This window comes from Sorex araneus, chromosome 1 (genome assembly GCF_027595985.1).
Source record: "Sorex araneus isolate mSorAra2 chromosome 1, mSorAra2.pri, whole genome shotgun sequence".
NCBI lineage: Eukaryota > Metazoa > Chordata > Mammalia > Eulipotyphla > Soricidae > Sorex > Sorex araneus.
In genome coordinates, this window is record NC_073302.1 from 150433720 (window position 1) to 150572832 (window position 139113).

The 139113-nt window shown below is 40.1% G+C and overlaps 1 protein-coding gene across 3 annotated transcripts; it reads left to right on the forward strand.

Moving 5' to 3' along the window:
• Positions 1-8924: 8924 nt before the first annotated feature.
• On the forward strand, positions 8925-103007 carry TNPO1 (transportin 1). Of its 3 annotated transcripts, none has more exons than XM_055131778.1 (25): positions 8925-9033; positions 39475-39588; positions 41703-41778; positions 45726-45875; positions 50850-50956; positions 51875-52008; positions 57350-57431; positions 58285-58407; positions 61142-61260; positions 66807-66867; positions 68223-68391; positions 70982-71134; positions 71921-72146; positions 75515-75686; positions 78065-78151; positions 79297-79404; positions 79528-79686; positions 79764-79851; positions 84830-84928; positions 85133-85228; positions 88084-88159; positions 89065-89164; positions 92432-92506; positions 93434-93576; positions 96463-103007. In XM_055131778.1, exons 1-24 carry the CDS (start codon positions 9019-9021, stop codon positions 93539-93541), a joined length of 2697 nt encoding a protein of 898 aa, XP_054987753.1. In that variant the 5' UTR covers positions 8925-9018; the 3' UTR covers positions 93542-93576; positions 96463-103007. The 3 variants fall into 3 exon arrangements, 2 of the variants coding, with proteins under 2 accessions (XP_054987753.1, XP_004608562.1); XM_004608505.2 differs by lacking the exon at positions 8925-9033 and adding an exon at positions 38893-39344; XR_008629254.1 differs by lacking the exons at positions 88084-88159; positions 93434-93576; positions 96463-103007.
• The last annotated feature ends 36106 nt before the right edge of the window (positions 103008-139113 follow it).

Below are 139113 nucleotides of genomic sequence, written 5' to 3' on the forward strand. Positions count from 1 at the left end.
GTGTGGGAACCCTTACCTTGAAAGCGGCTAACTACTCTTGTCTCAGCCATAGGGAGATGGGAGGTTTATTATTACAGAGGCCATCAACTGAAAGACTGGAAGTACAACAGAGGCAGGGATGAGGTGCCAAAATAAAATGGGAAAAAGCTTACATTCTCTGTCTTGGTCATATTGTTAATATTAGTAGAACTGGCATTACTATTTCTCTGGCACAAATTATTAATCCTTCCAAGCATGACTACTACTAGCTGGCATTTGCTGATTGCTTACTTCATCCCTGGCAATGTAGTAATTTCATGACTACCTTTCCTTCTTTCAACAACCATTTGGAGGTGAATACCACTGTTATTCTCATCAAACAGATGAATTAAATCATGAACACCTCCGAGGTGAAAAAGTCAGAATTTGAGTTGAGATATGCCTGGAGCTAAAGCTTTGCCTTTAACGTCTGTATTTACTACTTTCTAAAGAAGGACAAGAGAAATCAAAGAGCATTGTGTGGAAGAATAAATAATAAGCTGTTATTATGTGTCATTTCTATATGTGACTTAAAATTTTTTTTTAGAAATTGAAGATAAAAATAAGTCTGTAGATGTGCAGAGAGTATGTTTGCCCTCCTAGATAGAGCTTCTCATAGAGCTGTCTTTTGATACGGTTTACCATGGTGTGAAGTTGGGAGTCCCCACTTCAGTTCCAAGAAAGGGAGACCAGCAAAATCAGCATTTACCTGGAATACTCTAAACCAAAAGACAGCTCCATCTTTCTCTCAAGAGCATACTCCCATTAACCAAATGCAGGGAGATATGCAGAGAAAACAGAGTGTCAGCCAATATTTAGATATAAATACATTATTCTACAATAATCAAACATATATACAAAACTAAGTTATAATAATAAAGCTGTCCAGTGAGCATAGAAACAAAGCCAGAAAACTAGATTCTCGTAATAATTTGTTTCACCAAGCAGGTGCCCAATTCATTCATTCATTTACTCAATAATCATTTATTAAGTATGCACATTATCATCTTATTCTCAATGCTAAGATATCATTGTTAGTAAGAGGCAAGTTCATACTCTGATAGAGTCAACGTTTTATTAAAAGAGATGGACAACCTCCCATGTGTAAATACAAAAGGCAGCAGGGCTCTATCTCTCCCACCGCCCGTGTTCAGTGGTCTCAAGCTGTTTTCCCCACCCCGGGGAGACCGATGGAGATGGGCAGGTGAAGGAAGCAATGAGTGCCAGGCTGGTCGGTGTCAATTGCAGTTTATTCCACTCTCCATTCCCCTTCTGCTTCTGTCTCTCAGCCCTTCTGCTTCCCTCTCTCCCAAGCCCCCCTCACTCTCACTTCTTTCACTTTGTGCTCTGCTTCTGTGTCTTCTCTCTCTCCTTCTCGTACAATCTTAGTTTATATAACAATCACATAGGGTAGTGACACAAAGGTGGGTCGGAACATTAACAAATCAACAAAGAGAGATAAGACCACTCCTCAAGGACAAAATCTCATCTAAGGAGATTACTCCAGATTACTAGGAGATCCACTCAAGGGTGGGATCCAAACAAGAATGTGTCCCTTTCTTCTCTCCTCAACTAGTAATCCACTTACTTCTAGTATTTCTAGCAATGTCATTCTGTATGAGCACAGTAAGAGATATAAACTTAAGGTTTGGTTCTTCCTGGGGACATCTCACTAGACATTCCAGACCACAGTCCTCAGGCCAAGTTAATCTTCCTAACTCCAGCAGGGTCCGAGTCTCGTCGTTACTTTTGGATCATGACAGCATTTGTCCATGATCATGCTCTCAACTTATAGTTGAGTATTGTGGCACTTTGGCCTGGCCCATTTCGATGCCAGGGTAGCTCACAGCTTGCCCTGGGTCCTTTCAGTCCCTTGTCGGGACCCGCTTTTGGAGTGCTAGGAATGAAGGGCAACTGAGTCAAGAAAGCAGATGCCCAAGAGTAAATATTATTCGGAGTCAATCAACTCCCAAGTTACAAGAGCATAATATTAACTATCATCCTGTGTCCATACAGAAAGGACGTTGCTTTAAGGTAAATTATGCAAAAGAGAGAAAAGCAATATTCAAGTTACAATACAAGTTCAATGTCCTATGGGGCTGGAGCAATAGCACAGCGGGTAGGGCGTTTGCCTTGCATGCGGCCAACCCGGGTTCAAATCCTAACATCCCATATGGTCCCCTGAGCACCGCCAGGAGTAATTCCTGAGTGCAAAGCCAGGAGTAACCCCTATGCATCGCCAGGCTGACCCAAAAAGCAAAAAAAACAAGTTCAATGTCCTAGAAGGAACTGATCTTACAAGTTAACAGAATCTGATTAGGGGAAAAGGTGATTAACCAGTTGGGGAGGAGAGCACAGAGAAGAGTTTACAGATAAACAAAGGAACGGGAGTGTCTCCAGAGCACTTAAACCTAAGTTCCCTGTGGCAAGGAAGGACAAACCAATGTTATCCTAAACTCCCATAGAAAATGTTGTTTTCAGGCCCAAGAGTGAAAGTACAGTACAGTGGAGAGGGCATTTGCCTTGCATGTGGCCAACCCAGGTTCGATCCCCAGCATCCCATATGGTCCCCTGAGTACAACCAGGAGTAATTTCTGAGTGCAGTCCAGTAATAACCCCCAAGAATCGCCAGCTGTGAGAAGAGAAAGGAAAGGAAAGGAGAGGGGAGGGGAGGGGAGGGGAGGGGAGGGGAGGGGAGGGGAGGGGAGGGGAGGGGAGGGGAGGGGAGGAGAGGGGAGGAGAGGAGAGGAGAGGAGAGGAGAGGAGAGGAGAGGAGAGGAGAGGAGGAGGGGAGGTGGAGGGAGGGGGAGGGGAGGGGAGAGGAGGGGAGGGGAGGGGAGGGGAGGGGAGGGAGGGAGGGGAGGGGAGGGGAGGGGAGGAGAGGAGAGGGGAGGGGAGGAGAGGGGAGGAGAGGAGAGGAGAGGAGAGGAGAGGAGAGGAGAGGAGAGGAGAGGAGAGGAGAGGAGAGGAGAGAGAGGAGAGGAGAGGAGAGGAGAGGAGAGGGAGGGAGGGGAGGGGAGGGAGGGGAGGGGAGGGGAGGGGAGGGAGGGGAGGGGAGGGGAGGGGAGGGAGGGAGGGGAGGGGAGGGGAGGGGAGGGGAGGGAGGGGAGGAGAGGAGAGAGAGGAGAGGAGAGGAGAGGGAGAGGAGAGGAGAGGAGAGGAGAGGAGAGGAGAGGAGAGGAGAGGAGAGGAGAGGAGAGGAGAGGAGAGGAGAGGAGAGGAGAGGAGAGGAGAGGAGAGGAGAGCTTACCACAAATATGACCTCAGTATGTGTGTGGGAGACAATGACCAGGACCAATGCAGTGGACAGGTAGGGATGAAAATGGAAGCAGACAAGGAACAGACATGTAGTTTTATAGCCACAATAAAGATTTTAATCTAGGAGTTATTTCTAAGCTATTGGAGAAGTTTTGATGAAAGGCAGATCCAAGAAGGCAGGCCTTGGATTAAAGTGAGAGGTACACTTGCATTTTGATTTGGGAGAAGTAAGCCTAGATGCTATGCTAGGAATGTGACATGAGATACAGTTCTGGCTAATAGCAAATGAAGTGTATGCATCTTTATTAAAAGGAACATTCATATACTGCTTCTTATCTTTTCTGCTTCCTAATTGGCTGAAATGTGGGCATAAAATTGGACAATGAAAGATCAGCTTCATATTAAAAGTGGGAAAACAGCAAAATAGAGTAGTCTACATTTGTTTTGTTTTGTTTTGTTTTTGGCCCCAGTCACACCCAGTGATGTTCAAGGGTTACTCCCGACCCTGCACTCAAGAATTACTCCAGGCAGTGCTCAGGGAACCATAGTCTACATCCTTGATTGGCATGAAGCTTTCAGAAATTTCATAGTTACCAGGATATTTGTTTGTTATCACTTGCAGTTGAGTCTGATCCTCACATCCTTCCTTCTCAGTCCTCCACAGATTGAACCAAAACTTCAAAGTTTGACTCGTGTTTTCCCAGTAATATTGATGGAAAATAATGGATTCTATCATCATTTGTTTTTGTTTTGTGGTTGTACCAAGTGGTACTCAAGGATCATCCCTGGTGAGCCCAGGGGATAATATGGGGTGCTACGGATCCAACCCAGGTCAGTTACATGCAAGGCAAGTACCCTACCCACTATAACTCCAGCCCCTATCATCATTTCAATAGGACTTTCATAACTTATCAGTTACTTGCTGTGTGACCCAAACTCCACTTAGTAAGCTTTCCTGGTTTATTCTGTAAAGTCTGTATGTGTCTTTATTTGGTGGATCTAATGTTCTCATTCCTTGACTCTTAATATATGTAGTAGTATTCTCCCCATAGCCCAAAAATGTCGTTGACCTTGATAAAAATTTGTACTTTCTTATCTTAGGGTCCCATAACTTTTCTTTAATTTTTGGTTCCTAGGGCCCAAATTAAACCCAGGGCCTCATATACATGCTATACCACTGAGTTACATCACCAGCAAGAAGTCTATAACTCTTTTCTTTTTCTTTTTGGGTCACACCCAGTGATGCTCAGGGATTACTCCTGGCTTTGCACTCAGAAATCACTCCTGGCAGTGCTCGGGAGACCATCGGGGATGCTGGGAATCGAACCTGGGTCAGCTGCGTGCAAGGCAAACCTGCTATGCTATCACTTTGGTCCCCTGTCTGTCTGTCCTTCTGTCGTCCCATTGTTCATCTATTTGCTCAAGTGGGCAACAGTAATGTCTCCATTGTGAGACTTGTTACTGTTTTGGGCATATCAAATACGCCACAGGTAGCTTGTGAGGCTCTGTCGTGCAGGTGGGATACTCTCGGTAGCTTGCCAGGTTATCTGAGAGGGACGGAGGAATCCAACCCAGGTCCGCTACGTGCAAGGCAAATGCCCTACCTGCTGTGCTATCGCTCCAGCCCCCTTTTATAAATAGCATTATACATATGTATATGTTTTGGGCCACACCCGGCAGTGTTCAGGGCTTACTCCTGGCTCCACGCTCAGGGATCACTTCTAGCAGGCTACAGGGATTTATGTGGTACTGGGATTGAAGCAGGTCAGCCATGTACAAGGCCAACACTCTACCTGCTGTACTATTGCTCCAGCCTTGAGTTTTAATCACTATGTTTTAATACCTAAAGGCATTTTGAAGTTAATCTCCAAAATTGTCACAAAAATCTGATTTTTGAGGGTAAATTCAAACTCTATTATGTTTACTTGAAATGAGAAGTGCCTATGGACTACAACTGTCTTCTTTCAGAATCTTAAATAAATTATTCCAAATAAAAGTATTATGGGGGTGGGACCAATACTCAGCAGTGAATGAACAAGTACCAGTGAATGAACCAGGGTTGGCTGCATGTAAAGCAAGTGCCTTATGCCCTATACTATCCTCCTAAATTTAAAAAAAAAAAATTTCCCCCTTAATACCAGCCTGGAGATTTTTCAGTGAGAAGGTGATTCCTAAAAAATTGGCCAAGTCCAGGGCTGGAGCGATAGCACAGCGGGTAGGGTGTTTGCCTTGCACTCGGCCAACCTGGGTTCAAATCCCAGCATCACATATGGTCCCCTGAGCACCACCAGGAGTAACTCCTGAGTGCATGAGCCAGGAGTAACCCCTGTGCAATGCCAGGTGTGACCCAAAAGGAAAAAAAAAATTGGCCAAGTCCTTATTCGTTAAAGAATATAATGAGAATTCCCACGTCTTTCCAGATATAAAAAAAACGAAAACCAAGACTTCTCATCAGCATTCTATTTTAGAAGCTTGCCTATATGGGGAAGCTGAAGAAAAGATGATTTATCTTCTCTGATTGAATTTCTCTATAGCCACCATATGTGCCTTCTCAAGATATTTAACAAGTTTGGGGGTTCTAGATGTGATTGTTTCCCCCGGCCCCCACAAGCCCTTTTCTTCAATAATCATTTCTCCTCTCAAAACATCCATACTCATTCTAGCAATACCATCTTGTATTGCCCTCTAAGTATCTATCAACTTTTCTGCTATTGTGCTGTTAATATACTTTATCTTATCCCACTGAGACCCGGAAGGTAAAGGTGAGGAAGGCTGACCCAGGGTTTTGCAAGTAGATGAGCCTGTAACAGCACTCACTCGTAGCCCACCTCCACATAGCACATGCTTGCCCCATAGGTTCCACTTGGCACAGCATCTCTGCCTTCAATATGAGGGTGCAGAGGGATGTGTGCTCCCTTAAGTTCTACTGTGTAACACTGACTGATCTTTGACTTTAGCTTGTTTAATTTTTTCCTTTTTTTACTTTAGAATAAATATTTATGCAGATGGTCTGGAGAGATAGTACAGCAGGTAAGAAGCTTGCTTTGCCCGTGGCCAACCAGGGATCCATCCCCAGCATCCCATATTTGCATGGGCACCTCCAGGAATGATCCCTGAGTGCAGAGCCAGGAATAACCCCTGAGCATTGACAGCTATGGCCCCAAAACAAAACATACAAAGAAAAAAATTATGCAGAAATGGAAAATATACCCAAGGCTTTGAAGATAAAAACAAAATTTACTCTAATTTCAGTCTAGGTTATTTCAAAGTACTGGACATTTCTCAGTTTTACTACATGTGCCTTACTGTATTGGGATATAAAGAGAAAACACTACAAGATTAGTTGCAATGTCATCTGCAGACTATGCAAAGAGAGGACAAATAACAGGAAAATGAAAAAAGCCATTGTAATAAATCCTTGCTAATAGGCACAAAGTTTACTGTTGAAGCATGTTATTTTTAACTTACCTTAGAAGATAGAGACAAAATAAGACTTTATTCAATGCAGAACTATTTATGCTAACATTTAAATTTATTTTCATTTAAATTTTATGACAAAATCGATATTTAATTTACCCTAGTCAGTCTCACACTTGATAATCGATATTTTTTCCTTTCAAAAAATGTTGGCCAATAAATCTTAAATACACAAATAAGATGTCATTGTATCTCAATTCAGTTACTTTCAAACTATTAATTAGGTGACTTCCTTATTAATGGCTCAGTCATTTTTTTCTTTACATTGTTTGCTAATCCCTTACATTTGTTTTGTTTTGTAGTCACATCCAGCTATGCTCAGGAGTTACTTCTGGCTCTGCAACCAGGAATACTCCTGGCGGTACTCTGGGGAATTTTATGGGGTGCTGGAGCCATGTACAAGGTCTAAATGCCTTACCCCTGTACCATCACTCAGGCTCCTAATCTTTTACATTTTTAAAGTAATGTTATTTTTCTTTAGCCAATTAAATGCATGTACCATATATTCCCTGATTTGTTCGAGTTAAGACTTCCCATTTCAGGGTTGGAGGGAGAGCAGAGTGGGTAAGGTACTTGACTTGCATGCAGCTGAACCAGGTTCAATCCCTGGCACCCCATACGGTCCCATAAGCCCTGCCTTGAGTGATCCCTGAGTGCAGACAAGAGTTAGGAGTAAGCCCTGAGCAAAGCTGGGTGTGGCCCAAACAACTGACAAACAAAACAATAGATTCCCTATTTCACAATGGAACTTTTCAAATTCAAAAATATCTCATTTGTTGGATAAATATGCTTAGTCTGTATAAATACCCCTGCAGATAAATTAATCTACCATTTAAGGTTTACATTAATTTTTTTCTTAGACTCCACTCTTTTTTATTGATGTACACTATTATTTCAAATTAACCTTAAAACAAAATTACATTTCTTTCAGTTATTTATCTGCTATAGCCTGCTACGTTCAATTTTCTAACTATAAAATGGTCCTTTTCCATCCGAAATTTGGGGAAATAAACCAGTTATCCCTAGAAAAAAACGAGTGTTGTTGCCAGTGGAAATGCTAACAGGTTAAAATAAGCTGGTTTAGTAAAATAATATTAAAAACCAAATTCTGATATTGTCTTTATTTAGCAACCACCACTGCACATTCTCCAAGCTTGATATACAGCACTTGCAAGCAGGAGAGTCAAAACAACTGCTTCTTTACACGTGGGGAAGAATATTATCAGCGCCATCAGCACCTTAGAAAAGAATGATGATCCAGCTATGCAAATTTAAAGTCTTCACATAAAATCCATACATAAACCTAATCTGATGGAGGGAAAACACTTTTATCCGCTCATCACCACTATGAAAATTGAGTGTACAGTCGTCTACCTCTCCCATTTCGAATTCCTTTTTATTTTCTCCTGTTCAGAAAATAAAGACATTTTAATGTCTCATCATGGCTGTTCACGGAGAGAAGGGCCTTTTATTTCCAGGAGCCAGAGACGCCGGTTGTTAGGCGAAGGCACAGCAGGAGACGTCAAATTCGATCACAGGAATCATTTATTTTTGCATACAGACAGATATGTCAAAAGTCTTCAAAAGTCTCCCGTGTACTAGTAAGGGCAGGGAGTTGTCCACCCATCTAGTATGAATAGTATGAAGCGTGGTTTTGGGGGGGGGGGGTATTTATTTTTGACCTTAGAATTATTTGATGGTCGGGCTCCACCGCACGTCGTCCCGCGCTTACAGAGACTGCAGAGCCGGGCTCAGTGCGGGCTGGTCCCGGGGGAGAGAAGCCGAGGGGCCAGCCGGGGTCGGATGCTCCAGCCGGCAGCCACGCTCGCTGGCCGGGGCCGTTTCGGGGCCGTCCGCCGGCGCCGAGCACAGCGGGGCGGCGGCCGCGGCAGCTCCGGCGAGCCGAGGCTCGGGCCAGCTCGCGGGTCGCAGCGGGCGCGACTGTGTGAGTGAGCCCCGCAGCGGGTGGAGGCCCGCGGCAGCGGCGGCGGCGGCAGCAGCTCGGAGGCGGCAGCAGCTCGGAGACGGCCGCAGCGCGCCTCGGCCCCGCAGGCCAGCCAGGCCCGGGCCGCGCTCTGCCGGGCCCCGCCACCGCGTTGCCAAGGCGACCGCCGCGGAACGTTCCCGAGGCGGGCCCCGCCCCCCGGCCAATCGGACGGCCGCTCGCCGCAGCCGGGGATTCTCTTTGTTCCGCAGCCATTACTGGCCCCGGACGGGAGGCAGCGCCGCTTCGGCAAGAGGGCCCGAGCGCCGGAGGCCTCTGGGATGGTGTGGGACCGGGTAGGTGGCGTGTGGGTGCGTGGCCCCGAACTGCCGGGGGGCGGGGGCGGACGCCGGCGGTTCCGAAGCCGCCGGACGGACGGGGCGGCGGCGAGAGGCGCCCGGCGCGCCGCCCCTCAGGTGCCCGCCCGGCCGTTTGGAGCCCGGCGGCAGCGCGGCGCGGTTCCAAGCCCAACAGCTGCCGGCTGCGGCGTCCGGCGCGCCGCCGAGCAGGCCGGGGCGGCGGCGGCTCCGCAGGTGACCGATTCGGGGCCTCTTAACGGGGGCGAGCTAGCTGGCGGCCCGCCTCTGCCCCCGGGGAGCCGCCCCCCAGAGGACCCGTCTTTGTCCCCGCTCGTCGCCCTCTGCCCGGCCGCCCGCGCCCGTGCCCGCCCTCGCCTCTCTCCTCAGCGGCGGATCTCTTATTCCCGGCCGGCCGCTCTGGGGGCGCCCCTGCCGTGGGGGCGGGCGGGGCGGGGCGGGGTGGGGGGGCTCGGGGCCGCCCGATCTGTTTACAGAATTGTAACTTGTCCGGGTTTCGCGTAGGATGGAGAGACAGGGACAGAGAGTGTGAGCAGTGTGTATGGGGAGGGGGGGCCCGGGGGGGGGAGAGAGAGTTGTGTCTGTGTGAGAGAGAGACAGAGACACAGAGACAGAGACGGGGGAGAGAGTTCCGTGTGAGAGGAAGTGGGTGTGTGAGAGTGCATTGTGTGGGGGGTGTGTGAGAGGGAAAGTTGTGTGTGAGAGTGTGTGAGAGTGTTGTGGGCGGTGTGTGTGTGGGTGTGAGAGGGAGAGAAAGTTGTGTGGGTGAGTGGTGTGGGTGTGAGAGAGGGAGGGAAAATTGTGTTTGAGAGCGTGTGAGAATGATGTGTGTGTGTGTGTGTGTGTGTGTGTGTGTGTTTTGCACTGGGAACCCTTTTGTACTTCCCACGCGAGCATGCCAAAGGGAAAAAACTGCTGAGGGAGCCGACCCGCCACCACAGACAACCTGTTTGGGGAATGATTGGTTTTTCCTTCCTTTTCAAAATGATCACCTTGTTTGTTGACCGGTTTGTGGGGGTGGCTGGGGTTTAAATAAAGGCTGGGATTTTTTTCAAGGACTGCTTAAATTTAGGTCTGTGTATCTTCAGAATCACAAGGTAGATCCTTCAGCAGGGATGATGGTAGATGTTTTAAAATGGGAGGCTCGCCATCGATTGACTTTGACAGTTGCACTAAGAAGATTAGTAACAATCTTGCTCTGAAACTGCTGACTACAAGTGATGAGTGCTTACATACTTTTTTTTTTTTGAGGGGGGTGGGGGGTATTGGGATGCAGAGGTGGAAAATGGAAGGTGGTAAACTTGGCAGCACTGAACTGCTCGTTTTTTAGGATAACAAAAGTTCTCTGCTGGATTTGTTTCCCTATTATAAAGCAAAGTTTTTACTTTAGAATGATGAATAAAGTATACTTTGTGATGGAGGGAATGATTCCATCTTCTCGGGTACGATTCTGTTTTCTACTTTCCCCTGCCCTGCACCCTGCACCCTGTTCTTCTCAAAGATTGCAAGCTCCAAGATGAAAACTTGCAACTTTTTGAAGGTGCAGATTTCTTTATTTCACTCCCCTGCCTATGCAGCACATGAGTTCATAACAGTTTGGCGATGAGATTTTTATACCTCAACTGATTTACTGTAAACCTAATAAAGTCTTTAGTACTCTGTTTCTTTTTTCCTAAAGAGGGGTCTTCACCCGAATTTTTCCTGATGTGGTTGCATCTTCACTTTTAAGTATTAAGAATTAATATGTTCCTCTCACAGGAGTATGCATAAAAATTGTTTAAAGTAATCAAGCTTATTACCATTATATATTGTGAGTAGGATAAGAGTATAGTGAACATGTGTGTGATTCTGGTTGTAAATATTTACATTAGCAACAGCTATTGTATTCATTGTTTTTATAACTAGTTTTTCTTACTTGCATAATTATAAAGTCATTAGATAGTCAGTTTTTCTAACCACAGTAATGAACTGTATTGGAATGTAAAATGTGCTATATTTAGAAGAATTACTGCGTTTAACAGTGTTGGATTCTACAAATACTGTTTTAAAGAAACTTTATTATAAAGAAAGCCAAACCAAGTGACATAAGTAGCGAAATAAAAGCAGAAAATAAAAGTGGGAGTAATTTTTATTGCCTGGAATTAAAGTATGACTATTTCTGAGCTTAATATTTTAACATACATAGTAATGCCAAAAAGTTCTGCCCCCCACAAAAACTTTATAATTTATTAGCAAAGATGAGAGAACTCAGAATCAATGTGACGCATTCATTGATGTTTTCAAAAACCACAGAGAACAGTGCCACCTTCAAAAGGGAAGCCTCAAGACAGAGAAATCCCCAGAGGTTAGGGACTGGAATTGGTCCCATTCAGCCAGTGCTGTAGTGGATTTTTGGTGAGTGATGGTAGGTGAGATCTCCTGGGTTGCCAAATCACAGAGGGAGACAGGTGTGTGAGTGGTAACTAGATTTGAAATTGTGGTTTTGGGTGGGTGTTAGTAAAGGAGAAAATTTCTACGTGCAAGCTTGATGACTCTAAGACCTCCTTACTGGAATTCATTGAAGGATTGTCCAGGATTGTCAGATGTAATAAATTGAGACTACTGGCATGCCAGAGTCTAAAGAGCTAAATGGGATTTTGGAACAAAATAGAGATGCAGGTGCTGGAGCACATAGTATAGCTGTTAGTGCCTTTGCCTTGCATAAGACCGACCCAATGTTCTATCCCCAATACCACTTACGGTCTCCCAAACCCATCAGGACTGATACCTGAGCACAGAGCCAGGAGTAAGCCCTGAACACTGCTGGATGTGGCTTCCCCTCTCCCGCTACCCCACCCTCCCAAAAAAAGAAAAAGAAGGATGCAGATTTTTCTTGGAATTACCTGGAGTAGGTAGAACCTATACAAGAATGGCCACATCTTATTCTGGATGGCACCCTATGGCAGAGCAGTGTTTGGAAGCAGAACTGAAAGAAAGTTGAAAGTTAACTCTGAAAATGACATTTGAATTGATGTATGCCTTTCTAAAGGTTAAAATGGAAAGGAATAGAGATCTAAAGCAAGGCCTCTTGGTTTCAGATCTTGGCACCTTCCATAATTAACTGGACAACTTACTTCACTGTGACTCATTTTTTTTGTTTGTTTCATAGTGTTGTGGACTAAATATAAGCTCTTAGAATTGGGGCTAGCATATAGTAAATACTCCATAAATAATAACTCACATTCTTATCATCATTGGTATTTTAGAATGCTATAGAAATAACTATAAAGTAACAAAAATTGCTAATATTTGAGCTTTGAGGTAACTGTTAACACATCGATGCATTTTTCTTGATTTGTGTTTTTATACAGTCCAGATTCTTACTATATGAATATTTTGATTTCTGCTTCTTTAAAACCATCATAAGCAGGGCTGGAGCAATAGCACAGTGGGTAGGGTGTTTGCCTTGCACGAGGCTGACCCAGATTCGAGTCCCAGCATCCCATATGGCCCCCCTTACACTGCCAGGAGTAATTCCTGAGTGCAGAGCCAGGAGTAAATCCTGTGCATCGCCGGGTGTGACCCCAAAACACAAAAAACAACAACAAAAAACCCATCATAAGCACTTTCTCAGGTATTTTGTCAGCTTCTTATAATACGAATTATAATACAAATATATTTTATAAAATGCATGTATATAATATAAAATGCATGTTTATGTGATTTTTCTCATAATTAAACATTTTCTTATTTCATAGCAAGTTTTTAAGGAGTTTTTTTAGCACTTAAACTACTTCTACGTAAAGAAATAATACTTACACATAACAAAGAAATAATACGTATACATAAAAAATTAATCAGGGGACAGAGCAATAGTTCAGTGCATATAGCACTTGCCTTGCGTGCAACTGACCTGCATTCAATTCCTGGCATCCCAAATAATCCCCTAAGCACTGCCAGGAGTGTGGTCTCGAGCATCGCTGGGTGTGGCCTAAGAAAATAACAAAACTTGTACATAAAACAATTTCTGGGACTGGGGAGATAGTTCAGAAGTCAGGGCTGGAGTCACAATCTAGTATGCATAGGGCTCCAGGTCTGATCTAGGTCTGGGTCATAGTAAATGAACATCTAGAACTCATGGTCTGTATTGCCAAATTATTATTACTTAGGGAATTGCAATATGGACTCAAATTGAAGAGCACTGTATTTATTACACTTCTTGAGCTGGGCTTACAGAGGGCGTGAAATAATACTTTGTCCACATAATATACTACCCCTTATTTAGCATAAGTTGTTACATACATACCAAGTCTCAGTGTAGCCATGTTAAACATAAGAGTTACTTCCATTTTTGTTAGTAGGAGACTGAAAATTAGATAAGCAAGCCTTTTGACCAAGGACTCAAGTCTTTTCAAGTCTGGATCTGCCTGGTTGTAGGTACATTCTTCTTGTACATGTTTATGCAGTAATTATATTCAGAATCTTACATTGAATAATTATAGAATCTTACAATGAATTTTTATAATTCCTTGAACACTAAATCTACTAATTGTAGACCATAGATCATATTATTAAGATTGAAACTGAGTTGGAAATAAGGAATTAATGGATAAATTACAAATTTAGACCAGTTAAGAATTACCTGTCTGCAGGGATCAGAGTGATTGCACAGTGGGTAGGGCATTTGCCGTATACTCGACCTGGGTTTGATCCCCGACATCCCATATGGTCCACCCGTGCACCGCCAGGTGTAATTCTTGAATGCAGAGCCAGGAATAACTACTGAGCATAGTTACCTCTATCCTTGCCCCACTCCACACAAAAGCCACCAAAATAAATTTTTTTTTCAAAAAAGAATTGTCTGGATTGTTAAATATTTATTTACTTATTTGTATATTTTGGTGGTGTTGGGATATACCTGCCAGTGCTTAGGGGTCCATGTTAGCACAAACATTCATAAAGAAGACTCAAATCTGAGGGATACTCAGATTCAGGGTGCTCAGATCTAGTGTGCTCTCAACCCCATATGGGCCCTCAGCCTGCTGTACTTTGGGAGTTGTACAGTGTCAGGTATCAAACTGGGATCTCATACAAACTAATCTAGCTTTACCACTTATCTCTCTGGCCACATTCTAGAAAAGAAGGGAAAAATCCTTAACTGAGAGATAAAATTTGTAACAAATAAAACTGGTTTCTAAATGAATGCAGCAAGCATATCTGGGTGAAACACTGTTAATAATTACTTTAACACGGAGGAAAGGGGAAAAAATTATCAAAATTGATGTAATTAAGAGAAATGACAGGGGTCCAGACCAGGAGAATAAGGCAACCCACATAGTGTGACAGATAATTTTATACTTGAAACTAAAGTCAAAAAATGAAGTTGCAGTTTACGATTGACTTGGAAGCACTCTGCAGCAATCTAATAGTGGCTTCCTTAGTTCTCAATGTAATAGCTGTTTCCTAGAACAAAGGAATGCTAGAATGGTCAGGACCCCTTTGCTTTGTCTTTGCTATCAAGACATTGTCATTGTCACTGTCATCACGTTGCTCATCGATTTGTTCGAGCGGGCACAGTAACGTCTCTCATTGAGAGACTTATTGTTACTGTTTTTGGCATATCCAATACGCATGGGTAGCTTGCTAGGCTCTGCTTGCTAGGAGAGCCTGGCAAGCTACCGAGAGGGTCGGAGGAATCGAACTTGGTTCAGCTGCGTGAAAGGCGAATGCCCAACTGCTGTGCTATCGCTCCAACCAAGACATTAGGGACATGAAATATTTCAGCAATTAGTGAAGTTGCTGAATAGATACAAATAAGTTACTGGGGTTCAACTATTGAGTTAGCCCCAAACTGTAAATAAACCAAGGAATCCATCCAAATGGAGTATAAAACAAATTGCCAGTAGAAACAATGTTTTTGGAAAATATTTAGGGACATAATAGTATAGTTTCTTTTGGTGGAATACAGGATAACAAAAGTGATGAATTACAATGGCAAACTATGAAGAATTTTGTGTATTCCGTGTGTTCATTCACTAAGTATTTTGTTAATTTTGACATTGGGGGCACTTTTTTTTATATTTATTTTTATTATTTTTTTAAATTTTATCACCATGTGGAAAGTTACAGAGTTCTCAGGTTTATGTCTCAGTTATACCATATTCAAACACCATCCCTTCACCAGTGCCCATATTCCACCACCAAAATCCCCGGTATACCCCCCGCCCCCCACCCCAACTGTATAACTGATGAATTTCACTTTATTTTCTCTTCACCTTGATTACGTTCCATATTTCAACACAAAATTCACTATTGTTGTGGGAGTTATACCCCCAAACAAGATAACCCTAATAAGGAGGCATTTGATAATTAGTTTTCCATTAAAAGATTGTATGTTTTCAGGTTTTAGTGTCCCAGTCCCGAATCCTGGAGCCGTGTTAGTTGCTGCTCAGTGTCGCCAGGGCTCCATCTGGAGAAGGCGTGCTGGCGGCATCTCCTCCTTGCGGCACCTCCTCCTTCCGGCCCCCCGGTGTTGCTGGCCCCGATTCGGGTCCAGAGCATTGTCCGGGCCGCGTTGCTCACCAGAATGCCTGCCGCTTCTCTGTGGATTGTGGCAAGATGGCGCCAGGGGTGGGTCGAGGGCGTGACTTCCGGTGGCCGGGACCACTAGGAGTTTTGGGCTGGCGCTGCCCCACTCCAGTGTGGGGGCACTTTCTATTTGTTCACTTAGAAGGTAAATTCCCCCCCCCCCCTTCAGTGTTTTGTTTGTTCCCTGAAAATGGAATAGTAGACTAGGTAAGATTGGAACTTGTGCCTTATTTGTATCTACTTTTGTACTTGATACCATCCTTTTTTGCTTAGGGACATTGCTAAAACTAAAGCCCTAAAGTAAGGCCTGAGCAAAATGTTTATGATAGAGCAAAATGGCCACTGAGCAAGGAGGATAAGTGGTCGGTGTAGAGAATGAGGTCGGGAAGGAAAAGAAGAAATGGGAGATGGTTGAGCAGATTCCATAGAGCTTATTACAGGGATTAGATTTTCTCTGCATTGAAACAGGGTTCACTACCATAAATAGAGGGGCTGAATGTCTTAATTTGTAAGACTCAGTCTGACAACTGTATTGAGAAAAGAGGGGCTGGGGTAGAATAGGAAAACCAGGGAGTAGCCCAGTGAGATTGAAAATCCAGTAATTCAGTGAGATGAGGCACAGTGCCTAGTGCCAGTGAAGAGAGTGAGGCATAAGATCCTGATGTAGTTTTAATATTAAAAAAAAGAAAAAGAAAAAACACCTCACTTTAAAAGGAGAGATTTGAATAGTCAAAGAGACAGCAAATTCAAGACTAATCCCAAACATTTCTTACCTGAGCTGCTAGGAAGGATGTAGCTGCATTGACAGAAAATGAGAAAGTCTGTAGGTAGAGCAGGCATCTAGGGAGGAATTTTTTGGTTTGGAGTTGGATATCTATTGTTAGCCATTTAGACAGTGATGCTGAATAGATTGTTGATTGTGAGAATGGAGTTAGGAAGAGAGGCTTCTTATCATTTGTGGTTTGTTTTTGGTTTTTTGCTTTTTGGGTCACACCCGGCAATGCACAGGGGTTACCTCCTGGCTCTGCACTCAGGAGTCACTCCTGACTTGGTCTTTAAGCCATGAGACTGAATGATATTACCACTGAATTGAGAAGGTAAAGGGAATTTGAAAAAAACAAACAAACAGAAAAACAAGAACTGATCCCTGGGACTCATCAATGTAAGAGCAGTGAAAAGAAAGGCAAAGGAGATTTAAAAGGAAGGAACCAGCACTGAGGTAATGAGATAACCAGGGCTGTGTGGTATCCTGGAAAGCGCAAAGAGTAGTGTTTCAAGGATAAGGGAACAAAGAGCTGTGTCAAATGTTTCTCATGGGTCAAGTAAGTTGAGCATAATCAATGGCATAAGGTATTTCACAACATAACATGGAAGTTACTAGAGAAACTGAGTAGTTTTAGGGAGAGTAGTGCAAACAAATTCCTTTGTTTGACTGAAGTAGGTTTAAAACTGGAAGGAGAGGCCTCAGATAAAGCTCAGCCATTGAGTTCCTAGATTCCAGGAAGGGAGAGACTTGGCAGCAGACAAAATGAGAGACAACTTTTTGAGAAATAATGCTACAAAAAAACCAAAACCAAAAAATGGGGTAACAAGAGGTAGGGATTTTTTTTTTTAATGAGAGAAATAACAGTTTGTTTTTTTAAAGAAATAACTTAGGTGATTTTTTTTTCTTTACAAAGGAATAATCTGGAGCACTGCTATGCTGTGGCCCTAAAACAAAACAAAATTATTTGGAAGAAGTCTGGAATGTACTAACAGATATCTACTTTTCCTCATTGATTTTATCTCTAGGTCTTAACCTAAATTTTACCTACTTCAATAGTATATAATACTGTATTCTATCTTCCCTCACTTGTCATGCTGAATTTTTTTATTTTTGCATAGCACATACCACCTTCTAACCGGCTATGTCAGGCCTCAGTATGCTATTATTCCATGAGCCTGTTTTTGTACTGTCTATGAGCTAGGATTGGTTTTGACATTTTTAAAGGGTTGTAAAATAGAAATAGAGAACCTGCAAAGCCAAGCATATTTATTATCTGGCCCTTTGCAGAAAACGTTTGTACTATATAGTCTGTTTATTGTCTTTTCCTTTCCCATGTAAGTGCCGAGAGGGCAAAGATCTTTCATTTATTTCTGTATCTGCAGTAATTAAAACACTACCTAGAATATTCTAGCCACTCAGTAAATAATTGTTAAATAAATTAATTTCTTGTAGTGGTGCAAATTTTAAAATAAAGTTTAGTGTTTATCAGTAAGCTGTACCACATTTAGTAATAAAATAGAGCTAAATATACTAGAAAACTATAAAACATTTTGAATGAGTTGTTGGAGAAAAAATTATGTTTTTGAGCGACACTTGGCAGTGTTCTGGGGTTATGCCTGACTCTATACTCGGGGATCCCTTCTGGTAGTGCTCATATGGGATCAAACCATATAGAATCATATGGGACCATGAAAGACCACATAGAGTGAACCATTATGGGATCAAATCCAAGTCAACTGCATGCAAGTCAAGTGCCATACCTGCTGTACTATCGCTCCTGGGAAGAAAGTTTTTATTTCTGCAGAAATCTACACAAAAAACTGCACATCAAATGAGCAATCATGTATTACAAGAGAGGAGGAGACAAGGATTAGGAGAGGTATTTATTTGAGGGGAGCTAGAATTCCATGTCTTGTTTCTTTCTGTCACAATCAATCTGTTTTTTTTTTCCCCAATCTGTCTTATCTGTCTCTTCATATATATGGAAAACAGTTATGTATTGGTTCTCATCTAAATATTTAAATTTTTCTTTTATTGTACAGAATCTCAAAAGTCATCTAAATATTTTTTAATGAAGAGAAAGATGGAAAAGGAAGGTACTTAAGAAAGCAATGAGGAAAAATAGACAGTAATGAACAAAAAAGAAGGAGGAAAAGAACATTGCCTTTCTTAGAAAAATAGAATTATTGGAGAAAAAACATAGAAAAGTGAAAGACCTTTGATGGAAACAAGTACTGCATTATGAGAGGACTGGAACATAGAAGGAGAGCAGAAACTGCTAGGAACTTTGGAGAGATGTTTCTTTTTTTTTTTTTTTTTTTTTTTGCTTTTTGGGTCACACCCAGCAATGCTCAGGGGTTACTCCTGGCTTTGCACTCAGGAATTACTCCTGGCGGTGCGTGGGGGACCATATGGGATGCTGGGGATCGAACCCGGGTCGGCCGCGTGCAAGGCAAACGCCCTACCCGCTGTGCTATCGCTCCGGCCCCTGGAGAGATGTTTCTTTAGGAATAATATTATAGACAATGGAATGGGTATGAGGTTTTCTTTTAAATGTAACGAGAAAGCATTGTAAAGCTTTCAGAGAGACATGATTTAATTAAAAATTTAATATTGGGGTTGAGGCTATAGCACAGCGGGTAGGACGTTTGCCTTGCACGCAGCTGACCCGGGTTCAATTCCCAGCATCCCATATGGTCCCCCAAGTACTGTCAGGAGTAATTTCTGAGTGCAGAGCCAGAAGTAACCCCTGTGCATCACTGGGTGAGACCCAAAAAGCAAAAAAAAAATTAAAATAAAATAAAATGGGCAAGAAAAACCTATTGTATCTGGACTAGAGCAGGCAGTAAGAAATCAGAAGTGTTTAGATTCAGCTTTTTTTCCCCTGAAGTACTTGTGAATTGTTTGTATGTTGGAAATCGAGGATGGGTCCTTAGTCTATTGCTCTGAACTATAGAATGAAAACAGATAGCATTTGATAGTGTTCAGGCAACTGGAGAAAGAATAGATGAATGAATGGGAAGATAATCAGTAATTCTGTGCCAGGTACCGAAGTTTGAGATACCTATTAACAAATAAGTAGTTATGTCCTGTAAGATGTTGGTACCTGAGCTGGAGTTCAGGGTGCTATCTAGTGACATAGACTTCGTGAGATTGTGTAGCTAGAGATAAGAAAGGGTTCTAGAATACTTTGGTGTGGGGACCAGCAAAAGAGGCTGACAGAAGTTAGTGAAGTGAAAGGACTTATGATGCCACAAGGACTTCCTTGCCTGTGTTTAGTGCTGTGCAGAAATTAAAATGAGAATAAAGAAAAATCCTTTTTTTGGCATCAAAGGATTCTTAATTTTTTTGGAGTAAAGAGAGATGGTGATTTTATACAACTTGAAGTGTGTCTGTGAGTGAAGGAAATGAAGAGGTTGAAGAGTAGTAGGTGATTAATAGGGCAGAAGCTGGTTTTGTTTTTTAAATATTTAATTTAGAGAAAATTGTGAGGATAATTGAGAATAATTATATCCTCCTCACTCGAACTCAACAATTAACATTTTCTACATTCTTTACCCCTACCTACCTACCTACCTACCTACACACACACACACACACACACACAGAGTTTTTTTAAAAATCATTTGAAGGTAAGTTACATACATCTTATTCTTACCTATTACTATTTCACTGTGCACATTATAAGATTCAGGTTATTCTCTTCTGATGTGGCACAGGTTTCTCAAATTTAGGAATATTTGCTTTTGCCGGCCTTTTTTCTTTCTTTTTTTATAAAATTGCAATTTTATTACTTGTTTCAGTAGCATCCTTTATAACATTTTTCCTCTAATATGAAATCCAGCACCTGGTTTGATAATACATTGAATTGTCTTTTTATTTATTTATTTATTTTGCTTTTTGGGTCACACCCAGTGATGCACAGGGGTTACTCCTGGCTCTGCACTCAGGAATTACTCCTGGCGGTGCTCAGGGGACCATATAGGATGCTGGGAATCGAACCTGGGTCGGCCGCATGCAAGGCAAACGCACTACCCGTTGTTCTATTGCTCCAGCCCCCTGGATTTTAATTCTTTATAATTGTGAATTAAAATTTAATTGTCAGAGAATTAGAACAGAAGGAAAGACAAGTGAAAGAAAAGTATATTTTGAAGAAATGGCACAATTAAAATTTACACATAAATTTAACAGAATATGGCAATAATTATATGTTTTCAGAGTTGTTATCTTATAGTAAAGGAAAAACCATGGATTCATTTTGTGATAGTTTAGTTGGCATTATATGACATCTAGAGTGTTGATCTATGTTTCAGAAACAATTTGTTTCAGCTCATAAAATGCTGAGTCATTCATACCTTAATTAGAAAAATATTGAGACAAGTTTAGAAAAAGCATATAAAGAATTGTTGAAGCCAAAGGTCTTCTAAATGTGAATTAGAATGATCCATTGGATTTTTAGTTCAATAATGTTTTACAGTTTTGGGCTACACGATTTTGAGCAGATAATTTGGATAAAATCCATTTTCAACTGTTCCTTAATGTTACATCTGTAAAATGTAATCCCATTATAGCACCTTTTCACAGGAACCCAAGTGTTTGCTGAAAGATCAAGTGATGCATAGCTGTCCTTCAGTAAACTTAGTCCCAAGTACACTTCAGTGGTTGAGTTGAGTATAAATTTCCGTGATGAAGTTAGGAGGAGGGGTTTTGAAGGATTTCAGTAACAGATACAAGAAGTAGGCTGGCTTTTTTGTTTGTGGAATGTGACCAGATGTATTTATAAAAAAATGAATGTTTGACTTCTAGAAGCTTTACTTCTGAAGGTCAGTAGTTGCCTTTCAAATGAGAAAATGAACCAAGTGTCAACCTTGTCAACCAGTCAACCTAGTCTTACACAAGATTCCCTATCTCATACACACACGTTCCCACCCCCACCCCCTTAATGTTGTTTTGTCTGTTTATTACCCGAGAAAGAAGTTTTTATGTTTTTTTGTTTTGTTTTGGGGGGTCCACACCTGTCATGCTCAGGAATCACTCCTGGCTCTGCACTCTGGAATCACTCCTGGCAGGCTCAGGGGACCATAAGGGATGCCAGGGATTGAACTCCAGTTGGCTGAGTGCAAGGCTAGTGCCCTCCCTGCTGTACTACTGCTCTGACCCTGAAGAGGCATTTTGCCCACTCAAGACCCCCATAAAGTACGCTGCACTGGGTTGAAGTGCACTTCTCCAGAAGGCAGTGGCTGTAAGTTCATGTTTGTGTTGCCTCCCCCAATACCTTACCTTGGCCTGGCATGAAACAGTGAAGAAACAATAATGGTAGGAGTTGTTTTGTTTTTCTGGAGTGTTGTTTAACATGGGCTGGAGCGATAGCACAGCAGTAGGGCGTTCACCTTTCACGCGGCCGACCCATGTTTGATTCCTCTGCCCCTCTCGGAGAGCCCCGGCAAACTACCGAGAGTATTGAGCCCGCGCAGCAGAGCCTGGGAAGCTACCTGTGGTGTATGGATGTGCCAAAAACAGTAACAATAAGTCTTACAATGAGAGACATTACTGGTGCCTGCTCGAGCAAATCGATGAGCAACGGAGTGACATTTGTTTAACATAAGTAGTTAGCTCAAAATCAGAAGAGTGATAAAGCAGTTTAAACATTTAATGTAGAAGTTTGGTGGGGGAAACTTAAGACCCCATAGAGTAATACAAGGCTGCGGTCTATAAAGGGAAAAAAATCTCGAATAAAAATTCCAACTTTATTTTAATCGTATATCATGGGTTAGAGGTTTTGTTTTGATATCAGTACTTGCCAATCAGGTGCATAGCACACAAGTTTTTTTTTTTTATCTTTTTCTTAAATGTTTCCAAAATTATATATAGAGTGTAACTTCAGACAGTTAATACTGTTGGAGATTTTTATTATTTATTTTCATCAAAATTTTTAAAGAATGGATGTGTAATCTTAATTTATAAACTTAGTACTGCTAGTTCTTAGCTTCCTTCTAGTTATTTTTATTTAATAGTTGATAACTACATCTCTATAGTAACTTAGTTAAAATGTTTTATTTCTTTATCTTATATGCATTATTTTTACTAATTATAAACATTTTCTATGTCATTACAAAAATTAAAAAATTAACTTTTTTAATGGCTACTAGTAGCACAACCGTTGACAATTGTTTGTAACCATAGATTTATTGTTTATGAGAAATAATCCTGGGGTAAAATCTTTGAGAATACTCTTTCTTTTATTGTATTTAGGATTCTTAGGGATAATCTCAAAAGTGTAATGAAGACAAAGGATATAAACGTGTTTATGACTAGATGCAAATTATTGTTGATTTCCAGTAGCTTGTATTATTTAACACCAGTTACATCAAGAATTTGTTAGAGCTGGTTCATATCTCCAGCAGCATAGGATATTAGTGTTATAAAATTATCTTGGCTGACTGGTTTAAAGGGCTGGAGCGATAGCACAGCAGGTAGGGCGTTTGCTTTGCACGCAACCGACCCAGCTTCGATTCCTCTGCCCCTCTCGGAGAGCCCGGCAATCTACCGAGCGTATCTGTCCTGCATGGCAGAGCCTGGCAAGCTCCCCATGATGTTTTGGATATGCCATAAACAGTAACAAGTCTCACAATGGAGACGTTACTGGTGCCCGCCCGAGCAAATCGGTGAGCAATGGGATGACAGTGATACAGTGAACTGGTTTAAAAACATTACTTCATTATTCATATTTATATTTATTGATTACTAGTAAGGGTCAGCATTTTCTTTGTTGTATTTTTAATATTCTCTGTTGGTTCTAAATTAATTTTTCCAATAAGGAAAGTTATTAATGTAATGCTATCTGGTTGGATCATCAAATTTTGTGTTGCTCTAATGTTGCTGAAATAAAGCACATGTTAATCTACACTATTTCTAAGTGGTGCTTCCTAGAAATGTGTATGGAAATGTTGTGGACCCTTTGAGATGTAGCTGAGTTTTGGAAAGTATTACCAACACCATACCAGGATAAGTAGCTTCAGTTCCTATACCTCACACTGATACATAAAGTATTAGGGAAATAAATGTTGTGGGGGGCAAGGGATATGACTTGGCGGTAGAATACATGTTTTGAATGTGAGGTCCTGGGTTTGATCCCTGGCACTGTGAAAAATTAATGAATGTTGTGAAGTATTTTCTCCTTTGATGACACTGGATTCCATGATTGCCTGTGCTCAAAATCAAATGATACTTTATCAGATTATACTTTAGTAAAAGGAGAGGAATGGAGAGCAGGGGTAGAAGTAGATGAGTAAAGAATTCTCTTTGAAAAAAAAAAAGAATTCTCTTTGTTCATGAAAAAGTGGTAGGCTAGGGAGATGGCTCAGCTCCAGGTTTAATCCCTAGCTTGGTCTCCTAAGCACCAACAGTAGTCCCTGAGTACTGCTGAGTTTGGCCCAAAACCAAACAAAACAAGTATATGAAGGGGATGCACACCTGAACTGCCAGCTGCCTTTTGTCTTTGGTTCTCTGTATTTCTACTAAGTTAATTTTTCACCCTCTGGGTATATTCATTTTACTTAATACCTCTTAGAGACTTCCATGTCAGTGCTCAAATTTATTCTGGTGTTCAACTAAAGAAATTCATTACCATGATACTAACCACTCTTACTGTTCTTAAGAACTCAGTTGCTTCCTTTGAGATAATACATTTGTTTTATATAATTCTGATTATGTATTTGAATATTGGTATTCTCAATGTTGTTAATATTTGTATTCTGTTTTGGATACAATTGAATGCTGTTTTGGTGATTTGGTATTTCTATCCTGCTTCTGTTCTCTTGGTTCCAAAAAATGGGAACTAAGATTTTCTTGAGAAAGGTGATTTATTTTAAGTTATTTGTAGAAGTAGAAAGCCATCAGAAAGCATCTCCCAGAAACATCCTTTATGGTGAAATACGAACCCAGGCTCACTGGTTTCTTACATTTCTTTGTGATGTTTTTACCTCTTCTCTGCTTGCTTAGATTTTTTTCCCTTTAATAATTCTATATATGGAGTTGAATAATGGCCACCTTCTTAACATACTGTGATCTTTTAACTTCTGTTTGGAGAATTAATAAAAGGTACATAATTTTTGAGTATTTTCTGTACATATTTCTGAGAAGGAAGTGCAGTTGATTTAGTTCAGTTGCCCCATCCTATTTTAATCAATTGCATTTAGGAAATGCAGTCACAAAGTATCTGCCACTAGACCCATCACTTGGACATGGACTATAAGCCACTCACTTCACTTTTAAAAAGGCCTTAGGTTTATTGATCAGCAATAGAAGATCAGTGTACTTTGCAAAAACAAATGGGGAAAGAGCCTCTTTGTAGAATTAGGTGTTCTATGTTTTAAAAATAGAAATTAAATTCTTCCTTGTAATATTAATTTCTGGGTTTTAATTTTCCTTTTTTAAAAAAAATAAAAAGAACAGTGTGGATATCGTCTAATGCTCTATTCATCCTGAAAATAAACTGGTATTGTCTAACAATACATTTCTTAGTATCCCAATAATTAATTGATGTGACTTAATTTATTTATTTATTTAATTTTGCTTTTTGGGTCACACCCAGCAATGCTCAGGGGTTACTCCTGGCTTTGCACTCAGGAATTGCTCCTGGCAGTGCTTGGGGGACCATATGGGATGCCGGGGATCGAACCCATGTCGGCCGTGTGCAAGGCAAATGCCCTACCCGCTGTGCTATTTGCTCCGGCCCCTAATTGATGTGACTTTAAATGTTTAATTATATGTATTTTTATATGTGCATGTGCTTGTGTGTATACATATACACATTTATAATTATGTGCCACAATGACATTTTAGTCTGTGACAGACAACATATAAGATAGTGATTCCTATGTATAGATATATCATAGACTATGCCATGTAGTTTTGTATGGTTCATTGGTTGATGTTTGCAGTGATGAAAAAACCAAAATGGTATGTTTTTCAGATTATCTATCTGTCGTAAAGTAATGCATAACTGTATTCCACATCTTGTTTATCTAGGCTTCTTCATTTGCGTGTGATTTCTATATCTTAACTCCTACAAATAATGCTGCAGTGATCATAAGATTCTGGATGTCTCTTTGGGATCATCATCTTATTTCCTTACAACATATACCCAAAAGTGAAGAGCTGGATCATGTATTACTTTTATTTTTAACTTGATCAGGAATTCCATGCAGCTTTTTGTAGTGGCTGCACCAATGGGTTGGGAAGAAGGTTCCATTTTCTATCGGCACTTGAGATATGCCTCACTGTGGTGTTTGTTCTTTGCCCTTAGATGCTTATGGCTGCTCCTGGCTCTGTGTTTGTAGGTTGCCCCCAGTGGAGCTTGAGGAACCATGTGGGGCGAGATATCAAACTAGACCTCCTGCATACAACCTATTGAGCTGTCTCTCTAGCTTTCATTGTGGTCTTGGTTTGCATTTCCCTAGTAATCATAATCACTAGTGATTAGTGATGTGAAATATCTTTTCAAATGCTTTTCCTTTGTCTATCAAGATTTAAAAAAATGTTCTCTATACATACTATACAACACATACACAAGTGTATCATGTGCTATTTATTGCATATTAATTATATTTTAATAGACTGGTAAATAAGACAAGATTTTATCTCTTCCAATTTTAACATTGTATACAAATAAAATTTCCATTATGCTTCCTAAAAAAAGTTCTCCAAATATGGTATTTCACATTATTTGTATATGTTGAACTATCTTTTGCAACATGAAGATTAATTTCACTTGATGAGCATGTATGATTCCTTTAATGACTTGTGGGATTTGGTTTGCTAGTATTTTGTTAAGTAATTGTGACTAGTGTATAACAGTTATATTAGCTAGAAAGTTTTGTTTCTTGTTGTGTATTTGATTGGTTTTGGTATTTGGGTGTTTCAAGTCTCATAAAATAAGTTTAGAAGTGTCCCCTCCTTTTCAAATTTTTTTGGGAAGCATTTAAGAGTATTAATATGAATTGTTCTTTGAATGTTTGATACAGTTCACCAGTGAAGCCATCTGATATTGGACTTTTCCTGTTCTTGTCAGTTTTTGTACTGATTCAATCAGTTACATATTGCTTTGTTCAGGTTTTCTATTTTTTATTATCCAGGCTTGTAAGGTTGTATGTTTTAGGAATTTTTTCCCCCAATTTATTGGTGTATAATTGTTCATAATTGTCTTTTAGAACGCTTTTTCTTTCAATCACTAATACTGTTGCTCCCATGCTTGATTTTCTTTTTCTTTTTCTTGGTGAATATAGCTAAAGGATTTTCAATTTGATTTATCTTTTCAAAGAACTAGCTCTTAGTTTCATTGATCTTTTCTATTACCTTTTTAGTTTTTCCATTTCGTTTTAGCTATTTTTATTTTTACTCTTCTTACTAACCTGAAATTTCATTTGTTATTCTCTGGTTCTTTGGGGTCTAAAGTTAGGCTATTGATTTAGTATCATTCCCCCCCCCCATATATATGTTATTGTTATCACTATATCACTATCATCCCATTGTTCATCGATTAGCTTGAGCAGGCACCAGTAACGTCTCCTTTGTGAGACTCGTTATAAATTATAAAATTCTCTTTTAGAGTTACTTTTGTTGTAGTTATACATTTTAGAATACCGTGTAGTTTTTGTTTCAAGATTTCAGAAAAAATGTTTTTTAAACAAATCCACATGCAATATAATTCTCAATGGTGAAAAACTGAAATCGTTCCCTCTGAGATCTGGTACAAGGAAAGATGTCCAGTATCTCCACTTTAATTCAGTATAGTGTTAGAGATCTTAACAACAGCAATTAGGCCAGGGAAAAAAGTCAGAGAAATCCAAACAGGGAAAAAGAAATCAAAGTTTGCAGAGGATATGATAATATACCCCAGAGACCACTGGAAAAACTCTGGAAACAATAAACCAGTACAGCAAAGTAGGCAACTGCAATATCAACACACAAAAATTTGTCACATTGCTATGAGTGACAAAATGAGCTAGAATTGAATGTGATCAAAGAGTCTACTTTGTTCAGAATAGTGTCCCAAAACATAAAGTACCCAGGAATCAACAAAAGATGTGAAAAACCATGAAAATTGAGCCACTTATTAAAGAGATAGAAGACCTTTGGAGAGGTTCATGGCTTAGAAGAATCAATATTCTCAAAATGATCATCCTACCTAGATTATTATATAGGTTCAGTGGAATCCCACCCAGAATCCAGTGATAGTCTCTAGGGACTTTAGAATGTCAATGATAAAGCTTATATGGAACCATAAAATATACTAAAAAGCCAAAGCCATACTGAGAAATCAGAAATTGGTAGGTGTCTCATTACCTAAGTTGAAACTATACTATAAAATTATGGTAATCAGGGGCTGGAGTGATAGCACAGCGGGTAGGGCGTTTGCCTTGCACGCGGCCGACCCGGGTTCGAATCCCAGCATCCCATATGGTCCCCTGAGCACCGCCAGGGGTGATTCCTGAGTTCATGAGCCAGGAGTGACCCCTGTGCATCGCCGGGTGTGACCCAAAAAGCAAAAAAAAAAAAAAACAAAAAAAAAATTATGGTAATCAAAACAGCATGCTATGGTACATACTTACTTTTAACAGTGAATTTATACATTTATACATTTTATAGTTTTGTAATGTTAATTATTTTTAATTTAGCTTGAACATTTTTTTGTACTTACGTCTAGTTTTTTTTTTGTACTTAGGTCTAGTAATAGTGAATTTTCTTAGCTTTTTGGTAGAGAAAGTATCTCCTTGATATTTGAAGAAAAATAAATACTTTCGGCTTTATGAAGTACTCTTTTATTAATGTTTACCAGTAAAATTAAGCATTTGGGTCATGTGTCCATTAATCTGCAGAGGTCTTCCTGAAAGGATATGCTAAAGGTTGCATTCATTTAAAATTTTCTTAGTATGAATTTTTATTTTCTTTTTAACCCCTTGCTGATCTTTTTTGTTTTTGTTTTGGGGTCACACCAGCAATACTCAGGGGTTACTCCTGGCTCTGCACTCAGGAATCACTCTTGGTGGTGCTTGGGGGACCATATGGGATGCTGGGAATCGAACCCACGTGAGCCCAGGTCAGCCGTGTGCAAGGCAGATGCCCTACCCGCTGTGCTATTGCTCCAGCCCCATCCCCTGCTGATCTTAACCCTTAGGTAAAGAGTTGTAATACCAGACTATAAGTTTGTTGTTGTTTTAATAAATACTTTTGGCTGAGTACAGCCTTGTTTTGGTTCTTAGTTTTTAGGTCACACCCAGCAAAATCACTCCTGGCAGTGCTCAAGGGATCATATGGGATGCCAGGGATTGAACTTGGATCAGCCATTTGCAAGACATATGCCCTACCCACTGTACTATCTCTCCAGCCCCTAAATACAGTATTCTTTTTTTCTTATTCTTTTTTTAAATTAATTTTTAAAATTTTTTAATTAGTGAATCACCATGAGGGTACAGTAACAGATTTACATATTTTCATACTTGTGTTTCCCTCATCCCTAAACACAGTATTCTTGATGACAAGTTTTACCCCTTTCAGTATATTGAATATATTATTCTATTCTTTTCTGGCTTGCAAAGTTTCCTTGAGAAATATTGGTAGTATTACAGGTGGTCCCATGAATATGGTGCATTATTTTTATCTTACTAGTTGGAAATTTTTGTCTTTCATTTATGACACTTTAATTTTGTTATCTTGGTGTATAATGACATAGGATCAACCTAGTTTTGATCCTTTAGGCTTCATGAATCTGGATGTTCATTTCATACCTGAACTTTGGAAAGCTAACAGCCATCTAATTCTTATAACTTACTAGTCACTGTTTTTGGTAAGTTATTTTATCACTGAAGCTATTTCCTCAACTCAAAGGGTAGTTTTGAAAATTAAATGAGATGAAATATGATTATCCTTCAAAAATTATAGAGCGTTGTATTTACCTTGGTTGGAGCGATAGCACAGCAGGTAGAGCGTTTGCCTTGCACAGAGCCGACCTGGGTTTGATTCCTCCACCCCTCTCAGCCTGGCACGCTACTGAGAGTATCCCGCCCAAAAGAGAGAGCCTGGCAAGCTACCCATGGCGTATATTTGATATGCCAAAAACAGTAATAAGAAGTCTCACAATAGAGACATTACTGGTGTCCGCTTTAGCAAATCGATGTCAGTGGGAGCTAAGTTCCTGGTGAGTATAATGTGCAGTCAGGATTGAATTCCATTGGTTTTAAAGTGCTTGATAGATGTGAAGAGTGAGACCAGTTGTGATAGTTTAGTGTTGTAGAAATGAATAGAAAATTGATGGTGTGAGATTGTTTTTGTTTTTATGCCTGGGGTCCAATCCAGGGCTTCATACTCGTAAGACATACACTTTATCACTCAACCACAGTCCTGATCTGAAAATTGGTGTTTTAATGCTGAACTGATATGACAACATTTAAATATTTAAATAAACATTTGGTTAAATTAAATACTGTTTTAAAATAAATGTTTATTTAAATATGCAAACAAACACCAAATATTTAAATAAGAATTACTCCTATAGTCTTTCATTTTGGTAAAAAAAATGCACTCTGAGAAGCAAAGTGCAGTTATCACTAAAGAAAGTGGATCATTAGAAAAGCTATTGAGTTTTTGGATGTGTGCAATAGAAAGGAAAAGAGCAGTAAGCCCAAGAGTCTTCACATATTGTGCTTCTGCTTCCTCTTCCTCTTCTTTCTTCTTTCTTTCTTTCTTTCCTCCTCTTCCTCCTCCTCCTTCTCCTTCCTTCTTCCTTCTTCCTTCTTTCTTCTTCTTCCTCCCTTCTTTCTTCTTTCTTCTCCGTAGTCACACCCGGCTATGCTCAGGGCTTACCCTGGTTCTGTTCCTAGGGATCGCTCTTGGTGGGGCTCAGAGGACCTTTTGTATGGTGCATAGGGTCAACTGTGCAAGGCAAGCACCTTACCCATTCACTGTACTCTCTCTCCAGGCTCATTTATTTTTGGAAAGGGCCACATCTGTCAATACCTAGGCCACACTTGGCCCTGTCCTCTGTGGCTCCTGTCCTCTGTGGCTCCACATGCAGCTCTGGGAATCAAACCAGGATCACAGCCACAGCTTCATGCTCAGCAAGAGTCTTAACCTTTGTCCTGTCTCTCAGGCCCCTTCTACTCATGTGTTGTTAAGGCTTAGTCATGTTGATGAAAATAAATGAGAATAATGAAGCAGCACAGGGCAATGCATGGGCTCTGGAATAAAAATGATCTCTGCTTGAGTCCTGCCTTTGTTCATTATTATATGATTTTTTTCATTGATATCTACTTATGGAATTAAATGGAATGATGCATTGAAGCACTGAGCATAATAACTGGCATATGTAAGCACTCCTTCATAAGTGACAGTAGTTGTTACTATGGAACATTATATGACTGAAATCCATTCATGATCAACTTAGTAACTGTGTATCTCAATTACTGCATAGTTCAGGCTTTGGAATCACAGATTTATTTTTGAATGCCCAATCTGGACAGGCAAGCTGATTTTAACCTCAATTAAAATACATTGAAACCTATCTCTAACTCAATGTTTGTTAAATGAGCAGAACTGTAGGTAGCTGCAAATTTTATTGTATTGGGTTTTGAGATTGTTTGTCTTCTTAACATCACCTGGCTACTTTTCCTATTAATAAAAGGACTTCACTCTTTTATTAATGTTTATCAGTAAAATTTAGCATTTGGGTCATGTATGCAGTCATCTTCAAAGGTCTTCCTGAAAGGACACACTAAAGGTCGCATTCATTTAAAATTTTCTTAGTATGAATTTTTATTTTCTTTTTAACCCCCAGCTGATCTTAACCCTTAGGTAGAGAGTTGTAATGTCAGACTATAAATTTGTTGTTGTTTTAAGACCACACCTGCTGGTGCTCAGGACTTACTCCTGGTTGTGCACTCAGGGATCACTCTTGGTGAGGATTGAATCTGGGTTGGGCCAGTGCAAGGCAGCCACCTTATCTGCTCTGCTATCTCTTTGGCCCCATATTATGATTGTTTTTCCAGTTTTTTTCCTTGCCAGGCCAAAGAGATAATACTTGAGTTAAGTAGCTTATATCCCTCTGCCCTTAATTCAAATTCCCAGCACCAGAATATGGCCCTCTAAGCACTGCCAGAAGTAGCTCCTGAGCACCCCTGGGTGGCCCAAAGCCCCACTATCCCCCAAACAAGTAAAGTAAAATAATATGAAAATAGTTTTTGTTTTGATTTTTTTGGTTTTGGGGTCACACCCAGGGGTGCTCAGGGGTTACTCCTGGCTCTGAACTAAGAGATTCCTTACGGAGCTCAGGAGACCATATGTGGTGCCAGGGATCAAACCAGGGTCCTCACAAGCAAGACAAGTGCCCTACCCTCTAAAAGTATGTTTCTTTCACTTGCCACAGACCTCAGTCTGTATGGTCAGGATCACTTCAGGGTTGCCTCAGCCACTGACCATTATCTGGGCCTTTTCTCACTAGGGACCAAAAAGCAGGAACTGTCAGAATTGAATCAACACTTGTGGGTTTAAATGCACCATCTTGTGCCACTTTAAACCATTGGAGCCATCTTCTGGGCCCTTAGATTATAATTTAATCTCATAATTCTTTTTATTCTTGAACTGGGCTGGAGCAACAATAGCACAGCGGTTGGGCGTTCGCCTTTCAAGTGGCCGAACCGAGTTCGATTCCTCCACCCCTCTTGGAGAGCCCGGCAAGCTACCCGTGCGTATTGGATATGCCAAAAACAGTAACAATAAGTCTCTCAATGAGAGACATTACTGGTGCCCGCTCAAAAAAATTCTTGAACTAGATCATTTACTCTAATTGGTCACTAAAGAAGGGTTTAAAGTCGTCTTGTGTGTCTAGCGTCATGTAAATCAGGGAGTTCATATGCTGTGGCATCAGGGATCTGACTGGTTGAGATCATTTCCTCAAGTGTCCTAGTCTCAACACTTGGTTTTTTTTATTTTTGCTTTTGCTTTTTTTCTCTATATTTTGTTGACCCATATGTCCTAGTTACTTTATAGACTCTCCCAAAGGACTCTGGTTCACGGACAGGTATAATTGAACAAGTCTATTGACATTTTGATTCTTCAACATTTAAATGCCTCATTTTTGTTTGTTTGTTTTGCTTTTTGGGTCACACCCAGCGATGATCAGGGGTTACTCCTGGCTCTGCACTCAGTTATTATTCCTGGCGGTGCTCGAGGCACCATATGGGATGCTGGGAATCAAACCCAGGTCAGCCCTGTGCAAGGCAAACGCCCTACCCGCCATACTATTGCTCCAGCCCCTAAACGCCTCATTTTGAAAAGGCAATGGTCAGCTGCCTTTACAATTTCCCTTCTTTCCCTTTAGTCTTGAACCTTAGTTCAGTTTCTCATAAAATTTTTATTAAATAGCTTTAAAAAATAGCATGCTCTTTTTAGATTTTTGTTTTTGTCTTTGTTCATTATAGCAAATAAACTTTCAGAAGAGTTCTCAGAATATCCTGACATTTTGGGAATCTAAAGATTTGATTCACTTTTAGCAAAATTGCATTTTAGCAAAATTGGCAAGTTACCTAAACCGTGTTTTGTTGTATCTACGTGTTTGCTGTCTACTTAGCATAAACAATATGTATTAGATTTAGAATGTTTTGAACCCATTTACTTGATCCTATTGAAGTATTTCATTTTTATTAGATCTCATAGTTTTTACAATAATAAAATAATTTTTTGTTTTTGCTTTACTATCAATTTACCAAGCACATTCTTTAGTATGCAACTGACTTTACCACTGATTAATTTTTGATCTTTCTGTCAGAAAGGTTAGATATACAAAGGGTTTAGGGACTAAACTCAGGAATCAAATTAGTAGGTTGAATTCATTAGTTCTGTCATTTATTCTCTGAGTACCTTAACATCTCTGTGCCTCAATTTATCTGTCTTTAAAATGTAGTTAAGGGGCTGGATCGATAGCACAGCGGGTAGGGCGTTTGCCTTGCACGCGGCCGACCCGGGTTCAAATCCCAGCATCCCATATGGTCCCCTGAGCACGGCCAGGGGTAATTCCTGAGTGCAGAGCCAGGAGTAACCCCTGTGCATCGCCAGGTGTGACCCAAAAAGCAAAAAAAAAATAAAAAAATAAAATAAAATAAAATAAAATGTAGTTAATACAGCCAGTGCTAAGGAATAAATAAATTAGCGTATAAATGCTTATGACACTCACTGCTGGTGACCCAAATTATTTGCTATCACAATGATGGAAGGCACAATGGATGTATTTAAAAGTCTTCAATAGGTTTAGACAGTACAGTGGGCAGCATGCTTGCCTTGCATGTGTGCCAGCCAGGTTCGATTCCCCAACACCACTTATGGTACCTGAGCACTGCCAGGTGTGGCCCCACAACAAAACCAAGTGTCTTCAAAAATTACAGTAATAACAATAATGAATAAGTAAATCAATAATACTTAAATACCAGAATGTTCAGTGGTGGGTAGGCTCACTCTGAAACAACACTCTTTTTTCCCTAACTGGAACTCAAATTTTTTTTTTTTAGGTTTTTGAGTCACACCCAACAATGCACAGGAGTTACTTCTGGCTCATGCACTTAGGAGTTACACCTGGCTATGCTCGGGGGACCATATGGGATGCTGGGAATCAAACCTGGGTCGGCTGCATGCAAGGCAAACACCTTACCTGCTGTGCTATCGCTCCAGCCCCATGTAACTCAATTTTAAAACAGATTTTGGTCACTTAAAAATTCCTCTTACTCCTTGCCATTCCAGTGATTTACCACTTTGCAGTCTGATGGGTTTTTTTTAAGCAGTTTTTATTCAGAAAAATTGTTGTTTATTGTGAAAATCAATATGATGCTAAAGTGCAGAAGATGACTCTTTTCCTTTTTAGGTGGAATAATCATTTCCCACAGTTTTATTTTACCTTTTCTCCCTCTTTTACAACCTGCTACCTTTCAGAGAAAATTCAAATTTGATGTGTTCTGTAAGGGCTCCCAGCCACTTCCTCCTTCTCACTTTGACTTTTTTGGGATTGCCATTAGACCTCAGGCAAAAGGTCACTTCTTTAAGGAGAATAAATGGGTGGGGATTGGGGTGCTAAAATGTTTATTCACCATTAAGAGTTGTAGCTCTGAATAACTTTAAAATGTCCTATAAATGGGAAACTGCATACCTATTTCAGAGTCTAGAGTCTTAACTCCCTTTCACATATGCACATGGAATTTTTACAGTTTTAATTGTTGAATTTTATTTATTGAGAAGGTTGTATCATGTTTTCTCTGGAACTCTACCAAGAGCTGTTCATCATTTTGGAAACTCATTCACTGATGACAACACCTATCACATTTATAGTCATTTACCACATAGGTGGAAATATCTTATGCTTGATTTGATTAAAATACTTTTTTCCTATATTCTCTTTTTTCTCTCTTCCTGTTATATATCATTCATAGAAAGCACATCTTTCTCTCTTCTCTTTTTAAATGACAATCTAATGGAGACAGTGTTTTACTTACCTTTCAGTTCTCATTGAGCACTTGGTAGTTGCTCAACTTAATATTTATTTAGCTGAATGGCATTAACAGTATTCATTGGACAGTTATTTATTGAATCAGATTCTGCTAGGCAAAGAGGATAATAAGACACTGTCCCTTATAGTTATATAAAGATTATATATCTAAAAGATATCTAAAAGATATATAATCTTGCTAAGATAGACCTGAGAATGATTACAATGCAATATGACAATTTCTAGAATGAGAAGACACAAATATAGATCTTTAATAAAAAATTTTGACAAACATTGGGGCCGGAGCGATAGCACAGCGGGTAGGGCGTTTGCCTTGCACGCGGCCGACCCGGGTTCGATCCTCGGCATCTCATATGGTCCCCCAAGCACCGCCAGGAGTAATTCCTGAGTGCAAAGCCAGGAGTAACCCCTGAGCATCACTGGGTGTGACCCAAAAAAAAAAAAAAAGCAAAAAAAAAAAATTTGACAAACATTTAAGGATGTAGGAAGTACTGGGATAATACCAGAAAATAAATAGTATCCAACATCAGTCATAATTAAAAGCAGACTGTTGAACAAAGCTCTGAAGAGTGGAAAGGGATTTGCCACATGGTCTAAAGAGGACATTCCAGATAGGACTCAGAGCAATGATAGACACTAATTCTTTGCTTGGAACAAAATGTCGGAGGTTAAGTTCTAAGAGATAAAGCTGTTCTTGGAGGTGATGGCCCAGATCTTGAAGAGTCTTTTGCCTGAAAACAAGTTCAATTTTTATCTTGCAGGCAATGATATAAAACCAGTGATGCATTAAAACAATTTCCAGTGTATGGGTGCATATAATCCAATTATAGAATTGGTATATTTTCTTGTGGGTGGAGAGGAGAGATGCTCAGGGCTTACTTTAGGCTCTATGCTCAGGGCTCACTCCTGGTATGTGCTCAGAGGTCATATGTGGTGCTAGGGATCAAACCTGGATTGTCTGCATGCAGGGCAAGCACTGTACACACTGTACTATCACTTCAGCCTGGTGTAGTTTCATTTTATAGTTGGAAAACTGAGGCTCAGAGACAGAATTAGTTTGCCCGAGTTTCCACATCTACAAAGTGGAAGAACTAGGACTTTAAACCTAGATGGTCTGACTCCACACTTAGAATCCCTCCAGAAGAAAAGAGTAGATATTTTTATGCTTTTCAATCACTCTGGCTTCTTCACCTCACACCCTTCTCAACTAGAAAATTCACAATAGTTAGTAAATTCCATTCTGATCTCTGATGGATCTCTGGTGCCTGGGGGTCACCAGCACTACACCGGCAGTACTGGGTGGGGAATTGAACTCTCTCTGACCTCCATTGTGGAACTCATATATTTTAGTTTCCTAAAGGCCCCAAATTATCTTGTAATACACTTCTTGAAGATTACTTTTTATTCTGGTGTCAATCTTGATAGAGGGTTCAAATCAGAACCTGATCAGAACTTGACTGCCATTGGCCAGTGGCTGGCTTGCTTATTTAAAAGAGCAATTGATGAATTTAAGTTGTTCATATATCTGCCTATTAGGTGTAGTTGCAGGATACCAGGTCTAACACATAACTAAGGCTCAGACCTTTACCTTCTCCATCCTTCAGAATTTAGAGAAATTAAATTTTTACCCAGTAGATTTACAAAACTTGAAAGAATGTGCTGGCAGTGATAGGGGAAACTGTGGATTGCCTAGCTTTTTTGAAAGAATTCTGATAACAATTTTTAGAAATGTTTAAATGCTCATAGTTTTTGCCTGATAATCTCACTATAGGTTACAAAAAGTGTACTGGCATGTGTGTGCTGGCAGAAAAAATAGATGCAGTCTGGAAGCCAGCCAGAAAATGGCTGAATAAATTATATTCATTTGAAAGATAATGCACTTCTAGAGTAATGGCAGTTTATGTGTTTAGAAGTTACGGGGCCATAGAGGTAATATAGGGGTTAAGGCACTGACCTTGCATTCTGAGACCTTAGTTTAAATTCCCAGCAAATTGTTTGTTGAACACTTCCAGGGGTCACTTTTGAGCATAATGCCAGATTTAGCCCCTGAACAGGGCAGGGTGTGGCCCAATACCCGATGCTCCCCACCCCTACCCTAGTTATAGAATTACAGTATATAGTGTGATATAAAATCCCAACAATGGGGGCAGGAGTGATAGCACAGCGGGTAGGGCGTTTGCCTTGCACGTGGCCAACCCAGGTTCGATTCCCAGCATCCCATATGGTCCCCTGAGCACTGCCAGGAGTAATTCCTGAGTGCAGAGCCAGGAGTAACCCCTGTGCATTGCCGGGTGTGACCCAAAAAAGCAAAAAAAATTAAATAAATAAAATAAAATCCCAACAATGCAAAACTGTATGTATATATGAGACTAAAAGGAGAAAAGGATTCACATCAAACAAAATAAATGGATTTGCTCAGGAAACAGAACTTGAAGGTAGGATTACTTTCCTATGTGACATTATTATAAGGTAGTTTTTGTAATTTTTGAAAAGTTTTTAAGATAAAAAGAGGGCTGGAGAGAGACAGCCCAGTGGCTAGGGCACTTGTTTTGCATCTAGCTGGCCAGGTTCAGTGAATTCCCAGCACTGCAAATGGCCTCTGAGCCTCACCAGGAGTGATCCCTGAGCACTACCAGGTGTGGCAAAAAACCAGATTTTTAGAAATTTTGGGATAAAAAGAAACCTTTTCTTTCTATTTTGGAGGGGTTATAGTGATATAAATTATAGAAATAATTACTTGGTGGTGGGGGGTATTAGTACTCAGAATGGGTAAGGGCAAATCTTGGTTCCTGGTAATAATGAATATCTTGATGTGGGTATTGGTTACACAGGTTTATTCACATTGTAAAAATCTGTCTCTGGGGGCTGGAGCGATAGTACAACCGGTAGGGCGTTTGCACTCGGCCGACTCATGTTCGATTCCCAGCATCCCATATGGTCCCCTGAGCACTGCCAGGAGTTAATTCCTGAGTGCAAAGTCAGGAGTAACCCCTGTGCATCGCTGGGTGTGATCCCAAAAGAAAAAATTGTCTATGTATATACTTATTATTTTCACAGCTTTGTGTGTATATTGCGATCACAAGTTTATTACAAAGTTTTGACCCAACAATAATAAAATACTATTTTTAATAACAATTGTAACATTTAATGAAGGAACAAGATAATTCTTTTGTATAAAATATGTACATATGTATTTTGTATAAAATATGCTACATTTAATTAGTATTATGTGTAGGTGATTATTGTTTTCTGGATTTTTTGGTTTTGAGTTTTGGGGTTTTAAGTAACAGTGGTTCAATTAATAGGTTTTTCTAGGAAGTCCCTATAAAGTGGTAATAAACGTGACCAGGTTATGAGATACGGAGCAGAACATAGATCTAGAAAATGAGAGGAAAAAACTAAAAAGAACAAGAAATGTGGCATTGGATAGAGGTGTAATGACAGATAAACTTTTTTAACCCTCACTAAAGAAAGGATTGATTTCAGCTGTCAAACCATCATGTAGTTGTTAAGAGTCCCTCTCCTTTGGCAAACTCAAATTGTCTTTACAATTTATGCCAGATCCTTAAGTTTTGTTTTTAAGCATTTAATGGTTCTAATGTAACCATGTCACTGGTGTAGTATTTTAATTGATTGTAGCAGATGCAACTGGTAGTTTAAGAAATCTGTATTCTCTCCCTCCTCACAAATTAATTTGGTAATTCGCTCAGATCTTTTACATCATAGTTGCTGTGCCTCCCCAAGTTCCAGTGAGAACCAAATAAGAAAATGTATGTGAAACTAATAGAATTAAACACTTTTTTGTAGATTACATTGTTTTAGTTTTTCCTTCAGCTCAGAGGCCCTTGTTATAAAATGTAGCTATTCAGATGGAATTTATTTCCAGTCATCTTCTGCAAATATTGTATTTAGCGTGCCCCCCCCCGTGCAGGTTGTGATCACAATGCGTCTGTAGTATTTTAGGCCAGATATTAATATTTCGTGCTTTATGCATAAAGCTGAAACGTAAAACATTCATTTTTTCTAAGAACTGTTACATTATCACAGGAATTACCAATTTCCCTTTTCTTTTAATCATTATCACTCACCATGTTAAAACATCCAAAACCAGGACTCTTCAGATGTTCCATAGAGTTTCGATAAAGACCTGACTTTTGATTAGCCCTTAAATCACTAATAATCTGAACGGGAGCTTAGATTGGCTAGGCGAAATTTGCGTGGCACTAGGACCCAGGGGGCTCCCGCGAGCGGATCTAGGGGCCAGATTGCAAATTCGCGGTGACTCAGTCTGGTCGGCTCCTTGCGCTCGGCGGCCGCGGCGGCAGCAGCAAACGTTGGCGGCCGAGCTGCTCCGGCTCAGTTCCCCTGGGTTTCGCCGTCCGAGACTCCCTTCGGGGGCACCTGAGGCAGGTCTGAGGCGTCTGGGGAGCGCTGGGGTCATTGTGGCGGCCTGACGGAGGCTGCTCGGCATGGGAAACCCTCAGGCCTGTGCACGAGTAACATTTGCTTCGTCTCTTCCTGTGTCTGGCTTTATTTGCAGCAAACCAAGATGGAGTATGAGTGGAAACCTGACGAGCAAGGGCTTCAGCAAATCCTGCAGCTGCTGAAGGAGTCCCAGTCCCCCGACACCACCATCCAGAGAACCGTGCAACAAGTATCCTTTCGAGGCCTCGCCGCCGCCGCCGCCCGCGCCGCTCGCCCCGCGCGGGGCCCGCTCTCGGCGCCCGGGAGCCTCGGCCGCCCCTCCCCCGCCGCTCCCCGGATCCCTCCGCCCGCTCGCGCCGCTGCCCCTGCCCGGCGCCTCGCGCACGCGGTCCCCATGCCCGGACCCGAGCGCCGCCGCGCCGCCGCCGGCTTCCGGCCGGTAGAAGGCGGTCGCGACATGTGCGCCGACCGGGCCGCCACGTCCCCGCCCGCCGCTGGCCAGCCGCGGCGCGGGGAACGGCTCTCGGTGCACACAATGCGCCGTGCGCGGCGGGGCCCGACTCCGGGCAGAGACGGGGAGGAGCCGGCGCTGGGTTTGAACTGCCGCGGGGCTCGGCGGGGACTGGGAGCGAGATGGCGGGGGGCTCGGACCCGAGACCGCGCGGTGGTGGGTTGGTCGGCACGGGGGTTGCCGGCCTAGCGCTGCAGCGTGAGACACGAGCCCCGAGAAGCAGCCGCCGCCTTGCCGGGGTACCGTGATGGAGGGAAGTCGAGGCCTCCTGTCTTAAGTGATCCTATAGTCGCATCTTAAGACCCCCCCCCCACTTTCCCCCCCCCCCACACACATACATCCCTGCTTCCGCGAAAGAAAACCCTTTGAGATCTCGAGTCTGCTGTTTTTACAGAAATGCCTCTTGGTTTTTGCTGTTGATAAACTACAATATTACTTTGGAACTTCATTAAGCGCCTTTAGTATTTGCGCTTAAATTTAAGGCACCATAAAGGTCGCCGTTATATGCGATTACTGGAACAGGTCTGGCAAATTTTGATTGTTATTGCCCTTTAAGGACATAGTGTCTTGGTCAGTGTACTTTTGATTTAAAAATTGAGGGAATTTGGCTTGCTTAGAATTCTAAGTCGTTTCCTTTGGATTTTGTGCTGGGGAAAGAAGACGAGTGGAAGAGGTGGGAGATCTTGTATCTGAAACCCTGCTGGAGCTCTTAACAATTGTCATGGCTCTAGTGATAGAAGGCAAGATTTGTGAATTCATATATTACATGACAGTACTAGCCAAACCTAAGACTGCATTTAATCTGTGACACCATGTGTTATATATTTTTAGTTTGAATTTTATTCCAACCCACTCACCCAAAATTACGGTACTTGAGCAAACAGGCAAATTTGCGATTTATTCTGTATGCCTCTAAGGAGTGAGCAAAATTAAATTTTAAGTAGAGGCTAACAGAATTTCAGTTTATGCACTGCTCTATATTTGCCGAGTGCCTAATGATGATGATCATTTTTTATCTCCTTAGGAAAGAATGCATTTAATTACCGTTTTTGTATTGGCTTGAGCATTGTAAAAAAAAAAAAACCGTTATGTTCTTCAGGGTAAATAGCACCATGGTGAGAAGAGTAAACCTTGTTGAGAATGATTTTTGAAATCTATTAGCATATTAGCAACCTTAAACCCACAGAGAAATCAGTGGGTTTCTCTTGGTTACAGGAGTTTTTTTCCTAAAGAATGTCTTTTGCAACTTTATTTACATTTTGACTATCACTGGCTTAATATTCTTTAAATGGGGTAAAACATGTATATATTAATGTTCTTGTGCAATAAAACAATTACAAGATTCATTAATGAAAAAAGAGGGATTGAGGGGCATGATAATACTTTAGTATGTAGTACAGTTTGTGCATAAATGATCTTTTGTCTTTAGGTTTTTGAACTTGAACAATGGGTCCAATAAATTTTATAAATAAATTCCCCAGAATTATCTTCAACTACAAAATTTTTCTTTTTTAATACTCCTCTTTCTTTTAAAGTTTAAAGAAATTACCTTTTTTTTTTTTTTTGGCTATGTTGACTACTGATAGTTTTGCTTTTTTTGTATTGAATATGTGACATAAAATAATGAGTTTAATATTTTAACCAAAAAGCACTCCAAGTGTTTGAACATCATTACTATGTTCTTGGAATAGTGTTTTGATGGTTTTAATAGAATACATTAAGAATCTTTCTCTTTGCACTCTTTACATCAAAGGGATTCTTGGTTGTAGATTTAAAACCTTAAATTATTTCAAATAACTTTGAGAAGTTTCCTTAACTACTGTTTGTTCTAGAAACTGGAACAACTCAATCAATATCCAGATTTTAACAACTACCTGATTTTTGTACTTACAAAATTAAAATCTGAAGGTAAGTTTTGCCACTTTGTTTTGAGGGGGAAAAAGCAATGTTAGTGTTTCACTTTTAATACCTATTAAGATACAGTGAGAAGTCTGTCCTCAAAGGGTTTCATTTGTACTGACCATTTGCTTTGCAAATGTGAAATAAGCAGACTTCAATCCTAAGTATTTAGATGCTTGATAAGCAGTCAGTATGACTATTTAGAAAATTAGTGGAAAAATGAGCTATTTCTGTTCATAGGCTTTTGTCACTTTTTAAAACTAACATTATGCTGCTGTAGCCATAGTATTGTGGATAGGGCACTTGCACACATCCTACCCAGGTGCGGTCCCTGGCACCCCTGTGTTCCCAGCCCTGCCCCTCCCCCTAAAAATAAAAACTAACAGTGCATATGCTTAACAAACTTATTAACTGTTCTGTAGTGAATTTTAAGTTTAATAACTAGTATAACTGTTTCAAAGCTTGAAAACTTGGTCCTTTGATTATTTCTAATATACATAACGTGTCTCATTAAGGCTTCAAATATCTCATGTATATTTTTACTAAGCACCACTTTCCTAGGTAGTCTATAGACTGGGGCAATAAAAGTAATCAAAACAAGCAAGAATATCTCTCTTCGTTTAGTTTAGATTGTATGAGAGGTGTTCTTCATAGAGTTATTTGAATATTGAGCAGTCTCTCCTGGACATTGTCACAGACATAGAAGACACATACTTATTGAGCAACTGATTCAGTAAATGTGTTGGCCTTTGAATGAGAGCACTTCCTGGTTCAGAAGCCATGGTATAAGTTAATTGGTAAAAACACACTTACAGTTGGCAAATGCTTTACACTCCAGCACACTTATTTCACTGTTTTTCAGCTATAAAATAAATGCTGTAGACGCTGAAATCTGTAAGGTTTAGCCTTCAAGCCTTAATGGGTTAATGATCTCACTACAGTAAAATCGCTCTAATCTTTTATTGAGATTTTGATAATCCTTGCAAAGTATAGTGATTTTAATTTTAGGTAATTTTGGAGGTCATTTCTGGATTTTATTTGTGATTGAGGAGTGTGAAAATGTCTTGCTTTCTAAATCTTAAATTCTTAGAAATACCTTTATATTTAAATTCAGTTAATATTCCTACTTTGATTTTAAGAAAAAACAACTTACACATTAGTGCATTTTCCCCCACAGAGTAGTTGGTAGTCAAATCAGTACTATTTGCTTTCAACAGAACTAAAACGTTCAGATAATAGTTTTATAAATTTGTAATTGCTTGAAGTTCTTAAATTTCTTTTTACCAAGCTATTTAATCTCTTGGCTCATCTTAAATTTACAATATTAATATTGTGGGGCTGGAGCAATAGCACAGTGGGTAGGGTCTTGCGCGCAGCCGACCTGGGTTCAAATCACAGCATCTCGTATGGTCCCCTGAGCACGCCAGCAATAATTCCTGAGTATAGAGCCAGGAATAACCCCTGTGCATTGCTGGGTGTGACCCAAAAAGCAAAATAAATTAAAACAATATTAATATTGTTACAATATTAATGTTCTTGAGATAGAACACTTCAGAAGTTTTCAGTTTTTTAAATTTTGTTAATTTTTTTTTTTATCTCTGATGCTTGGGGCTCTACACTAAGGGATCATTCCTGTAGTGCTCAGGGGACCATGTAGGGCTCCAGGAATGAAACCTGGGTCGACTATGTTCAAGGCAAATGCCTGCCCTCTGTACTATCTCTTCAGGCCCCCAGAAGTATTTTTAAAAGCAAAGTTAAAATTCAAATAGCAAGAAAGGTTGTGTATAAATTAATCCCCCAAATAGTCTACTCATTTTAGAATATTAATAAGATTCATTCATTTTTGGGTTTTGTTCTATTTTGATTTTTGGCTTGAAGTGGGAACTATATATTTAGCACTTGTTTTTTCTCATGTCTATTTTCTTAATCTGATATGAAGGCTTGTTACATATACCTTTTTTTTTTAATTAGCACACAGTTATCTATTTTAGAAAAGAATCAGAAGTAAAATCCTAAAGTGAAAGTACTTATGTGAGCCAGAGCAATAACACAGTAGGTAGGGCACTTGCCTTGCACAGGGCTGATCCAGGTTCAGTCCCTGGTGCCAGATATGGACCCCTGAGATGTGGCTCAAAAAAACAAAAAAAGAGAGCACCTTATTTACTACTCTCTCCATTGTTCTTGACCGGGTGTTTACACTGAATCATAAATGAAATTTTTATATCTGAAAGAAATATATGACCTTGTCCAATTTCCTCACATTTTAGAGAAGCAAATTTAGGATTTTCATTATAAGACAATATGGTTCATTTAGTGATTTTTTTTTTTTAATGGAGTTTGGGCAAGGGAGATATTTCTACTTTTAAATAGGCTGACATTTGAATTCATTTTAACTTGTGGTTTTTAAAAAATGTTCATCTTACAACCTGTTTTGGATTTTTTTTTAGTTGCCTGGGATCAAACGCAGGGGTCTCATATAGAAGGCATGTGCTCCTTCACTGAGCCCCCACCCCAGCTTCTCTTGTTGTGAGAAACCATAGTATATTTTCTATAAGCAAATAAACATGAAATTTTAAATTACATAGCTATGAATTTTAAGAACTAACTTAAGATTAAAATGCTTATTGTTCGAAGGAAATTAAAAATCTGAAAATTGTGTTTTATAGCAATTTGACACTTGGTAGAGGAGTTAGAGTGTTTTGTTCCATAGAGTTACATGTTGAAAAGGACTGTAAGAGGAACTGGAAGAGAATTTTTAAATGTTATATGAATGCTTTCAGATTGTTTTATTGCCCTGGTTCAAGTGGAGGTTTTGTACAAAAGAAACCATTTTTCTCTATTTGCTTCTCCATGTGCTCCAGCCTTGAATATGTCAATACCACTTTGAAGCACACTGCTAATAACTAAAACAAACTGGGACATTTTATTTTTTAATAAGGTATATAGAACAGTAGTGTTGTAATAGCATTTTTTTTTTTTTTGCCACACCAGCTCTTTTTATCTTCTAGCTCATGAGGAGGATGCTGAGAGGGCATCATGTGTAGGTTCTGGAACCAAGCTTTTGTTTTGGTTTCTGTTTGGGGCTCCACCAGCTGTACTCAGGGGTTACTCCTAGCTCTGCTGGCAGTGCTTAGGGGACCATATGGGATTCCAGGAGTAGACCCTGGGTGACCCGCATGCAAGGCAAGTGCTGTATCTGCTGTACTATCAGTTTGGCCCTGGAACCAGGGAAGTTTTGACCCTCCCTACTTAGTAAAGACCTCAGTTTCTTCACTTGGGGGATAGTAATTTAAAGGAGATTGTGAGAATTAAATGCAAAATACTTGGAAAGCATTTAAGATGTTAACTGTTGCTAATGTTGGTCATAGTACTACTGGTTGGTAAGCATCAGAGTCATAGTCTATGGATTAAACTTGAAAGTAAATTATTTAAGTGCTTACTGGAAATTTCATGCTTTGTTTTGTTTTAGCTCAAGGGCAAGTGAAAAGCCTGATATAAATGAGCTGCAACAGTTATTTGTATGTGAAGGTGATCCAGAATATTCTTTGCTTAATTTTATAAGACTATTTTAGTGAATATCAGATTTATAATCCGATATTTTGTCAGGTTCAAATAAAGCTTGAGTACATTAACCATATGTATACCAAATTAAACTGGATCGGTGGCTCTCAACCAGGTACAGTTTTGCCCTCCAGGAGGCATTTACATTATTTGGAAGTATTTTTGTTGATCGTAACTTGAGAGGTAATACTGGCATCTATGGTCAGTAATGCAGCTAAATATCTACCATTGCACAGGATAGCACGAATTATATGGTCCAAAATGTTAGTAATGCCTGAACTATAAAATGACAGAGTTGATCTTTTGATTATCATTATGCTTCTTTTTCCTCATTATAGCAGAATTACTGGAATGTTAAAATCAACTTACTGTATTATGATTACCTTTTATTGCAGATGAACCCACAAGATCATTGAGTGGTCTCATTTTGAAGAATAATGTGAAAGCACATTTTCAGAACTTTCCAAATGGTGTAACAGACTTTATTAAGAGTGAATGTTTAAATAATATTGGGGACTCTTCTCCTCTGATTAGAGCCACAGTAGGTAAGTTATATTTAAACAATTTTGCTTACCCTGGTTGTAATGGGATTTGGTAGGCCATTTCTGAAAGCATTGTGCTGAGGGGAAATTTTTGGTTAGTATGTCAATGCTTTTGAAATAGTGTTAATTGTAACAGTAATAGCTCTCTTAAGCTATTCTATAAAGTCATGAGATTTGGTCATTGGTAGTTGTTTAGTCAGAGTATGTTAAATAGTGCATAAACAATGATGCATGAACAAGCATTATTTATTCTTTTTCTTTGGACTCCTTAAAAAAATTACATATTACATGTGTTATAATGGAGTATAATCATCATCCCGTTGATTGTCAGTTTTCTCGAGTGGTCTCAGCTCTGAGATTTTAGCAGCCTCTCTTTACTCTTCCTTCCCAATAGTGCCACATTGGAGGCTCTTTTCAGGGTCAGGGGAATGAGACCCATCATCGTTACTGGTTTTGGCATATGAATACGCCATGGGGAGCTTGCCAGACTCTCCCAAATGGAGTATAATATCCAGGTGTTTTTTTTTTTTAATCTGGAAAGAAAAACTTTGTAAAACAATTTAAGTATAGAACTCCAAATTTTAACTGTTTCCTCCTGTTTTGGTTTTGGTTTTTTGTTTTTGTTTATTTTGCTTTTTGGGTGACACCTGGCTCATGCACTCAGGAATTACTCCTGATGGTGCTCAAGGAACATATGAGATGCTGGGGATCGAACCTGGGTCAGCTGCGTGCAAGGCAAATGCCCTACCAACTGTGCTATCACTCCAGCCCCACCTCATGTTTTTTAAAACATGTTTTTGTATTATCCAGGAACTGGAAAGATAGTACAGTAGTGGCCTACCCATACTGTTTAATTCCGAGCCCTGCTAGGAATGATTGCTGATCGCAGAGCCAAGGAGAAAGTCCTGAGCACTATGGGTGTGGCACACACACAAAAAATTTACCGTTAACCTAATTAGTTACTCTTAATTATGAACTTTTGTACCAGTTTCTTTGAATTCATGCCAATATTTTAATTTTTATTTTATCTTTTATTGAATCACTGTGAGATACATAGTTAGAAAGTTGTTCGTGATTGACTTTCAGTCATACAATGTTCTCATACCCATTCTTTCACCAGTATACGTTTCCCACCACTAGTGTCGGCAGTGTGGGGGGGGTCCCCCTCATCTCCCTCCCCTTCTCTACAGCAGTCACTTTTAATTCTCTCTCGTGTGCTCTCTTTACTTTTGTACGTTATGATTTGCAATACGGGTACTGAAAGGTTATTCTGTTTGTCCCTTCACCACCTTCCAGCACTCAGTTCTTGTCCAGTGATCATTTCTAACTATCATTGTCATAGTGATCCCTTCTCTGTCCTTACTGCCTTCTCCCCCCACTTGTCTCAAGCTTCCAACCATGGACCAGTCCTCTGAGTCCTTATTTCTACTGTCCTTGGGTAATAGTTTCAACTATATATGTTTCTTATTCCAAAATGAGTGCAGTCATTCAGTATCTGTCCCTCTCTTTCTGACTCTTTTTCACTCAGCATGATACTCTTCCTGTCCATCCGTTTATAAGCAGATTTCATAACTTCATTTTTCCTGGTGGCTGCATAATACTCTGTTGTGTACCAGTTTCTTTATCCAGTTGTTTTAGGGCACTTGGGTTGTTTCCAGATTCTGCTATTGTGTATAGCTCTGCAATGAACATAGTAGTGCAGATGGCTTTTCATCAGTGTGGTTTTAGGCTACCAGGGTCATATGGTAGCTCATTTCTAGGGTTTGTTTGGTTTTGTTTGAGGAATGCCCGTATTTTCCAAAAACACTAACTAGTAATTTTTGAATCTTTTCAGTATTCTACTTGATTTCAATGAAAATAAGATTTTAGCAGTTTATGTAATAATGAATTCAGATAGGTTTGGGAGTAAACCCTGTATCTGTAACCGTACTTAATATGAGTCAGTAGAAGGAGACACAGGCGTCATCCCCTATATAAGAGCGGGGCTTCTTAAACTTCATCCTGTTATGATATCTTATGCCTCAGAAATGCAACACCTGGGGGCTGGAGTGATAGCATAGTGGGGAGGGCATTTGCCTTGCACGCGGCCGACCCGGGTTCAAATCCCAGCATCCCATATGGTCCCCTGAGCACCGCCAGGAGTAATTCCTGAGTGCAGAGCCAGGAGTAACCCTGTGCTTCGCCAGGTGTGACCCAAAAACCAAAAAAAAAAAAAAAGAAAGAAAGAAATGCAACACCAGTTAGTGCTGCTGGAAACACCTTGAATTCAGTTTATTCTGAAATTAATTTTGAATTAAATTTTGATTGTAGAGTATTTAGACACCTTTTTACTGTTTTTGTTCTGTTTTTTGGTATCTACAGTCACATTCAGTTATGAGACCCTGTACAGAAATCACAACTCACAGCTTGGGTCTAGAGTAGCCTACAAATACAGTGTTCAGTATGCTGTAGGACTTAAGCAACAACTTTTACAGAACCTGGAAATGTGCTGCTAATGCGGCAAGTTAATAAAATAGAAGCCAAAAGTCGCCAAGTATTTTCATTAAAAGTTCTTTTAACTTTTTTTTTGGGGGGGAGGTCACACCCGTTGATGCACAGGGATTGCTCCTGGTTCATGCACTCAGGAATTACTCCTGGCAGTGCTCAGGGGACCATATGGGATGCTGGCAATTGAACCCGGGTCGGCCGAGTGCAAGGCAAATGTTCTACCTGCTGTGCTATTGCTCCAGCACCCGTTCTTTTAACTTTTGTATGTCTTGTGGTAGATTTGGAAAATACTAAGATAAATGTAACCAAGTTACTTATGAAGCAGAAAAACTTCCACATATTGACATTTTAAACTCTTTGCCAACACTGATTTAAATGAGACTAGTAGAGGGCAGTTGAAATTTGATGAAATGGATTCCGTAATATTGTGATGGACCCTCATGTACCCTTTTTTTTTTTTTTTTTTTTTTTTTGCTTTTTGGGTCACACCCAGCGATGCTCAGGGGTTACTCCTGGCTTTGCACTCAGGAATTACTCCTGGCGGTGCTTGGGGGGCCATATGGGATGCCGGGGATCGAACCTGGGTCGGCCACGTGCAAGGCAAACGCCCTACCCGCTGTGCTATTGCTCCGGCCCCTCTCATGTACCTTTTTAATACTTTATCAGCTCTTGGACTTGATCAAACACATGGTGAGTGTATGCTTGTGTGTTTATGTCTGAGAAGTCATGTGGTGGTGTTGAACTTAAGTAGTAGCTATTGGGAATCTTGCCCAGGAAGTCTTTTTGGAAGTTTTAATAGTTGTACTGATCCATTAGATGAATATTTTCTCCTGTTTAAGTGGTTGACTTGTATTTTATAATTTTGTTATTGTCCTTTTATGTATGATTATATGAGGAAAGTTTCTGTAGTATTAATAAAAAGTAACATTACTCGATGAAATTTTATTTTAGCATATAAAATTTAAATTGTTGGCCAACTATCTCTGTTTTCACTCCTTCGTTGTGCTCACTAAAAATTTCAATGTTTGTAGCATTATATGCCCACTACCTGCACTTAAGGCAATCTTGACAGCCCAATAGTCTGGAATCCCAGACAGGGTGAAAAATAAGAATTGACCAAAAAGGAACATGTTTGATTTTACTGCATTTTTAAAAATGTTACTAAGAGGATATTTTATTTTACAATGTCAAAATGCAGTACTCTGACCTTACCAGGTTAATTTTTTTAGTGAAAAGCAAATTACTTCTCAACCTTATTTTTACATTAAAAAAATCCTTATCATTGGGAGCAACTGTTTCAACTAAAGGTGAAAAAAATTGGGGGTGGGAGAGAGACCAGCCACACCCACCTGTGCTCAGGGATCACTCCTGGGAGGCTCAGGGAACCATATGGATTGCCAAGAATGCCAAGAATCAAACCCTAGTTGATTGCCTGTAAGGGAAATGCCCTACCTGCCTACTCTCTTTTTAGCCCCCTAAAGTTGAAGTTTTTAAGGAAAATCCATACATACCAACAGAGATGTTTGCTACTTAGTATTAACCACAGTGAATCTGCCTAGCTCACTGAATTTTCAAACTGTCCATGAAGGAACCACTTTCTCTTTTTCACTTTTACAGACTAGTACTTTAAAGCTTAAAGCTTTCTGTTCTTATAATTTGTCTGTGGTCAGAGTTTATGTTGTTACTACTGTAACTTTTTCGGTTATTGAGCCACACCTGGTGGATACTTGGGGCTATTGGCTATATCTGTCTGTGGGCTGGGGATTGTCCCCGGCAGTTCTAGGAGACCAGTGGACCATGTGGGTGGAACCCTTTGCATTTATCTCTCTAGTCCCAAGTTTATACTTTTAATTTTGTAACTAAAAAGACCCCTTGGTTGGACTGGGGAGATAAATATTCTTAGCTTTTTTATTTGAATCTTAGAAATGTGCACCCATCATTCAGTGAAAAGTGCTTCGAACATTTTGATATATTTTCTTTCGACTTTTTTGTTATTTCTATAAGTGAATTAAATTAGTGTGGAATTAGTCTTGGTACTGATGAAGAAAAATAAGGAAAAAACATTCCATACAGATACTTGTTCAAAATCAGAAAGGAGGGCCAGAGAGGTAGTACAGCAGGGAGTCTCTTGCCTTGTGGCTTAGCCAAACTGGATTCACTCCCCTGCACCACATGTGGTTCCATGTGCACCAGCAGGTGAAGTAGTGATCAGGAGTAGGCCCTGATCACTACCAGGTGTGGCCTCCAAACCTGAGAAATGTAACTGAAAAAGTGAGGAATGAAGTGATCATACACAGTGAAGCTGAGTTGAAACAGACCTGGTTCGTGGTGTAATAATAGAAGTGCTGGATCACATTTTGGAGGTCTTAGGCCAATTTGGGACATTTCAAAATTATTATATGCACATGTCTGTTTACCCATCAGTAGATTTGTGTTTTGTTGCAGAGTGATAATGGGCAGGCATCTTAAAGGTTTGTGTTTCCTTTCAAGGTATTTTGATTACAACTATAGCCTCAAAGGGAGAATTGCAGAATTGGCCTGATCTCTTACCAAAACTCTGTAGCCTGTTGGATTCTGAAGATTACAATACTTGTGAGGTAAGGATATTTGCTTCAGCAATTTTACTTGTTATAGATAAGACTTTAGGGGAAAATGGTTCTTAAGAAATCCGAAATTTCAAACCTTAGAAATCCCAAAGTTACCTTTTTGTTGGGTTGGAGTGATAGCACTGCGGTTGGGCTTTCGCCTTTCACGCGGCCGACCCGTGTTCGATTCCTCCGCCCCTCTCAGAGCCCGGCAAGCTACCGAGAGTACGGAGCCCGCACGGCAGAGCCTGGCAAGCTACCCGTGTGTATTCGATATGCCAAAAACGGTAACAATAAGTCTCTCAATGAGAGATGTTACTGGTGCTCGCTCGAACAAATTGATGAGCAACGGGATGACGGTGACAGTGACCTTTTTGTTACATATTTACAATCATTTTTATATTATTTTCTGTACACTGATTTTTGTTGGGGGGGGTGTTTTATTTTGGTTTTGGTTTTTCATTTTGATCTTTGGGCCACATTCGCCGGTGCTCGGGGCTTACTCCTGGCTCTGTACTCCTGGTAGGGATTAGGGGCCCATTTGGTGTTGAGGATTAAACCCAGGTTTGCCACATGCAAGACAGTGCCCTAACTCTCCGGTTCCAAGACTGCTAGGTACAAAAACTATTAACTTTATCAAAAGGAAATGTCATTTGTTCTTTTATTATAAAACTATTCTTGGGTATGTTAAATTTAATAAATTTAATAGCTATTAAATTTATTTAATGTGTTTTTTTTTTAAATAGACATAGTTACCAAATTCATAGAGTGCACACTTTTCCCGCACCCTGAATGGCATTATATCTTACTGTCTGACAGGTTTAAGGTAGATCTAGTCCTATGTCAATCATATCCGTGTTTCTCAATGTATCTTGTTTTTTTTTTAATTGGTTTTACTTTCAGTGACTGAATAATTTAAATTGTTTATAGGGAGCATTTGGCGCCCTCCAGAAAATATGTGAAGATTCTGCTGAGATTTTAGATAGTGATGTTCTTGATCGTCCACTCAACATCATGATTCCCAAATTTTTACAGTTCTTCAAGCACAGTAGTCCAAAAATAAGGTATGTCTGTAGTCCTTACTAATTCATAGACTCTGGTAGAAGTTTGGTTACTACCTATTGTGCATTCCCAAATGTTTTTGTGGCTGATAAAAGATTGGACGGTCCATAAAGGTCGGATAAACTTTGTTGTTTTCTTTTTATATGTGTATATAAACTAGTTCACAATATTTTAAATACTTCTAGTACCTCTGATTAGGAAAATGATAATTTAAGAATGAAGGTAGAAAGATGCATACTCTGAAATTATTTCGCCTAATCACTTAAATCAGTTAGGCATTAAAGTTAACCTGGTCTGTTCCCTGTACCCCTAATCCCTAAAGTAGACAGACCAGGTTAACTTTAATGCCTAACTTATAGCTATTTAAATATAATTACATACGAATATAGATGTATGCTATTGTATGTAATTTTAATTTATATCTAATACACCTCTTTTATTTTGTAAAGTAGAAATTTAATTAGCCTTTAAGTTTATCATAATAATTATCAGCTATATAATGTCTTTATTACATTGGTAAAGCATGTGAGACTAACCTATACATGCATACATACATATACACCTATACACCTGCCCTCTCCCAGTGATATATTTTAGGAATATATAATTCCTAAATTATATATCTTATAATATATAAAAATATATTTTATATAATATGATTATTATTTATATTATCTAAATAATGTATTGTTCATAATAATAAATATTATATTTATCATTACTATTTATAATAATAATATATGCATGGGGGTTACTCCTGGCTCGTGCACTCAGGAATTACTCCTGGCAGTGCTCTGGGGACCATGTGGGATGCTGGAATTTGAACCTGGGTCAGCCGAGTGCAAGGCAAACGCCGTACCCACTGCTATTGCTCCAACCCTCTCCCCCCGCCAAAGCCTTGCTTTTTGTTATGGTTTTCTGAATGTCAGCTCCTTTTCAGTTGTCAAGTACTTCATGGCTTTAATACAGAACATTTAAATATGTTACACTATTTAAAATGAAAACGACACTGTGCTAGAAGTAGTTATGCAGAGATGCCTAGGTGCACAAACTTTATATATGAGCTTAGCTATTAGTTTAGGTGTCCTTATGAACAACTTTGTAAACCACAGTGTTTAAATAAAGTACCTTAAAAAAAAAGATTCTAAGCTGTGTTTCAAAGGATCATTTTCTACAATTTGACAAGAGTATTCTGGAATATTAAATTTTTTATTGACTCTTTTACCTCTTTTAGTTAGTTTTCATCTTAAGTGGTACTTAAAACACTATTGTATTCAGAATAGAAGCCAAATAGATACTTTGGTAGTACTAGCCACATAAATGATGTATATTCAAAATAAATAGTCTGGGATATTTTTGTAAGACTGGAATAGTCTTAGTTAGAAGAGTTGATATCACCCAGAAAATCTACCCCTTTGAACACTTCAGCTAAATTTATAAAAGAAAATGTGATTTTCATGATTTTAGAGTAAATTCATTTTCATAACCGAGTCTCAGCAATTAATTTAAAAGACTTGTGGGATTGGTACATTAATAAAATATCAAGAAGTTTATTATTTTGATCCATTTTGTAGATGATCATTTGCTTAAAGCTTAACTATAGTTCAGAAATGTTTTTATCTAGGAAATGTTCATTACTACATTCCTCTTAAAAGTTTTGTACTTACTGTTAAATTTATTGACTTCCATCTTCATATGGCCTTCTACATTATAATTTAATACCTATTTAATTAGTGTCATGTTTTCTTCTTGTTTTCTTTTGTTTTGGGACCACATCTGGTAGCGCTCAGGGGTTGTTCTTGATTCTGTACTGAGGAATTTCTCCTACTGGTACTCAGAGACCATATGGGATGCTGGGGATTGAATTTGGGTTTGCCACATGCAAAACAAATGCCCTACTCACTGTACTATAGCTGTGGCCCAAGTGTTCTCTTAAAAGTGTTTTTATTTCTCAAAGTAACTATTGGATTTTGAGAATATAGAATGAGGTTAAAGGAATATAATTCAGTCCATCACATGTCTTAGTTTAAATAAAGTATATTTTCTTTGTTTTTAACTTTATGAAAAGTTACTATACTAGATTTTAGCCTTTTGACTTTTTATTTATTTATTTATTTATTTGTTTATTTATTGCTTTTTGGGTCACACCTCGCGATGCACAGGGGTTACTCCTGGCTCATGCACTCAGGAATCACTCCTGGCAGTGCTCAGGGGACTATATGGGATGTTGGGAATTGAACCTGGGTCGGCTGCGTGCAAAGCAAATGCCCTACCCGCTGTGCTATAACTCCAGCCCCCCCCCTCCCATTTGGCTTTTTAAATGAATATTCACCAAGATTCATCCATATTGTGTCATAGTTTATCTGTTTTCACTATTTTGCATCATGTTTACACAAGTTATTTTAATTCTTTCTTTCTGCATTGTCCTTTGATAGACAACAGATTTTTGACATCGTTACTAGTGCTTTGGAAAACATACTGTATGCTTGTCTCCTTTACTATTTGTAACAGATTCTTTTGGGAAGATAGGATGATTAACACAAGGAAGTAGCTCTAAACTGTTTTTCAAAATTTATAATTAAATATATGCTCTTAATTAGCAAGCAAAAGATTCTGTGATAACCATTAGCTTTTTGAATAGACACATTTTTCTTTGTACCACTTTTATATATCATCATGATCTTAATGTCATTAATACTGTTGTCATTAATAATGTTGAATACATTTGGCATGTTCATTGACTCTGTGTGGCACCTTTTTCTTTAATTGTCTTTTCTGTTGAATTTAAAGTGAACAGCACAGGGGGCTGGAGCAATAGCACAGCGGGTAGGACGTTTGCCTTGCACGCAGCCGACCCGGGTTCAATTCCCAGTATCCCATATGGTCCCCCGAGCACCGCCAGGAGTAATTCCTGAGTGCAGAGCCAGGAGAAACCCCTGTGCATCGCCAGGTGTGACCCAAAAAAACAAAAAAAATAAAAATAAATAAAGTAAACAGCACATTCACTATATATAAAAGATTCTCATCCTTTATGAGTAATATATGGTCTTTCCTGTTTTTGTCTTTATTGTTGGCATAAATGTTAGGGGTTTTTGTTTGTTTTTTTAATTTAACACAAAATATCTGGAGTCGGTGTGTAGCATGAAAGAGTATTTTTGCTATATTGGAAATAATGTTTTTGTTTCATATTTATTAAACAGACCTTCTGTTTTATTAAACAGAAATGGAATGGATTTCATTTCTCCCCTGTCAAAGTGTAAAGTTCCATATGTGGCTTTACTTGTGGGCCATTCATTCGTTTTTATTTTGTCAATTTATTACTACCTTTTTGAATTAAATCCTAATATGGTTTACAGCAACAATTTGAGCATTTGAAACTCAGTGTATTCTAATTTTTATAAAATAAAGCTCTTGGGACTAGAGAGATAGCATGGTGGGTATTGCATGTGGCTGACCCAGTTTCCATAAGCCTGCTGGGAGTGATTTCTGATTGCAGAGTCAGGAGTAACCCCTGAGCACTGCCAGGTGTGGCTCCCTGCAAACCCTCCCCTCACCCCCAACAAAATAGCATAAATTTTTAGCATTTTGGACAGGAGACCTCCCACACTATGCTTAGGGGGTGGTTAGCCAGGCAAGCAGTTCAAGTTCCAAGGCTGCAGTGTTCAGCGGTGCTTGGGGGCCTCCAGGACTACATCAGTCTTGCCCAGCAATGTTTCAGGGACTGTGTGATACTGGGGATCAGTGCAGAATTGGCTGCATGCAAGGCATCCTCCATACTATCTCCTCAGCTCCAGTTCTCAGCCTTTTAATTGGCATTGTGGACTATCTTAGATCCGTGTAGTTTTGTTTATAATAAGGTAAATGTACTGTCCAAGAATGGAATAAAATAATTTTTCAGCATAAAATTGGGACAGCTTTTGAAGTAATTATAAACAACTTGTTTGAAAAGTTTTGTCATATGGAAATGTGTTCAAGGCGAAAAAGATACATTTGGCCTGAATTACTCAAGATTTTTCCATGGTTACTCAAACTAGAATTGAGGGACATATTCTCATCAAGAGTTGCTGAGAACTTGCTAAGTGCTTTAGGTTATTCTGGAATGGTATTCAGTCTTTTTTGCACCTGTGAACTGGTTGGAATCCATTACTCCAGAGAGAAATTTTGTTTTCAGTTTAAAAATAGTGTGGTCTATCCGGAAGGCATCAGATTAAAAATAAATACTTTTTCAGGAAAAAAAATGCCAGTAACACAGTTTCAGAGACATACAATTTAGAAATTGTCCAAATATGTGACTCTGTACCAAGAATATCCTGTCAATATTACTATTTAATGTTTGATAATGTGAGTTTTCTGTGCAGTCATTCATAGAATTCCACATTATAGAGCCTAGATCTGGCTTCTTTCAGATCATTGGAAATGGTATTTACAGCCTACAATTGTAGTAAGCATTAGCAGTGCCTTAACTTCAGCATAAGTTTTAGGATTGTCAGGTTTCATTTTTTACCTATAGTAGCCTTCTTTGATAATACTTTATACTCCTAAGTTACTTAGTCTGGTTCCCTAGTAGCACTGTTGTCCTGTTTGTTCATCGATTTGCTTGAGCAGGCACCAGTAACGTCTTCATTGTGAGACTTGTTGTTACTATTTTTGGCATATCGAATATGCCACAGGTAGCTTGCTGGGCTCTCTGAGAGGAACGGAGGAATCAAACCCAGGTTGGCTATGTGAGAGGCAGATCTCCCATCCGCTGTGCTATTGCTCCTGGTTTCCTAGTGCAAATAGTTATTGATGTTGTTTACTGGGGATTTCGGGCACATCTGAATTGGGCTTGTACAGATTCTTGAGTGTTGCTGCAGTGTTCACATAACATGCCTTCTTGGCATCACACCTCTTGTGCTTACACACCTGCGACTCTGTGACCAAAGACCACTTGGAATGCTTAGGACCACAGTCAAGTAGATCTGCCAGGCTCAACAGCAGAGCACCAGGATCATGTGTGCACATGTGAGGGACGGGACATCTGGGATATATGATTTCATGATAAGTACTGTAGAAAATATCAGTAGGCATGTTAAATAAAGTTCTGTTATACCTCTAATCAATCTCCTATGCCTCAGAGGTATTCACTGTTTAAAATCTTTGCGTATATTTTTGCAGAAGCACTAATACACTACTCCACATTTTCACTTAATATATCATTGACGTTTTTTCTGTGGTCACACAGATTTAACTCATTTTTTTAGTGTTTGTGTTTAATTTTTTCTGGATTAATATTTATGTTCTTGGCAATCTTTAAAGAGAAGCTGGAATTGACAAATGTTAAATTTTCTATTTTGCTTCTAGGTCTCATGCTGTTGCATGTGTCAATCAGTTTATCATCAGTAGAACTCAGGCTTTGATGTTACACATTGATTCTTTCATTGAGGTAAGATTTCTCATCATGCCCTTTGCTTTGAAAGGGCTAGGAAATGTTAATTGCTTGTTTTTTTTATAGCCAGTAATTACTAACAGCTGTCAATATTGAAATTGTTTTCTAGAGTACTAAAATTGGATATTGTTGGGGTTTTTTTTTTTGATACCTAAAAGGTATCCTTTATTACTGTTTTATCTATTTCCGTGTTTATATAAAATTTGATTTTGATGTGTCTTTAATTTTCCAACCATAAGAATTTCTACTTCAATATAATGTTCAGATTACATGGGAAACCAAACCTTCCTTATTTGCCCTATTTGGCTTGTGAAATGTAGGGCAAGGTTTGATAAGATTGATAATCTGAAGACAAAACTAAAAGGACAGTATTTTCATAGCTTTCTTTAACAAAATGATTCTGTTACAAGATTATATAGGTATTGAGAGGAGAAAATGACAAATCTTTGCAGGGATTTCAAGAGACTCTTTATAGGCTCTGCTTGATAAAAAGCAATTACGGGAATAATTGATAATTTACTTTTGTCAAGTGAAATTTAAATAATCCTTTTCTTTCTGTTGTTCTCTGGAGGGCAGAGGGAGTTTTGAGCCATACGTGCCTGTTCTCAGAGTGTTCAGGAGACCGTATGCAATGCTAAGCTAGTGCCTCCTCCATTCCACCTCCTAAACTGACCCTCTACCTACCTCTCTGGCCCTCAACTATTTTGTGTTTTCCTTTTTCGTGTCAGAGGCTGTAAGAAGTATGTATATTGAGGGCTCTTTGAATATCACCAACTCCCAGGTACCAGTTACTAAATGCAGGCCTATTGGAATACTTCTATTAGAAAAACAATGTGTTTGTTATTCATAGAATTTATTTGCTTTGGCTGGTGATGAAGAACCAGAGGTACGGAAAAATGTGTGCCGAGCACTTGTGATGTTGCTTGAAGTTCGAATGGATCGCCTGCTTCCTCACATGCATAATATAGTCGAGGTAATATAAGTAATTTAAACTTATGTCACCTTTTTCGCAGGGGGAATCATGGGCACAAAATGTTCAATAATGTAAAACTGATTTTCTAACTTAACACGCATGTTGACGGAGAAAGATGAAAGTTCTATTTAAATTTAAGTCAAATAAATTATTTTTCTATGACATTTTACATTTTTAGAGAAATAGTGATTTAAGAAAGCTTATAAACATGACAGCCAGAAAATTCTTAGGATTACTTGTATTAAGTAGTTATAGGTAAAGCTAAATGAGCAATGGAACTTTGGTAGATTAAATGACATTTCACAGTGTAGGTTAAGCATTTGTTTTCTACCCATGAATGATAGTTGATCTGCACAATGAGTGATGACAATGAGATTCTGAGTAGAAAATACATAACTGGTCATAGTAGTTCTAGTAATCTATTTAAATTTTAAAATAATCAGTTTTCCATTCGTATGTGATTAAAAAATAATTTTACTAGGAAAAATCTAAGTAAAGGAAGGAAAACAATAGCAAGATGTGATTATTATTAGGACAAAATAATTCAGTTCTTGCTAGATACAAACTGTCTACCATGCTCTCTAATATTCATATTATTTTATATGGTTGTATGTCAACTTTATGAGTATATCTATGAGTGTAGGTAGTTTTTTTTTTATGGGAAGCTTTATTTTCTTGCTCATATCAAAACATTCCATGAAAGACAGGCTTAGGTTTTGTTTTTAGTTTTTTGTTTTTTTTTTCCAGGCTTAAGTATTTCGGAGACCTCACTGATATATATCTAGTGACATGCAAGACACAATTTGCAAAAAGCAGAACATTGTCAATTTGAAATTTCAAAAAAGTTGAATAAATAGATTTCCACATCTTTATTTTTTTATTTTTTATTTTTTTATTTTTTTGCTTTTTGGGTCACACCCGGCGATGCACAGGGGTTGCTCCTGGCTCTGCACTCAGGAATTACCCCTGGCGGTGCTCAGGGGACCATGTGGGATGCTGGGAATCGAACCCGGGTCGGCCGCGTGCAAGGCAAACGCCCTACCTGCTGTGCTATTGCTCCAGCCCCAGATTTCCACATCTTTAAAAGAGAGAATCAACTATTAAAATGATGCTGTGTTGGGCTGGAGCAATAGCACAGCGGGTAGGGCGTTTGCCTTGCACATGGCCGACCCAGGTTCAATTCCCAGCATCCTGTATGGTTCCCTGAGCATCACCAGGAGTAATTCCTGAGTGCAGAGCCAGGAGCAACCCCTGTGCATTGCCGGGTGTGACCCAAAAAGCAAAAAAAAAAAAATATATGCTGTGTTGATCCTGGGAAATCTTGGCATTATCTTACAAGCCTTCTTGATGACAGAGTATACATAACTTTATGAGTATATTAGTCTTTTACATAGCCTCCCCTTTTTTGCCAGTACGTAATGGCTTGGAGAGTACATCTTTCAACAGTTGGGGTTAGGAGAGGAATAATAACCATGATGTGCAGCAGATCCATTTACTAAGCTTTAGGGCAATTATTTGTAGCTATGAGCATATATAGCAGGCTAAGAGGGGATGAATGACATTTTATCTGATGAGCCTAGTCTCTGGATTGTTTAAAAGAATTATATATAGTTGCTTGAAAGTTTAAAAATAATTTGATATTAACAAGAAGGTTAAGACATTTTTCTTGGTACTGGTGTTAACTGTCAAAGTGTGGGGGCCTAGTTTACAGGGGATAGGCTTTCATAAATGTTGTGTTTCCCTATATCAGGTGAGATGTTTTCATCATGTACAGGATGTGCACAAAGAATTTAAATTTCTTTGTATACACTACCCACTGTATTCTTTCGAGCCCCCATTTACTAGAGAGCTGTGGCCTGGAGATAGGACACTGTTCAGGGATACTCGAGGACATTCGGGTTCTTCTGGCTTTACCCACTAAGCAGGATGCCCAAGATAGGTTTCCTGCACCTTTATCAGTTGACTACAATTCTATTCCCAAGTACATATGGGGAATGATACATGTGCCTTTGACGTTGCTTATTGTGTTTTGACAAGTAGGCTTTTTTATATTTGGTGGGGGTGAGGGGTGAAAATCCCCAGTAGTGCTGCTCCCATTGCTAACAAACACTCTGGTGCTCAGGGGGCCATGCACTACTAGATTGCTGTTGGGGCCTCGAGGGGGCAGGGCATGCACTCTGCCCCTTAAACTATCTCTGTACCCAAGATTGTTTTGTTTTGGGGGGGGGGTTGTTTCTATTGTTTTTTGTAAGATCCACACTCTCCCTTTAGATTGAATTTTCTTTGGAAAATATTAATGGTCTTTTATTAGAAACTATTAAAATTTTATTTATCTGGAGCGATAGTACAATGGGCAAGTCGCTTGCCTTGCATGTGGCTGACCCTGGTTCAATCCCCAGCACATATGTGGTACCCACACTCACTAGGAGTGATCCCTGAGTACAGAGCCAGGAATAAGTCCTGACAGAGCCAGGTGTGGTACAAAAAATCAAAATTTTAAGAGCCCAAAGCTGAGTGGAGGTTTGACTCAGTGGTAAGGTGCCTTACAGATGAAGCCTGGGGTTTGATCCCTGGCACTGCATTTTTTAAAGTAAATAGTTTAGTTAATAGGGAGGCAAAAACTATGACGAGCTAATTAGTTTAAGGCCATTATGGTCTTTGCTGAGATTAGATTGAGTTTTTGTTTTAATTGTATGATTTAAACTGACTAATATTGTGGTTCTTTTGCTCATAGTACATGCTACAGAGGACCCAAGATCAAGATGAAAATGTGGCTCTGGAAGCCTGTGAATTTTGGCTCACTTTGGCTGAGCAACCAATCTGCAAAGATGTACTTGTAAGGCATCTTCCTAAGTAAGTGTTTCTTCTTAAGAATGCTATTTTGTTTCTAAGTTAAATTTGTTTTCTTGTTTTTGATATTTCTAGTTTGCTTCCTCTGCCATCAAGGAGTGGTGAGGTTCTTATAGAAGTCAGGAAATTTGAGCTGGAGCAATAGTACAGCGGGTAGGGCATTTGCCTTGCACTCGGCTGACCCGGGTTCGATCCCTGGCATCCCATATCATCTCCCGAGCACTGCCAAGAGTTGTTCCTGAGTGTAGAGCCAGGAGGAATCCCTGAACATCATTGGGTGTGGAACCAAAAAGCAAAAAGAAAAATTGAAGTCAGAAAATTTAACTTTTTTAAAATCAGTTATATAATTTTTAAATCATGTGAAGAGTGGTTTACTTGATGGCTATTTCATGAAAAGTGAAATTTTTTGGATTCTGTTATTAATCTTGACATAGAATCAATCCCTGTAGTTCAGGCACAATTCTTTAATTTTTTTCTCTATAAATTCTCGATTTAAAAAAACATTCTCGATTTTAGAAGCATGATTTTTATTTTTGTTGTTATTTTGGGGCCACACCCAGCTGTGCCCAGGCCTTATCACTGGTTCTGCACTCGGAAATTATTCCTGGTGTGACTCAGGGGACCATATGGGGATGCCTGGGAGACCTGGGTCTGCTGTAACCAAGGCAAGCACCCTATTCATTATACTGTCTCTCTAGCCTCGTATATGGATATAAAATCTGTTAAGTATTTTTTTTCCCCCGATAATCCATCCCCTGCTAAGAAACCAGTTTTACTCTTTCATTCAGTTGATCTGGAATTGTGAAAAATGGGCAAGGTGATACACCACCAAGAGAATACCTTTTTTTTTTTTTTCCACAAATCAAGTAGATTTTTTTTTTTCTTTTTGGGTCACACCCAGTGATGCACAGGGGTTACTCCTGGCTCTGCACTCAGGAATTACTCCTGGCGGTGCTCAGGGGACCATATGGGATGCTGGGAATCGAACCTGGGTCGGCCGTGTGCAAGGCAAACGCCCTACCCACTATGCTATCACCCCAGCCCCTCTTTTTTTTTTTTTTAATTTATTTTTTAATAAGTGAATCACCATGAGAGTACAGTCACAGATTTATACATTTTTGTGCTCATGTTTCCCTCATACAAAGTTGGAGAACCCATCCCTTCACCAGTGCCCATTCTCCACCACAAATAAACCCAGCATCCCTCCCACCCTCCCCAATCCCATCTCTCCCCCCCCCCTCCACTCCACCCTGTTTTTGTGGCAGGGTATTCCCTTTTGTTCTCTCTCTCTAATTAGGGTTGTGGTTTGCAATAAAGATGTTGAGTGGCCATTGTGTTCAATCTCTAGGCTACATTCAGCATGCATCACCCTTCCCCCGCATGGCCTCCGACCACATTTTACTTGGTGTTACCTTCTCTGAGTTGCCCTCTCCCCAGAATGTGAGGCCAGCCTCCAAGCCACGGAGTCAACCTCCTGGTACTTATTTCTACTAGTCTTGGGTGTTAGTCTCCTACTCTGTTATCCCACAGATGAGTGCAATCTTTCTACGTCTGTCTCTCTCTTTGTGACTCATTTCACTTAGCATGATACTTTCCATGCTGATCCACTTATATGCAAAGTTCATGACTTCATTTTTTTCCTAACAGCTGCATAGTATTCCATTGTATAGATGTACCAAAGTTTCTTCAAGTCCTCTGTTCTAGGGCATTCAGGTTTTTTCCAGATTCTGGTTATTGTAAACAGTGCTGCGAGGAACATATAAGTGTAGATGGCATTTCGACTATACTTTTTTGCTTCTCTGGGATATATATAAGCCATCCATATTTTATTGTTTGTATGTATTTGCTCCTTAATTTTGAGATGCTTTTATAATTAATTTCTTAAATATATGTTGAAGTTGCAGACATTAATTCATGTAAAAACTAAAATATTCAGACCCAAAACTAATTTTAATAAATATAATATTGCACAGTTAAGCTTTTTTATTGCACTAATAAAACCCAAATATCCTTAAAGCAAGCAGGAACTTGTTAGCAAGCTGAAAAATCAGCATTTCCCTTTTTGCTGTGCAGATGTTAACTTGCTCTCACCAGTCATAATTGGATTGATTTATGTCTTCCAAATCAAAATTAGTGTAGGAATTATGTAAGATGAGGCTGCTTTATTTTTCATTAAAAATAATGTTTTGTACAAATGGGAGAATAGTATCACTCCGTTTAAAAAAAAAGTTATCAACTTGTCTTTTCCTAATTCTATTTCAAAAGGACAAATATCAACTCCCTAGTGCCTCCTCCATTAGTCCCCTTCCTCCCATAAAGGTTGCTTAAGAATGAAAGTTGTGGGGCTGGAGCGATAGCACAGTGGATAGGGCATTTACCTTGCACACGGCCGACCCGGGTTTGATTCCCAGCATCCCATATGGTCCCCTGAGCACCGCCAGGGGTAATTCTTGAATGCAGAGCCAGGAATAACACCTGTGCATCGCCAGGTGTGACCCAAAAAGCAAAAAAAAAAAAGTGAAAGTTGTACAGGCTGTATTTCATCAGAGAGATGAGATGATAGTTCCATCAGGTTTCATCCCAGGTTATATCCCTGGAATCCAGTATGGTCCCCGAAGCTGGAGTAATCTTGAATAACTTCTTGCTCTCAAAATGAACTGTTTTCTTACGAGTAGTCCTCTTACTAACAGACCTTTCTGTCTATGGTTTTAGCATATTTTTTTCCTCTTCCTCAGAACCTCACTCTGACTTTAATTTGCTACAGGTTTTTTGTTTGTTTTTTCTCTTAAAAGTACTTAGAATACATGAGACCCACTGTCTTCCCTTCTCTCTTGTTTTTCCTCCCAGTGGTTAACTCTGCAAGATGCAGTCTGCCATTATTTTTCAATATAACTGAAATAGTTGACAGAGATCACAGATACAACCATTGGTAATCCAGTTGACGCCTAGTCTCTGCAGTATACCTGTAACCTACAGAACACGGTTTTTGTCTATTATGTTTTACATAGTTAGGTTATACTAGTTATAATGTTATATCAGTAGTTCAGAACTTGGAAGGACTTTTTTATTTTTTTCCTTTTTGGGTCATACCTGGTGGTGCTCAAGGGTTACTCCTGGCTCTGCACATAGGAATTATCCCAGGGTGGTACTCAGTGGACCAGATGGGATTCTGGGAATCGAACCTGAACCCAGGTCGGCCGCGTGCAAGGCAAACACCCTATCTGCTGTGCTATTGCTTCAGCCCAGAATTTGGAAGGACTTTGAACATGAAGTTTTTCCCACATTTTCTGCTCCTATCCAGGAAATTTCAAATCCCACTGCTTCCTTTTCTGTGTAGTATTTATTTAGTTAATGAGGGGTTACGGAATTCAGTCCTTTATAGAATTCTTAAAATTGGCTTTTTACCTTGTAATTGATAAAGCATGCAGCCATTGAATTGAAGTAAGGCCTAAACAAAGATTGGATATAATAATGTAGAGAAAGAATTTAATATCTGTTGTAGAGAAAGTAAGTTATCTTTGGAGTTAGACCAAACTGGCTTTGAATCCTTTCACTTAAACTTATGAGAGGAGGAATGGCTAGAGCAGAGGGGTAGGGCTCTTGCCTTGCATGCAAGCTGGCCCAGGTAAAAATCCAGCACTTTGTATGGTCTCCTGAATGATTCCTGAGTGCAGAGCCAGAAGCAAGCTCTGAGAACCACTGGAAATGCTTCCCCACCCTCCAGAAGAATTTAAGAGAGGAAACACTATCCTCTCTAAGCCTTAGTTAATTCCTGCATAGGATAAAAATCATACTTTTCTTGGTTATTAGGAGGAAGACACTCTGCAGTTTCTTTTGCCTATACACATTTTTACAAGTCATCCAGAACAAGTAACAGAATTTGGAGTAAGGGACTATCTATTTTGTTAGGTTTTCAAAGTGTTCTTACACATAAATCATTAGACTCATATAATGGACTATTAAGAAAGCATCAGAGCTTAAGGGCTGGGATTTAGCTAGGGCAATTGATGCATGTTTGAGGCCAAGGTTCAATCCCCATCACTATAAAATTAAAAGAAAAAGAAAAAATAGCAGAAATTAATAAATCATAGGTGGTTAGAAACCTCCCCAAGTTGAGAACAATCATTGTAAACTGAAGAGATTACTCAAAAGGGGAGAGCATATATATGGAAGCCCCATGTTCAATCTCCAGGACCACATGATTCCCCCCAACTATCAGGAGCAACCCTTGAGACCACCAGGTATGGTCCTAAAACAAAAATCATGGTTAATAAAAGGAATGAAATTAATGTTTTTGACCTTTAAACTTGATATGTTTTTAACGATAGTAATATTTTATGAACTGGAGCGGGTAGGGCATTTATACGCAGCCAACCTGGGTTCGATTCCTCCGTCCCTCTCAGAGAGCTGGGCAAGCTACCAAGAGTATCCCACCCACACAGCAGAGCCTGGCTAGCTAACCGTGGCGTATTCGATATGCCCAAAACAGTAACAATGGAGACATTACTGGTGCTCGCTCAAGCCAATCAATGAGCAACGGGACGACAGTGCTACAGTAATATATATTTTTAAAGGCTATTGTCTATTACTGAAAGGAATATATATACTGAATAGTATAGGCTCATAGTAAAAATATCAGGCTGGAAAGATAGTACTGGGATTGAGGTCCTTGTCTTGCCCGCAGCCAATGCATGCATACTCAGCATCCCAGAGCTTCACATTAGTACTTCCCAAGGTTAGCTCCAAGAATAGCCTCTGCATACCACCAGGTGTAACTCAAAAACAAATCATTATCATCCTATTGATCATTGAATTTCTCAAGCGGTCTCAGTAATGTCTCCATTCGTCCTAGCCCTGAGATTTTAGAAGACTCCCTTTACTCGTCCTTTCAGGGTCAGGGGAATGAAACCCATCATTGTTACTGGTTTTGGCATATGAATATGCCACGGGGAGCTTGCCAGGCTCTCCCATGTGGGCAGGAAACTCTTGGTAGCTTGCTAGACTCTCCCAGAGGGAGAATTAGGCCATAAGATGACTATAAAACCTGGAAGCGTGTGGCCACTTTGAGGCCGTGCGGCATCTTATGGCCTAGTTTAGCCCCAAAACAAAAGTCATACCATTTTTGTTTCTGACTTACTTCCCTCCAATGAGACCACTTGCTTGCATATCCTTCTGAGATCATCTGTTTCCAAGTAGTAAGGGATAGGCATTTAGATTGTTTTCATTGTATTTGTTAACTTCATCAAGGAACCTTGGTCTTCAGAAGTTGGAAATATTCTTTAGCATATCTGGTATAAAGTGTTGGGAGAAATAGTTTTTCTTGTCTAAGCTACATTATCTCCTAAGATTTCATTTAGTACAGTATATAAACTTAATGAATGGGTGTATAAAATAAGAGTTGCAATAGGGCAGATACTGAATATGCTCTCAGAGAATGTTAGCAGTTATTACTGCCTCAGTTACTACTAATAGAATGCATAAGCTTAAGGCTTTCTAATTATTTTATTGATATCCTTGGTTCTTTGTTTTATGAGTTTATTTTGTTCTAGGTTGATACCTGTACTAGTGAATGGCATGAAGTACTCAGATATAGATATTATTCTACTTAAGGTAAGGAAACTTTTCTAATGAATGGGGCAATAGTATTTTGATTTTATGGTTTTCAGGATTTGGGGGGGTGGCGGTTGGTCTTAAATCTTTGAACTTGACTTAAGAGTTGTAAATAGGGTTTCTATTAGAGATGTCATAAAATTCAACGTGGCTAACAATAATCTGGGTGATTTTATATTTATATATATAGCCTGATTGGAACTAGATAGTGATAGGAGAGGAGTTCAGTATTAATTTCCTGTTAATTAAAATTACTATCTTAAATATCTGAATTTAATTTGGGTGCTCTGGAATATAACTTTTTTTTTTTAATTTAATCACCATGTGAAAAGTTACAAAGCTTTCAGACTTAAGTCTCAGTCTTACAATGATCAAACACCCATCCCTTCACCAGTGCACATGTTCCACCAATTATACCTCCCAGTATACCTCCCAGTATACCTCCCATCCCATCCCCCGCCTGTGTGGCTGATGATTTTCACTTTATTCTCTCTTTATTTTGATTACATTCAATATTTCAACAGAAAACTCTATTATTATTTGGAATTTTCTCCCAACAATCAGACCTGCCAAAAAGGTGTCATTTGATAATTTGTTTTCCATTGCTGATAATGAAGAGCCTATGAGGTTTTGCATTTCTGGGATTTTAGTAATTAATACAGAGAAATTTCTGCCAGAAGTCTCATCATTGCAAGCTCGTAGCTCTGTTTAGTGGGCCTTACAAGATAGCAGTCGCCACGCCGCTGGGGAAAGGAAACGCCGAGAGAGAGAAACCTTTACCCCCCGGGCGGTGTGGCGCCATCCATAGCTTAGTTCACAGTCTAGAGGCATTTCTGCAAGAAGCCGCTGGGTGCCAAAAGTAGTTAGTGGGCCTTCTGGATCATGGGCGTTCAGGAACGGAGGAGCTGTTCGTGTTTGTGCGGGCACTTGGGGTCACATCTGGGTGGAGAGCTGGCATGTAACTTCTTTAATTGTCGCAATCCATATTGACATAACTGAATGTGGGGGGTCGAAAAAATTCATTTCTAAATACTTGTCTAATTTAGTATCAGTAAGTGTTTGGTTTGTACCTATTTTATATCCCTATGGTTCTTAGTAGAGAAAGTAAAAGAAACCCTGCCAGATTATATCGATTGATGAGAGGCAATCAAGTCATTAAAATATCAGATGAAAGGACCTGGTGCTTAGCAAGCTTTCTGTCCTCCCCTTCACAAAGGGCTATTTTTTGCACTGGGGGGGAATGACTTAATTGGGAGCTATGCTTGAAAGTCTTAATGCTCCAACTCATCTCCAGATACTCCTATTCTTTTATTGATGTTCATTTTATTAATATACAATGAATGCCATCAAACCAGGGTGATGTTGAAGAAGATGAAACAATTCCTGATAGTGAACAGGATATAAGACCACGTTTTCATCGGTCAAGAACTGTGGCTCAACAGCATGACGAAGATGGAATTGAAGAGGAGGAGGAGGATGATGATGAGATTGATGATGATGACACAATTTCTGACTGGAATTTAAGTAAGTTGGGGAAAATTCTGCTTCTAAAATAGCTTCATTAAGGTAAATTATATACAGCACTAAGTATACAGTCAGTAGTTTCTAATCTATTAGCAGAGTTGTAGAGTCATCAGCACAGTAAATTTTGGAGTATTTTTATTCAACCTAAAGGGGCTGGAGCAGGGGCTGGAGCAATAGCACAGTGGGCAAGGCGTTTGCCTTGCACGCGGCCGACCCGGGTTCAATTCCTAGCATCCCGTATGGTCCCCTGAGCACTGCCAGGAGTAATATTCCTGAGTGCATGAGTCAGGAGTAACCCCTGTGCATTGCCTGGTATGACCCAAAAAGCAAAAAAATGTCGGGGGGCTGGAGCAGTAGCACAGCGGGTAGGGCTTTTGCCTTGCACGCAGCCAACCCGGGTTTGATTCCCAGCATCCCACATGGTCCCCCAAGCACCGCCAGATATGATTCCTGAATGCAGAGCCAGGAGTAACCCCTGTGCATTACCTGGTATGACCCAAAAAGAAAAAAAAAATAAATAAGATATATCTGAAGACCTGAGAGACAGGTTAAATGTGCATTTTCCTTGCAAACTGCCCACTCAGCGTTGCACATTATTTCCCCATCACTGACTGATGTGACACACACACACACACACACACACACAAAAAGAACAAAATAACTTTGTATCTTGGAGAACTATCTCATTTTTCTCCCATTCCCTCATCCTTAGCAACTACTTGGCTATTTTCACTTTAAGTATGGGCCTCTTTACATTTCCTGTCATTGGAATCATAACTCTGTGGTCTTCAACCGTGTCTTATCCATTCTTCTTTGATTGCCATTTTTTTCTTTCCCTCTTTGACTATTGTGAGTATAAGTACTTATAGTACCATGAATGTGTGAGTATGTGGGGTGAGATTCTCTTAGGATTACTGGTCATAAGGTAACTATTAAATCTTTTGAGGAACTTCCAGCCTGTTTTCCCAAATGACTCCACCATTCACTCCTCTCCCACCCCCCAGCACTGTCTTAGGTTCCAGTTTCTCTGTATGCTTCTTAGACTTTTTAATAGCCTTTATGGTGAAATTGAAGTAGTACTTTTTTGTGGTTTTGCTTTGCATTTTCCTGATGGGCCAGTTTTCTTAAAGATTGTTAACTACCATTTCTCAAAAAACTAAAGTAGGAATATTGACTGTAAACTTTCCTTGTCTTCCTAATAAACTTTTTGTGATAGCATGAGAATTAAGTGGATATCTTGGTTTGCTCTAAAATAGTATAATATTGTTTTATGATACTCAAATTTGAAAAATATGCTTTATCATATATTTTATATTTTTAACCTGAAAACCTACATCTATTGAACAGGCATTCCTGGACCATGTGTTAATTAACTGTGGGAACATACATAGATTTGTTTTGGTTTTGCTTGTTTGCTGATTCGTAAAACTCTGCTACTCTAGTTCAGTCAGATCTGTTTGGTTTCAGCATTGACAGTTTAGGCCACAGAGTTCTTTGTTGTAGGGACTGTCCTATACATCGTGCTAAGTTGAACAGCATCTTTGACCTCATACATATTTGTGACAAAACAAACAAGATCTCCAGACATTGCCATTTGTACACTGGGGAATAAAATCAGCCTCAGTTGAGAACCTTTGTTGTAATTCAGTGTTTGAATTTCTAGTAACAAAGTCATGGTTTCATTAAACAACTCCAAATTTGTTGTTTTACCTGTTCATTAGGCATTTCTGTTCAGAGTGCCTTGTGTTCCTGCTACTAGACGAAATACTGCTCATGCATTAAGTTTTTTAATTTATTGTTTGGTAGGTTTTTATATTTGAGGAGATCAAATTTAAATGAAACCAGGTTATGTTTCTCACATAACCTGGCTTGTGAATCTGGTTCTATTCTGTATGGCAAATAACTTGATTTATATATGAATACATCAGATCTTACTAGGTTTCATAAGAGTATATAATATTCAGGTATATGACTGCACAGTGTAACTAATACCCTTATTGAATGAAGTGTTAATCCTGATCACTGTAACTTTTCCCTTTTTTTAGGATATTACCATTGTATAGCATCTTACTGTTAGATTATTTGTTGTGCATCGTTTACAGTGGAACACTTAGCTTTTTTTTTTTGCTTTTTGCTTTTTGGGTCACACATGGCACAGGGGTTACTCCTGGCTGTGTACAGGAGACCATATGGCATGCTGGGAATCGAACCTGTGTCGGCCATGTGCAAGGCAAATACCCTACCCGCTGTGCTATTGCTCTAGCCCCTCATTGTATTTTTTGGTGGGGGGGTTCTTTTATTTCTTTTTTTGGTTTTTAGTTTTTATTAGTGAATCACAGTGAGGTACAGTTACAAACTTACAAACTTTTATGTTTGCATTTGGTTTACATCCCTCTACCAGTGCCCATTCTCCCTCATTGTATTTTTAAGTGGTCATTGGCTGAAATGTTGAAACAGTTTCTTTCTGTCTCCCATTTAATCGAATTCTTTGAAATTGTGAAGATACAAATAAAGTGTTGGCAATGTAATAAGTATTTAACAAAACAATAATGAAGGGTAATATAATACTTTGGATTAACTATCTCTTTAGGAAAGTGTTCTGCTGCTGCCCTAGATGTTCTCGCAAATGTGTATCGTGATGAACTTTTACCACATATCTTGCCTCTTTTGAAAGAATTGCTTTTTCATCATGAATGGGTTGTTAAAGAATCAGGCATCTTGGTTTTAGGAGCTATTGCTGAAGGTAAGTCTTTTGTTAAATATGAACTGTGAAGTTCTTCAGTTATTAGTACAACTTGGATGCCTTAAGAATTGTTTCTCAATAAGCAAAACCACATCTTAAATTAACATAATCATACCTTGTTTAACAGGGATATTCTAAGAAATGTACTCTCAAGTGATTTTGTCATGTGCATTTTGTAGAGTATAATTTTACAAATCCAGCTATGGTGTGTAGCATAATATAACCTGGGCTATATATATATATATATAACCTGTTTGGAGCACCATCATAGATACAGCCCATCACTGACCAAAACTTTGTTTCTTCAGTATTAACTATGTCACGTTACTCTGCTCTCTTCATGATTTTGATGTGGAGATATACATGATTACAGTCTGTTAGTGATTTTCAGTCTTTTATACTGGCCTTTTGGGCTCTCATTAACCTTAAAAATGGTTATTTGAATCAAAAAGTATCATTAGATGAATTTTTGCTTGAAACCAGTTAACATAGGTGTAGTCTTATAACCCCAGCAGACACTTTTCACGTGCTTCTGAATGAAAGAGCTTTGATAGATGGAAACATCTTAATTACTAGAAAAATACTTTGTTCCATAGATAACTACAAGAAATGTAAGTCTATTCTAGGGCTATAAACATCTATCTACAAGATATTGAGGTTTTCATTTGTTATTATGGACATGATCTAAATACTTTTCCTGTGTGTTTTAGTTTAGTATTCAACTAAAATTTTAATATTTAACCAAATATTAGCATTTAAGGGAAGATACTTCTTTTGTTTCCGTAGGTTGCATGCAGGGCATGATTCCATACTTGCCTGAGCTCATTCCTCACTTAATTCAGTGCCTCTCTGATAAAAAGGCTCTTGTGCGTTCCATAACATGCTGGACTCTTAGCCGCTATGCACATTGGGTCGTCAGCCAGCCTCCAGACACATACCTAAAGCCATTAATGACAGAATTACTTAAACGTATCCTGGATAGCAACAAGAGAGTACAAGAAGCTGCCTGCAGGTGAGACAACGAGATGTTTTTTGTTGAGTAGGGAAGTGTGTATTTTAGTGAAAATTTTATTTTCAACCATGGTCGTGTATATTAGAATTAAATCATTAATAGATCAGTAGGAATTTGGTTATCAGTTTCTACAATCTGATGTCTTGGAAAATCAGAGTATAGCACCTCAGACGTCAGTCTTTGCTGTTTCCTATGTTTTTCCCCCCATTCTGGTTGTATTACCGATAGAATCTTTCACTCTTAATTCCACAAACATCTGAGTGATGATGGGGCCCTCATTGCCAAGGAATAACAGCTTTTGAGCAGATGCATATTATTAGTCGTGCAGGTCACATACTGTAAATCCACAGGAAGTCCCACAGTGGCCTATTATTCATGTCATTTTGTGAATCTACTGTAGTAACTGCTCTGTCAGTTTTATTTTTGACTTTATATTGCACCAGCACTTAATTTCACTACTGCAAATATTCTAGTTTTATGACATAAAAAGACTTAAGTTCTACAAGACCTCCAGCTTGCTTGTTTATAGTTCTTAATGTTGCAAGTAGAATTGCTTTTTATCACTTTGTAAATAGGAAGAAATAGCTATTGAAAGTAAATTTTAGAAGAAAGGGATTCATACAGATCTCAAGCAAAAATGTCTGGAAGAGAGACATATAGTTCAACAGGCAAAGCATGTGGGTGACCTGGGTTTCATCCCCAGTACCATGTATAGGTCCCAGAGCCCACAGAAGTGAGCCCCCACAGGCAGTTAGATATGTATATTTATATGTGTATATTTATATTATAAATATATTCATATATTTATACACACATCTGTATGTGTGTGTATATATGTGAAAGAGCTTAGTTGTTAGGGACTGGAGTGATAGCACAGCGGGGAGGGCGTTTGCCTTGCACGTGGCCGACCCAGGTTCAATTCCCAGCATCCCATATGGTCCCCTGAGCACCGCCAGGGTAATTCCTGAGTGCAGAGCCAGGAGTAACCCCTGTGCATTGCTGGGTGTGACCCAAAAAGCAAAAAAAAAAAAAAGTTGTTAATAAAGAAAACCAATAGCTGGAAATAGTTGAACTAAATTTTTTTTTCTAAGTTCAGGAAGGGTATAGAATGTTTGGTTTCCTATAGATGATTCATTCTTCGAGGTTTGTTTTTTGTTTTTCTTTTTTCTTCAGCCAATTGTAGGCATGCAGGGAATGCTGGGCTTTGTAAGTCTCTGCCATCTTGTAATGTGTAGGGTATACTAAAATTTGTGGTAATGGAACCAGAGAGATAATACAGCAGGTAAGACTCTTGCCTCGCCTGCAGTTGACCCAGGTTTGAGCCCTAGCACCACCAGATGTGGCCCACAAACAAAAAATAGAGTTTTATACTAAGTCCTATGAAGGAAATAGTTAACAAGGTTAGTGAGTAGGATTTACTGTAAACAAGCAAATGTGCACATAATACACATTCTTGACTGGATACAACAGAAAATAATAGAAATTGTAATTATAGTAAAAAATGGTTTGAGGGGGCCGGAGTGATAGCACAGCGGGTAGGGCATTTGCCTTGCACGCGGCCTACCCAGGTTCGATCCCCGGCATCCCATATGGTCCCCCAAGCACCGCCAGGAGTAATTCCTGAGTGCAAAGCCAGGAGTAACCCCTGAGCATCGCTGGGTGTGACCCGAAAAGCAAAAAAAAAAAGGTTTGATTGGAGCAGGAGATAGGCCTTTGCCTTACATGTGGCCAACCTGTATTTGATATCTGACATTCCATATGGTCCCTTGAACATTGTCAGGTGTGGCCCCCCCCAAAAAAGGCTGAGTAAACCTTAAAGTCAAGATAAATTAGGTTTAATTTGAAATAACAGTGGAGATCTTACCCATTTTGCTTAGTTATTAGATAAACTATAAGGAAAATTCGTAATATATAGACAGTGCATTCTAACATATAAAGTAGGGCTTAGGAGATATATCTATGTTATTGGGGAATCTGATGAAAATAACTACATGACAAAAATGACTACAAAATGACAAAAAGAAAAATTACTACTGTTGGGGCTGGAGCAATAGGACAGCAGGTAGGGTGTTTGCCTTGCATGTGTCCAACCCGGGATCAATCTCCAGTATTCTGTATGGTCTCTTGAGCATCTCCAGATGTGACCCCAAAAAGGCAAAAAAAAAAAAACGGGAAAAAATTACTGACAAATAACTACAAGAGGGTGCATCATACTGATTTGATTCACATACATTGTAGAAGTGACCAAGATAAAAATAAAACTGCCTCTATGATGAGAGTGCTCAAGATTATTATAATAGTGTGGCAATTTTCATCTGTATTATACTATGTCGTTGACGATAGTCACCATGTTAAATATTTTATCTTCAGAGTTAATTCTTTTTTTTTTTTTTTTGAGTTTTTTTAAAAGCTGATATATTTTTTTTTCTTTTTTTTTTTTTATTTAAATTTATTTATTATTAATTAGAGAATCACCGTGAGGGTACAGTTACAGATTTATACACTTTTGTGCTTATACTTCCCTCATACAAAGTTTGGGAACCCATCCCTTCACCAGTGCCCATTCTCCACCACCCGTAAACCCAGTGTCCCTCCCACCCTCCCCAATCCCATCTCCCCCCCCACCCCACCCTGCCACTGTGGCAAGGCATTCCCTTCTGTTTTCTCTCTCTAATTAGCTGTTGTGGTTTGCAATAAAGGTGTTGAGTGGCCGCTGTGCTCAGTCTCTAGCCCTCATTCAGCCCGCAACTCCCTTCCCCCACATGGCCTTCGACTACAATGTAGTTGGTGATCGCTTCTCAGAGTTTATTCTTTGTGCAACTGGAAATTTGTGTTCTTTGATCTGTGTCATCCCACTGTATTCCACCCCTACAACTAAGAGAAACATTTAAAACATCATGACAGTGATGTATTCTGTATATTAGGCACATTAAGCATTAAAAATGATCATTTTTTGATTCTCAGTATACACATTGTGAGTTAAGGTTATCGGAGTTTGGCAGTATTAAATCTGGTCTGGGCCAATCACTAGAATAGAAGCTTCTTAAGGATGGGAACATTGCTCATTGCTATTGTATTCCCAGTACATCATGATGCAGTAGTATACATTAAGTTGTTAATATAAGAACCTGCAATATTTTAATTTCATATTTTATCCTTATTGTTAAGTAGATCCCTTAGCTGGACACTTTTGAAAGAAGACAGTTACAAAAATAAGCCTCTGGTATGTGAAGTTAAAGGAATAGGCATGTAAAATGTGAATAGATAATCTGTTATCTGTGAAGTATTATCTACCTGTGACCTATTTCTTATCTGTATTATAAGCTGTTCTTTTTCTGCAACTGTATTGTTTTCCTTTAAAATTGCAGTGCCTTTGCTACCCTAGAAGAGGAGGCTTGTACAGAACTTGTTCCTTACCTTGCTTATATACTTGATACATTGGTCTTCGCATTTAGTAAATACCAGCATAAGAACCTGCTCATTCTTTATGATGCCATAGGAACATTAGCAGATTCAGTAGGACATCATTTAAACAAGCCAGTAAGTATCTATAATGAATTCTTATGGGAAATATGTGTATTATAGTCACTGATCAACAGGTTAACATCTTTGGAAATTAAAATATTTGGACAGTTCTGAACACTTGGTGATTACTGCATATAGAACTGTCATTCTTTGAAAGCTCATTATCTTGTAAGTAGCTTGGCTACCTAATAATAGTGTACAAAAATTAACAGTATTTATGTACAGTGTCACTTACACCCCACCCACCATCATCAAATTACAATTCTTAGAAAGGCAGCAAGAGGGACCAGAGAAGTAGGACAGTGTTTTGCATACAAATGGCTCTGATTTGATCCCTGGCATCCCACAGTCCCTCAAGCCTTACCATGCACAGCCCTAAAAGCCCCCGAGTACCACCTATTTGGCCCCAAATCCCCCAGGTGTCCCTGGCTTTCTGAGCACTGCTTGGGAAGGCCTTGCCATACAAAGGCAACAAAAGTGTTGATTGTTCAGTGCATTTTTTTCTTTTGTGTTTTAACACTCATAGTGTGGGAATTATAGCATTCCATATGAAGGCACTGACATTTAGAGAGACTAAAGAAAAGGTGCTGACTGAAGGACGTAGAGATAAGGACCAGGAAGATGGTTCCAAGGTTGAAAGCCTGCCTCATGACCTGGAGAAGAAGGCAGCTGGGATAGGGAAGGGACCACTAAGTCAATGATAGTTGGAGGGATCGTTCGGGATGGGAGCTGTGTTCTGAAAGTAGATAAAAGACCAAACATGATGGCCTTTCATTATTTGTGTGGCAAACCATAATGCCCAAAAGTAGGGCAAGGGAAGGGCTTGGGGAGGGGTGGGCAGGAGGGATACTGGGGACATGGTGGTGGAAAATGCACACTGGTAGAAGGATGGGTGTTCTGTCATTGTACGGCTGAACTCAATCATGAAAGCTTTGTAACTATATCTCACTCAGTTGAAAAAAAAAGTTTCCTATTCGTAAAAAATAAAAGAACAGCTGTTGATAATTCTATTCTCTGAATAATCTGCTTTATTTAATTCTTGAGCATTTTTATATCTGCATTTCATAAAATCTGTAGCTTTTAACTTTAAGGAACCATATCTTGACCTCTTCTTTCACTAGAACTTACTATATAAAAAAACAGTGGGAAATTACAATTGATTTACTATGAAAAATAGGGATCAGGGTTATATAGCTCAAGTGGTAAGGGTATCACATATATGTGGCTCCGAAGTACTGACTGGCATGAGTGTCGGACTGTCAGGCCAGACTAAAATGCTGGGAAGTGCCCTTGTAAAATAATGTTTTCTTTTTTAAAAAAAAAATAGTGGTATGGTAGATAGAATACAGCTGTGAAGCAAACTGGGCTCTTAGTTGTTGAGATTTAAAGAAGATGGTAGAAAAGACTGGATAGATTGTACAAATGCCTGGAACATGGGCTTTTCATGCAGGAGATTGGGTTCCATCATGAGCGCTACTTGTGATTCCTGTGCCCTCTATTCCCCCAAGAAAAGGATAGAATGAGCTTTTTTAAATGGTAGTTGATTTTTTTTTTTGTTTATGTAGTCACATCCGGCAGTGCTCAAGTCTTAATCCTGGCTCTGTGCTCAGGAGTCACTCTTGTTATCTTTGTTTTTTAAGTTACATGTAAAACTTAGTGTGCAGGGCACATGGTTTGGGTTTTTGTTGGTGCTGTTTAGTTTTGGGGATGACGGTCTATGCCAAGGATGGAACCCAGGGACTTAGACATTCAAGATATATGCTTTCTTTCCTACCGAGCTATGCACTCACAACCCCTGATTTCTTATGATTTCCCCTACAGTAAGTATAGTGACTGTCCTGGCTCAGACCTTTAGAACATGTGGCCTTTGTTTATATAATGGTTTTGTTATATACTTGGTTTTATGGGTTCTTCGTTTTAAGGATGGTCACTGAAAAGTGAGACTTACCCCTGAATTATGATCAAGAAATCTTTTTCTTTTTTCAATTTTTTTATTTTATAAAGTAGTTCACAATATTTGATTACATTTAATATTCAGACACCAATTCCACCACCATATTTCAAATGTTTCCATCCCAAACCCCAATCCCTGCCCTAAAGCAGAACTGAAATTATATATGTTGTATTGTTGTGAAAATTTGCTGAGAATGCTAGAAAAAAGTATCCTTAGAGGAAGAGTGTGAGGATTGTTGTACTTTAATAACATGTTAAAAGTTGAGCCTTGTGTGTTTGATCAAGCAATCTTGATGCACCACTGCTGGCTATATACATCTACTTAAAGTGCCAAGTAGAGAAGGAATGAATCTCAGAATTCTTCTAAACGGATTTTAACTTTTATAGACCAAAATGAAGTTGTATGCATATGATATTTTTGTGTTTGTCATTGTAAATAGGAATATATTCAGATGCTAATGCCTCCACTGATCCAGAAATGGAACATGTTAAAAGATGAAGATAAAGATCTCTTCCCTTTACTTGAGGTATGCTGACAACATTCCAACATATTTCAGCAGAAATGCATGTCCAAATTTAAAATGGTGGGTATAGGTTGAGACAAAGTATTGATAAAAATTATCCTCAGTATTATGTTAAAATGTTGAACAGATATGTAACTTTCTTGTTAATTTCATTATGGTATGTTTATATTATTACTAAATGGAAAATTTAGTAATAGGCTTATAAATCCTTTTTAAAAAGTTACTGGTATTTTAATCATTTTTATATAGCTAGCCACAATTTTAATGCATTATCATTTTTAATCTGTTTTGTTTTTTTAAATATATGAAAGAAATATACTGGACTTTTTTTGCCTTGTTGGCTATTGCTGGAGCAATAACACAGTGGGTAGGGTGTTTGCCTTGTATGCTCCCAACCTGGGTTCGAGTCCTTCGTCCCTCTCGGAGAGCCCAGCAAGCTACTGAGTATCCCACCCACATGGCAGAGCCTGGCAAGCTCCTCGTGGCATATTCGATATGCCCAAACAGTAACGAGTCTCACAGTGGAGACGTTACTGGTGCCTGCTTGAGCAAATCGATGAGCAATGGGATGGCTTATGTATATATGGAGGGGAAATATATGATATTCAAATAACTGAAGCCATACTATTAAGTATGGTCCTTGAAACCGTTTAATTAACTTGGTTAGAACCAGTTGTTATCATTACAGGGTCACCCCTTTTTATTTCAGGTGTTACCACTTCTGCCATAGATTGACCAAGAGAGCAGTGTCTAATTCTGGGTCCAACAAAACAAGAATATGCCATAGATGGCTAGTTATTTTTACTTTCAGCCAGAGATTCAGAATATGCCTAGTATGTTGAAATCATCGACCAGAATGGAAGTATAAATACCTTTGAGAAAAAAAATGGAGTACATAATACTGTATCTGTTTTGAAGAATAATGTTTATAATAGAAATTTGTTTTTGTTTTCTTGAAGAAAACTTTCCCAAACTGGTTGTCAAACTTAATAGCAAGTAGTGGCATCAAAAAGAGATTTGGAGCAATGACCTGCTACTTGATACTGGTAGAAAAGGCTTATAAATTACTAATAACATATTGTATACATGCTCAAGCATTTACCATATCAAGTATATCCAAAAATTTTACGTGGTATTATTCTTTCTAGTGCCTGTCTTCAGTTGCCACAGCCCTGCAGTCTGGCTTCCTTCCATACTGCGAACCAGTGTATCAGCGTTGTGTAAATCTAGTACAGAAGACCCTTGCACAAGCCATGGTATTTAAAAAATTTTCTTTCTCCTTAACTCCATAAATATTTTTCTAAATCTAGATGGAATATATAAGCCGACATTTCTAGTAACTGATTCAAAGTAAGCGTCTTAAAAATTGTCTGTTTCAGCTGAACAATGCTCAACCAGATCAGTATGAAGCTCCAGATAAAGATTTTATGATAGTGGCTCTTGATTTACTCAGTGGCCTAGCTGAAGGACTTGGAGGCAATATTGAACAGCTAGTAGCCCGAAGTAACATTCTGACACTGATGTATCAGTGCATGCAGGTAAGACTTATTAAAAATAAGTTGAGATCCTGATTCTCTGTGTCACAATGGTATTCACTGCTTCTTCTCTCTTCCAGGATAAAATGCCAGAAGTTCGGCAGAGTTCCTTTGCCTTATTAGGCGACCTGACAAAAGCTTGTTTTCAGCATGTTAAGCCTTGTATAGGTATGACTTATTTTCCTACCACTGTGATCTGGATCTCATATTTCTCTGTCAACTGTGGGTTTTTTATTATACTAAATTTTCACAGAATACTAGTACTTATAAATGTATATTTGATTGATTAAAGCTGTTGACTGTAGCATGCAGGATGAGAACCCCTATTCTTTTTGTTCCTTTGAACTCACCAAGTTATTAGACATTCCAGTGACTGTCATAAAGTTGAAAAAGTATTAATCTAGGGGCCCAAACAATAGAGTAGCAAGTATAGCGCTTATCTTGCATGCTGCCAGGCTAGGTTCCATCCCTGTCACCCATATGTGCCCCTGAGCACCACTGGATATGGCCCCAAAACCAAAGAACAGAACAAAAATGCTATTCTAAATTAAGGACATATGAAACCTTGATGCTATGTGCTAGCTCATAGATAATTTTTTGAGTAAGTTTTTTATTTTTTATTGATATGCCCAACAACAACATAGTTTCCCATGATCAGCCTAATAGATTTAGCTGTTAACAGTAAATGTTCCCGGGGCTGGAGCCATAGCAAGCACAGTGGATAGGGCATTTGCCTTGCACACGGCCAACCTGGGTTCGATTCCCAGCATTACATATGGTCCCCTGAGCACCATCAGGGGTAATTCCTGAATGCAGTAAATTACAGTAAATGTTCCAGATAACATGATTGTTTTAATAAAAATTATGTTTATAAATCATGAATATCATAATTTTATCTTTATTTATTTGAATGTTCTAATTTTAAATAAAATCAACAAATTGGGGGTGGAGACAGCCTTCTGTGAAGGCAAGTAAGAAATTATTTAAGTAATTAACCTGAATTCTGAATTCCTATGAAACTGGATAACCTGCAGGTTTTTTCTTAGTAAATTTTTGTTTATTTTTTGTGATTTAATAAACCTTGGTTTAAAAGTTAATTGAGGGGCTAAAGAGATAGTACACTAAGTATAAGATAGGGCACTTACCTTGTACACAGCCAACCCAGTTTCACTCCCCTGCACTCCGTAAGGTTCCCAAGTCCCACCAATAGTGATCCCTGAGCATAATAGACAGGAGAATATGCCCTAAAAAAATCACCGGATGTGACCTAAAAATTAAACAAATCAGTTCATTGTAAAACATGATTTATTTATGGTTTGGAATTCTAATTTTATTGAGATGATTAGCATATGATATCATTTTAGTTTAAAGTCCACAACTTTGCAAAATTTTTATAGATATTAAAATGATTTCCGTGATAAATTTAACATAGCTATAGATTTTATTGTTAGTAGTTTTGGGGTCATACCCAGCAATGGTCAGGGGTTACTCCTGGCTTCGCACTCAAGAATTACTCCTAGTAATTGGGCTAAATGGGCTCAGAGGACCATTTGGGGTTTTTTTTTGTTTGTTGTTTTTTATTTTATAAAGTAGTTCACAATATTTGATTACATTTTATACTCACACAGCAATCCCACCACCATTACACCTTCCAACCACTGTATTTCAGATGTTTCCATCCTGAACCCCAGTCCCTGCCCCAAAGCAGAACCAAAATAATATATTTTTATTATCGCTGAAAATGGTACAAAAAAGTATCCTTAGAGGAAAGAATGTGAAGATTGTTGTATTTCACGGAGAGGCCATTAAGCCCTTCTATAAGAGATAACTAACATGTTATTAAAGGTTGAGCCTTGTGTGCTTTTATATAAATATCTGTAAAATATATGTGTATTTCCCTCAGAAGGCAATTTGGGATGCCATGGATCAAATCTGGTTAGACGCATGCAAGACAAGCATCTTTATAATTATAAATTCATAGTTAGAATTTTTTCATTTCTTTGTAACATTAAGATGTGTTCTCTTAGTGACTATTGTTATTAACTATGATTGGCATAGTACAGCAAATTTATAAAACTTATAATTGGAAGTTTATAACTTTCAGCTCTTTCACCCAGTTCCCAGTTATGTTTATAAATAGCCATATTCTGAACCTTGAGCAATAAAATAACAATTACTGTTTTTAACTATCAAATTCACTGCTATTAGTGAAAATAGATATTAAATTCTTGTTTTATGAAAGGCTTGTTCTCTATAAATATTTGTGATCTAATTTAGTTTTTCAGTTTCAGCTTGTGTGGGCAGATGTTATTTCTTAAGATTTTATAGATCTTATGTGCCTTCAGATCATCAGATGCCTTTTTTCTTTTAATTTATGTATTTGATTAAATCACCATGTGGAAAGTTACAAAGTTTTCAGGCTTATGTCTCAGTTATACAATGCTCGAACACCCATCACTTCACCAATGCTCATATTCCACCACCTAAAACCCCAGTATACTTCTCACCCTTTCCACCCCCGCCTGCATAGCTGATAAATTTCACTTCATTTTCTCTTTACCTTGATTACATTCCATATTTCAACACAAAATTCACTATTGTTGTTGGAGTTTCCCCCCCCCAAAAAAAAAAAAGCCCTGCTAACAAGGAGCATTTGATAATTAGTTTTCCATTGCTGAGAATTAAGAGATATGGTTTAGGATTTCTGTATTTTAGTAATTAAGTCCAGGGAGATTTATGTTAGAAATTGCATCATTTCCCTTCCTGGGGCAGCATGGGGCTATGGCTTAGTTCACAGTCTAGAGACATTGCTGGAAGCAGTTGCTGGTACCAAAAGTAGTCTAGCTGGCCTCCGGATCGTGGTCGATAAGCCAGCTGCCTGTTTCTTACAACTATAATTTTCTGAGTTAGTGATTTTTAGTTGGCGGCAATTTTCATACTCTCCACTCAATCTCATGCCCCCTCCGTTTACCTAGAAACATTTGGCAGTGTCTGAAGATACTTCGTTATCACTGGGTTGTGGTAGTATTAACTAATGGGAAGAAGATAAAAGGATGTTAGTAAAACATTCTACAACACTTGTGAGACTTTCTTCCTTTCCCCCAGTAACCACATGATCCGAACCAAGTCAGTATTACTGAGGACAAGAAACTCTGGTTTAGATTCACTCATTTTATTAGGACTTAATAATAATACTTTAGGAGCTGAAGAAACAGTATAGGGGTTAAGCCATTTTCCTTGACACTACATACCGTCCCCTGAGCACTGCCAGAGTTCGTTACTGAGCACAGATCTAGGAATATCCCTTGAACCACTGCTTGGGTATGGCTCAAATGTCCTTCCATCCCAAATAAGTAAAAGTCAAAAAGATTTTAATTCTGATGTGATACATATATAGAGATATTTCCCTGTATCAATAAATTTCTGCTCTGGGGTTCAACTCATATAGGGGAGGCAGAATGATTACTTGATTCAGAATTGTCTTTATTTACCAGTGTTGAATATAATGAATCAATCCCAACATCCTCCACAGGCATATATATTGTGCTTCAGAATTTTGGTGGGATTTTCCTTCTCCTTCCCCATCGTACAATGAGTGTTAGTGTGAACTCATTATGCTCATGCTGGGACTGGAGTGATAACACGGTGGGTAGGGCATTTGCCTTGCACGCGGCCAACCTGGGTTAAATTCCCAGCTTCCCATATGGTACCCTGAGCACCGCCAGGAATGATTCCTGAGTGCATGAGCCAGGAGTAACCCTTTGCATCGCCGGGTGTGACCTAAAAAGAAAAAAAAATTGTTCTATGCTGACAGTGAACTTTTAATCAAATTGACTCTTGAGTCATCTCTGCTCTGACAAAGCAGTAGTCCAAACTTGTTTTGTGTGTCCTGCCTCTAGCCTGTAAAATCTTTGTTTTTTTAATTGAGTGGTGTGATTCCCATATCACAATCTTGAGCAGTAGGATAGTTAATTTAAAAGCAAAAAAAAAAGATTTTTAAAAATTGCATATATGGAAAACTAGCTTTGAAGAAAGTTATATTGTGTTTTCTTCATTTTCAGTTTGAACTTTCTCATCTATTGATTGATAGTGATCACTCTGACCAATTCTTCATATCTAAAAATACTAAAGTTTCTGTTCTAAAGAACAGTACTTCATATGAAAGCTCAATTGGCCAGAGTAGATTCCTTGAGTGTCTCAAAATAGATAATTGTTCACACCTTTTTAAAAAATAATACTTAAAAGTAGTTAAGGGAGGGGCTGGAGCGATAGCACAGCGGGTAGGGTGTTTGCCTTGCACTCGGCCAATCCGGGTTCGAATCCCAGCATCCCATATGGTCCCCTGAGCACCGCCAGGAGTTAATTCCTGAGTGCAAAGCCAGGAGTAACCCCTGTGCATCGCCAGGTGTGACCCAAAAAGCAAAACAAAACAAAAAAAGTAGTTGAGGGATATTCTTGATAATCTTTCAGTATCACTATTGCAGACCACAATGCCCAAAAAGAGAGGGCCCAAGGGTGAGAGAGATAAGAAAGGTACCAGCTATAGAGGCAGGTAGGGGGTGGGGGTGATGGGAGGCAACCACTGCTGCTGGGAAATGTACACGGGTGGAGGGATGGGTGTAGGAATACCGTATGACTAAAATCCAATCATGAGAGCTTGTTTGGAGGTTCTAGCAGGGGAGCACAGCTACTCGTATACCCTTGACCGAAGGCCGCTCCATCTCTATTCGGGGAAGGCCGTCCTCTTCGACCGAGCGCACAGCTTCAGGAGGGACGCACATGGAGCGGTGAGGGAGGAAGGAGATACCCGCCTAGCCAGCAAGATCAGCCGAATCAACCCTAGCGATCAATGGGGTGACAGATGTCGCAGCCAGATCGCCCTCACATCCTAAAATCCAATCATGAACAGCTGTATAATGGTCTATCTCACAGTGATTCAATAGAAAAGTAGAAAAAAAAATACTGGAGCTGAGGCTGTAATTTAGCAATAAAGCACTTAACTTGCCATGTATGAAATCTTGGGTTTGATCCCCAGCACTGAAAGAAGGCCTAGATTTTAGTTTCAATCTAGTAGATTTCCTTTAAGTACAATTTACTGCTGTTAAGAAATTTACTACATGGTGTTTTAAAAAAATTTTTTTTCTAGCTGATTTCATGCCAATTTTGGGAACCAACTTAAATCCAGAGTTCATTTCAGTCTGCAACAATGCCACTTGGGCAATTGGCGAAATCTCCATTCAAATGGGTAAGATTTAAGATTTTTTCCCCCTTTTTAATTGTCTTTTCTTAAATGAGATTTATATGTATTGATAAGTGCTATATGAATGCAGTTTGATAAGCTCTAATGTCTGTGTACTGCTTTGAATCCAGTTAATAAAGAGAGCAAAATATTTTACGTTATTTTAACATTTAAATTTTTCTTTTTTGTTTTCTCTCGATAATGATCTAGGTATAGAGATGCAGCCTTATATTCCTATGGTGTTGCACCAGCTCGTAGAAATCATTAACAGACCCAACACACCAAAGACGTTGTTAGAGAATACAGGTACCATAAGACTGAACTGTTACGGTGAAGAGAAAATTAATTTGCCTTTTAATTTTTAATTAAGATGCGTAGAGAAACCAAAGCAAAGACAGCTTTAACAGCTTTAGAGGAAATTAATTTGCCTTTTAATTTTTTTAATTAAGATGCATAGAGAAACCAAAGCAAAGCCAGCTTCAGAAACCCAATTAAGTTGATACATTTTTTGAATTCTCAGTAACGAAATATACTATTTCAGTGGCAATTTCATAACCAGTATTTAAAAACAAAAAAAATTTCTCCCCTTCTACATTATATAAAAAAAAAATTTCTCCCCTACTCTAGTATATTAATATTCCCTAAAATGTACCCCAGCAAATAGAAATTTTGCATTCAGAGAGTAATGGGAGCTGGGAATTGATTTTTTTTTTTAACCTTTAAAAATATAGCCAAAAATAGTTTGCAGTATAGTGGCTAATTGGTTAACTCAAATCTTAAATTGAAAATTTAAGCTATACATCATTCTTATTCAGGGGGCTTGTTTCTCTTTTGCATTTATGAAGAGCATGTTTTTTTATTAAAGAGTACCTTCCATACTATAGAACACATTTCAGGATGATTTCTTTTCATCCTGTTTGAATTTGCTAATATTATGACTGAAAGATCTAAATATTTGTTTCAGTCAGGTATATCCCGTTAAGTTGATCTGGGAATATATTCATACTTAGTGAGGGTCTTATCAGAAGTACTGGTCAGAGATTAAGGTATTCTAAATGAGAAAATTTATTTTAAAGGCATTTTAATTTTCTGTTATTCATTTATCAAAAGTATTAAATCTTAATGTAATTGAAATTGATATGTTTATTGGTATGGAAGGAAATCTTTTATTTATGAGACAGTATGACTGTTTGGCTGTATGGGTACTGTTTATATCACAAAATAAATCAGATCTTTTTTGTTGAAACATACAAAAATCCATATATAGGATGCTTATGAGAATATTGCCAGGTTTTTATCCTCTAGAATGCAGTACCTATACATGACATTCAGATTTGGAACACTTAACATTATAAAAATTACTGTTGAACTTAAAAGATGTCTATTTTTTTAAATGTGAATGCATATTTGCAAATAAATGTTGAATGTAATGTATATTAAAGTTTCTTGTGGGATATCAACTGGTAATTTTGCTATAGTTTTTTAAATAAATTGGCTTTATAAGAATATAATCCTTTGAATTTAAAAAAAACCTAGTTTATAATCTACCTCATAAACTTATAAATTAACAGATTGAATTTATATAATTGAGGAAAGCACTTGGGATCCACCAGATTACTCATACTACAAGTGACTGCAGAAAATGTTTCACTTAATTATTTCTTTAAAATAATTATTTCTATTTTGATCATTAAAATATTTGTCAGTGGCTAATATCTCTGGATTTTAGCAGCTTAATTACCAGTCACTGTTATTTAAAGTCAATTATATAGTCTATCAGTTATTTGTTTTTTTCCAATTAGTATATCCTACACTGAACTTTTTCAATGGACCATCATCTGCTTTATCGCATGTTTCATTGGATTGTTCATACTTGCCTGTTTAATGAGAATGTTGCATAGTTTGTGTCTTTGAACATAGGTTTTCTTTCTCTTGCTTCATATAAATCTGCTGGATTTTAGTATTATCTGTGTAGTTTGCTTCAAGTAATCCTGAAACATTTTTCTTTATCCCCCCCACCCTTTTTTTATGAAAGGTTAACCTGTAAGTTTTTGAGAGAACACCATTAAAGCACCTCATGGTTTGTTTTCTGTTTGTATTTTTTTCCGTTGTGTATAAATGTATTTATGTATGTACCTTTGAATTGCAGAATGCAATTCTGAGTTGCACTTGTTTTAAGCTCTTATAATTAATTAAGTTTAAGGACTTCCTGAATTTTGATATGACAGTATGTTTGATTGAATTTCATATAAAAATTTTTTCTTGTTAAAATACTAGCTAGCTTATCAGTATGATGTTTCATCTACTTTATGCTATAACTTTTACAGCTGGCCAGTATTTTTGTTCCTGTGGTCCACATCTCCCATGACATTGGAGTGGACTTGTCTAAATTTTGTTTATGCTAGATATTATTTTAAATTAGATGGTTAATTATTATTACTGTCTTTTTTTTCTAAGTGGGATTTGACATAACACAGCAATTGTCTTATTTAGTGTGTATCATAACACCTAAAATTTGACAGTTGACTTTAATACTAGGCATCAACTAATCCACTAGTTTGTTATGGAAACTCTTCCCCCCACTTACTCCCCCAAAAAAAAAACTTCCAAAATTCATATTGAAGTCCTATATTTTAACTTTTCAAAGGATGGAAATAACTTGCAAAAAAACATAGAATTGGGACAGAAATTTAACTTTTGCAAAGTGTGTTTGTTTGAGTAAATAGAAATGTACTCGTGCACATTTACTGATATTTCTTGGGGAAAAGTAATAGTGACTAAATTCTGAAATTATAATTGCTTTGAAGAATCTAAATCTATTTACTCATTCGCTCACCTTTTTAACGTAATAAGATATTAATGTTTGAGCGAGAAAAACAATTCATCATGGTTTTTGGTGTTCTCTCAATCTTTGAAGTTTTTTTTAAATTCCTTTGATTTTCCTTTTTCCAATAGTATGCCATATATGTTGCTGCCCCTTATTTTAGGGGGTGGTAATAAACAGCACTGGTGAAATCTTATGTTTATTATCATACACAAATTCTGTTGGTTTCTGTTTCTGAGTTATTTGTTGTTTTTTCTTTATTTTTTCTCCTTCCCCCTCATTTGCTCATGTCTTGGTTGGCGTTTGGTGGTGTATAACCGTGATTGCGTTACCTTAGCAATAACAATTGGTCGTCTTGGTTACGTTTGTCCTCAAGAGGTGGCCCCCATGCTACAGCAGTTTATAAGACCCTGGTGTGTATTATTCAATCTTTTTTTTTTAATTCATTTTTCTTCACTCTTTCTTTCTCTTTCTATCTCACTTTTAGATATATTTTCAGTTGGTTACAAAAAATCACAATCCTTAATCATTGCCAACCATGTGACTAATCTTGTCCTATCAGGTTTGTGAGGTTTTTTTAGTAGCATTGTCATGTATATTTATTTTATGTTGTGGCTAACGACTAATTGATGCATGGGATAAGATTGTCACATGCTTGCTGTGTTTAAAAAAAAAAAGCTTGATTATATATAGATATATTTTTAAAAGGCATTTAAATATCCACCAGTAAAATAAAGATGCATGCAAATTCTACAAATTTAGGTTTTTGCATTTTCTTTTTTAGAATTAATTTGTAAAATTGGATTGCATTAAGAAATACTTGTTTAAATCTGTTATGTGTAAAATTCTTACTTGCTTGGTAATGTTAAAATTAACTACCTACATCATAAGTTGTATAATAATAGTTTATATTGTGGCAGTATATTCTCTGGTCTGCTTCTTTCAATTGATAATCTTTCAATCCAAGTCATTTCTAGTAGTGTTTAATGGAATACAGGTCAAATACAGGATTTTTTAATTAATATAATAATTTATTCTTGACTTAAGCTTATTGGTTATTTAAGAGGGAGATAAATGTCAGTTGTCCATTTCATAGATGCAGTCTATTAATAAGAAAATAAGAATTTCAAGATTTCTATTATATTGAAGGTAGATGGGCCCAACATACAGGAGAAAGGATAAGAAACTTAATCTTTATTAAAAATCTTTTAATAAAAATATTATACCATGGTGCTTATTCCATTAAATACTGTCCATTATTATTGTAATTGAACCTGCTTTTTACTTAAATGCTAAATTCATCTCTGTAATTCAATAGGTGCACCTCTCTGAGAAACATAAGGGACAATGAGGAAAAGGATTCAGCGTTTCGTGGGATTTGTACCATGATCAGTGTGAATCCCAGTGGAGTGATCCAAGTAAGATGTACATCACATTTTTGAGGCTACTAACTCATTCTGTATTTTTTTTACATATTTGTTTATTTGGAGGCTATTGCCAACTCACTGGTACAGAAGTCCTTCCCTGCAGTGTTTTGGGGACAGATCCAGGGCTCCTGCATGCAGAGGGCTCTAGCCCTTTGAGCCGTATCCCCAGCCACAAAATATATCCAGTGTACATTTCTTAATATGTTGTAATATTAACTTTTCCCAACATTTTTTATCATGTAAAAGAAGTAATTGGAAGAGTAAAATTGTAATTTTGTGTGGAGCCAAGGCTTTTTTCATCCACAGTAAGAATTCATTTGCTTTGTACATGTCTCGTTCACAAACATCAAATTGGTGGTAGTTAGGAGAGTGACCAAGTAGTAGGATTCTCTGTTACTTAGAAAGTCAGTAGTGAATAAAATAGAACCAAACCAGGTGTTGAAACCATTACAACTGACCTGGTTAGTTAGAGACCACATGCAATGCATTGGGGTATTATGTGGGCCCTGAGCACTCCAGGAATGGCTGTGGCTATCCTCTAGCACCACCACCCCACACCCCAAAACTGAGTATGGACCCACAACAATGAACACATTTTAGAGTGTATGACTTATTCATTCTGTTTTCTGTCTTTATTTTATGTTTAGACATTTAATTGAAGGGAGTCACACACAGCAGTGTTCAGGTGCTACTCTTGGCTCTGCTTAGGGATCACTCCCAGTGGTACTGCACTGCAAGCACTGCACTGCAGGGGATTGAACCGGCTTTGACTGCATGCAAGGCAACACTTTACCTGTTTAGATTTTTTTTTTCTTTAATTGTGTATCAAGCATGAGTCTAAACAAAACTGGTTCCAACTACAGGACACAAAGCATAAAGGAACATGTTGATTTACACCATGTATACGAAATCAGCAAAATGCAAGCTATGGGACTCTAGGTCCAAGTTCTTCAACAAGTAAGTTGTAAGGAAAAGAAAGCATGGGAAGGGTTTTAAAGAATAAAACTTACCCTTTCAAAAAAATTTTGCTTTGAACATTTTGAACTGAGACCTGCTGTTTCCTATCATCAGTAATGTTGCTTTAATGTTCACTTTAATTTAGAGGCATTGTAAATCACCAGATAATAAAGTTCACATTGATATATATGACAAATATTAAAAACTTAACAAGTTTTAATTGGAAAAAATTGGGGTGATTTTAAATTTGTAAAATTTATATTAACTTGCTATTTTTGTAATCTTTTGTGATCTTGGGGATGGAATCCATGACCTCATTAGATGTAAGACAAAATGAGACGCATTCCTAGGCCATCATTTGACTTACTGTGAAAACAAGTTCATATTGTAAGAGATTATCCCTAGTTACAAAACAAAACACCTTGCATTAACCTTTTTTTAAAAAAATTTTGTGTCATCTTAATGTGTTTTAAGAGTTATCTAATTATATGCTCTATTATGGAGGAGCTTTTTCTCACCAGCACTGTAGTCAGTTTTTTTTCTTCTTTGAATTAGCATTTAAAATACTGTTATTTATATATCTAGCCACAAAAGGACTACCAGGTTAGATAGAGTTGGTGATTTCTAGGGAGAGGGTGGTTGGGATGCTTCTGGTGGTACTCAAGATACTATATGCTTTGTCCGTGATTGAGCCCAGGTTGGCTGCATGCAGGGTAGCATGCTTGCTGCTGTACTAACTTTCTGGCTCCAACTGTAAATAGAAATAAGAGAAATGTCTGCTTTATGTTTCAGTTTTGTTGGTAGGTTTTGGGGCCATATCCAATGATGCTTGGTAGTTGCTTTTGGCAGTCTTAAGGAATAATATGCCAGGAATCAAACTTGTGCCTCTGTATGTAAAGCATGTGCTCAGCCCCTTGATCACAAATTATAGATGGGTATATGTTGTTTTGTGGGGATGGGAGTTATAATTATTTTATTTGGTTTGGGGGCCATATCTGGTGCTTAGAAACCATGGGATCTTGTCCATACTTACTGCATATGAAGAGGGAGCTCTCAGCTCTTGAGCTATCTCATTTTTTTTTGGCCCCTATATAAGACTTCTAATTTTAGGAGGATTGAAGGGGTTAAGCTAAGCTGTACCGGCCAGTGCCCAAGGTTTACATCTGGTTTGTGCTCAGGGATCACTCCTGGCAGTACTTAAGAGACCATATGTTCTTGAAAATAGTAATTTTTAATTGTTCTCTTTGGTTTGTATTGGATACTGTTTATAAATTGGATTTTTTTTTTAAGTTTATCATTTCACATAATCCTCTACCTGAAGATGGGCTGGGGTAGAGGAAGGAGGAGCTCCCAAACACTGCTCTGGAGCCCACTCTGAGGTGGTGTAATCAGTGACTAGACCAGTGAAGAAGTGCAATCTGGTCTCAGCAGTGCGAGAAGCCATCAGGGCAGTTATCATTGGTGCTCTAGGTGCCATAAGGTGCTAGAGATCAAGTTTGGGGCCTTGTACATACCAAGTATTTGCTCCAACCCAGCCCTAGATTCATTCACTCAAAAACTAAGCTTGTTAATATTTGACTAGATCCAAATTATTTCTAGACTGTTAAGCTATAAAATTATTGAATTTTGTGGTTTAATTGAATTTGGTTTCCCACTTGTTTCTGTTCTTGTGATGAACAGAGATCATCACAAAGAGAGACTTTGTGATCCCACTGATGACAAATGGTTAAGTCGCTGGATTGAACTCTTGATTTAGCACTGGACTCCAGATTGTATAATTTTTAAAATCTGATGATTAAGTGGGTGTAGTTTTTTTTTTTAGTTTTTTGGAGGCCACACCCAGCAGTGCTCAGGGCTTACTCCTAAATGTGCACTCCGGAATTACTCCTGGCAAAGCTTGGGGCACCATATGGGATTCAACACAGGTTGGCTGCATTTAAGACAAATGCTCTACCTGCTGTACAATCTCTCTGTCCCTTAAATGAAGGTACTTTAAAATCGGTCAATTTGTTTCTTAGTCCATTGCCGTTATTAAACATTTATGAGACTGAGGCTTTTGTATTATGGTGGAAAATAAAATACCAAAGGAAAATGTTAAATTCCATTATAGACTTGAATCAGAAGTTTCTTGATGGTAGAGTAATAGGGACCACCATTAAATAAATGTTTTAGATACCTTATGATCAAAATTGATTTTAAAATGTTTTACCTGTGGCAGGCTTGTATCATGATATGTTTTCTGAGATTGACATGTCCTTTGATGTTAAATGTCAGTTAAAATGTATTTCTTGTTTGTTGCAGGATTTTATATTTTTTTGTGATGCTGTTGCATCGTGGATTAACCCAAAAGATGATCTGAGGGACATGTTCTGTAAGGTAACAAAGAGCTTAATGATGCATGTCTTGGGATCTTTGAAATCCTAGTTTGAAGTTATTTCATATGAAACTAAAGATTTTTCAAATAACCTTTGTTTATGGTTAAAAAAAAGTTGCGTTGTCTATAAAAACAGCATGTATTTCAAAAACGTCTCAAGTGGGTCACATGGGTCATCTGGTTCCATTATCCCATCTATAAAAAATATTTTTCTTGAATGTGGCAAAGTGAAATTAATGGAATAACTATTGAACAAATCAAGTCCTCTATATAGGATAATGTTATACAGCTTGTTGTTTGTCTTAGTGTCTTTTTGATGAACTCCAGTCAGCACTCAGCCATAGCAAAATAAATAAAGTATTACTTTCCATGTCAGTTACTCTGTACTAAAAATAGGGAAATAGTTGGAGCCATGAACACAAGACTTCGTATATTACAATTTGGAAAAAAATTAATGGCATGCAAATTGTACTGTAGGGGCCAGAGTACAGTGGGTAGAGCATTTGCCTTGCATGTGGCCAACCTGGGTTCGATCCCCCGCATCTCATGGTTCCCCGGGCACTGCCAGGAGTGATTTCTGAGTGCAGAGTCATATGCACCCTGAGCATTTCCGGGTATGGCCCAAAAACTTAAAAAATTGTACTCTATACTGTTTTTTTTAATATATGTTTCATATGACAAAGATTATGAGAGATTGCTTTTAATATACACTATTACTATAAAAGTTTATTTCTTGCAATCTTAACTTTTCAAAGTCATATGGTGAAGTGCAGTTAAGGCAGATGGAAATAGAGATGGGTGGGTTGCTCCAACAGTTTGAAAATGCTGCTTTAAAATGGATGCAATATCAAGACCGTAGTGTTTGATTTCAGGTGTTATACAGATCTGGGTTTTTCTCATTAATAAAATTTTTTTCCTGCTCTTTGCAGATCCTTCATGGATTTAAAAATCAAGTTGGGGATGAAAATTGGAGGCGTTTCTCTGACCAGTTTCCACTTCCCTTAAAAGAGCGTCTTGCAGCTTTTTATGGTGTTTAATCTCACACTTGAATGCTGCAGTCCCATAATTAGAGGTAAGTTGTAAGATTTGGACTTTTTCTTGATGAAGAAACTTGGGCTGTGAACTCAAAACTGCAGAATAGAATAAAACCTACTCATTTTCTTTTTTTTTGGGGGGGGGAGGGGTCACATCCAGCAATGCACAGGGGTCATTCCTGGCTCTGCACTCAGGAATTACCCCTGGCAGTGCTCAGGGGACTATATGGGATGCTGGGAATCGAACCCGGGTCAGCTGCGTGCAAGGCAAACGCCCTACCCACTGTGCTATCGCTCCAGCCCCAAACCTACTCATTTTCTACAGAACTTCAGTAGTACATTATCATGCTATATTGGACCTCAAATTTACATAAGCAAAAGCTAAAGAATGTTTTGTGGGGAACCAGCAATGCTGCCTGGCTCTACTTTGAATATTTATTTTATATTTAGACATTCTTTAGTTGAGGGGAGTCACACAGCAGTGTTCAGGTGCTACTCCTAGCTCTGTGTTTGGATCACTCCAGCAGTACTGGGGAATCACAAGCACTACAGAGGCTTGAACCCAAGGCTTTGACTGCAAGCTTATGTGCTAGTTAGAATATTCAACATTGATTCAACTGTTTTATTTTCTAAGTCTTGCCCTGCTAGAGGTTTCTAACACTGGTTCTGTGTGAGGGGGCAAAAGTGGTTTAGTTTGTAATATAAACTCATAGTCTGAGATATGCCAAGGACTTTCTATATGGTGGTCTTTAGGGGAAAGACCAGATAAAAATTGAATAGTCATGGGCTCAGTAAATCAAAATATTTAATATTCTGGGTCAGAGTGATAGTATAGTGGATAAGGCACTTAAGTGCCTTGTACACATCCAACCCAGTTTCAATGTTTGACACCACATATGGTCCCCAAGCACTGCTGTTTACCTTGGTTACATTCAATATTTCAACACAAACCTCACTATTATTGTTAGGGGTACCCCACTAGAGTCAGATCTGTTGTGCAGAGAAATGAGGTCACGCGGTTTTAGATTTCTGTACTTTTAACAACTAAGTCCAGGGAGATTTCTTCCAGATATTGGATCATTGCAAGCTTGTAAACCCTATCTGTGGTCGTCATAATATGGCGGTCACCATGCCCTTCATCCCCGGAAAGGAAGAGGCGAGAGAGAAATACCTTTCCCCTCCTGGGCGGGCATGGGGCCGCGGCTTAGTTCTCAGGCTGGAGACATTCTGCGAGGAGCTGCCCATGCCGAAAGTAGTTTAGCTGGGTCTGGATTCAAGCTCTTGCAGCTGCGGAGAGGCCGCACACACGTGCGGCCCCCGGAATCACATCTTTGTGGCAGAGATTTTCTCATTGTTTATGCAGAAGAATTTTCCTTTATTATTGGAGATTTTGTGTGCTTATCTACTGCTCTGAATCAAGATCATGGTGCCTTATCATGTAGGAAGTAATTTAAGTAGGGTTGAAAAAATTGTCAGTTAAGAGCGAGGTCAACCTATGAACAGGGGTTGTATTTCCTTTTTCTATGTGTCTTAATTTAGGTTTTCAGTGTTTCTTAAGCTGAAACATCAGACAAGCAAAAATGAGTATTTATTTTGTTTGGGGGCACACCCATATGCCTGGAGTGCATAGTATTTATATGTTTATTAATATAAATATATTGGTGTGAAATACATTAAAGAAAAAGAGGTGTCTCAGCAATCACCTTTTTAATTTGGACCTCTGCTCAAAGAACAGCTCTCCCAATAGTCTGGAAAAAGGTTCAGCCTGTTTGGGTTGAGCAGTGACCCTTAACAAAAGAAAAACTTAAGGCTTTATATGATTTGGTTATAGAACAGCCCCTTTTATTAACTAGCTCAATGTTCTAACCAATGATATTCAGCCACATAGGCAGAATATACAAATTATCTTAGTCAACAGAAACAGTATCAAAACTAATGGATGTAACTATTGTCCTAGCTACCTATTCACATTTTCTATGGGCTTCTGCATTATCTTTGGAAAAGGCAGGAGCTGTGATTACTCATTTGTTGAAAGCATTTGCTGTTATGGGTGTTCCTAAGACAATGAAAACTGGTAATGCGCTTGCTTATACCTCTGCATATGTATATGTAAAAATATATATAAATGTAAACATGTATATGTATAATACCAAAAGCTGGAACAATAGTTAACATCCACTTGCTTTGATACTGTTTCCCTTGATTAAGATAATTTGCATATTCTGCCTATATGGCTGAATATCATTGGTTAGAACATTAAGCTAGTTAATAAAAGGGGCTGAACAGGCTGCTGTGGGGCACAACACCAGAGACATACATATGCAGAGTGCATAGTGTATCCTGGCTCTGCACTGGTGGAGAGAGGGAGTTTTGGGGCTCAGTGGAGACCGTATGGCTGGGGTGCCAGGGATTGGACCCAAATCAGTTGCATGCAAAGCAAGCAGCTTACTCCCTGCACTATTGCTCCAACCTCATCCTTTATTTTCTTGATTTTTGCTTAATACTAGTCTATATTAATATTGATCAAAAATAGATGGTGTTTTTACTCTCACTAAGGAAAGTTGGTTAAATAGAAAATGTTATTTAATCCTGGAGAAAAGTACCTTACTTATATAGGAACTAGCTGGTTCCCTCTGGGGCCATTATGTATGCTAAGGGGATTAGAATGATGACTTTCTACAAGACACATTCTAAGTAAATGTGTTGCCTTTCTTCATGTCCCCAACTTGGATGACTGTTCAGTGAGCCCTAAGTTTGTCAGTGAATGGTATAATCATAGACTAGGTGGTTTGTACAATTTCTTGGGTTTGGTTTGGTTTTGGTTAAAGATAACATTGTCCCTTGACTGATTTTCTGCTCCACTGGCTTTTAAAAAAGAAACACACTAAAGTATAAAATTGTTTCATTTTTTTTTTTTTCTTTAGGTCCTTCAGTCTTGGAGACCATGAGGGAGCCTCTGCACCCAGGGAAAATGTTACCCTTTACAGGGGGGAAGGGTAGACCAGTAGGGAATACAGTACAGTCCCAACCCTACTGGGAGGGGCGGGAGGGAGGTGTTGCCGTCACTGTATTAAGTCGATGTTGGGAAAAGTTTTAACATCTGGAGCCTTTGTGGGTGGAAATCTGTCTCCAATTCAACTCCGCACTGGATGTGAAGAAGCAAAACAAAACAAAAAACAACAAAAAAAACTATTCAGTCTACTCACAAAATAGTAGTACATTCTGGAATATTATGGGGAATTGTACCAAACAAGAACCATATAAATGATGCACAGGGGTAAGAAGGAGGGATATTCTATAGCGCACGATAAAGGAAGCCTAAGAACAGGGGTTACAGATAAGTCAAGAAGTTTTTTGTTTTTTTTTGTTTGGTTGGTTGGTTTTTTTTTTTTAATTTAAAGGTTTTTATAAATTTTCCCACATGATGGGGCTTTTTTTTTTTTTTTTTTTGCATGCTGATGAAGAACTACACAGATGAAGCCTATTAGAGTTAGTCAGCTTGCCTTCCCATAGAAACAGGTTCTTGGAAGTTACAATTTTAAGGTACCCCAAAAAAGTTGGAAATAAAACAAAACAAATTTAAACAATGAAGCACCCTGTGAAATGCCAAATGAGTCACTCCTTTTACCTTTGTGGGGTGGGCAGGGAGGGAGGAATAAATGGGGTTGGGCATATCAAACTAAAGATCAACATCTTTTGCATTAAAACATTAATGTAGTGGGTATAATTTGATGGTTGTACTTCATTAGATTTAATTTCTAGGCCAAGATATTATTTTTAAAGTGCAGTTTAAGGTTCAGGCATGCATTCTGGCTCTCATAGTGACTGAAAGTACTTTATTTAAATTAGTGGGAAAGTAGCATGCTTGCATCACATAGAGTGAGATTGGTATTCATTTACCTCTGTTGCGCCAGTTTGTGTTGCCGTTTACCAATTCAATATAGCCCTGCATTTAAAAATTCCTTTTTAAGATTTGTGGATTTTATTTTTTATTAAGAATATAGATATAAAGTACTGTAGTTTACAGCTAGGCCTTGAAATAACTTTTTAGGATCTGTTAGGAATAAGATTGATATTGTATTGTGTGTAACCTGCACAATGTGGAAAGCTGATATACCTGTGCAAAATCTTTGCCTCTGTGCTGTCAGTGTGATGTGCTTTCTGCATGGTTATATACTACTAGTGATTTTATCAGAACTCCTCAAACTTAAATTACATGGTCAGAGATCTGTAAGAGGCTGCATAAATGTTAGTTGACACATAAAGACAATTGTAGAAGTTGGAAACATGATTGCTATATTTCAATGTTTATCCCCACTCAACTTATTGCCTTCTAAGCTTTTTTGTTTTTGTTTTTGTTTTTTGTTTTTTGTTCAAAGCATGATCTTAAAGATATGTTTAAGTTAATGGATGTAATGCAGGGTTCCTACACTGTATTGGCGCATGTTGGTGGCCCTATGTGCCCTAGGTATATGCACACAAGGGTGCAAGTAAAAAGCTACAGAGTGAAAGTTTGTTTGGATCCTCTTCATTTCATTTGTTTAGCTTTTCTGTTATTTTTCTCTACTTACATGTATTCCTGTGAATAAATCCTTGTTAAGTTAACCCTTTACTTTTCCTTCCATGTGTATTTTCTTATATACTGTGAATGTGAAAACCTAACTGGTACACTTGATCTTGTGTCCATATAAAAGTGCAAGTCTTTATTAATTTGGTTTGCCTGAACAGTGTATCCCATGATGATGAAGGAAAATGGAGAGATTTTTTTTTTCTTTTTGACTCTGCTGGTCAGAGATGAAGCCACACCTTTCCATTTTTCAATGCTGCATATTTAATCTGCAACAAAAATATTAAGCCATAACAACCTTTTTATATTTTAGTTGTCACCTTCGCATTGCAGAATAAATACCGAATAACCATTTTTATAAGCAGTTGCTCCTCTTTGCATGGTTCTATTCTTCTAAAGGTGTTGAATGATACAGCCATTGCACTGAAGTTTGAGCTGTATGCGTGTGGATTTATAAATACCGTTTCAAAAAATTTTAAATGCATGGTAGCATGCAGAAAGGTTTTTGTTGTTACGTGTGTGTGTGTTTTAACATATTCTTTACCTTCTTTCCTCTATCTTGGCTTTGCAAATTTCAGTCTGTAGACCCTGAAACTCATCCATAATGTATGGTTTTTTAAATTATAAGTTGGATCCAAAGCATATGTGGCATTCTGCTTTTTTAGTGCCATAACTTCATTGGAAGTTCAAAATCTGCTTCCTAGTCTCTAAACCCTAACTAGCATTACTATTCTTAAATACAAGTAACACTCTCTATATAATTTTTTAGTATATTCAAAACTTTCATGGGAGATATTTAATTTGGCATATAGTAATCTAAATTGAAATTAATGGCAAAATTCTTTGCCAAACATTTAAAATATTTAACCGGAAAAGCAAAAATCCTACAATAAAATTTATCAGGATCTATAATTGGCAGTTCTGCATCGACTAAAAAGCAATGTTGTCTGCTGTTTGATTAAAAGTTGATTTCTAATAATTAGACATACAACATTAGAATATCCATTTTATATTAACCTGTTTTTAAATTAATGGAAGATTTGAAAATAAAGGTTTTACCCTTGAAGTTAATTTTTTTCCTGATATGTATATCAGTTATGTAGTATATAGTATGGGAATTTGCAGAAGCCATTTAAGTTATCTTTTGAGGTAAGCTCTGATTTAGCATTTATTGTTCTGATAAAACAATACATCATGGGATATATATATAAAGCAACATAATACTTGTGGTGTAGTCTTAATAGTCTTGAATGTTGACTGAATGCCTATGAAATTGTGAGTTTGTCTTTGTTACATTCCAGTGTTTCTGCCTCTTGGCATGCTTAAGGCACGGCTTACTTCATCTGCTCCTTACACACTAAAGTGCTGTTAGTGTGCTCAACTTCAGAAATAGCCGCTGCTAAGTGATGTAGATTTTCTACTTGAATATTTTTATGTTGTAGGAACCTCAGGAGGTCAGTGTTTACTGTTTTATATATGCCTTCTTTTTCCTGTTCGAGCTTTTCTCTTTGAAGGATTCTAACAGAACAAAAGCTGCTGATCAACCTAAGTTGGAAACAGAAAGTGTATTTTATATAATTTAAATGCATGTTTGGCAGTTCCATGTTTTAGTTCATTATTAGTAAGTGAACATAGTGCCACAGATATTCATTTATTCAGGAAAGAATTTTGCTTTCTGTATGTCTAATCTTTAATAACTTCATACTGTATAAAAAGGAAATCACTTTTTTATATTTTTGGTTGATTATTTCCCAAATAATCAACATGTAAATAATCCTTAAGAGCCAGTTCTGATGCTTTACATTACTGCTACTTAATTTTGTGACGCAAGTTAGATTTCAGAAGAATAGATTTAAAACACTTAAGCCATTACATCTTAAAAACAAAATAAGTAGCATACATTTTGTAATTAACATATTAAAAAACACTGTGATTTATTTGTTAAGACTTTTTCATTGATCAGAATTGCTTAAATTGCATATATTGTAAAATAGGATCAGATGTATATTTTAAAATAATTTCAACTGACTTTATTGAAATGCTTTGTCTACTCAGTTATAAAATATTCAGATACAAGTTTTATCTCAGGTGAATACTCTTGTATTCTTTTTGCTTTGGTAACATTAAAGAGACATTATACTCAAATTCTTTGTAAATTTAATTTGGACTTCATTTTCATGAACGTACCAAGATAATACAGTAGATATTTTTCTGTTGGGCACTAAATTACCCTCTATAGTCAGGATTCCAGAATTAGACTATGTCTTAAAACTACCTTTAGCCTAAATTTAACTTAAATCTCTTACCATATAAAAAGTGGTTGGTTGTGGGGTTTTTTATTTTTTGGGGTTTTTGTTGTTGTTGTTGTTTATTTTGGGGGGTTTTGCTTCATATAATTAACATATTCATATTGAATGTATTAACAGATAACGGTGCAAAAACATTCTTCCCAAGAGAAGAGTGTATCATGCATAATTGCAACTAAAATCTTTCCTTTAAGTACTTTAAAATACTGCTTTGCATATTGACTTTTTTCTTTTTTCTTTTTTTTTTTTTTTTGGCAACTAATACAAAGGGGAAAACACTAATAACTTGCTACTAGTACTGTTACCAAAGTATAGGCATTGAAGTCTTTTAACAAAAACTGTGATCTTCAGATTAAGGAAGGGCCTGTAATAATCTAGATAAAAATTTGGTCCATGGGCCAGAGATATCCAGGTGGTAAGGTACTTGCCTTGCACGTGGCTATGTCAGCCATGATGCTTGAGCAAATCCCCGGCACCACATATGGTCCCCTGAGCACCGCTGAGTGTGACCCAAAAACCAGAAATAAAATAATATATATATAGGGTCTGCAAAAGCTGTTTAACAAAAAAATATATATATAACCAATTTAGGATTAGTGTATTGGATGGAGATTTATCTAATGCCTCTTTAAAATTCAAATATACATAAAAATTTCATTCACTTGTACACTTTGCAGGTGACTTGTGACTAATTTTTTTGATCTTACCATTACTAGTATATGTAAAGAATTCTTTATGCCTAATTATTATGTGTATTAATTTTAAGGTACACATTTAAATTATTACAGCCATTTATTGTGATTTGATCCCAGAATGTATTTTTTTAATGCATGCATGATTTTGAGGGAAGTTAAACTGGTATCTTTTTTTTTTTCTTTAACTTGTACATTTTAAAACCATACCAAATCTATTTGCCAAGTGTTATTTAACTAAATAGGAAAACTGTAGTTTCCCTTTTATTACAATTGTTGATCACCTACCATAGAATGCCCTTATTCTGTGGCTTGGTATAATGCAAAATTAGCTATTTGCAAATCTAATTATCTTCCTAAAAGCCTACTACTGCTATATTAGGGTTCGCCTCTAAGGCATAGTTGGTCCCCTTCTAATACCAGCCTCAGAAAGGGGTTCCACTGCACTTTCCCTGCATTACTGCTTTATTTTCTTTTGTAATATATAACCAAATTAAGAGTGGATGATTTTTATGGTGATAACAATTAGACTATACTGTATAATTAATTTTACGTGATAGATTGTGAGAAGAGATGTTTAAACGTGGTTAATGACTTCACTTCATATTATAAAACTTTTACATTTAATTAATATACATGTTAACATCGGGTGCAATAATTTAGTAGTTTTAGCTTTAGTTATAAATAACTGGATCTTTCTGCTGACAACTTAGGTTGTATGAGTTATGCTTAAAAAAAGCTTTAAATCTGGTGTTTCCTGTACCTGCCACACTATGTTAGAATGTATCCTTCAAACATATCCTCCTGCAACTTCTCAAACTGTACTAAATTGATATTTCTTGAAGTCTAACTCTGTGCTAACAGATCTTCATTTTAAATAGAATACGGTTTTAATTTTTGATAAGCTGCTGAATTTTAAAGAGAGTTTTTTGGGGCCACCAAATATTTTGGATCATGCAGAGAATATATATTGTACTGTAGTAATTTTGTATTTACATTTGTATGATGTGACATAATAGATGTGAATGTTAATCACTGCTTGACTATGTTAATAAAGTTGTTTAACTATAGATGTTTCACTCTGATTTTTAATGAAAGGAAATGAACTTTCTTTCCCTCCAGTTTGGGTCCAGATAGATCTTGTGCTGGTTTTTGTTTGAGGTTTGTTTTAAGCTTAAACATTAGTACATTTTTGTTTAATACCTGTTTTTAGTTGAGTACATATTTAGTTGAGTACATACTTCCCTAAGTTATGATCTAACTCCTACTGTTAACAAGTTTCTAAACAGCTGGTTCTAGATTCAGTTTTGGGGTGGGGGAGATGGACTCATACTGTGCTGCCAAAGTTAATGAAAAGGTGAAATTGTGAATAAAGCATGATTAAGGGTAGATTGCATGAATGTATGAATGTGTACTAGTATTCTCCCAAAAATTAAGGCTTGCAATTTTACAAATCAATATTGATAGAAAAGTAGCTTCCCTCTCAGATTGTAATACATTGTTACAGTTGCATGTTACTAATTACAACTAAGTATATTAATACATTTTAGGGGAAATGTGTGCTCAATTTTCTTAGTAATGTGAGTTTTAGAACAGAAAAAGATTAGGAGGATTCTTTCAGTGAAACTCAAAAATTCAGGGGAAATAACTGATCTATTTACTTTTATTATCTGCACATAATTAAGGTACCTCAAATTTTAACATTTTAGTAAAACAAATTATAAAGGTGGCTTTCTTCCTTATACCTGTTTTTGAGCTGACATGATTTTTATCTTGGTTTGGTTTGAATTCCAGTAGTTTGTATATGTACATTTAGCAATAAATAGAAAAGTTGCAGTTGAACCACGGGTCTTTGCTGAGTTTAGTGGGTTTTGTTCCTTAATAAAGAAACTCTTAAAGCTGTGTATCATTCTATAATCTCTTACCTATTTTGTGTTAATTTGTCACAAACTCCTAGAACTTCCACAGAGATAGATCTCCAGTGTTCTGTTCAACTCAAAATGTAAATTCACATATTCTAAACAATTGGCACAAATGATACAGAAAAGATAGTAAGTTAAAGTCAGAGAAGGCACTGGGCTGGAGAGACAGCACAGCCAGTAAGGCACACTTGCATGTACTCAACCTGGGTTTGATCCCTGGATCCCTGTATCCTAGCCAGAGGAGTGGTCCCTCAGTGCAGAGACAGGAGTAAGTCCTGAGTACTACTGCATATTCACCATCCCCCCACCAAAACCAAGAAAATGAGGCATAAGTAGTGCTTAATACTTGACCAGGTATACTGGTCAGTTTTGCCCTTTGAGGTGAGGCCATTGAAGGTTCGTTGGTTCTATACAATGGGGGGGAAAAGGTCACAGTTGACTGTTGAGAGATGAGGGGAAAGAGAAGAAACCAGGCTTTTGGTGTGAGCTGAGCATGAGAAATGCTGTTAATTGGAAAAGTTGCATTTGGTTTGAGATATCCATGAAGAATGTTGAGGTTCAGGGGGTTATAAGTTGGCGATAGATGAAAAATACAGTGTATAAATGGTGCTTTAAACCACGAAATTGAACAACATTTGAGGACAGACAAGGAAAGGGTCCAAGGAGCAAATCTGAAACTCAGCACTTGCCAGGTGGTAAGTGAAGAGATTGCTATGAAGCTGAGGGGTAGACTGCAAGCATGAGAAGACAATTGCAGGTAAGACACAGCTGTCTAAGACAGGCTTACAGGCCTAAAATTTGTGACAAAAACTTTAGAGAAACTCATAGAAAATCGTTTTTCAAAAAAACTGCAAGAGGAGGTAGTGTGATAACACAGAGAGTAGGGCATTTGCCTTGCACGCAGCCAGCCGAGGTTCAATTCCCAGCATCCCATATGGTCTTTTTGAGCACTGCCTGGAGTAATTCCTGAGTGCATGAGCCAGTAATAACTCCTGTGCATCACCAAGTGTGTGACTCAAAGAGAGAAAAAGACCTGCAAGAATTCTAAATGAAATATTTTTTAAATATGTAAATAGGTTACTAAGACCTTCAAGCCAACACACAAAGAAAAAGGGCATACTTTTTCCTGGGGGATAGAAATAGGAAATAGACATTTTTACTAGGAATATAAGTACAATATGAAAGGCAATTTAGAAGTAAAATTAGTTCACATGTGCGTATGTATCCTTTGGTCTATAATCTAGCGTATGTAGTAGTACATAAATAAGATGCTAAGTATCTTCACTAGTTGACAATACGAATTAACGATGAATACTGTTTCTCCTCTCGGAGAGCCCGGCAAGCTACTGAGAGTATCTCGCTCCCATGGCAGAGCCTGACAAGCTACCCGTGGCATATTCAATATACCAAAATCAGTAATGACAAGTCTCACGATTGAGACATTACTGGTACCTGCATGTGCAAATCGATGAGCAATGGGATGACAGTGACAGTGACTTCCTCCTCTAGACACTTGGAATAACCCTCCCATGCCAGAAAACATACAGACTAGTATCAGTATTATAATGCCCAAAATAAAAATGCAACTGTTCTTCAGGATGGGCAAAATTTTAAACTAACACTGAGCAAAAGAAGTTTCAATACTCAGGTGAGCTATTTACATGGCAAAATGCAAAGCCTGGAAACCAGTATGTCAGCTATAGAGCGCATGGTTTCAGAAAGTCAAAAGCAGTAAAAACTGGTGCATGTATGTGTAGTAACAAATTTCAGATGACTACAGGTTGGAGAACTGAGCTTGGAATCAAAAAATCTGGGAAATAGGTACATATTGTTATTTTTTGTTTTGGGGCCCCACCTGCTATGTATTGCTCAGGGGCTACTCTAGGTATTCAGAGGACCTGTGCTAAGAACCAAACTTGGGCTCTTGCATACAAAGCCCTTGGAGCTATCTTCCTGGCCTCTGCATGGACATTTTGACCGGGGCGGGGGGTGGGGGGGTTGGGGCCACACCCTGTAGTGCTCAAGACAGTCCTGGTCTGAGCCCAGGGATCATTCCTGGTCATGCTCAGGAATGATAGGCACCAGGGATCCTACCAAGATGGACAGCATATAAAGCAGGTGCTTTAACCTGCTGCAATTCTGCTGGCTTTAGATGGGGAGGAAGGAGGCTCACAAGTAGTGGTAGGAGAGCATGGGAGGCACACCCCTGTGGAGGTTTGGTTGCCAGTTCAGTGCTAGAACCCAAGGATTCTGTGGGGCTCAGAGCCTGTACCATGCTTGGGGACCTCCAGAGCCACACCCAACGCTCAGGAGACTATCTGGTATGATGCAAGCATGTGTTTTCATTCCTGTACTTGCTCCCTCCTGCTGATATTCTTCAAAGGGTCCATAGTAGTCCAGGAGGTCGCTGACAGGGCTGGAGCACATGTTGTGCAAGCAGTAGCCCCCCCGTTTGATCCCCAGCACCACACGGTTCCACCTAGTGGAAAGTAGCCCCTGAACACTGCCGGCTGTATTCCCCTCCTACCCTTCAAAATCCCCAAATAATAAATGGCACATAAATACATATTTCACACCATGTCAGATAAAATCATCTGGTAATCTTATGCAGGTATCCTGCCTTCCTACCCTCCCACAGCAAATTCATCTCATAAATCAAGCCTGAACAAAATCAAGGTTATTAACCCTACCAGGAGTGATCCCTGAGCACCATTGTGTGTGGACACAAATTTCCCATTATTTTCGTCAGGGGTTCTCTCTCCCCCATAAGACTTGGTGGACCATATGGGTGCTGGGGGTTTTAACCTCACTCCGTGGCTCATGTTCAAGGCAAATGCCCTACTCGCTATGGCTCTCAAGATATTTTCTTCTTTTATTCCTCCTCCCCCCCACACACACAGAGCGATGCTCAGGGGCTACTCCTGGCTCTGCACTCAGGAATTACTCCTGGCAGTGCTCGGAGACCATATGGGATGCCGAGGATCTAACCCCAGTCAGCTGTATGCAAGGCAAATGCCCTACCCACTGTACTATCGCTCTGATCCCCCTTAAGATGTTTTCTTAACATTTCTTTATTATAGCTTAAGCTTCCAAAAATTTAAGTTGTGTTCTCATGCCATGTGAGAAAGGGGAAAAGTTTATTACGCCTTTGTTCTATAGATAATAGGGTTTTATCAGCCGCGTGCAAGGCAAGCACCCTACCCACTGTACTACTTTTCCTGCCCCAATGGTCATACATTCTTGAGGTTGTTTTTGTTTGACAGCCGCACTCAGCTGTGCTCAGAAATTACTCCTGGCTCTGCATTGAGAAGTCACTCTTGGTGGGGCTTAGGAGACCATATAGGTTTTCCTGTGGGGATCAAACCCAGGCTGACTGCACACAAGGCAAGCACCCAACCCACTGTACTATCAGCCCATAATAAAATTAAGTGAGTTTCTAAGGATCTCTCTTCATCAGAATTTAATGGATTGCAGGGGGAAAAAATTGAATAACATGCATAATCTGGGTGTACTATTTCTCAACCACCTTGAGGTTCTTCAGGCAAACTTGGGTTTTGGTTTTGTTTGGGAGCTACTTTCTGTGGCTCTGCGCTCAGGAGCGACCCCTGGTGATAATCCGAGAACCATATGTTGTGCCAGAGATTTGAGTCCGAGTGGCGACTGCACCCAAGCCAAGCCAAATATCTTATCTCCTGTTTTATCGCTCCAACATTTAAAGTTAACTGTTTTTTTTTTTTAAGTAAATAGGATAAAACTTAATTTTCTTTTTTTGTTTGTGTTTGGGGGCAGCACCTATAGGTTGGTGTTGAGGTTCAGTTTCTCCCAGCATTGCTCCGGGAACCATGTACTGCCGGGATTCAGCCTGGGCCTTCTCTATGCAAAACGTGTGCTCCAGCCCTTTTGAATTGTCTCTCTTGGTTTCAAACTTAATTTTCTATATTAAAATTTTAGTTTTGAGATCCTCGGCTAGCTTACTTTAATTATGCATAGCACTGTGTACATCAAACTATTTCCACTAGGTGGAGCAATTCATGAGATTCTCAAAAAAATGGCGTTTTTTGCAGGGCCATGCCCCTCTCACAGGAAGCTTCAATGTGTTTTGTTTGTTTTGGGGGGAACCACTTCTGGCAGTGCTCAGAGATTCCTCCTGGCTCTCTGCTGAGGGATTATTCCTGGCAGGCATCAGAGATCATATGTGGAGTCAGAGATCAAAGGGTCAGTCACGTGCAAGGCAAGCACCCTATCAGCTATACTATAGCTCCAGCCCCACCACAGGAAGCTTTCAGGACTCAGGGAATCTTCAAGATCTTCCTTTAAGCCCAAATACTAGTCCTATGCCACCAAAAGCTTTGAAGTCACCTGAAAATCTTTAAAATGTTTAAAATTCATATCCTGGTTTAGTAAGTCAGATTGACCTAAGACTGCACTGCATTTTGAAAAAAAAATTTTTTTTTTGTTTGGTTTTTAGTCGAAACCCAGAAGTGTTCAGGGGTCACTCCTGGCTCTGTGTCTAGTTCCTGGGGTGCTAGGCATCAAAGTCATGTCAGTCACATGCAAGGCAAACACCTTACCCGCACTAATATCTCTCCAGTCCCCAAACTGCATTTCTGACAGGTTCCCAGGTGAGACCTTGCTGCTTATTTTAGAACCCTCAGTTTGAGTTGGCAAGAAGGACCTAGACAATTTTTGGGAAATTGAAGCCCCATATGACATCAGGAATTAAATAGCTAGTATGTCAGTTTTGCAAGAGGTCAGAGGCTTTGTGTATTTGGTTTATTCCAGTTTCTGCACTGCCCCCAAGTAATCCCTGAAACAAAAGTAGATTCTTTTAAAGTATTTGTTGAATGAGTAAGTGAACGAGGACAGTGTCTAAGGGCTTTTTTTGTCTATTATCTCACTTCATCTTCTTGACAGCCTATGAATGCAGTTCTGTTATTCCTATTCATAGAGAAGGACTAAAATTCTATGTAGTAGAACCAGGATTTGAATTCAAATCATTAAATGTAACACCTTGCTTTTAACAAAAGTACTACACTACCACCAATTTTTTTTTTTTTTTAAGATAAGCTGTCTCTGAGATGTAATCTCAGACTGGTATAAACACCTATTGTCCAGAGATGAGTTGTAATCTGACAGAAAGCTGGGGCTTGCTGTCCCAAAGACCAAAAGCGGGGTTGGAGGTGGGGGTGGGGCAGTGGGGGGGATCGATGCCCATGGTAGTACTCCAGAGCTCATTCTCACTGCACCTCCAGCTTTCTGAAATGACGTACAGAGCGGCTGTGGGAAATGAACAGTAGGCATTCCGCTAAGACCCACTTAGGGTTTCTGCGGGAATAAGGTATGGGTCCCTTTCTCATGCAGCTAAAACCCAGGAGTTTCATTAGCCGAAGGAAAGAATGGTTGTGATCTCATTTCGAGGTGATTGTGTCACTGTCACTGTCATCCCATTGCTCATTGATTTGCTTGAGCAGGCATGAATAACGTCTCCATTGTGAGACTTGTTGTTACTGTTTTTGGCATATTGAATACGCCACGGGTAGCTTGCCAGGCTCTGCTGTGTGGGTGGGATACTCTCGGTAGCTTGCCGGGCTCTCCGAGAGGCACGGAGGAATTGAACCCAGGTCGGCCGCGTGCAAGGCAAACACCCTACCCACTGTGCTATCAGTCCAGTCCTTCGAGGTGACTAGAAGACAAAAACCCCTGATGGGGTCTTGGTATTGGCATATTGAACAATTTTCCCTACCTTAGCCTGCAGGCCACCCGGGTATTCTGCTGGGAATTGCTCTTCCCGTTACAACAGAAGAAAGCTTTGCTTCATTTCCCCACTCGGCTCCTTCAGCCCACTGTGCTATAGAGCTACCATTTGATTTCATTTGCAAGTCTAGTAAAACGGAAGATGGCAGTCTCAACCTTCTGTATCTATGAGAAGTTGTCATCATATGGTGGAGTGGAACTGATAAATTTAAATGTTATTAATAAAGTTCACTTATTAAACAAATTTCCCAAACTAAATTCTATTTAAATGTGTTCTGATTGAGAGAAATTTCGTGGGGTGGGGGTGGGGGGAGATGGGAGGTGTGTTTTGTTGTTCAGGCCACATGTGGTAGCACTCAGAACTTACTCCTGGCTCTGCACTCAGGGATCACTCCTGGCAGGGTTCAGGCAACCATTTGGGGTGCCAGAGCTCAAATCCAGGTCAGGCGCATGCAAGACAAATGCCTTATCCTTCCTATCTCTCCAGCCCTTTATCCCAATACTTAAGAGAAGTTCTTAATGGGTACTTGTCCTGTATGTGGCCAACTTCAGTTCCATTGCCAGCACCACATGGTCTCTGAGCACAGAGAGCCAGGAGAAGCCCCCGAACACTGCCAGGTGTGGTCCCCCAAAAGACCCTAAAACCTGGGGCTGCAGTGATAGCACAGCAGGTAGGGCGTTTGCCTTGCACGCAGCCAACCTGAATTTGATACCCGGCATCCCATATGGTCTCCTGAGCCCCCCCAGGAGTAATTCCTGAGTGCAGAGCCAGGAGTAACCCCTGTGCATCACCAGATATGACCCAAAAAGAAAAAAGCACTGTAGCACTATTGTTCATCAATTTGCTTGAGCAGGTATCAGTAACGTCTCCATTTTAAGACTTCTTGTTACTGTTTTTGGCATATCGACTACTCCACGAGTAGCTTGCCAGGCTCTGCCGTGCGGACGGGTTACTCTCGGAAGCTTGCCAGGCTCTCTGAAAGGGACGGAGGAATCAAACCCCGGGTTGGCCGTGTGCAAGTCAAGTGCCCTACCATCAAAAAAAAAAAAAAACACAACCCTAAAAACAAAAGAGTTCTTAACATATTCATATTGCTTCCTTTCTTGAGTTCTTTCAGTTAAATCAAATTTTTACAAGTTTCAATGTCCTTTCTACCCCTTCCAGCTCACCTTCTGCTCGAAGGCCCCCTGCACAGCAACCTTTGTTCTGCAGACAGAGGTCAGGGAAGAGCCATCTGTTCCCTGCATCAGAACTGCTTTTCCTCCTTCCCTGCTGAGCTGGGATCTGTCTTCCCAGCAGACTCCCCACTGACACCTACAGGAAGATCTGTCTCTTCGCTGTCCTGTGTCACACTTGTTTGCTCTCCTGAGTATCCTCAGTCTTACATGTGTCTGTCCTTCTCTTGTTTCCCACCACCTGGACAACTTTCTTCTGTTCTGAAGGCCAACCCCCAGCAGTGCTGGTTTCAGGGGCCCACAGGGCTCTGGCCAGCAGTGCTGGGGGCGGGGGCTGAGGGGTGGGTGGAGCCCAGGGCTTCTCCCGAGCAGGCCTGTGCACCACCCCTGGGCCCACCCTGTCCAGACTGTGACAATTTAGAAGAGTGTTGGCAGGTGCTACCTCTCCATTTTGATTCTCCTGTGTGTTCTCGTTACTAAGGGGAGAAGTTAGGAAATTTTGGAAGAATGCTACAAAGATAAGATGTCCCACAGTCAGTCAGGGGATAGGCAGAGGACAGCAGGTGCCATCCCTGGTAATGGTCCCCTGAGCACTGGGTTCAGGGCAACTCATGGGTGTCTCAGCAGGGAGGTTTCTATTCTCTCTCTTCCTACTGTCTGTTTTTCGGAAGTAAGTCGAAAAGTCCAACTCACTGGGGCCAGAGTGGTAATACAGTGGGTGTGGCACTTTTCTTGTATGCGGCTGACCCAGGTTCAATCCCCAGCACCCATATGGTCCCCTGAGCTTACCAAAGTGATCCCTGAGTGCAGTGCCGAACCGGGAGTAAGCTCTGAATCCCACTATGTGTGGTCCAAAAAAAAAAAAAAAAACAAAAACAAAAGTCCAGCCCACAATTAAGAGGAAGGAAATTAAGTCTCATTCTCTGAATGCTTCATATCTACAAATGTGAGTTAGAAGTTCTCCCTGACAAGGATATGGCCTTATTTCATCATTTTTTTCAGTCATTTATTATTAGAGCAGTATGAGTTTATGGGTATTTGTGTTATTTTTTGGGCTACAGTCCAACAGTACTTTGTGTCTCACATTGTTCTAGTTTTGACCACTGGGGTTGAGTTCTGTGTACTAGTGACATGCCCCATCCTTTTTTGATTTGTTTGGACACCACATTTGGCAGTGCTCAGCACTTACTACTTATTCTATACTCAGGAATCACTCCTGGCAGTGCTCAGGGAACCATGTGTGGTGCCAAGAATCAAACCAGGGTCGGCAAGTGCCTTAACCCCTATATTATCTCCGGACCCTTATTATTTTATTGTAAAAAACACAGAATTCTTTTTTTTTGGGGGGGGTCACACCCAGCGATGTACAGGGGTTACTCCTGGCTTTGCACTCAGGAGTTAATTACTCCTGGTGGTGTTCAGGGGACCATATGGGATGCTGGGAATTGAACCACGCGCAAGGCAAATTGCCCTACCTGCTATACTATTGCTCCAGCCCCCAAGAACACAGAATTCTTAATAAACTCATTTTATAGTAAGAAACTGAAAATATTGTGAACATGTTTATGTTTATTTTTATTACCCACTTCCTGACACTGAGGTATGATCCAGACTCACCTTGTACAAAGCCTGCTTGGTTCCTCCACCGGGTTTTATGGTCCTACGGGTCTCACTGGGCAGAGCAGGGAAATGCGTCTGTGCTAATCCACCTCTCTGTATATCCCCATCTGTGCATAAAAATCAGCGTAACTTCCAGCTGGAGAAATAGCAGGAGGGTAAGGCACTGGCCTTGCACATCGCTGACCCAGTTCAATCCCCAGTACTGAATGTTCTCCCAGCACTGCCAGCTGTGTCCCCACCTCCCCAAGCACCCCAACATAAAAATAACTGCACGCTATCGTCTCCACCTCTAAACCATTCCAGTCTCACCTCCTGCTCCTGTCTTGCTGTTAGATTATCTCCCTCAGAAATAAATCATTCTGGGGCTGGAGCGATAGTACAGCAGGTGACACTTGTGTGACAAACGGCTGATCTGAGTTTGATCCCTGGCACCCCATATGGTCTCCTATCCACTGCCAGGAATGATTCCTGAGCCCCCCTGGGAGTGATCCCACCCCCCATAAAAAAAAAAAAAAGAAAAAGAAATCCTGATCTTCATTTCTTGGTTTTTTTGGTTGCACTCAGTACTGGGAATTAACCCCACCAGGGCCTCACGTAGGCGAGGCAAGTGCTGTGAGCCACGTCTCCCACCCAACAATGATCTTCAGTGTAGTTACTTATTTTTCAACCGTACTGTACTTCCCAACACTGTGAGAAGCAAATCAGAGTGCAGGCTTGCACACGGTTCTGTCTGCAGCCTCACTTGGGCTGGCCCATTTCCTCAGCTCAACCTTCAGGGGGGTCAAGGAACACTGGGAATGGTCACATCCACTTGTCTTCACCTTTCTCTTGCTTTGGTTCCCATTTTCCCAATATGTACTTGAAACCTGCATATGGTAAAAATTCTGTGGGTTTTGACAAGGGTAACAAATCATTCCTTCACCCCTGAGTCGTAGAGGGCAATTGCGTGATTCTGAAAATCATTCCCATGCAACATCTTTGCAGCCAAGGTTGTTTTTGCTTTTATTATTATTATTATTATTTTTAATTGTAGGAACTCAGAAGATGGGCCAAAGAGACAGCATAGTGCCTGGCATGCAGCTGACCAGGGCTCAGTCCCCCACATCACAAGTGGTTCCCCTGAATCACCCATCCAGGAGTCATCTCTGACAACAGAAAGCCCTGTGCACAGCCGGATGTTGACCCAAACCCAAAGAAACAGAGGAAAAAGTGCCATTATGTTCACTTTTTTTTTTTTTTTTTGCTTTTTGGGTCACACCCAGCAATGCACAGGGGTCACTCCTGGCTCTTGCACTCAGGAATCACCCCTGGCGGTGCTCAGGGGACCATATGGGATGCTGGGATTTGAACCTGGGTCGGCCGAGTGCAAGGCAAACGCCCTACCCGCTGTGCTATCACTCTAGCCCCTATGTTAACTTTTAATAAACAACTGGGAAAATGCATAGTAAGGACCTGGTGAAGCTAGAGTCCTTTCTTCCTCCAGCTCTGAACACCCACGGATCTGTTTCATCCCTTTAGTTTCACCTTTTCAATCATGTCATATAAATGGAATAATTCACTATGTAGCCTTTGATTCTGGCTGCTTTCACTTTGCAAAATTGCTTTTAAGGTTCATCTATATTGCATGAATCAAAATGACTCATTCCATTTTATTGGTCTGTAGTTTTCCATAAATACAATCGATTTATTTTTTTCACTTGTCAAAGAAGTGCTTCATTGTTTCTGGGGTTTTTTTTATTACTACAGATAAAGTTGCTATGAACCTTCACATACAGGTTTTTATGTCAACATAGGTATTGGCTTTGATGAGTGTTAATGGGTAAATACTGTGACTATGTTTTCAGGTGCTGGGTGTTGAACCCAGACTGTAATCAGCCTTGGGAGACCTAATCCTCAACCTTAAATACTGTGGTTTGAAGTCTAAGCTTAGAGGCAGTCTGTAACAAACCAATAGATTACGAAGAGCCAGAGAGAGTTCAGAGGTTAAGGGATCTGCCTTTCATGCAACTGTGGCCGCAGCAATGGTTCAAATCTCAGTACTGCATATGGTCCTCTGAGAACCTCCACGAATGGCCCCTGAGTGCTTACAGGGGTGTCCAACATCCCCGCCTCCCCCCAAAAAGAAGTAGATCATTGATATTTTTTTTCCTGAGCCATTTGAGAACAAGAAATGCCCCCATTTCCACAATAATTCATTATATTCTTCCACAACTATTCTTTCACTTGAATACAGGAACAGGATCTGATCTGCATGCTCATTTGAATTTTACTAGAAGCAAATTATGAACGAAATTTGCTTATTATGGCTTATTATGAATGAAAATGTTGAGGCCATTTATTCATCTGGGATGGGGGGCAAGGGGTATGCCTCTGTTCCTTTCATCTGGAACCACTCAGCCACTGTATTTTATGGTTTCATGGCATTGATATTTTTGAAAAGAAAAGCCAATTATTTTTAGAATGTGCCACAATCTGGGTTCCTCTGTTTTCTTCCTTGTGGAGTCAGGAATGTGCATTTTGGGCAGAACTACTGATCAAGAATAGAATCCACTGCCCATTGGGTACTCCCTATTTGTTATAGGACTGTGGGTGAAACCCAGGTTTTGGTTTGGGGGCCACATTCACTGCTGGACCTAAACCTAGCTCACAGCTCAGCATCGCTCCAATGTGGAGGATTTAGGACTCTGTGGTGCAGTGATCAAGCCTGAGCCTACTGCATGCAAATGATGTACTTCTGATCTTTTTTTTTAATAATATAGGAGTACTGCTATTTGTTCAACCATTGATTAAGCTGATTGAATTGGACATGAACTTCACGTTACTTTTTTTTTTAAATTTTATTGTGTCACCGTAAGATAGAGTTACAAAGTTTTCATGATTGAGATACAGCAATATAATGATGGAACACCATCCCTCCACCAGTGCACATTTTTCACCACCAATGTCTCCAATATGCCCTACACACACACACACACACACACACACACACACACATCCCAGTCCTCACCCTGCCTCTATGGCAGACAGTTTCCATAGTACTCTCTAATTTGGGGCATTATGTTTTGCTTGAATTTTCCTACCACCATTCAAGCCTACCTGCCAGGGGCAGACGCTAGATACTTTATTTTCCACTGCTCATTTAGAATATCATGACAGCTCATGTGGTCGTGATTGTAAATGTAAATTTCTAGATTGTAAATGGCTGAGTTCCAGAGACATCTCTGTATGGCACTAATCCATTTTGGGATTCATTTGGGAATCTCTGGACCAGGGCTGTTGGTATGCTAAGACGGTGCCCGGAGGCAAATTATGGACATGACATCCAGTCTGCTGGGCTGGCGGGGACCCGGGGAGGGACAGCCAGGATCCTCTGCTGCCAGGTGGCCTGGAGATTTAGTCCTGGAACCTGCATGGGGGGCGCGGGGGCCTTGCTTGTGGAAGCTCTTATTCACCCAGATTCCGTCTGGAGTAAGTGGGGAGACTGCACCTGCTCCATCTGAGTGTTTCTTGTCTTTGGACTCTCTCCTCCACCTCAGCTTTGTTTTGGCTTATTTTTGCTTTTTATTCTTTAGGAGAGGGGACCACACCCAGTGATGCTCAGGACTTACTCCTGGCTCTGCACTCAGGAATTATCCTGGTGGAGCTCAGAGGACCATACAGGGTGCCAATGATTGAACCCATGTTGACCACATGCAAGGCAAGCACCCTACCCACTGTACTATCTTTTAGCTCATTTCTGTTTTGATGCCACATTTGGCTGTGCTCAGCGTTTATTCCTGATTCTGTGCTCAGGCACCACTCCTGGTGGGGTTTGAAGGATCATATGAAGTGCCAGGATAGAACTCGGGTAAGTTATATGTGCATGTATGTGTATACACATGCAACTCCCCAGTCAGCAAAATGTCAGCAGCAACATTCAAAAGAAACAAGAAGGAAACAAATTTCTTTTAATTAATAAAAATATGTCCGGTCAACAATGTCCTTGATCTGGAGACTTCCCAAATGAACCTCAAAATGGATTAGCTCCCTACAGAGATGTTTCTGGACCCCAACTATTTAGAATTCCAGAAGCGTGCAGCCGCAAAAGAGGCCGCGCAACCTCTCATGATGTTCATAATAAGCAGTAGAAAATAAATGATCTAGCATCTGACCCCAGCAGGCAGGTTTGAATGGTGGTGAGAAAATTCAAACTAATGGTGGTGGGAAGGTGTAATGGTGGTGATATTGGTGTTGAAATATTGAATGTAGAGGCTGAAGTGATAGCGCAGTGGGTAGGGCATTTGCCTTGCACACAGTCCACCAGGGTTTGATTCCCAGAATCCCATGTGGTTCCCTGAGCACCGCCAGAGGTAACTCCTGAATGCAGAGCCAGGAGTAACCCCTGTGCATCACTGGGTGCGACCCCCCCAAAAAAAATAAACAATGGGCCACACCTGCCATGGTGGTCCTCAGATCTCCTGGGGGTGGGTGTGAGTAGGTGCCCCTCCCCCTCCCAGAGCACACCCCCTTGTTAAGGCACAGAGACTGCATGAGAATTCCTCACTGGAAATTTTCCTGTTTCCCTTTTTAATCTATTAAGGAAATCTGACCAAGAAACAGCTTGTCTCTTGGAGAGAGAGGAGGGTACAGCTCTCAGTTGAGTTATGCGTGCACACTGGACTTGGCTATCACCAAAAAGGAGACTGAGTCTCCAATGTGGCTCACAAAGGACTTTTATAGACTAGTTACAGGCTACTTGAGAAACCTTTTTCATTTAACATACACATGGGTTACTAACATGGTTGCTAACATACACAATAATTGGTACAATCAGTAATTAATATGACTTAAGTTCCATCGAGGCATTTACTAATTGTTTCTGTGATCTTGTTCCTGCTCACAAAGCCTGATCAGACTTGTCCCCTTGCTCTGTTCTGGCCATAACTTCGTGACTGACGGCTCATTCATCTTCGCTCAGCTTCTAGAATGGTCTACTTCCCAGCTGCAGCACTGGCCTCATCTGTTTCTTTCATACCCTTTTATTACTTCGTTTCTTTTTCACTGTCTTCAGAGACATTTTTCTTTCTCACTGTCTTTGGCCAGTTCCATCTTTGGTCCTATCTAATCTTCCATTTTCTCCTCCCCTGGAGTTGTAAGTTTTAATGATATTGAACTGAAGGTTCTAGTTAATTATTATTAAAATCTGGTGATTTTACAGTCCCTAATTCCTTGCTCATTATTTTCATTCTCTTTAAAATGTAAACATGCGTGGCATGGTTGCTCACTCTCTAGATTTGATCTCTTCTATATCTGAATCTGTGTATTTGATTCTGGTATCTCTTTCATATAAGATTTTCTTAAGTTTTATAATTCTTCCCCCCCTCTGTTCTTATATTCCTGAGCTTTTTTTCTTGTGGAAATTCTTGAAGCATGAAATGATTACCCTCCAGTGAGGATATTTGTTTGCCTCTATTACTTTTTTGGTAAGTGAATAACCAGAATCACTGAAGTAAACTCTCTGCTTGAGTTGGTTTTGTTGTTATTGTTGCTTTAAGGTAACATAAATTCAGAGTACAAATTCATGTGAGTGCTAGCTAGTGGTTATGAATGTTTAACAGATGCAAATGTTCTTCTCGTCCAGTGTGAAGGTCGGTAAGTCAGTTTTCTTGTTTTCCCTCTCTTTATAGTCGGTTTATTTTTTGTTCACCTTGACCTTCATAGTATTTTGTTTGGGATTTCAACTTGTAATAAAAGACATGTTTTTTTTGTTTTGTTTTGGGCTGGGATGGAGTTGGGACTACACCTAGCAGTGTTCAGGTGACCATGTGCATGTCAGGGATCAAACTTGGGCCTCCTGCATGCAAAGCATGCACTCAGCCCATTGAGTTCTCCAGCCAGAAAGGGCAGGGCACGTGTTCATGCATGCATGTGTATGAGTTTCTCTGTGTGTGTGTGTGTGTGTGTGTGCATGTATATGTTTGTCTCTGTGTGTGTGTGTCTGTGTGTGTGTTTCAGAAGGATGGGGTCTATAGACCCTGTAGTGCTCAGGGCTTAGTCCTGGCTCTGCTTAGGGATCGCTCTGGTTGTATTCAGGGGGTCCTATGCAGGTCCAGGATTGAACCCAGGTGAGCCTCTTGCAAGCAAGTGTTTTACCCCTGTACAATCTCTGTGGCCCAAAGATCATATTTTAAATTACTAACAAGATGATGTAAAGTTGATTCAATAGATTGTGTCGTAAACTTGGAAAACTTAAACTCAGGTCTCCATACCATGCCTTGAATGAAATGACATTGAGAAGCTATTAAAGATTTGAAAGAAAAAAGCAAAATCAGAGAAAGACTATGTGTCTGCTGGTTCTAATCTTCCTTTTGTGAAGCAACTACACAGTTTTCGGTCAGTGGGGGTGGGGATTTGATCATTATCAGAACCTGCAGCTAAACCCGTTTACACTGCTCCGGAATTGTGGAGACAACAAGCAGATGATAGCCAGGAACTTCTGTTGCTGCACAACAAATCAGCCCAACTCTAACGGCGTCGAACAGCAGTATGGGCTGGAGCTGGTGCAGGGCTTAAGGCAATTGCACACCAAGGACCCAGGTTCAATTCCCCAGGCACTGTACATGCATCCCTAGGCACCAATGAAGTGTCCCTAAAACCAAAAAAAGAAAAAAGAACGTGGGCTTATTGTCAGCCTGCCTCTTAATTATGACCTAGGGGTCCAGACCAGAGAGGCCATTCTAGAAGTTGGGATCCATGGAGCACTGGGATGTGAATCCAGCAGAGCTGAGCCTGGGAGAGGAGAAAATGTTCTCCTGTCTCCAGGAAAGTACCTGCCACCCAATGTCCCTCTGGGGTGTTTACTACCCCAGAGGCTGGGGGTGTTCCACGAGAAGAGTATACCTGCATTCCCATATTAGTGCCCAGGAAGAGTCAGATAATTCTAGAAGCTTCTGCACAAAACTCTCAGGATGGCAGGAGAACCAGCCTTGGAGTCAGTAGAGCAGGTGATTTTTTTTTCCCTCCTCTCTTTGGGCCACACCCAGAAGAGCTCAGGGTTAACTCCTGGCTCTGTGCTCAGGCATCACTCCTGGAGGTTCGTGGAGGTCCATATGTGGTGCCAGTGATCAAATCTAGGTCGGCTCGTGCAAAGCAGGAGGCTTGACCCTTGTACTATCTCTGGTGCTTTGTGTGTACTTTGTGTTCATGTGTGTGTTTCTGTGTATGTCCGTGTGTGTATGTTCATGTGTGTGTTTCAGTGTGTCCATGTGTGTGTGTGTGTGTGTGTGTGTTCATGTGTGTGTATTTTGCTTGGGCCACTTCCAGCAGTGCTGGAGTTGGGGTGGGCTTTCCTGGCTTTGTTCTTGGGTTTTGCTCCTCATGGTCCTGGGGTCCATGCAGTGCAAGGCTCACACCCCCGCTTCCTTCATGTGCTCTCGGCCTGCAGTGCTCTCTCTCACCTGAGCGGAGGAAGTGACTGCTAAGAAACAAAGGCATAAATTCAGAGAAGGGCCTCCAAGTCTTGGCCTCCGCTCCAGATCCCACTGATAGGGAAAAGAAATAGAAAAAGAAAATCAAAGCAGTGGCTGGAGAGCTACTATAACAGATAGGGCACTTGCTTTGCACGCAGTGGACCCAGATTGGATTCCTGGCACCCAGTATGGTCCCTGATGCCTGGCTAGTCATGACTCCTGAGTGAAAAGCCAGGAGTAAGGCTAGGTGTAGCACCCCCCCAAAAAAAAAATAACAAACAAAAAAGAAAATAAAAGAAATGCAAAGCAGCATAGGAAAAGCAGAAAGAGGGAGAAAGAAGACCTATATAGTAAGGACTTGAGAAAAAGAATGAAATGCGGGCTGGAGTGATTGCATAGCAGGTAGGGCATTTGCCTTGCACGCGGTCAACCCAGGTTTGATTCCCAGATCCCATATGGTCCCCTGAGCACTGCCAGGAGTGTTTCCTGAGTGCAGAGCCAGGAGTAACCCCTGTGCATCGCCAGGTGTGACCCAAAAAGCAAAAAAAAAAAAAAAAAAAAAAAAAAACCAGGGAGATGGCTTGCAGCCCTCCGGCCTCCTGCAGGGGCTGCTCTATCGTGCCCACTCAGATGAGAGGCAAGGCTGCAGGTGTCTGACCTGGTCATTATGGGCTGCAGAACAGGTGGCGTGCGCGTCTCTCCCCAACTCCTGGTCACCAAGGCTCCATTTCTTGCTTTGAATTGGGCAGGCAACATCATAGCAATCATTAAACACTGTAAATCAGGGCTTTCTCCCTCCACCCCAGAGCAGGCAGTTAACCATTTACCTAGGTGTTATTACTTCAGAGGAAGCCTCAAGGAAAAGGAGGGCCAGAGAAACCATCTACCTAGTGTGAGTAACCCTCTATTGAGGCAAATTCCTGTAATCAAAATAGGCAGCAGATGCCAGGTACACAGGAATTCTCAACTGAAGTGAGGAAAAGAGATATCTGCTTTGAAACATGAAATTAAAATATCTGATGACTCAGCTAGTGAGATCCACTCCAGTGGTAGAGCATGTGCCAGCATGTGCGAGACCCTGGGTTCAATCCCTTGCACCAAAGGGCCACCTGAACACTTTTGGCACGTGGCTTGGTGGCCTCCAGTGTTACTGTGCCAAGTGCTAGCTGGAGCCCAAGAAACCAGCCAGCCTGAGCACTGTAGGGAGTGCAAGTCTGGTGAGCACTGCAACCCAAAGGCATCCCAGCACCACAACTGAACCGTGTGCCTCTGGTGAGCACCAAGGCCAAGTATGTGAGCACCACTACGAGATGCATGACCCCTACTGAGCACCCAAATCAAGTGTTTGATCATCACAAACAAGTAGGTGTGAGATCCCCTGCCATCACAATCGCCACAGAAACTGAAGGAGAGAAGGGGAAATGAAAATAAATTAAAAATATGACATGACTGCTAGCTTCATTATCAGGCTGGTTATGCAATGAATAAATTAGAAAATTGAGTGCTCCTTCCAAAACAGTATGCAGAGGGACAAGGCAAAAGAGAGTGAAAAAGAGGGAAAGCTGGAAGAGACAAAGGAAGAAAGAAGTGATGGTAAGAAGAGACATGGGTGAGGGACCAAAGAGTGAGTGCAGGAGGGAAGACACTTGCCTCGCATGCAGACAGGCGTGGTTTGGTCCCTTACACTCAGGAGCCAGTCTCTCCTGAGCACAGTTCCGGGAGTAATTCCTGGGCACAGATGGGTATGGCCCAGAAATGAAAAAACGAAAGAGAATTAAACAAAAAGAAAGCAACCTGGGTGTGGCACAGAAAGATAAGCTCTATGTGACAGAGCGCATGCTTTACATGCAGGAGGCCCAAGTTTGAACACCTATATAGCAAATGGCTCCCTGAGCACTGCTAGGAGTGACCTGTAAGCAACAAGGCAGGAGTAGTTCCTGAGCACCATCAGGTGTCGCCCAAAAGCCGAGGGAGAGGAGATGGACAATAGCTCTGAAAGTATATGGGTAAATAATTTCATTCTTTCAAACACTCAAAGAGGGGCTAGAGCAATGACACAGCGGGTAGGGCATTTGCCTTGCATACGACCGACCCAGGTTCAATCCCCAGCATCCCATATGGTCCCCTGAGCACTGCCAGGAGTAATTCCTGAGTGCATGAGCCAGGAGTAACCCCTGTGCAAAAAGCAAAAAACAAAAAGCAAACAAAGAAAACCATTCAAAGAACTATGAACATATTTCAGAACTAAAGAGGGACTTGGACTGAACAGATCTATTAGATGTCAGAGATCTATAATGAAGAATTATCTGCTGAAGTATTCAGATATTACCAGGACAAACAAAAGAACTTTTCTGCTGATTCTTTAAAGTTGCCCATAATTTACAAGACTGAGAAACAGTGATGCCTATGCCATATCTGATGAAACTGAAGCTATGGGAAGCTAAAAGAGGAAGAAAGATTTCCCCACAGTGCAGAGATGAGACAGAGATAGAGGAACCCAGAGAGGCAGAGCTGAGGACACCAGCAGTAACCACGAGGCTTTAGGGAAGCTCATGGATAGGCTGGAAATCGGTGGGTGATGGGACCCACTCAGGGCAGAAAGGACCGGCCTTGGAAGCACGAGGCCATGAACTGGATCTCCACATGCACTGAGCTGGGACCTGCAGCCTGTGGAGGGTTGGGGTGGGGGCGCATGCAGAGGGGGCAGGGGAGGTGTACAGCAACTGGAATGTGAGATCTCTCTCTGCTGAGTACCTCAAGAAAAGGCGTGTGGGGGCTGGAGCAATAGCACAGCAGGTAGGGTGTTTACCTTGCACGAGGCCGACCTGGGTTCATTCCCAGCATCCCATATGGTCCCCCGAGCACTGCCAGGAGGAATTCCTGAGTGCAGAGCCAGGAGTAACCCCTGAGCACTGCCGGGGTTAAAGCAAAAAAAAAGAAAAAGAAAAGGTGTGTGTGTGTGTGTGTGTGTGTGTTATTGGACCACAAGCAAGTGTGTGTGATCCTGCCCACCCTTGTCATTGCAACTGCAGCAAAGGGAAGGGAAGGGAGGAGAACTGGAGACCAAGGGAAAAGAATCCCCTTTTTTGCACAATGGCAAGGGGCTCTGCTGGTGGGAACTTCTGAGGAGACAGTGTGCTGCCGAGAAAAAGCTGAGGAAGTACTTTTGAGCAAGAAATATCCTAGACTAATCATATTTTTTCAGGAAGCAGTGCGTTGTGGAGAGGGAGGAGAAAGACTGCACTGTGGCAACCCTTGGACCTCAAATTGCCTAGTGGAAGGCAAGGCCTGAAGGAGCTGACTCACTCCCCTGCGATGAGGACGTTCTGCTGACCACCAGCGCAGCCCCAGTTCAAGCAGGTGACCAGTCTGTGGAATGCTCACCTTCTTGAAAGCTGAAGAGTAAATTTGGGGGAGTCAGGAAGAGAAGCTAGCACAAGAAATATAAAAAGAGACTAAAGAAGAAAATAAGTTGGGGGGACCCCAAAAAATTTTCATTGTGGGACAGATAAAAATTGAGACTAGGGTCAGAGGGAGGCACTTGTCTTGTATACAGCCAACTTGGGCTTGATCCCCGGCATCATATGTTTCCCTGAGCCCATCAGGAGTGATCCCTGAATGCAGAACCAGCAGCAAGGCCTGAACACAGTCCAGTGTGGCCCAAAAACAAACAAAAAGAAGGGGAAAGGTCTGGAGAGTGTGTTAGTTTAGTCCCAGAATATACTCCGATAAATAAATATTGAAAACACTGACATTAGATAAAGTGTTATTCAAGGGAGTATTTAAGAAGGAATATTTTTTTAAATTTTTTTTTTATTTTTTTGCTTTTTGGGTCACACCCGGCAATACACAGGGGTTACTCCTGGCTCTGCATTCAGGAATTACTCCTGGCGCTGCTCAGGGGACCATATGGGATGCTGGGACTCGAACCCGGGTCGGCCGCGTGCAAGGAAAACGCCCTACCCACTGTGCTATTGCTCCAGCCCAAGAAGGAATATTTTAGATATAAATTTTGAAAAGAGTTGCAGATGTGGCCATGACATTTGATGCAACATCAAGGACTCAGCACTACTGCAAACACAGAGGGGCAGCTCCAGACCAAACATGGAAAAGGTCTGAGTTATGAAGGAGCAGGGCCAGGGAGAAAGGGCAGCAGGCAGGGCGCTTGCTTGCATGCAGTGGACACAGGTCTGTTCCCTGCACCACGTATGGTCCCCCGAGCACATTAGGAGTAAACCCTGAGCCAGAGCCAGGAGTAACCCTCAGGCAGCTGGGTGTGGCCCAAATACACACACACACACACACACACACACACACACACACACACACACACACACACACGACTGGTAAGTGGGCCAGTTAGTCCCAGCACACTGTCACTGTCACGGTCATCCCATTGTTCATCGATTTGCTTGAGACGGCACCAGTAACATCTCCATTGTGAGACTTGTTGTTACTGTTTTTGGCATATCGAATACGCCACGGGTAGCTTACCAGGCTCTGCCGTGCACGTGGGATACTCTAGGTAGCTTGCCGGGCTCTCCGAGAGGGGCAGAGGAATCGAATCCAGGTCAGCAGTGTGCAAGGCAAATGCCCTACCGCTGTGCCCCAGTCCCAGCACACACACATCTATAAATAAATGATTGAAAACACTGACATTAGATAAAGTATCATCCAAGAGTGTATTTAAGAAGTAATATATATTAAATATAATTCAAAATAAAATTCCTTAAGTGAGCCTTATTTCAACAGACTGAAGAAACATGACATATTATGGGCAAACACTGCTTGTCAGATACCAAAGTCATTTTTTTTTCAAAATAAATACTTTGCTGTTTTAGTTATTCTTTTAGAAATCAGCTCTTGTGTGATAATTCAAGTATTTATAAACCTCCTGGATATTCTTTCAAAGAATATTACTAACATTTCAGCTACTCTTGTTTAAAATTTCACACAACAAAATTTAAAAGAAATTGAAAATGCTAAAAGAATTATTACAATAACATTTGGTTGCTACTTTATGTATTTATTTAACACATATAAAACTTAAGAGGAAATCATCTTCCTTTTTTTCACAAAAAGTTGATACTGGTTGAAAGTAGATTAAAATGGCCTATTATGAGGAAAACAAATCTGAGTTATTTCTACACCTGGCAATGACGAGCGGTGACTATTGGCTCTGGACTCAGAATTGCTCCCTGTGGTGCTCAGGGGACCATATGGGATGCTGGAAATCAAACCTGGGTTGGCTGCATGCAAGATAAGCGCCCAGTCAGCTGTTCTATCACTCCAGTCCCCATTTTCCCTTTTATTCCAAGATCTGGGCACGGCAAAGTCCCTGAACCCCCAGGGTCTGGGACTGCCTTTGATCTGAAGAGTATCTCACCAGGAGGAAAAAACAGGTTTTGTTAGGATGTTTTTATTTGGAGATAAAAGCAGTGGAACGCCTATGACAAGTTAAGTTGTAATAACTCATACATCAGGGGTCACAGTGATAGTACATCGGGTAAGGCGTTTGCCTGGCATGCGGCTGACACGGGTTTGATCCCCAGCATCCCATATGGTCTCCTGAGCACCGCCGGGAGTAATTCCTGAGTGCAGAGCCAGGAGTAACCCCTGAGCATCGCTGGGTGTGACCCAAAAAGCCCCCAAACAAAAACAAACTCATACATTAGAGAAATCGAAAAGCCTTTTGGAAAGGCAGCTTGTAAAGAATGATGCCAAAAGGGAGAAACAAGTCGGTCTTGTTTCAGACTTCTGCACAGAATGTTTGCTGCTAGGAGACTGTAGAAAGGTTCTATAAAACTGAGGAAATGATGATGACGTAAAGAAGACGCAGCTGACACAGTTCAGTCACTGCAGTAAAAAAGGCGACAGGAGAGGTTGGAGAGATGGGACAAAGGTGAAAGCAGCTGCCTTGGCTCCTCAGCACCATCTGTGGTTCCCCAATCGCTGCCAGGAACCCCTCCTGCCCAAACACAGTGCTGAGAGGAGCTCCTGGGCTTTGTTGGGCGTGGCCTCCTCCCTCCAAATCAGGCACCAAGGAAATATCTTTTTTGTTTGTTTTGTTTGGGTTTACACCCAGCAATGCTCAGGGGTTTTACCTGACTGCTCGGGGATCACTCCAAGCAATGCTCAGAGGACCTTATAGGGTGTTGGTGATCGAACCCGGGTTGGCTGCTTGCAAGGCAAGTGTCCTACCCACTGCACTATGCTCCAGCCCCCAGAAAAATATTTTTGTTTTCTTTTGTTTTGAGTATACACAGAACTGGCACCTGTGGTGGTGGTGATGCTGTGTCGTCCCCCATCACATACTTAATCCATCTCAATATCTTGCTGCTCCTTGCAGGAATGTGTTGTCGGAATGTGTTGCCCAAAGTCCAACAACTACATTCCTACAACTGTGTTTTGTGTTGTTTGTTTGGGTTTGGTTTTCGCTCCTTACCAGATGTGCTTGGGGCTCTCCCAGCTCTGCTCGGGCAGGGGCTATGCTCACATCTCCGAGCGCTGGGTCCAGACCCAGGCCTCTTGCTATCTCCCAGCAACCTCCCCCATTCGGCTTTTTAATGCGTTTCATTATATCTGCAAAGACTCATGATTATGATATTCCCTGGGTTATAATTATCTTTTGTGTGTTTAGGGGCCATAGCTTGGTGGAGCTCAGTTCTCTTTTTAACCGCACTGGGAATCAAACCTGGCCTCGTGCATGCAGAGCGTGCATGCCTGCCCTTTAAGCCATCTTCCAGCACCTTCTACCGGCCTGGATTTTTTTTTTTAATGCCTGGGTAAAGTGATTCTAATTTTTTTCTTTTCTTTTGAATGTTTAAGTTTTCAAACAGAGAGAACAGTCACATGGAACAAAGTTCAAAAGATGCAAAAGCCAGGCTCCCTTTCTGTCTTGTGATTTCTCTCCGCAGCGGCAACCACAACATTGTCTCAGCCTCTCGGCTGACTGCGAAGTTAGCACAGCTGACGCGTAGACAGACATCTACACAGAAGAAAAGTCAAACCTAATGCACAGATTGTTCACAAGGTATTCATATTAAATGTTCACGTATGTATATCAAAGGTGTGTACATTGGAACATACATATGGACATGCATTTACATGTACACTAAAATATATATTTAGTGTGCATGTAAACACATAGCTTTCTTTTTTGTGCAAAATGAAATGTGGTGAACATTCTGTTCTCTCTCTTGCTCTTCTCTCCTTATTACTATGTCTGCAGCTTAGGTAGTGATTGGCTGCTGCGTATGTACTGACCTGCTGCCCTGGCCTTCCAGGATCCATTCTCCACATAGCTGCTGGCATGATCCTTCCAATTTGTTTGTTTGATTGTTTGGGGCCACTCCAGGCTCAGGGTTCCCACTCGGCAGGGCTGGGCCTGGGGGAGGACTATACAATGCCGGGGGTTGAACCATGGGGTTCCTGCTTGCAGGGTGCACTCCGGCCTTCCAGAGTATCTCCTCAGCCTCACCTGAAGGTTTCCAAGGGTCCGACCTGCCCAGGTCTCTGATTTCGCTCAGGACCTCACATCTGTGAACAATGGGACGACCGTGCGACAGTGCGACCTCACATCTCATTCTGTTCTAGCCATAGCAACCTCATTATGGCCCTTTGCCTTAAATTTTGTAGGGGTCATTCCGGGCAGTACTGGAGGATCATCAGGGTCATACCCAGCAGTGCAGGGAAAGGGGGTCATGCAGTGTCTGGGGCTGAACCCAGGGTCTCTCACACATTGCAAGACATGTACACTATTTTGTTCGTCACTGCCTAGATCTTCCTCCAGAATTGTCTCCTTCACATCATTCACGCGTCAGAGAGGACTCCTGAAAGAGGACTCCTCTGAACCTTCTCTTTGAAGCAGCACCGTGGCCCCTCTCACCTTTGCAATAAGAATACCGTCCACTTTCGGAATTTGTATATGCCCAGCACTTTAAAAAGATGTTTTTAAAGCCTTTAAAATATCTTTAAGCACTTATAAGAACCCTTTGTTTGAGGTAGGTGCTTTTATGGGTCGTGTCTCATTTTATAGGTATGTAAATTGAGTCACATAAGTGATTAAGTTTGTTCCCCAAGGTCACTGGGTTCAGAAGTGCCCTGCAGAAGTGAGGATTAAAACCAGACAGGAGATAATGGAAATGGCTCAAAGGGCTGAGTGCATACTTTGCAGACCAGGCTTAATCCCTAGCACCACATGATCTCCTGAGCACAAAACCTAGGAGTAGGCCATGAGTGTTGGTGGGTGCAGCACAAAACAAAATAAACGTATGGACAATAGATTCAAAGAAAATAAAACTCAGGCAGCTTAGGGGCCAAAAATATAGTTCAGTAACAAAGCACATATTTATTACTGTCCTTGCCCTAGTTGTTTAATAAAGCAATTTTCATTATTCCGTATTTACCTATATACTAACACATATTTTACTTTATTTGTTTTTGTCTATCAACCCTACTGCACTGTAAAGTTTAGGGCGGGACTTACCTGTTTTATAACTTAAACTAAAACAATGATGACACATAATGCACGGCACAACTATTGAATGAATGAATGTAATGGGAACACACACACACATTTCCTCCCCAAATATGACATCACATGGATAAACTAAAAAGTAAGAGATGATTTTGGGGGGGCTCTCTCAAGCATTGTTTGGTTCACCTGGGGGACTCCTGGTGATATTGGTTGCTGGTTCAATGCTGAGGACCAGCAGTGCTGGGGGAGGTCTCCAGGGATACTACTGTGGGGCTCAAGGGACCATGCAGTTCTGGGGGTCGAACCTGGGCCTCCTGAATGCACACCTTGTGCATTTAAACTCCAGCCCTCTTAACCCTCTCTCTGCCCCAGTGATGTGTTTTTGTTTGTTTGCTTTTTTGTTTGCTTTTGGTTTGGGACCACACTCAGGAGTGCTCAAGGGCTACCTCTGCTCTGTGCTTAAAGCTTACCCTTGGAGATGCTTGGGCGGACATGTGGGCCAGGGATCGAATCAGATCTCCAGCATGCAAAGCATACACTCAGCTGACATCTCTCCCTCCAGCCCCTTCCCCAAGATGTGTTTTTAAGAGCGAAAAAGAATGAATCTGCACTCACCAACACAAATGTAAAGAAAGAAATGAAGAAAGGCAAGGAGAGCAAGGGGAGGAAAGGCAAGGCAAGGGAAGGAGGGACAAGGGAAGGGGAGGGAGGAGGAGGACAGGGGAAAGAAGGAAGGAAGGGAGGGAGGGAGGAAGAAAGGAAGGAAGGAAGGAAGGAAGGAAGGAAGGAAGGAAGGAAGGAAGGAAGGAAGGAAGGAAGGAAGGAAGGAAGGAAGGAAGGAAGGAAGAATGGATCAAAGAAATAGTGCAGGAGATAAGGCATTTGTCTTATCTCCCAAAATCATCTCTTACTTATTTGCCCCCCCAAAATCATCTCTTAATTTTTAGTTTATCCGTGTGATGTCATATTTGGGGAGGAAATGTATGTGTGTGTGTGTGTGTGTGTGTATGTGTGTGTGACTGACTCTCGTTCACTGGCTGGGCCCAACATCCCCCCATCCCCAAAATGAATAAATGCAATAAATATATAAGAAAAGAGGGCCAGCAATATAGCTCATGAAGTGGCACACATGCCGGATATACATGAGGTCTTGAGTTTGATTTCTGCTTCCCACAGTATCTCCTGGTGAAGGCCATGTGGCCCCTAGAACTGCAAGCACCTCTGGGTATGACCCATAAAAATTAAAATTAACAATGTGCCAAAGAGTTCAGTATATAATTTTCAGTGATAGATATAAGTTATTAAATCAAAAGGATCTGTTAGAACACAAAGAGCGTAAAATTTTACAGAAAGTAATGGTTTAGCAACTTTCTTTTTTTAGAGAAGATGTATTTGAAGATAGCTTGAATAAAGTAAAGAACTGGTTTTAGCTGACATGTGGGAAGTGGGAAGGAAAAACAGCAAAGATTTTTCTGGCTTTAAATCTTAAAAATTACTGGTGACAGTTTGTTCTTGAAGCTGTGCTTTTCAAAGTATGCCAGAGCAGTTGGCTTTCAGTGGACTTTTAAGGCTAGAAACAAAGTTGGTTCTCTTCACCTTTGGATCTAGCCAGCTTGGCCTTTGCTGATCACCGCCCTACAGGGTACATCCTTTTTTATGGTCTTTCTGAAAGATTGGCTAGAAAACATTGCGATTCCATCTGCACTCACACTTCCTTCTAGAGTCGGCTTCCTTCTGCTGCTTAAAAAAAAAAAAGAAAAAAGGCCTGTTTTTTAATACAATGACCAGATGTCCTGTTTAGGGTGGAACGGCCCTAGATTTTGATTAGAATCTGAGTTTTTGGACAATTATACTTCTTGCATGTTTTAACGCTGACATTGAGGACGTAAAAATAATGTAGGAATGTGTTCAGTGTTTTGTATTTGATCTTATACAGAAGTCATACGAAAACACTTTTCATGAAGTAAAAGACAACATTGCAGATATAGGGAATTTTGATTACATTGGCATAAGTAAGGCCCCAAAGATAAAGGGGTTATAGTCACCAGCCATTGCCTGACCAGACTCACGAACTTCACTTGAAACACAGTCGAGTCTTCCTCTGCTCTAGGAAACAGTGAAGAGGTTTCCTCAATATTTAGACATGTTAAATAACCAGTTATATGAATCTAAATAGAAAATATTTCTCCACAGGCCTGAGATGGAAGCCCCTGTCTCTGAAAGGCTGACTGTGACTGGTCACATCCAGTTGGATCTGTAGGAGGAACAACAGTGAGAAACAAGCTGACCTGGAATTATTACTAAGCTCAAACTCCTGTAACCAAAGAAGACAATCTTATTTAAATCAGAGCTTCCGGGGCCGGAGCTATAGCACAGCGGGTAGGGCGTTCACCTTGCACGCGGCCGACCCGGGTTCGATCCCCGGCATCCCATATGGTCCCCCAAGCACCACCAGGAGTAATTCCTGAGTGCAAAGCCAGGAGTAACCCCTGAGCATCGCTGGGTGTGACCCAAAAAGCAAAAAAAATAAAATAAAAAATAAAATAAAAATAAATCAGAGCTTTCAAAAAAAAAAAAGTGTATTCAGCCATTCATGATCTGAATTCTGGTGCTTGGTATGGATTTAAATATGACACACATAAGAAAGTTTCGGACATTTATTTTGCCATAAATCAGACAGTTCCAACTAATACTCATGAGTAGCATTTCGAGGTAAGCTATCACCTCTGCCTTACAGTTTTCTTTGTTTTGTATTTTTTTAGTCTTCCTTGTTGTTTATTTGTTTGGGGGGTCACATCTGACAGTACTCAGGGCTTACTTCTGGCTCTGTGCTCAGGGATCATTCCCGACAGGTCTTGGCAGACCTATGTGGGGTACTGGGAATTAGTTCATCACCTGCAAGGCAACTGCCCCACCACTGTACTATCTCTCCCACCTCTACTGTTTTCTCCTTAATGCCAGTGAAGACTATGTTTGTTCCAGGGAAATACTCTTTGGGATGCTCCAAAGACTCCACCTGTGTCTCCTTTCCCCAGCTGAAGCCTTTGGTTTTTTTTTATTTTCTTTTTGGGTCACACCCAGCGATGCTCAGGGGTTACTCCTGGCTCATGCACTCAGGAATTACTCTTGGTGGTGCTCAGGGGACCCTATGGGATGCTGGGAATCGAACCAGGGTTGGCCGAGTGCAAGGCAAACGCCCTATCCGCTATGCTATCCTGAAGCCTTTGTTTTTGTAGTCACTGGTCTCAGTAAATCTAGGAGCCTCACTGTTTTCCTGTCATATGTGATAAAAATGAGATTTAAAACTGGATAATCATGGGCTAGAGAGATAGGACAGCATGTAGGGCACTTGCCTGACACATTGTCAAGCCTGGTCAACCCTCACACCACATGGTCCCCCAGGAAATGGTCACAAATGGCCCCTGAGCACCACTGGATGAAGCGTTCCAAACCAAAAATAGTTAAATAAAATGTAAACAAATTAAAATGAGTGATATTCAGAAGAACATGGAGATTTTGATCTAGAAGCATGTCTAATGCAACGCCATTGGAAGAGGGGGATGAGTGCAAGAAAATCTGGTCAAATCCCCATGGTCTGTATGAAGTGGAAAAAAATTGCTTTAGACACTCACTTTAAGTAACATAGCTTTAAGTTTGTATGGGTTCCTTGTTAGTTTTCATGCCCATTGAGAGCACCTGGTCAGAGAGGCAGAAGCTAAGGCAGGAACTTCACGGAGGAAAGAGCCTGGCAACTTTAAACACCAATAGTCCTTGAGTTCAAACCTATCTACCTCAATCAGCCCCGGGAAACCCTTGCCTTGCATCCTTGGAGCTAATGTGGGGTTCAAGTCCTCACACCAGGCCCTCAGAACACTTGTTCATGCTCCTATAAGCGCTGATCACTTTACCACACATTCACAGCAGCTTCCTCTTTATCACTTGTAAAGGGGAATTAATTCCTTTACAACTTCAAATACTTCCATAGCTGTGACGAGGACTGCATTAATTTACAGAGAATTAATACTACATACTGATCAATATACTGATCTTGGCAACTTATTTAATCTCCAGGCACAGATTTCTGGACTGTAAAACTGGGACTGGAATCAGAGCACCCTTCTAGAATCCAAGGAAAATAATAGAGGCAAGTTGCTTTTAGCTTCCCTTTACAGGACAACTTCTGAGTTATCTATACTGGCTGTCTACTTCCCCTTCACTCTTCAAAACACTATTTTTTCCTTTGCTTATTTTTAGACCACACCCAGTGGTGCTCAGAGCTTACTCCTGGTTCTGCACTCAGAAATCACTCCTTGTGGTGCTTGTGGGGGGGGGCCCTTGTGGGTGGGTGGGGGACTGGGGTTTGAACACGGCAAGTGCCCGCCCCTACCTACAATACTATCTCTCTAGTCCTATCCTCAAACCACTCTAAATGAGTTTGTATCTACCACTTCAAAGAATCAATACTCGCCAAAGTCACCTCCATGCTATTTCTCTTATTTGTTATATAGTTACCAGTTATTTTTTGGTTTGTTTGTTGGCCACATCAGACTATGTCATATGGGGTGCCAGGTTTTGAACCCAGGTTAGCCGCGTGCAAGGCAATTAATTACTTTACCTGCTGTACTATATAGTTCAGGCCCCTAATATATATATATATATGTATATATATATACATATGTATGTATGTATATCCCGTGCATATTGGATATGCCAAAAACAGTAACAATAAATCTCTCAATGAGAGACATTACTGGTACCCGAGCGAACAAATCGATGAGCAACGGGATATATACATATATATGTATATATTTAAGCTTGATCCCCAGCCCCTCCCCCCCAATACGGTTCCCCCTGCACCATGAGGAGTAACTCTAAGTGCAAAACCAGGAGTTAGCTCTGACCATCATTGGGTGTGGCTCAATAAACGAAAAAAAAATAGAGAAATAGAGTGATTTAAAGAGTAAAGGGGAAGTAGATTATATATATGTACATATATATATATATATATATATATATGCAGAATCCAAGTTACTGCATTCCTCCTCTCTCCCCCATCTATCTCTGCCCAGAGCTGTCAGTGAGATCTTTTAAAACACAATCAGACCTTATCTCTGCTGCTTTAAAACCCTCTGCTGGCCTCCCCTATCGCTTAGACTACAAATCACCCTCTCTAACCTCATCTCCCATCTTTCCCCTTTTGATCCCTGCCCTCCATCAATGCTGGCCTCCTTTCCATTTATTTGAACAAATCCAGCTCATTGCTCCCACAGGGCCTTTGCGGGAACTGATCCTTTAATGGGAACCTCTCTGCAGATGTTTGCAGAACTGCTTCCTTTGATTCAGGCAAGTATCTGCTAATGTGGTATTTTCACAGAGGCCTTTTAGATCGTTTAGGTAAGAAGGAACCCCCCTCCCTGGATAGAATGCCACACTATTCCAATTATACTCCATAGTATGTGCCTTAGCCACTTACATGTGTTCCCACACTTTGTGCCACAAGAGTGAGTGAAGTTGCATCACCAACCCCAGCATTTGGAAGAGAGTCGAACTTGACACAGGTGTTTAATAAACATTCGTTGGGACCAGAGAGATAGTTTAGGAGGTAAGGCTTTTGCCTTACTTGTGACCAACCCCAGTTTGGTCCCCTGCACCACATATGGTTCCCTAAACTCTGCAGGGGTCATTCCTGAGCCAAAAGCCAAGAATAGCCCCTGAGCACCACTTGGTGTGCCCGATTTTTTTTTTTTTTTTTACAGCAGAAATAAGGGAGAGAACCTGGGAACACTTGTGGAGGAAAAGTTGACACTGGTGTTGGGATCAGTGCTGCAATATTGTATGTCTAAAACTCAACTATGAATAACTTTGTCGATCATGGTGCTCTAGTAAGAAAATAGAAAAAAGCTTTCACTGTGTAAAGTGCTCAATTTTTATTATTATTTGTTTTCGGGGCCACCCCTGGCAGTGCTCAGGGGTTACTCCTGCCTCCACACTTGGGAATTTCTCCTGACGGGCTCGGGGCACCATACAGGATGCTGGGGATTGAGCCCCAGGCTGGCTGTGTGCCAGGCAAATGCCCTCCCTGCTGTACTATCTCTCCAGCTCCACTACTCAGTTACGATGTGCTGCCTGAATAAATAAATGAAGAGGAGCTCATTCATCAAAGATGTAAGGAAGATTTGGCCTGTTTGCATTTATATATATATATATATATATATATATATATATATATATATATATATTCTCTCTCTTTTTCTTTTGGTTCACACCTGGTGATGCACAGGGGTTACTCCTGGCTTTGCACTCAGGAGTTACTCATGGCAGTGCTCAGGGAACCATATGGGATGCTGGGAATCGAACCCTGGTGGGCCGCATGCAAGGCAAATGCCCTATCCACTGTGCTATCACTCCAGCCCCTGTTTGCATTTATATTCAAGAGAAACAAAGCAAGGGTCAGGAAGGCGGCACAAGTGTAGTGCTCAGGCCTCCCTCACTGGAAGCTCTGAGGGACCCCCAAAACTCAATTCAGCACAGCCAACACAGCCCACACAGCCAGCCCCATGCTGGGCTTCCCTGAACCTTCAGCCATGACCCTTATTTGAAAAAAAAAAAATCCAGAGAATAATAACTGATCTTTAAATCACATACCATTACAATAAAATACAATTGAAAGGTTTAATAATTGTCTTAATGTCATCATTTAATACATGTATTTTCTCATGTTTTCTATTGACTCTCATCTATTTAAATACATAATTCGACATACTGGTAACTCGAATGTATTTCTCATGATGTCTTCTACCTTTCCACTAAATGGAAAACATTTTTGGATATTTTCTTTTGCACTATTGTCACCTTTATGGAATTCTCTAATTTCATCACTAAAAAGGTATTTTTATGATTATGTTTTTGGCCACACCTAACTATGCTCAGAGCTTACTCCTGGCTCTGCGCTCAGTCAGGGACCACTCTTGGCAGGGCTCAGGGGACTCTACGGGGTGCCAGAGATAGAATCCATGACAGCTGTGTGCAAGGCCTTACTCACTGTACTATCTCTAGGACCCCCTGTGATTTCATCGTTTTTTCTTTGTCACTCTTGAAAGCTCTATTGGATTTCTATGGTCACTTAGCAGTGTAAACCCATAAACAACGTGTTATGTATTTTAGTGCTTTTTCCATAGACAAGAGGGTCCACTTTGGAGGAGGAGATGAGGCTACACCCAGAGCGGTCAGGGTGTGCCTGCAGGAGAGGGAAGGTGTATCTCCAGAGTTGATCTGAGCAGAAGACTGTGTGGGGGGTGACATTTAGTTCCATTCAGCAGTTTGCTTAACATTTCTCTGCCTCCTGGCCTCTTAAGCAGCCTGCCTGGCTACCATCTGCGGAACATTTGCTTTGCTTTGCTTTTTGTTTTGCACGAAACTTTTGCTTTCAATATGCTGCTGTGAGTAGGAAAAAACAAGGAGCACCAGACTTCAGGGCTCTTCTGCCTCTTCGTGGAGGATAGCCCCTTTGCCACTTGTTATTGTCAAGTCCAGATCAGAACAGAGAAGGACTGTTGCATGGGCCACAGGATGCCGCTCCCTTCAAATGAGCAGGAAGCAGAGGAGATGTAGCGGAGTTTCTTCTTGGCCCTGCTCTTGGAGATGAGTCAAAGTGCATTTGCAAAATTACATGGAAAATAAACTGGAAAATGTATTTTACTTTATAGCCAACTCTTCTGGCACAGAACTTATTTTATGTGAAGTGATGAAGAAACACCCTTTGTAACTAAATGTTGATTGATGTGCTGAGATCTGTGAACCGAGAATAGAAGTGGGAGATCAAAATAAGGAATACAAAGGGGAAATGTTTTTGGCTACTTTGGCTTCAAATCTTGGAGACAAGCCATACACATGTATATAATGTTGTGCGTGTGTGCTATACCCAGGTCCTCACACATCAGCACCCTGTGTCCGACGTAATAGTCCTCTGTTCTTCAGACATGCAAGGTAAATGTTCTGCTGCAATCTACAGCCTCAGCCCCAGGCATATTTTGTAAGCCAGAGAATTTAGAATTGCGTTAATGTTCCTTCTCTTACTTGCTACCACTTTACAAGTTGTGTAGCTGTCCTGTTTGTTCTGGTGATTAATGTACATGCCTGAGTCAGAGTTCATGGAGACCAACTGTATCTCTTGGAAGATACAACACTCTGATGGAAGGTACTGGGGAGAGAGAGAGAGGGAGAGAGAGAGAGAGAGCACCTATCCACCTGATAGGCGATCTCCTGTTTATGTATTTGTATTTTTTTCTTTTTTGGTTTTTGGGTCACATCTGGCGATGCTCAGGGGTTACTCCTGGCTCTGCACTCAGGAATTACTCCTAGCGGTGCTCAGGGGACCATATGGGTTGCTGGGAATCAAACCCAGGTCGGCCACGTGCCAGGCAAACGCCCTACCCGCTGTGCTATCGCTCCAGCCCCTGTATTTGTATTTTTTTAATTACAAGAGATAGAGCTTATCCTTTCAGAAATATATTTTAGTGTAGAATAATTATTTTGAAAATAATGTCAAAATTGAATCAAGTAGAACTTTAAATAGCTCTGTATTTGTGTGTGTGTAGACTCAGGGGAACACCCAGCAGTGCTCAAGGACTCTTCTCTCCCTTGTTTTGTGCTCAAGGGTGATCTCTGACAGTGCTCAGGTTCCACACGTGGTGCTGGTGATTGGAACTGGGATCAGCCACATGCAAGGCCAGTGCCTTACCTGCAGTTCTATCTCTCCGGCCTTTTCAATAACATTTCTATAAGTTCTACGAGCTAGCACAATTAAGACTCTGAGTAAAGGAAGAATAGAGTTATTAAATGCCCAAAGGCTTAATCACCTTGACACTTCTATGAAGACTCAGTTAGTCATCGATTGCCTCACTGGACATTTTCTGAGTGGCTTTTAAGTGCCAAGTATTAAAGGCAATAAGTAGAAAAGCTGCTATCTATGTCAGTTTGAAAACTTTTCAGAATGTTTGGATAAGTAAGATCTAAGTATGAGTGGCACAAGAAATTTAAGGCACGTGAGCGAGTTTCAATTTCAGAGCCTTATCTCTACTCTGCCAGGGTGTATGTGCATCTCCACAAACCTCACTGGGGAGAACAGAAGGTGGCTGATACCCACATTCTTCTTATATTACACCATCTTGTCTGAAATTTAGTCATCTTAATCACTATTTACTATAATCCCTCAATTTAAATACCGGGAAATTACAGCATATTGTGTTTTGGCCCTAATGAACTTTGTAAATACCGTCCCCTCCCCTCAATTTTTTTTTATCTTCATGGCAGGCCTGCCTCCAATATCTATGGGACCAAAGTTAAGAGTACAAATGGAGGTGTACCAGAGGCAACTATTTGAATTTGATGCCGAAGTGTCTGACTGAAACCACAAAATTAGAACATGAAGAGAAGGAAAAGCTGAACTTGATATCAGTTTGCAAAACAATAGTGTTATGCAAGACCCTATTACATTCATGTTAAGAGGAAAGATTCTACACCTTAACTCATTCCCTTCCTTTTTTTTTTTTGCTTTTTGGATCACACCCGGCAGCGTTCAGGGGTTACTCCTGGCTCTGCACCCAGGAATCATTCCTGGCGGTGCTCGGGAGACCATATGGGATGCTGGGAAACGTACCCAGGTCAGCCTCGTGCAAGGCAAACGCCCTACCCGCTGTGCTATAGCTCCAGCCCCATCCCCCTCCTTTCTTACCTAAATAAACACTTCTGCTGCTCATTGCCTGAACTCCAATATCAGTCTATTTCTAATATGAATAACCGTTACCACCTACATTGTTTCTCTGCAGTTGGAGTTGACTCTGTCTGGAAGAATAGGGCAAAAAGATATAAAGACATGAAGAGATAGTACAGTGGGTGTTTTTGCCTTGCACTTGGGCAACCTAGGTTCTATCCCTGATACCCAATATGGTCGTCTGAGCCCCACCGAGGGTGGTCTTTGAGCACAGAGTCAGAAATAAGTCCTGAGCACCGCTGGGTGTGGCCCAAAAGCCAATTAAAAAAAAACGAGTCAAGAAATGTTTCCTGCCAGGGATGTGGCTCAGCAGTAATGCACATGTCTTGTGTGTGTGAGCCATTGGGTTTGATTCTCTGCATTACAAGGACATGTTTCTCTAGATAGCTTAAAAGGCTGAACACCATAGGGGGGTTCCCTAAGCCCACTACAGTCTTGCTGGCAGTGATCCTTAAGCACAGAGTGGTCCTGTGAATATCACCAGGTATGGCCTCCAAATAACAGCCAAATGTTTCCTTGAAGTCTGTCTGTTGGTCACAGGAGGCTTTTATGGCTATGACTCAGTGTTCAGTATCAGATCCAGAGTGGCAGAAATATACCATGCATTTAAATTTTTTTGTTTTGGGGGGTCACACCCAGTGATCCTCAGGGCTTACTCCTGGCTGTGCACTCAGGGATCACGCCTGGGTACATGTGGGACCATATGGGATGCTGGGGATTGAACCCAGGTGGGCAGCCTGCAAGGCAACGGCTACCCGTTGTACTATCTCCCTGGTCCCTCAGTGACGTTTTAAAAGCCTACTTGTGGGTTTGGGGCCACATGTAGCAGGCCTGGCAGTACTCCAGGTTCAGAGCTTGCAGGATCACTCCTGGTGCCCAGAGGACAATGCAGTGCTGGGGAAGGAGCCCAGGGCTGCTGCGTGCAAAGTACGCCCGCTCCAGCCCTGTGAACGAACTCTCGGGCTCCTGATGAATTATCTAAAAAGTCAATCCTAGATGTCTTTAATTCCTCACTCTATATCTATCTTAAAAGAATCTTCCCGAAACTCCTTACCTACCACTCTATCACCTACCAACACTTGAGCTTCATTCATGAGACAAGATGGAGATATGTGATGCCACCAAATCTGCGGCATGACACTGCACGCACGGACCAATGTCAACGTGTGTGGCGCTGGGCTTCAAGAACGGTGCGTTTGGAAAAGGCCGAGCTGGACCGGCGGTGCCGTTCAGAGAACTCGACGCCTCTCCACGGGACTGGGATCCCGACTCTCCCTCCTTTCACTCGGGCAGACCGAGGCGTGGGAAGGGGGATTTCGTCTCTGGGAGCGCAGAGGCATGTTGAAACCCGTTCCTTTCCCCAAAGGTGCACGCAGAGCTAAGGGAACCGGGGGGACGAACACCTACACGTCCCGGAGCCTTTGCGGGCGTCCGGCCGCGGGGTACGCGCGCCGCGGGGTGGGGGCGGGGGCCGGCCCGGGCAGCCGGGTCGCGCTGCAGGTCAGCGCTCGCTCCGGCCCCGCCGCCCGCTTCTCGCGGCTCGCAGGCGAGCGCTGGGCGTTTCCTCCTTTTCCGGCCACGGAAAGTTTTGTTTTGGTGCTTGGTTCCCAGTCCAAGAAAGGCACCCCGTGGAGCAAAAGGCTCCTCCGTGTGTCCCCGGGTGGCCGGAGGCCAATCCCCGCAACACGCCCCACCCCCCAAGCTCCTACCCCTCGCCCCCCGCGAGTCCAGGGTTTGGGTCCTTTCGATGCCCTCGCAGGGCTCGGGGAAAGGGAGCGGGCAGCGGCTAGGCTGCAGCCACCCCGGCCCCTTCTTTTGTTCCGTCCTCGAGCCCGTGTC

Excerpts from the sequence above, each read along its gene's own strand:
- TNPO1 (XM_055131778.1), top strand. Across the intron at positions 52,009-57,349 it reads CACAGTAGTCCAAAAATAAG|GTCTCATGCTGTTGCATGTG; the intron begins GTATGTCTGTAG and ends TTTTGCTTCTAG. Across the intron at positions 72,147-75,514 it reads GTACAAGAAGCTGCCTGCAG|TGCCTTTGCTACCCTAGAAG; the intron begins GTGAGACAACGA and ends TTAAAATTGCAG.